Consider the following 104,670-nt stretch of genomic DNA (forward strand, 5'->3'; position numbering starts at 1 on the left):
ACCCATAATAAATGTGCCCCCTAGTGTTGGTAAAACTATTATATTATTATTACTACTATTATTGTTTTTTTTTGTTTTTTTGTTTTTTTTAAAGCACCAACATATTCAACTGCATGTATAATAGAAGGGTGCCTATATGAAAACATACAGGTCACATAAAATACTGACAGAGTATAGAGGGCACTTCTTATCTTATAATTTAAGGGGTAAGGGGTGATGTGGGCTTTATTGGTGTGGGGACCTCTGAATGTATTTTAATCAGGGGTGCTTCGCCAATGAGGCGAGTTGAGGCTGTCGCCTCAGGCGGCAGCGCCCCACTAGGTACCAGGGGCAGCAAAGATGCTGCTCATGGTACTTTAAGAGCGAATTTCTGGGGGAGGGGGGGCAGCAGCAACTGCTGTTGCCTCAGGGGGCGGAGGGGCCAGGATCACCCCTGATTTTAATTGTATTATTTATTAACTTGTATGTATTCTTTCCAATCTGGTCTCACTGCAGAGAGCAAATAGCATGGCCACCGATTGTGTTATCTAAAAGGTGCAGTTCACCTCTAGGGCAGTGAACTGCACATGGGGAGATTTGAAAATGCTATCAATGTAATTCAAGCAAGTTAATTATATTATTTGCAGCGATTCAGGTTAATTGCAGGAAAATGCCTGCTTTTACATTTCCCCACTATGAAGCAAGTTGACTTTACATCCTCTTTCAAAGGTGTTAAAACCAAAAAAACTTGTGAACCCCAGTGTGATTTTCTGCATATCTAAATAATCCTTCAAGGGACAGTGAGAACTTGCAAGTCAATGAAAGGGAGTGCTACAGTAAACAAGGACTATCTTCTGATTTACATTACAGACACTATGGAGGGGGGTTGGGAATTCACTGAAAAGGCTTTATCTCAAAACTACAAAACTCAAAAAGAGTAAACTGTTTTTTAACCTGTAAAGTAAATCTTCTAATGGCAAATGCCCAAATGTCTGAATGGCAGTTAAGTTGTTATTATAATTCTATATTACCAGTGTAACCAAAACAGAACCAACAAGTAGTGCATTGAATAACAATGTAATGCTAAAGCATTCATAAGACTTGAATGTATACACAAGGCTGTGTTAAAATGTGTGTATTCCAAAACCAGGAGCATAAAGTCTTCTTTAAAGGAGAACCAAACCCTTGCTAATAAAAACCCCTACCCTCCTACCCTACATAGACACCCCTCCCTGCTCCTTTACCTTTGGTAAAAGCCCCTACCTCTTTACTTACCCCTCGGTGCAGATTCAGTGCATCGGAGTTCACGGTGCCATCTTCTTCTCTTCTGTAATCTTCGGGTCTTCTTCCTGTACTTTGGCAATTTCCTTGACTTTCTGTGCATGCACAGTTGATGTGAAACAGAAGATTGATCCAACTGCGCATGCGCTGTTATGCCGATCTATTCCCGCAGATTACAGAAGAGAAAAAGATTGCACCCGTGAACTCCGATGCCCTGAATCTGCACCGAGGGGTAAGTAAAGAGTACCACCTAGGCTGGGGGGGAGCAGGGAGGGGTGTCTATGTAGGGTAGGGGGGGTAGAGGTTTTTATTAGCAAGGGTTTGGTTCTCCTTTAAGGGCAGCAAAAATAACACTAATAAGATCAAGCAAGGTAAAATAGTAATCAATGAAGGTCTATCATTTATAAAAATACTTGTGCAATCTTATTGAAAAATCCATGTGTGAGCTTCCAGACAGTTATTGTCCATATGCTCTGCCTACGGATCTTCCATTTATATCTACTTATGGAACTGTCCCACTGTATCAGCTACAATTCGATTTATACTCAATGCAATGAACGGTGTAGCAAAATTACATTTTGTTCTATAACTTGCAGAATCAGTCTGTGAATGTTAGATGCAACGGTGCTATGTTTGTTAAGTTTGTTTGGTTTTTTTTTTGTATTCTTTTATTATGTCATATTAAACTGTTTAATTCATTTGTTTTGCATCGGGCTCAAGTAAGACGTATATCCACATTGTACTACCAATTTACAAAATTAATAAAAATATTGATTAAAAAAATAAAATCCATGTGTGAGCACTCTGGACCTTCTAATATGATAACATTCTAATAATATAGATTTGCCATGGGGAAAAAACACCACATTTTTCACATTCCTGCATAGAAACAGCACAAGCTTGTGATTCATGTGTAAATACGTAATACTCTTGAACATTTCCTTTTTTGGCTGAACACAGAAAAACAGAAACACATGTGATGTGCTGAGATCTCTGCAGCCTGGCATGGTATGGGGGAGTTGATAGTCTCAAAACACATTACTCTGGAGTAGGAATTCACAGCAATCAATCAGAATTTAGGGGCATATTTATCAAAGTTCGAAGTTAAAAAAAACTTTGAACTTCAAATTCAAAAAGACCAACCAAATGGTTTTGGGGTCAAAGTAGTGCTACTTCGATTCAAAGTTTTTTTTTTACTTCGACCTTTCAAACTCCCCCAATTGCCTCCATACAGGTTCTAGGAGGTTCCCCGTAGGCTAAAACAGCACTTCGGCAGCTTTTAGGTGGCAAATGGTTGAAGTTGAAGTTTTAAAGAGACATTACTTCAAAAAAATTCATCCTTCGAATTTCGAAGTTTTTTTAAATTCGATTCGAACCTTCTGCCCCTTATCTGCCACGTGGGGCCCATTCACTAAGCTCGAGTGAAGGAATAGAGGAAAAAAAAATTTGATTTTCGAATGGTTTTTTTGGCTACTTCGACCATCGAATTGGCTACTTCAACCTTCGACTTTGAATCGAAGGATTCGAACTAAAATGGTTCGAATATTCGACCATTCGATAATCTAAGTACTGTCTCTTTAAAAAAACTTCGACCCCCTAGTTCGCCACCTAAAACCTACCGAGGCCAATGTTAGCCTATGGGGAAGGTCCCCATAGGCTTTCCAAGGTTTTTCTGATCGAAGGATAATACTTCGATCGATGGGTTAAAATCCTTCGAATCCTTCGTTAATTAACCCTCGATATTCAACCCTAGGTAAATGTGCCCCACAGTGTTCATTAGTCTTATTGTAGGTGCCCAATCAAAGACAATTGCTTTCCATGGGTTACTGCTATTGAGTTTAGGATTAATTGCGGTTAACCAATAGAAACAGTCTCAATTTAGTGATTTTAAAGGTCTTCAAAATTAAGATTAAACTTTATTTCTCAAACATCATGAATGCCGTGTAACTTAAAAGATCCGAAATACAAAAAGTATGAACAAAATGGCCACTGAAAAAAATACAAAACTTATACAAAATGTATACAATAATGAAAGTTTTGATTTTAGAATATCTCTAAAACCAAGAAAGAAAGACTAATCTTTGCAAACAAAAGCAAGGGAAGCTCCACTGGCTTCTACCTGACCTCCACAGCTTTTACTTGCCATACTTTTGTATTTGTAGATTTTATGATTTTTACACGTAATAAATTATGAAAAAAACGTGGATTAAATAACTATACAAGAAATTTGTTCTAAAAAGTACAATTCGGAGAAACAAATGTTCTGCAAACGTTTATAAATCAGTCCCATAATGATGAGATTTCAGCATCCATGAACATGAGCTGGATTTTAAGCACATACTATATGGTTTGGTGATCTGCATCCAAATGAATTTAGTTATAGTTTCAGAGTGGCTACATCTGCCACTGTATATTATTTTGGCTTGATGTTGTGATAGTAGATTCTGATAATGCCTTTAAAAGCAGCTTGAATGATATGGAAAAGCATGATATACAAGACTATAGGGCTACAGCTTGTTTGATTTAGGAAAGTGTATATGTCTGTATTTGCAGTGCGTGCGTGCGTGCGTGCGTGCGTGCGTGCGTGCGTGCGTGCACTGGGGGCCATTTGGAGGGGTCGAACTTAATGGACTATTGCTTTCTTCAATCCACATTAACTCTTGAAATTATGACTTTCTAAATACAGGTATAGGATTTATTATCCGGAAAGCTTGGGACATGGGGTTTTCCAGATAAGGGTTGTTGCTGTAATTTGGATCATTTAAACATTAAAGCCAATATGATTCTTTTACCTCCAGTATGGATTTATGCAGCTTAGGTACCTTCAAGTAGAAAGTACTTTTCTTACAGAGAAAAAAGAAAGCATTAAAAAAAAAAAACTATGGGGGATGGTTTTCCTGAAATACAGAGCTTTCTGGGTAACATGTTTCTGTATAAGGTATCCCCTATTTGTATAATCAATAACATTTCTGTACCCTTTATAGAAAAAATCAAGTTACTCTTTCTAACCAGCGAGCAGAATTCTTTGTTCTATGGGAGATTGCCATCTAGCAACTGCTAATGGGGGTTTGGCAGCAGCCTCCCGAATATACGTTGGGAAATTCTATTATAACACTACATCCACATTTCAGCATTCTCCTTCGGATTTTTTATTATTTGTAGTTTTTGCGTTATTTGGCTTTTTATGCAGCAGATCTTCAGTTTGCACTTTCAGCAATCTGATTACTAGGGTCCAAATGAACCGACTGAATAAGAGAGTAGGAGAGGGTCTGGATAGAAAGATGAGAAATAACAATACATTTGTGGACTTACAGAGCATTTGTTTTTTGATGGGGTCAGTGACCCCCATCTGAGAGCTGAGTCAGAAGAAGAAGAAGTTTAAAACTATAAAAAATAAAACATTTATGTCAATTGAAAAGTTGCTTAGAATTGGTCATTCTCATTCTATAACCTACTGAAAGTTAACTGAAAGGTGAACCACCCCTTTAACTCTTAGAGGCAGATTCATCAAAATGAGAGTTCAGATTTTCATAAAGAAAAACTCAACTGTGTTCTATTCATTCCTATGGGATTTCTGGAAGTGTATTTATCAAATGGTGAGTTCTAATTTTCACCCATTGATAAAATATCCTTCTAAAAATCCCATAGGAATGAATATAATGTGGGTGAGTTTTTATTTATTAAAATCAGAACTCACATTTTGATAAATCTGCCCCTTAAAGGAACAGTAACATCAAAAAATGAAAGTGTTTAAAGTAATGAAAATATCATGTGGTGTTGCCCTGCACTGGTAAAATGGATCTGTTTACTTCAGAAACACTAATTTAGTTCATATAAACAAGCTGCTGAGTAGCAATAGCGGAAATTGAAAAAAGGCTATATGGCACAGGGTAAATAATGGATAACAGATAACATTATGTTCTACAGAGCTTATCTGCTATCTGCTGTGTAACTTAAACCGTTTCTCCTTTGAATGGCTGCCCCCATTGCTACACAGCAGCTAATTTATATAAACAATAGTAGTGTTTCTGAAGCAAACACACCAGTTTTACCTGTGCAGAGCAATACTGAATTATATTTTTATTACTTTAAAACAATTTCATTTTTTGATGTTACTGGTCCTTTAATCTTAATACATGCTGTAGTAGCTAGATTCTAGAAGCAAATCAAATCACTAAAATGACTTGTGGTACGCATCTTCTGGAGCTAGTTCCAGTCTTCCACAAAGAAATTTCCAATGTCTCCTGAATTTTCTGCTGAAGTGAGAGTGAGACTAGGGAAAGAATATATTAAATATAAATACTGGAGTCAAAAACAAAATGAACACAAAACATACATGACATCTTATAATTCCAACCAATACATTAGTCAATTTGGGGGAGATTTTTACAACACCAGAACAGTAAAAAGCCGTTTTGCTTTAGAGCCAGAACCTTGAAAGAAACCTATTGCTCAGAGCCAAAACCATATCAGTAATGCAAAAGGAAATAGCAGACAATCTATAGACATATAGGGGCAAATACACTAATCGGCAAAAATTTTGCTAGGCGAAAATTCGCCAAGACAACGCTAATTCACTAAAATGCGAAATTGCACCCAGGGCGCCGAACGATGGCAAAGTTTCACTATCGTTAATTCGACAAGCAAAGCGAAGTTGCGCTAGAATTGGCTAATTTGCATATGGCGGGAAGTTACATTTTAATTGACGTATATCATGTGGCAAATACTTTACACTAGGGAACCTTAATTATCGTATTAGATAATATAACTTAATTTCCTGTTACTTCCATCGTGGGAAGATATATCAATTTTTCATCAACATTTATTTCTTAAAACTTTCATTCTTAGTCTATTTATAAGACAACTACAACTTTTATTTCTCAGTTATTACAATAATATTTCTCAGCATTCCCTTATCCTTAAGATTGTGTAACGATCTGTTACCTGGGATCCCGGAGGAGGACAGCTGGTCCTAGGCGGACAGATGGCAACTGGAACTCCTCTACGGCTCCGGTCTTCACCGACGCCCTTTTGGGGCCCCGGACTTTCTGCGGCGGAGTCAGCAAAGGAGCCAAGCGTGTTAGCCAAAAGCGAAGTATCCAGGGATCAGGCAAAGGCGTAGTCAATTACAGGCAGTGGTCGGTTTCAGGAAGCAGAGAAGCGAAGTACCAAGGAATAAGGCAAAAGCGTCGTCAAGTTCAAGCAGTGGTCGGTCAGGCAGCGAAGGTACGAGGTCGAATTAACAGGCCAAGGGTCGAATAAACAGGAAAGCAGGCAAACGGGACTTGAGCAGGAACTGTGGAAACAGAAGCCAGCTTGGGCAATGTGAGGAGGAAGAGGAAGGTATTTAAGGGGACAGGAACCATTTAGGAGCAGGCTGAGGAAGACAGACAGATCAGGGACCAATAGGAAGCCAGGCGCCCAAATTAGATGTCATAGCTCCTAAGTGTTTTGGTGGGAGCATCCATTTTGGCATGCACCGGTGTTTATGCGCAAGCGCCTAAGTTGATGCGCTCCAGCGTTTATGCGCTGGCGCACTGCCGGTGTTACAGATTGTCATCCAGTAGACTCCTGGGCAGTGGCGGGCCACGCTAGGCAGGTGCCCTAGGCAGGCCTGGCAGTTGCGGTGCCTGTTGCGAATTTGCACTCTCATGCGCATGTGCGCATTTCCGATATAGTGCGCATGCGTAGAAGCGCAAAAAGCTAGAACAAATTCAGAGTCGGCAGAGAAAGGAACTGGACTTGGGGTAGGCAACAGAGGAGGTACGTGCCTGGCGCCCTCCCAGCTTTGCGCCCTAGACACGTGCCTACTCTGCCTAACCCTAGTTCCGGCCTTGCTCCTGGGAAAAAAATCTAATGTCCTTGTTCAGCTACTCCCCTTCCTGTGATGTCACACTGCTCCACATTGTCAAATCAGAACAGAGCAGACATGTACTTTCTCCCGCATCTTAAAAGAACAATAATAAACAATAGAAAATATAAATTGGCTAAATAGATAGGCTGTGCAAAATATAAAATATTTTTAATATAGTTATTTAGCTATAAAGGATGAAGTGACTGGATGTCTAACAGAACAGAACACTACTTCCTGCTTTTCAGCTCTCTAACTCTGAGTTAGTCAGTGGTTTTAAGGGGGGCACATGGGACATGATTGTTCAGTGAGTTTGCAATTGAGCCTCAGCATCCAGCTTAGATTAAAAAGCAACAATTATGACCCATGTGGCCCCCATTCAAGTCACTGATTTTTTACTGCCTGGCAACCAATCAGTAGAAACCAAGAGAGTTGCAAAGCAGGAAGTAGTGTTCTGGGTATTATGTTAGATATCCAGTCAGGACTGCCATCAGAAATCGCAGGGCCCCATACGACAAAATTCCCTGGGCCCCCTGGGCTGCACCCACCGCAAGCCCCACCTACAGGTCAGTAAAAAAACTAAAAAAAATTTGGTGGCTAGGGTTCCCACATGTTAATAAAAAATAAAAAGATATTGGTGGTCAGGGCCCCCATAAAAAAATGTTTGTGGCCAGGGCCCCCCCATTAAAAAATATTGGTGGCTAGGACCCCACATGAGAAAAAAAATTTGGTGGCCAGCCCCCGCCCACATTATGAGAAAATTGGTGGCCAGGGCCCCTTAAACGTCTAGGCCTTCCTGAAGTCAGCAGCTCTCAGAAAGATGGGGGGCCCGGCTAATCAAGTAAGTGTTGCGTGGCCAGGCCCCCCTTACCCTCGGGGCCCCCTACAACTCTCCCCCCTGCCCCCCCTGATGGCTGCCCTGTATCCAGTTACTCCAGCCTTTATACATTATATTTTTGCTAACTTACTATATTAGAAATATTTTATATTTTGCACAGCCTATCTATTTTCTCAGTTTTTATTTTTATACTGAACAATTCCTTAAAAGGCACAAGCACATCAGAAGGGGAATGCTGGATGTAGTGGTAAAATAACAGTTCCAGCATTTCTTTGGCACACTGCCACCAAACCCCAATTAGCTGTTGCTAGGTGGCAATCCTATCCCTAGAACAAATGTTGTTTGCAGGTCATAGATTCCTGCAAGCACTCATCATGCAGGAGCTGCAATCTGAATTTGATTGACATTTATAGTAAATACACTGGAGTGCGTTCCCTTTGCCTAGATAATGTATCTAAAATAACTATTTCACAATAACACACTCCAGCACAAAGCTGCATGTAGAGAGGCAGATTGCTGAAAGGGGTACAGCGATCATTAACAATTCAGCTCCTTTCTTTTGCTTTTGATGATTACGTATTTATTCAAACATTTTTGCAAAATAAACAAAAGTGTTTTGGGCTCACCAGCAGTTGCAAGACCTGCTTCCTCTAATGTTACACACCTGTCTGAAGGCAGAATTAGAAAACAGGTGCACTATGACAGAGTAGTAACCCATGACAACCTGTCAACAGGTAGCTCAGATTGGCCACAAGCAGTACGACAAATAAAAGCAAAATATCGTTATGACACTAACACCTGTGAATTCTCTCCCTGGTCTTTTCACAGTGGCACTAAAGATACAAGACATATTTATAGCTTAAATAAAGCCATAAATAGTAAAATGCTAGCAATGTACATAAGTTGTGTAATATGAAAGGTATGTGCTGCTGGTGTGGTTTGGTATCTGACATTTCTGTTAATTTTCACAAAAGAGTAAACTGGTGAATTAGCAATGCATATATGTCATTCAGAATGACTCACTTCCTGTTAGGATGTTCTAGTAAGTAACGGCTGGGGCTGCAAACTCCATTCTAGAGAATACAACTAACTCCATTTCATCAGAAAGACAGTCTGATCCAGGCATGGCTTGTTAAAGCGATACCGATACGTTCCTATAAAAATCATAGAATATCGCTTTATGGACAATATTCAATGTCATATTATATGACAATATGGAAAGATGGGGCAAATTTATGATGACTCATGATTATTAGCAAGAGGTATCCTTCAGATTTAACAGTTTACTTTCCCTGCTAGAATGCTTTAATACAGAGGGGTGTTAGAGCTCAGCACTGCTGCAGATCTCTAACACTCGATAGTATAACACATTCTTATGTACTGACATAAATTTGCCAATTTGTGAAAACCGTCTCCTGGCTGTCAGGAAAGTATTGATAAATGCAGGAAATATCAAACTTATAATTCATTATGTGATAAATCTACCCCAGGTCTTTAAAATACACAAGATGGATCCTTTTATGTCAGGTGTCTCATGATGCAGAGCTTGTTGATGGAACTGCAAATATGCAAGAAATAAACATCATTGTCTGTAGGGGTATTTTCCATGTACTTTTCTACAGTAAACAGGAAACCACAAACCTGTGAGTTCAGATCTTTTTCAGACCTACTATATACATGTGTCTGTTTAGGGGACTGTGGATGTAAATGCTTATAAATAGACTGCATATTGTTTTGTTGTCATCACTTTACTCTCAGGGCTCTTAAAAAAGAGTATTTGTACCTGTGTTCCCCTGCTTTCAGTTTTAATGCCTGCAACCTCAGGGGAGTGCAAGATGAAACACATTTAATTCTTTTGAAGGGGCCTGTACTGAAAAAATTCTTGCCCATAATGCATTTCCTGGGAGAAAGAATATTAGTTGCACTAAGTATACACAGGCTAATCATCACACTCTATAGTATCTGACTGATTGCTCTTGCCTTCCTATTGTTCTGTTCTGACTGGAGCTGCAACAGGTCCTCTTCATTTCCTCATCTATTTATGTACCATGCACTCACCCATGGGAGAGCTGAACTTCTCAATATTTAACTGGAAGTTCAACATAATTCCTCTCTCTGCACTAGTGATGTGGGACCCCCTCTGACACTGGAAAGGTATGTCCATGGTGCGGGAGGGGGGCAGAACCAATGTTCTCTCGAATTCCTTGCTGGCTATGTGCGCACATTTTAAAATGATGTGTGCACTTTTTAAAACAGTGTATGCGGGTCAGAATAAATGCTAAATGTTGTAATTTCACACAAAATTCTTTGTGCACACCACCAGGGCTGGGCCAGGTTGGCTGGGCCCCGAGGCACCCCAGTTGCCCGCTTGCCTATCAACACCACACGTGCATAGGAGTGCACAGGAGTGCATGTATGCACACAGCTTAGAGAGAACATTTGGCGGAACATAGTGCAGAATTGCCCCTGCACTCACTGACAATGTATATTAGCAGATGCAATTTTAAAACATGTCAAAATTTATTTTTGGTGAATCATAAATATTCAGATGTTGAGACTGTAGCTAGAAAATACCTCCAATAATCTCAACTGGAGTGTCTAATCTCCTACTGCGTTGTCCACTGCTGTGGCACCTAAAGATAGCATCCCTGCAACCCTAATATACATGGGTCACCTCACTTGGGGTAGGGGTGCCTAAAGGGGGTCACAATCTTGGAAAGTGTTCACATAGTGGGCTCGGAGCAGCTGCTGACAAGCTAAACTTAGTAGTTGTCACAAATTATCAAGCAGAAAATGAGGTTTGTCTGTAATATAAGATGATGCTACAAGGCTGATTATTAAATTCTGATGCTAATTGTACTGGTTTCTGTGCTGCCATGTAGTAATTATCTGTATTAATTAATAATCATCCTTATATTGTGACATTTATAGTGTATGTGTACTGTATACTGTGAGTGGGTCCCTAAGCTCAGTAAGTGCAGCACAGAGCATGTGCAGTGAATCAGCAGAAAAGAAGATGGGGAGCTACTGGGGCATCTTTGGAGACACAAATCTTCCCTGCTAAAGGGCTGTGGTTGCCTTGGTACAGAAGCAAAGAAGTAGCATTTCTAGCTAGTTCTTTTAAAGTTGGTGGAAGCACGTTTACTTCTTCACAAGGGCGTTGGATAACTGTACGGTTTAAACCACTGAGTTATGTGTTTAGTAGGCTAATATATGCCATTTTGGCAATGGGATGACATGGTTTGTAGCCAGCAGTAGCAGTAGTCCTGCACAGATGTGACTATATTGTTTGAGCTGTCTGTGCGGCTGATGTCAGTGAGTGACTACGAGCTTTCCTCTACTGGTGCTGCCTAACTCCTCCCAGTCCCAGCACAAGAATGTTACAAATTGCTCCAGTTCCCACCTAAGTTGCTCACTCAGAAGCTGCGACTGGAAGTCTGTGCCTGTATCTGTAAGTACTGCACTCACAGCTGCCTCATTTACCAGCTGGATTCTGCCCATATAATTGCGCGGGACTGCTGAGCTAAATAACAAAACCCAATGTACACAGGGGCCGCCACCTGGTTTGAATCATTTTATTAACTATTGACGGGGCGCAGGTTGGACATTTCTGGTTAATGACTAGCCGGCTACAATCCTTCCAGCGGCTTTTGGGAGAGTAACTAGGTAGCCGAGTAGCCGGGCTGCTGAAAGGTAAACGGCTTGTGCCAATAACAAGGTGTGCGCGCAGTTTGCGCATGACTCGCCGCTGGAGATGTGCGTGACGCCTAGTGGAGACAGTGGCATCAGAGAGTCCGGGGAGTGAGGGCAAACTCGTGCTATTCAGCTGCTTCAGGCCTCTTCTTCCTGCCAGCCCTCCCTGTCATTATTATTATTCTGATGAGCGCCTATTTATTCAATCCGCACTTGTTTCCCGCACAGCCATGTTAGAGTGATGAATGTGCGGGGATTACTGGAGATGACGTGACGCGTTTGTGCTTTACAATTTGAAACCCTATCCTAAGGGAAACATGTACCTTTTATAAAGACTATTTATCCCTAGTACAAAAGTTGCTGTCGTCAAAATGTTGCCCTTTAAACATTAGCTATAATTTAAAGAAAAATCTCCATAAGATCACTAAACTCTCTGCTTTTTATTATTACTTTATTATTGTATCTGTTAATTGACCGCTTACCTGCTGGGGATCATGGTATGTCCTGGGTGCAACTGGCCAGATCAAAGAAGCTGAAAGGTTAAAGGGGTGGTTCACCTTTTAGGTAACTTTTTGTATGTTACAGAATGGGCAATTCTAAAGAACTTTTCAATTATTTTTCAATATTTTTTTTTTTATAGTTTTATAATTATTTGCCTTCTTCTTCTGACTCTTTGCAGCTTTCAAATGGGCGTCGCTGACCCCTTCTAAGAAAGCAAATGACTTGCAAGGTTACAAATGTATTGTTATTGATCATTTTTACTACTCATCTTTCTATTCAGGTCCTCTTCTATGCATATTCCAGTCTCTTGTTCAAATCAATGCATGATTGCTAGGGTAATTTGGACCCTAGCTACCAGATTGCTTAAAATGCAAATTGAAGAGCTGTTGTATAAAAAGCTAAATAACTCAAAAAACTTAAATAATAAAAAATGAAAACCAGTTGCAAATTGTTTCAGAATATTATTCTCTATATCATGCTAAACTTTATCCCAAAGGTGAACAGCCCCTTTAAATGTAGCGCTATGAATATTTCTGCTAAATAAATGGAAGTGTACATTTTGTAGGGAAAAGCTGTAGAGGACAGCATCAGTAATGTCAGGACAGTTTTGCCAGCTGCATGACCAAAGTCACTCTCAGTTGCTTTCTCTGAGAACTGACCGTAAACTTTCAAACATTTGTGTTAGGCCAGGGGTCCCCAACCTTTTCTGGACCGGGGTTTTTTTTTTTTTATGCAAGGACCGGGAGAATGGGGTCGGCAGCGTCCAATTCGGCACGCCTCTTATTTGCGCACCCAGTGCAGGAGTGTCCGCGGCCCGGCGGTTGGGGACCCCTGTGTTAGACAACTGTCACCTGAGAGCGAGCAATTCATAGCCTCTGTGTGCAGGTATTCTTCCTGTGAGACAAAACTGCACAGAGATAAAACCAACCCTTTCTAAAATAGCTTTGCAGTGCTCTTGTCATAACTTGTACAATAGAGACTAGCTCTGGGCACTCCTCCTATTCATTGCTTTGTGCCACCCCTACACTGCACAGCACTTCACATTTTCTCTGTATATACAGGTCTGTTTTTGCTTTGTATGTTGAAATAAGGCCCTTATGTAGTAAAGGTGTGGGATCCGTTATCCAGAAACCCATTATACAGAAAGCTCTAAATTACAGAATAGACATGAGAAAAGAGTATGCGACTGGGGAATGGTAGTTTGCTGCTCTCAATCTCAGTTGAGCACCCCCGCTCCAGGTGCTAAACTATATCCAATATAACGAAGTACTGAGAGAAAGCAATCAGTTCAGAACGGTTCAATAAAAGATATTTAGCAGCAAGCTCTGCCCTGATTGCTTTCTCTCAGTACTTCGTTATATTGGATACAGAATAGACATATTCCATAGACTCAATTTTCATTACATTTTTTTTCAAAAGTATATCTTTATAGTAAAACAGCAGCTTGTACTTGATCCTAACTTAGCTATAATTAATCCTTATTGGTTGTAAAACAGTCCTATTTGGGTTTAGCTGATCTTAAGTATACTGAAAGGGGTGGTTCACGTTTAAGGTAACTTTTATTTTGTAATAGAACGCCAATTCTAAGCAACTTTTCTATTAGTTTTCATTATTTAGTTATTAGCCTTTTTTTCTGACTCTTTGCAGCTTTTAAATGGGCGTCGCTGACTCCCTTCTAAAAAAGACAAATGCTCTGTAAGGCTACAAATGTATTGTTATTGTTACTTTTTATTACTGATCCTTCTATTCAGGCCCTCTCCTATTCATATTCCAGTCTCTTATTCAAATCAGTGCATGGTTGCTAGGGAAATATGGACCTAACCCAAAAATCTTCAATTATAAAAAATGAAAACCAATTGCAAATTGTCTCAGAATATCACTCTCTACATCATACTAAAAGTTATCTCAAAGGTGAACAACCCCTTTAAAGCATAGGGATCCCTTATAAGGAAAACCCCAGGTCCTCAGCATTCTGGATAACGGGTCTCATACCTGTAATAGAAGCACCCCACATCCATAATTTTCCTATCCATTTTGCATTAGATAAATATATATAGGTATAATCCTAATGTCTACAAAGTGGGAAGGTAGATGACAAGCCTACATGTAAAACAGTACAATTGTTCTATGTTTTAGCGAGTCAGCTAAAGTTGTGCGGCACTTGTCCCTTTTTTTTTTTTTTTAACTTCCTAGTACATTTTTATCCCAACACAAATCAGAAACATGCTTGACACATTTATTAAAGCAGAGGTGTCCATTTAGCATCCTGTCAAATCTAACAGAATCAGTACTTACTGCTCAGTAAAAAATGCTGATCTTTTTGTAATGAAAAGTGTATTGTTTATCAGGGAAGTCATTTTGTATGTGCTCCTCCTCTCCCAGTCAGGGGGCTGTTCAGAGGGCTGACAGGTCTATGATACCAATAAAAAAACATTTATATTCTCATGGTATTTTTAAGGAAGTGATTGGAAGGGGTTGTTCACCTTCCAAACACTTTTTTTTCAGATTGTTCACAATAAGGACTCTTACTGACGAGCGGTTGTAGCTGCGCTCCCCTGCGTTCTGTTTTTCTGCGTTCAGCCGCAGGGGAGCGCAGGAATAGACGCATTACATTTTTTCCAATGGGGCTGTACTCACACAGGTGCATGTAGGCGCCGAACGCAGGAAAAATGCAGCATGTTGCGTCTCAATCTGCGTTCGGCACCTGTGTGAGTACAAAAAATGTAATGCGTCTATTCCTGCGCTCCCCTGTGGCTGAACGCAGAAAAACAGAACGCAGGGGAGCGCAGCTTCAACTGCTCGTCAGTAAGAACACCTTAACAAAGACTTTTTTCAACTGCTTTCCAATAACATACCGTTCCCAAAATTTAAGTTTGAAGTTTAATGTTCCTGTCTCTAATGTTTGTCTGGCAGCTCAGTGATCTAGAAGCATTCTGAACTGGTACAATTTGCTACAGTTAGTTGATACATTTCTCAGCAGAATCTGTGGAATATTCGCAACTATTGTATCAATTCTAACAGCTGCCTCTAATGAAACTCAGGGATTCTGCTCAGCAGGGACAAAGATAACAAATGTGTCAACTAAATGTATCCATTTAAAACAGTTAAACAGTCGGCGACCTCCCTCCCAGAGCTGCTTTAGAAGGTGAGAAATTAAACTTTACACTTCAATATCAGAAAAATAGAAAGTAATTGGAAAAATACTTAATTTTTTGTGTTTTAGTAAAACAACCACACTCACAGCTCTTGTAGAAAAAGTGTGGTGTGAATCGCATATATATCCTATATAATAAAGTTGAAGTGTCTCTGCGTCCAGTCCCTGTGTCCGTGGGATTGCGCTACTGCGCTTGTGCCCCACGGACCATCTCTGGCGACATATGTTCTAGCGCCCGTTAATTTAACGGGCTTAATGTCTAGTGTGTATATATATATATATATATATATATATATATATATATATATATATATATATATATATATATATATATATATATATATATATATATAATCTATCTAGGATTCAGTGTGGTTTATTGTTTCCATATAATGGCAGAAATTAATAGCAGAATATTGCAAATCATTTTATGAAAGCAAGTCATCCGAAGCTTATCAAAATTAAATTTCTCTGGGATAAGGCTTTGATCATGGATCCTGCTGCTATTTCTCAGATTCATACAAATTAACCATTATCAGGATATTGATAGTGCCTCATCTGTCTGGGCCCTTTGTATGACTCTTCTTATAGAGAAGAAAGGGTGGATTACAAATACAGGTGTCTGAAATCTGCTTCAAGACCAAAAAACAGGAAATGCACTGTTAGGGCTCTTACTCACGCGCGTAAACGGAACGCAGGGGAGCGCAGGTAAAAACGCGCGTGAGTAAGAGCCCTTAAAATGATGAACATGAAGTTGCAGCATAGAATCTTCTAGCAGTGCAGGGGTACACTTTGCAAGGCAGTACAGTTTCATGATTTTTTCAGGGTAGGATTTTTTTTTTTTTTTTTTTTTTTTTTAGATTAAGCCAATTTGTCTCTTATGCATGTATACAGAATATGGTAAAAAGCAGCAGCGGAAATAAGATAACCATAAAATAATGATTCAGAGAATTCCGAGACAAATTGCTTCTTCTTCGGGCGACTAATCTCCCCGCAATGCCGTCCCGCCAGCTAGAATGTAAGTCGCCGGTGGGATGGCACTCGGAGCACTTAGTTTTCCGAAGTTACCTCATGAGGAAACTTTGGGCAACTTCAGAAAACAAATCGCTCTGAGTGCCATCCCGCCGGAGATTTACATTCTAGCTGACAGGAAGGCATTGCTGGGAGATTAGTCGCTGGGTGACTAATCTCCCCCAAATTGTATTGTGTGCTTCTAGCATTAAACCTGATGCAAAATGTTTGTATAGTGCTTTATGTCAGATTCTCCTCCATGGCTAGACTGCAGCCAGATTGGAATGTTGGGGGATTGCTGCAATCATAGATAATTCCCTTTCAGCGTTTCTTACTGGAAAACTAGAAAGTTTTAGATCAATATTGTGTCAAATTCCACACACACACCTTATCCAAGTTTACAGTGTTCTGTCATTGTATTATAGAACTATCCTCCCTAAAAAAGTTGATATAATATGCAGTACTAAGCTCTCAGGAAATGCCAAGTACCGATACCCCTTGCTGGCTTGTGGTACCGATTTATGCTGATGTGTTGCAGGAGACTATAGGGCACAAAAAATGTGCTTCACTTCTTCAGGAGATCTTTGCCTCTTTTTTTCTATTTTCCAACAGCAGTAAGCTACAGCAGATTGTATTAATGTTCAGCAAGCATTTGAAAGGGAGGCACAGCAAATGAGGAAGAAGAGGAATAATGTTCTCGTAAAACAACCAGCAGATAGTTTATATAGCAATAAGTGACATATTAAAGAATGTTACCAAGCTGGTATATACATATCCATAAATATTGCTCTTCAATATATTTTTTATTTATGCCACCATTTTGTGATGGTCTGTGTGTTCCCTCAGAGATCCCCTGGCAGGAAATAATAATTCAGCTGTAACCGCATCAAGTGTGGGAGCGGTGTCCATTGTATGTATGCCCTTGGTTTGTGAGCCTGGGGCAGCCCTTAGTACTAAAAATGAGTTTTTCTATCTCTGGTTATTCAGTAGCACATAATTCATGCATAAAAATGTACTCTGAAGTATGTTGCACATTGTTGGCAAGGTCTTTGAACTCTCTAACCCATATAATGTTTTCCGCTTCTTTTTTGGTAGCATTACCAAAACTGCACTAGGCAAATCTATAATGGAAAAGGACCTTGGAGTCCTTGTAGATCAGGGGTCCCCAACCTTCTGAACCCGTGAGCAACATTCAGAAGTAAAAGGAGCTGGGGAGCAACAACAGCATGAAAAATGTTCTTGGGGTGCCAAATAAGTGCTGTGATTGGCCATTTGGTTGCCCCTATGTGGATTGTCACCCTACATTGAGACTCTGTTTGGCAGTGCACCCGGTTTTTATACAACCAAAACTTGCCTCCAAGCCTGGAATTCAAAAATAAGCTTCTGCTGTGAGGCCACTGGGAGCAGCATCCAAGGGGTTGAAGAGCAACATGTTGCTCACGGCTACTGGTTGGGGATCACTGTTGTAGATGATAAACTTGGCTGTAGCAAGTAATGCCAGACAGCAGCATCAAGGACAAAAACTGGTCTTGAGCTGTATTAACAGGGGGATTATATTTGCGGGAGGAGGGGGTTATTCTTACACTGTACAGAGCACTTGTAAGGCCCATCTAGAATATGCCGTACAGTTTTGTTCTCTATCACTCAAACAGGACATTATTGTATTGGAGAGGGTACAGAGAAGGGCAACTAAGCTGATAAAAGGTATTGAAAATCTTAGCTATGAGGAAAGACTGTCCAAATTGGGAATGTTCACACTGGAGAAGAGGTGCTTAATGGGAGATATGATAACTATGTATAGATATATAAGGGGATCATATAATAATCTCCCTAATGCTTTATTTATCAGTAGGTCTTTCCATCTGACACGAGGTCACCCATTCCGATTAGAAGGAAAAGAGGTTCTGTCTAAATATTCGGAAGGGTTTTTTTGTTTTTTTTTACAGTGAGCGCAGTAGATTCTCCCTGAATTAGTCGTACAGGCTAATATATTAGATAGTTTTAACAAGGGGTTGGATGGTGTTTAGCTAGGGATGGAATACAGGGTTATGGAGGATAGCTCATAGTACAAGTTGATCCAGGGACTAGTCCGATTGTCATCTTGGAGTCAGAACGGTAGATTTTTATTTAAGATTTTTTTTTTGCCTTCCTCTGGATTAACTAGCATTAAGGCAGCTTTAATATAGATTTAAAAAGTTAGACGTGATGGCCATGTGTCTTTTTGTCACCCTAACTTACTATGTTACTATAAGGGCAATGGTTAATAAACAATTGTGATGTTCCGCAACTAACCTAAAGCTGGCCATAGACGTGCAGATTTTACCCCTCTACCCAATGAACAGACGTTCCAATCTTCTGACCTGCCACTAACATTCAGATTAAATAAAGTAGTAAAAGAATATATGAGATGATGTTCTGGTGGTTGACAGGGTGTTTAACAAATAGCAATGACCGTCACCCATTGATATCATCAGGAAATACAAAATTATCGTAAGTTGACAGAAATCGTTTAACCTGTCCAATCGACTAAAAGGCTGATCGCCATGGTATGAAAAATGTGGGGATGATCAACAGAAAAACATACGAAACTTCCATTAGTAAGACTATGACTTTGCGTCTATGGGCAGCTTTAGTTCCATACAAACTAAGGCAGTTGCTGAGGGGCCTGCTAGTAAGGGCAATAATATTGTCTTAGGACAACACTCCCCTTCCTAAACTTACTTCCTTTGCTTCTTAAAATTGTTGCATTCTTTTGGTGTTTATTGTCATTTAGGCCATTTAAGTAGCCGTCCTCTGTGTAGTTCTTTCTGTAGATTTGTCTCACCAGCGTCCTGTAAATTGGCCTGGAACCTTCATAAAGACTTTGAGCAGGTCTAACATTGTATATGGTTTCATGCTTCTTTACTGAGAAGTCTGACTAATAAACAACTAAAAATAGTGGTTCTTCTAGCAAATCCGTTTTCCTCTGATCTTCAGCCAAATACTGAGTTCAAAGAAAAGGAATGTTAATCTTTGAGCTCTGCTGTGACAGCCAAACATTGGGGAAGAAGTCACCACAAAAAGTTTAATTTACTAACCACTTTTCCATTAGCCTGGCAGTGACTGAAGGGCTGCAATGTGCTGAATGCACAGACCTTAAGGGCTCTTACTGACGAGCGTTTTTACCTGCTTTCCCTGCGTTCCGTTTTTCTGCGTTCAGCCGCAGGGGAGCACAGGTATAGACGCATTACATTTTTTCCAATGGGGCTGTACTCACACTGACGCGTGTAGGTGCGGAACGCAGGTTGAGACGCAACATGCTGCATTTTTCCTGCGTTCGGCGCCTACACACGCCTGTGTGAGTACAGCCCCATTGGAAAAAATGTAATGCGTCTATTCCTGCGCTCCCCTGCGGCTGAACGCAGAAAAATGGAACGCAGGGGAGCGCAGGTAAAAAAACGCTCGTCTGTAAGAGCCCTAAAGCAAGTATTCATTCTTTTCTTCTTTAATGACTCATTGATATCCAGTGTCTGTCTGGGATAGGGATGTAGCGAACGTCGGAAAAAAAGTTCGCGAACATATTCGCGAACTTGCGCAAAAACGCGAGCGGTTCGCGAACGGTTCGCGAACCCCATAGACTTCAATGGGAAGGCGAACTTTAACATCTAGAAAAGACATTTCTGGCAAGAAAAATGATTTTAAAGTTGTTTAAAGGGTGCAACGACCTGGACAGTGGCATGCCAGAGGGGGATCAAGGGCAAAAATGTATCTGAAAAATCTGCCTGTGAGGGAGAGCTGTTAGTGATTTCAGGGACAGATGATAGTAAGTTTGCTGGCTAGTAATCTGCTTGATACTGCTCTGTATTGGAGGGACAGAAGTCTGCAGGGATTTGAGGGACATTTTAGCTTAGGTAGCTTTGCTGGCTAGTAATCTACTGTTCTCTTTAAACAACTGCCATACGTTGACCTTGTAGGCATTGTTTGCCCAGTTTTTTTGGACGCAGCCACTGAAGCACAGTTGCCATAAAAAATATGCCATATAAATGCTGAAAATAGTCATTTTTCGCCATACGTTGACCTTGTAGACATTGTTTGCCCAGTTTTTTTGGTTGCAGCCACTGAAGCACAGTTGCCAGAAAAAATATGCCATATAAATGCTGAAAATAGTCATTTTTTGCCATACGTTGACCTTGTAGGCATTGTTTGCCCAGTTTTTTTGGTCGCAGCCACTGAAGCACAGTTGCCAGAAAAAATATGCCATATAAATGCTGAAAATAGTCATTTTTTGCCATATACGTTGAGTCAACGTATGGCAAAAAATTACTATTTTCAGCATTTATATGGCATATTTTTTCTGGCCTCTGTGCTTCAGTGGCTGCGGCCAAAAAAACTGGGCAAACAATGCCTACAAGGTCAACGTATACACTACTACAGCGGTGGATACGGATTACGTAAAATATATTATGGCTGCTTGAAAAAAGTCACTCCGGTGTTTTTTCTGGAGACGGTAATATTATGGATATTTAGACAGAATGTGAACAAGGTCACACAGCTAGATGGCGGGTTGAAGAAAACAGTGTGCAAATAATGCCTACAAGGTCAACGTATACACTACTACAGCGGTGGATACGGATTACGTAAAATATATGAATGCTGCTTGAAAAAAAGTAACTCAAGTGGTTTTTCTAGAGACGATAATATTATCAATATTTAGACAAAATGTGAACAAGCTCACACAGCTAGATGGCGGGTTGAAGAAAACACTGTGCAAATAATGCCTACAAGGTCAACGTATACACTACTACAGCGGTGGATACGGATTACGTAAAATATATTATGGCTGCTTGAAAAAAGTCACTCCGGTGTTTTTTCTGGAGACGGTAATATTATGGATATTTAGACAGAATGTGAACAAGGTCACACAGCTAGATGGCGGGTTGAAGAAAACAGTGTGCAAATAATGCCTACAGGGCAAATAATGCCTAAAAGGTCAACTTATACACTACTACAGCGGTAGTAAAATAAAAAAAAGTAAAATAAAAAAAAAATGAATATTAAAAAAAAAAAATTAAAGTTGGTGCTGCTGAACTACTAGGAGCAGCAGATTAGCACACCAGTCCCACTCCCCAACACTGCTAGACTAATAGCACTGGGCTCTTATAGTAGTAGTAGTAGTAGTAGTAGTAGTAGTAAAACAACAAAAAAATAAATAAAAGCAGTCCTTACAAGGACTACTGTTATTGCAGCAGTCAGCAGATGAGATCAGAAGCAGGACAGCTGCCCACTGCAGCTACATACAGAGCACTGCAGTAGAAGGTAGATTACTAGCCAGCAAAGCTACCTAAGCTTAAATGTCCCTCAAACCCCTGCAGACTTCTGTCCCTCCAATAACAGAGCAGTATCAAAACGATTACTAGCCAGCAAACTTTCAACTGTCCCTGAAATCACTAACAGGCAGCAGCTCTCTCCCTACACTATCTCTTCAGCACACACAGGCAGAGTGAAAAAACGCTGCAGGGCTTCGGTTTTTATAGGGAAGGGGAGTGGTCCAGGGGAGAGCTTCCTGATTGGCTGCCATGTACCTGCTGGTCTGGGGTGAGAGGGCAAAAAAAGCGCCAACAATGGCGAACCCAAAATGGCGAACGTCGCGCGACGTTCGCGAACTTCCGGCGAGCGCGAACACCCGATGTTCGCGCGAACAAGTTCGCCGGCGAACAGTTCGCGACATCTCTAGTCTGGGATCTGCACGCTAAGCACCTCAGCTGTCTACACAATTTATTTGTGTAAAGCTGGTTTTTAGATTGGTCGTGTTTTATACAGCGTTTTTGGCAGCTACCATCCAGCATCTGTTTCTGTACCTGGGAAGTCATTTTGTAACAGGGTCAATAACATGTCTGTGTCCAGGCCTGACCCACAATTACTGCAAGTAATTCCCCTTCTAGTAGTACATTGTGGTGTAAAAAATCCAGTTCCTTAACTGGAAATCCAGCATTAACAAATGAAGTTCAAAGAGACATTTTTTTTTCTTTATAAACATAGCGCAATTGCCTGACGTGTTTTTATCCCATTATCAGGACATCCAATTTGTGCTTTGTTATTTTTAAACAAAATGTATCGGATGCTCATCATCAAATTTGTTTTTAGATCTGTTTAAGAAAAATTGGAGCATACTGAGTCATAATATAACTTTTTTTCACTTTTGGTTTTATAAACCTCTTTTGCAGTTTTGGGGAGGAAGTGCACAAATGCATCCAATGCCATGGTCCATGACGTTGAGGGGCGGGACAGTGATGTTGAGGGGCGGGGTTACGACACAACGATTGGCCGATATCATGGGGAATCCTGCCTGGTTTTCCTTATTTGGAAAACCGGGCAGAAAGTTTTGACCCAGGCAGCCCTTCAAAATACCGGCCTGTCCGGTTCAAAACTGGAGAGATGGCAACCCTATGTAGACATCAATTCTATGTTTAGATTTAGGAAGTAATCTGCCCAAATAGCTTGAATGGCAGAATTTAATTTCTCACAAATAAGGGGCATGTGTGGGAGTGTGCAAATAGTAAAGTTGTTGTGTAAGTACATAGTAAAGGTGGGTAAATCAGACATGATATCTTTAGAACATCTTTTAAAATGCACCTCACAGTCAGGCCAGAGCATTGCAGTACACAGTTCTTCACTGGTTATCATACTGTGGAATGTACATCAAAGAAAATAACTAAAACAACAGTAGTGGTCTTTTCTGCGTTTATGCTGACATTTATTCTTTTGCTTGTACTAATGTGATTTTTTTTTTTTAGTAGAAAGGTCTGTGTATTTGACGGCTTTCTTTGAACATGTTTAAACATTAAGAGAACTTTACAGCAAAATCCTTTTCTATATCCTCTAACTCCTCCAGCCTTTAACCTGCCAACAATAAAGTTTCGGCTGAAGATCTTGGCCAGTGGGTGTTATAATAAATATAAAAAAAAAAAAAGTTTGGCGAGTGTCATAAAACGCAACTGACCTCTCAGAACATGTTACATGCTTATGAATATATTACACTCCTGAAAAAAATATACATTTTAACAGCTTTTATCTGTTTCTCTTGGTGTGTGTGTGTGTATATATACATACATATACACATACACATGTGAGTTTAATCTGCATGGGATGTGTTAAACCTGAACCCAATGCCTGTGTGACTGGTAAGGTTTGTGCAGCTCTATTAAAAAACAAAACAAAAAAAAGATGTTTCAGCTGCTGCTGGTGAGAGTCTGCATGGGGAACTGTTGAACAATGCATTTTCAGGTTCTTAACTAATCAAAGGGTTAAATCCCAGAGAGAGTAAAGGCCCCCATAGACGCGACGATTCTTCTTTGCGAAACGACCGATTTCAGCGCAGCCCGACCGATTCGTCAAATTATCGTGCGGTTAGTGGGATTCAAACGATCGTACATCTTACGATTTTTCGTCCGACATCTGCCAGGAAATTGATCGGCCAGGTTAAAAAATCTTTGTCGGTCCCAGTACAATCTATGGATGTTTGCAGGGCCAAGCAGGCAGCTCCCCTTTGTTTTCCTGGTAAATTGGTCGTTTTAGTTGATGGACAGTTCGAACGTTCGTACGATGGTTCTCAGAAGATCTTGGTCTCACGATGTGGATTGGATCTGTTGAAAATCTGTACATCTATGGCCATCTTAACTCTTTGTTGTCCTGTAGCAATTTATCTCCTGAAGGTGTTAAAGGGCATGAGCATATTAATGAGCTATCTCAGTCAGGTGGTATAGTTAAATGATTGAGATTATTGAAGGGGAAAGGTGCACTCATTGTTCTAGGAGACTGAATAGTGTGTGACTCCCTCCATAGGAACACATGTGTTAAATCTCTTGCAGGCTAAAGAAAGGCCAAGATCACTTTTAAAGGGATGTGCTATGGACAAGCAGGTCCCTAGCCCTTTAATTAATGTGTGTCCCATGGTTTCCCAGCAACACCTGGGGAATTACTTACTATTGTCATGAAAACTGTCCTTTTCTGATAAAGATTTGCTGTTCTTATATAAACATCAGTACATTTATAAGTTCTTGTGGATGAAATGGCTGATAGTGTCCTGTCCTGGTGAGCTGTATGCTAACGCTCTTTACAGCAATTTATTAAAGCTGTCCTGGCCTTCACGAAAGAATTCATTCTGAGTGTTTTTTCCCCACAAAGACACTCAATGATTTGTTAAAAGCTGTCACACATTTCCATAGGGCGTTAAACAATGCAATATTTCTCTTGGGTATTTATAGCAGGCCTCCATGTAATGCTTGAAAGGCAGTAGGGTGATCACATGTATTTATTTTTCCATTTCCGTTCCCAAACACAAAGCATCTGTAACTTCTGTACAACTTTAAAGCCATTGAGCAGATCTTCCGGAAGAAGGAGGATTGAGGAAGTGGCTTGAGGATGTGAAGGCTTTAAAAACTCTACAGTTTGGCTTCCTCTAATTATTGAACAGTCTAAAATATAATTGGTATTAGTTGCCTTTATAATAAGGATGTATGAAATCCAGGATTCAATTCCGGAACTCCCCGAGTCCCATCAGGTTTTGCAGGACAAAGCCTGAGAGATTGGATGAAAAAAATCTAAATTTAGGGGCAGATTTATCAAAATGTGAGAATAGAACTCACCAAAGAAAAACTCACCCCCTTTCTTTTTATTCCTGTGGGATATTTAGAATCGTATTTATCGTATAGTGGGTGAAAGTTACAGTTCACCATTTAATCAATACAATTGTAATAGGAATGAAAAGAACGTATGTGAGTGATGGGTAAAGTTGACCCGTTTCGCTGCACAGAAATTTTGCAAAACAGCAAAAATTTGGTGAAATGCATTGAAGTCTTTAGGGTGACAACTGTGCGACAAATTTTTGACTCGCCACAATGATTCCACCCATTCGAGACTATGGGCATGAAGTTAGCAGCGAAACTTGGTGAAAAAATTCCCGTTAGGATTAATCTGCCCCTTCATGTCATGTGAGAACTATCCCATAAATGTAAATGTTCACTTAAGGCTTAGTCCACACCAGGCGATTCGGGGAGATTTAGCGCCTGGCAACTAATCGCCTCTTCTTTGAGGCGACTGAACCCCCCCTGAACGGGTTCCTCTTCTCCTACGCCGGCTGTAATGAGAGTCGCCTGCGTTATGACATGCGGTGCTTCGTTTTCCGAAGTTCCTCGTGTGTGTCATAACGCAGGCGACTCTCATTACAGCCGGCGCAGGAGAAGAGGAAGCGGTTCGGGGAGATTAGTTGCCTCAAAGAAGAAGCGATTAGTCGCCAGGGCGCTAAATCTCCCCGAATCACCTGGTGTGGATCAAGCCTTATCTTCATGCATTACAGTAGCTTGACAAATGCAACCAAGCCCACATGTAGGCAATTTTTAATACTTGCAAGATACTGTGGGAAAAATCGACATTTGGCTTTGTTCATTAATCCGTTTAAAAGGGATTTTAAAAAGACTAGTACTTGCTATGACTTGCGTATCGGAGAGAGAGCAGATGAGGGAACCCAGAAGATTAGGGGGGCTTTGTCAGTGGTTGGTGGATGTATAAGCTTTCATATAGTGAAGTGTTATGAATCTATTATACACATTTCTATGTTATATGATGTTTGTTAATTGCACCAATAGTAAGAGACTGGCCAATCGAATTCAGCTTTAAGCTGGTTGTTCTCCGCTATACACTCCCTGTTGAAATCCTGCATGAGGCAATGAAACTGCTAGTCTCTGTAGGTTCACAAACTATACTGTAAATTGTACTTGGGCATGGGAAAAGCTTTTAGCATCTAGAGATTGTGTGGAAACTTTTCTCAGTGTTGAAAATCCCTGGAAGAGAGAGCGAGATCAAAATGGCAGCCGTGTCCTGATAGAGGCTTGTACAGCAGGCTGCTAAGCACTGGCACTCTGACTAGGAGTGTCTATCCTCTATTAATATTTTATTTTCAACAAAAAATGACTTTTTATAAATGTCCTGACCAAACAACTAGGTGTCACTGTTTATATCACATGGCTAATGTGGAAACTGATTATTTTTTTTTTTTTTTCCCCCACCAGCTGCAAAATGCCCAACTGGGGAGGTGGAAACAAATGTGGAGCGTGTGGCAGCAGTGTGTATCATGCAGAGGAAGTGCAGTGTGATGGGAGGAGTTACCACAAATGCTGTTTCCTTTGCAGTAAGTTGGTTTGTGTGATGTCCTAACAAATGATTGGCTTCCACCAGAATAATGTTCATAAGACCAATACATAAATCTTAACAGGCATTTAAACCCAACCACAAACTGGCCATGTCCAGCAGCACTTGCTACTTCCAGCACATTTTCCATTTCTATGAATGAGAAGCCATTAATCAGCAGATGTAGAAACATTCATGGCTGTGTTTCTGTAGGAGTTCCCCAATGTAAAACACCCCTGTGCCATTAGCTTAAAGTTGCCTGTTATGACACTGTAGATCACTGCCTTTGACTTCGGAACGTTATCAAATATGTTTTGGGCACATTCCTGTGACATGCTTGTTATTGGTTATTTTTTACTCCTGTTGCAATTAGTCTTGGCATACCCCTTTATATGGACACCAATTAACTCTACGTGCTGCGTAGTCCATTTTAAAGAGATATTGACACAAGAAATTAAATACTGTAGCTTTTAAATTTAGCATTTTATTTGCATGAACTTTATCGTTTTGTCATAAAAGTACTTCCTGACAGGTTTTATATCCGTCATATTTGTGCAGCAAACCAGTCAGGTTTTGGAACTTCATGTAACACTTATTTACATAAGCATATCTATCGGTGAATAATGAATGAATATTTTGAAGAGTGGTTTTTTTTTGAGTCTGTATCATTTTAAGGGTAGAGACAGAAGAGAAGAATCGAGGAGATCTAGTCTCCCTGTGACAAAATGCCTCTTCTTCGGGTCGACTAATCTCCCTGAACTGCCTCCCGCCGGCTAGAATCTAAATCGCTGGTGGGATGGCACTCTGAGAGCTTAATTTTCTGAAGTCACCCGAAATTTCCTTGGCGGGCAACTTCGGCGGGGAGGCAGTTTGGGGAGGTTAGTCGTCTGAAGATGAGGCAATTTGTCACCGGGCAACTAATCTCCCCGTCTGTCTCTGCCCTAAGACATGCTTTAGGGTAGGACTCCACAAGCGATTTTGTCGTGATCCGACGCGCTGCGACAAAACGCTTGCGAATTGTCACATGTGACAAAAATAAGGTAAGAGAATTGTCACATGGTGTTTTGTCGGATCGCGACAAAATCGCTCGTGGAGTCCTACCCTAAGGCTAAGAATAAAGCAAATATTTGAGTTGAGACTGATGACTTAAAAATACAGTAACACCAAAAGTGTTTTAAAGTAATGAAAATATTATGTAGTGTTGCCCTGCACTGGTAAAACCGATCTGTTTGTTTCAGAAACACTACTATAAACACTACTATAAACACTACTATAGTTCATATAAACAAGCTGCTGAGTAGCAATGAAATTGAAAAAGGCTATATGGCACAGGTTAAATGGTGGTTAACAGATATTATGTTCTACAGAGCTTATCTGCTATCTGGTTTATAGCCCCCATTACACAGCAGCTTATTTATATAAACAAAAGTAGTGTTTCTGAAGCAAACACACCAGGTTTACTTTAGCATTTCAAATTCACGTGAGTTATTTTTTTTTTAACTCCCTTAAGTTTGAATATTCTCAAAATTCAACTGGGGAGTTATTTTTAAGAAAAAAAATGAATATCTTAAACTCAGACTAATTTTACCGACTCAAATCAAATTCAAATCAAATTCGGCCAAACTCAATTTGTGTTTTTTCTCCGAAAAAAACTTGAATGTCAGGAAGGCTACACTCCAAATTGGTCACTGCACCTTTCCCATTTAGGCAAATTGGCAGGTTTTAGATGGCGAATGATTGAATTTGAATATGAATTCAAACTTTTAAATAACTCAAATCGAGTTTGGATAACTCCCTAGTCGAATTTGACAGTTCTGACCATAAAAAAAAAAAATCAAAAATTCTAATTTAAAGTTCGACCATTAATAAATCTGCCCCTAAATGTCACTATAACTATCCTTTATGCAAAGCTGGAGAGGCCTTCATTTGCAGTGACTGCACTTTCATAGTACTTATTTAAAAAAATTAATTCTCTGTGTAACATTTGATTATTTACCATAGTGGTATGCCGAAAAAATCTGGACAGTACAACTGTAGCCATTCATGATGATGAGATTTATTGTCGATCATGTTATGGGAAAAAGTACGGACCGAAAGGATATGGATATGGCCAAGGAGCTGGCACTCTGAATATGGACAAAGGGGAAAGGCTTGGCATAAAACCAGAAGAGTAAGTAGTTAATATGGGCTTTCATCATTGAGTAAGATATTTGTCTGCATTAGTATAAAGCTGCTTTCACTTTTGGTAAAGTTGCTGAAATCCTGATTGTTTCCCAATATGACATCACTACTGTTGTGGGCCCGAAACAGACTGACCTCAGTCCCAATGGGATTCTGTGACTGCGAACCTAAAGAAAATTTTTTAGGAAGCTTCTTACCAATCAGTAGATGTTAACAGAACTAGATTCATTAAACAGCAGGCTGGTTGCAGGGCCACCATCAGGGGGTACAACTGTACCAGGCCTGAAAAGGGGGGGTACAGCTGTGCTGCACTTTTTGAAAGAGTCGGGCCCCTCTTGACAGCACAGAAGCCATGCCGCCCTTTCAAAGTCCCGAGTCCCGAAAACAGCCGAAATTGGAAGTTTTTTTAATTTTTTTTTTTTTAATCCCCTGGCCACCAATGTATTGTTTTAATACTCTATAGGCCCCTGCCACCAATGTTTTTTTTAAAAAATATTCTCTGGGCCCCAATTTTTTTTGGCACCAATGTTGTTGTTGTTGTTGTTGTTGTTGTTGTTGTTGTTTTTTTTTTTTTTAACTTGTAGGGGGGCCCTCATCACCAAACTTTTTTTTTGGGGGGGGGGGCCCTGGTACCACAGTTTTTTAAACTTGTAAGGGGGCCCTGACCATCAATAGCTTTTTATAACATGTGTGTGTGGGGGGGTTACCTTTTTTAGCTCTGATGTCTGTGTGATCTTTTTAACTGTGGTGTGGAGTGGGCAGGATCTGGGGTGGGCGGGGCCCCTGTTGTACAGGGCCCCTGTGATTTTAACTAACCTATGTAGTTAAATCTTGGGCCCACAATCTTTACACAGTTGGGTAGTCACTATCACATTAGTGATGTTTCCATAGTGCAGAATTGTAAAGCCTTTACTTCAGCTGTATAGAATTTACTGTATTTGCTTCTCTACAAATCATTAATAGAGAATCCTAGTTGTCGGCTCATGAGCTCCCCACACAGCACATAGTACAGTCTGATAATATACCACTGTATGGATTAGGGACAACGTCACACAGGCTGTGTATATAGCTCTATCTAATATTAGTTACTCATTTACCCATTGAATCCTTCCTTTCCACAAGTATAGCATAAGGAGATTTTCAATAAGACGTGAAATGATGAGACCGTGGGTCAAATTTACTAAAGGGCGAAAATTCGCCAGCATGACATCATTTCGGTACTTCACCAATTTACTAATGGTCGCGGGCGTAACTTCGCTAGCGAAGGAGATAAGACTCGAGCGGTACTTCGATCTCTAACGCCTGGCGAAATTTTCACTCTGCCGAATGGACATAACTACGCAAATTCACTAAGATGCGGATTTTACTGAATGTTACCTCTTGCGCCAGACTTGCCTTCGCCAGCTCAGACCAGGCGAAGTGCAATTGTAACGATCTGTTACCTGGGATCCCGGAGGAGGACAGCTGGTCCTAGGCGGACAGATGGCAACTGGAATTCCTCTACGCCTCCGGTCTTCACCGACGCCCTTTTGGGCCCCCGGACTTTCTGCGGTGGAGTCAGCAAAGGAGCCAAGCGTGTTAGCCAAAAGCGAAGTATCCAGGGATCAGGCAAAGGCGTTGTCAATTACAGGCAGTGGTCGGTTTCAGGAAGCAGAGAAGCGAAGTACCAAGGAATAAGGCAAAAGCGTCGTCAAGTTCAAGCAGTGGTCGGTCCGGGCAGCGAAGGTACAAGGTCGAATTAACAGGCCAAGGGTTGAATAAACAGGAAAGCAGGCAAACGGGGCTTGAGCAGGAACTGTGGAAACAGAAGCCAGCTTGGGCAATGTGAGGAGGAAGAGGAAGGTATTTAAGGGGACAGGAACCAATCAGGAGCAGGCTGAGGAAGACAGACAGATCAGGGACCAATAGGAAGCCAGGCGCCCAATTTAGAAGTGTTTTGGTGGGAGCGTCCATTTTGGCGTGCACCGGTGTTTATGCGCCGGCGCCTAAGTTGACGCGCTCCAGCGGTTATGCGCTGGCGCGCTGCCGGTATTACAGCAATAGAGTAGATAGGAGTTCTTAAAAAAATTTAAAATTTTTCTAAGTGCCAAAAAACGTTGGCGTCTTTTCCTTTTTTCAGGTTGATAGGCTAAAAAAGAGCATAAATTTTTTTGGGGGTACCCGGCTTCCCCCCTACATTTCCTAACATATGGCACATACACTATACACTGGGCTCATGTGTAGGGCAATATAACAACTTTATTTTATTAAGGTTTCCCGGGCTTGTGTAGTGTAATTTATTGGCTGCAACATATATGTCCATTCAACTTTAACTTCCCACCGTATGCAAATTAGCCAACGCTAGCGCAACTTTGCTTGGCGCAGTAACACTAGCACAACTTCGCCAGTGTTCAGTGCCCTGGACGCCACTTCGGATTTTAGTGATTTAGCGTTGTCCTGACGAATCCACGCCTGTCGAAGTGTTGCGCTGTGAGCGAAGCCGTCGCTGGCGAATTTTCGGAGGTTATTGAATTTGCCCCATTGTGTTTAGGACTAGGCTAATGTGGTTTAAATGATTTAAGGTTGGTAAGAAGGGCAGGCATTTTATCTGTTGGTGATGTTTTCAGTATTCCTAAAAGTTATTTCTTTACAGAAATCTGGCATCACAGAATACTGGTTCAAATACTTCTAAATTTGCTCAGAAATTTGGAGGCGCTGACAAGTGTCCTAGATGCAATGAATCTGTATATGCCGCAGAGAAAATAATGGGAGCAGGAAAGGTAAAGTGGCCAGAGCTACGTTATGTATAAATGTATGGGACTCTATACAATGACATGATGCAAAGAATTACACTGTAGATGGAAATCATCCCATTAGCATTGACACAGCAGTCTTGTGAAACAGCACATTTAAATCTTCATCAATACCCACATTCCTATTATTTCATCATCCTAATGCTCTTTCTTCCTAGAGAAGCCTGCAACCCATTTTTATTAGCTGCCAATTACTCACTGTCACCTCCCTAGGCAGGAGCGATGTAACGTGACACAAGTTGTATGTGTTCAGCCACAGACAGAAGCCATTATTGTAATTAAGTAAACTTACATTGTCCTTATTCTGCCCTATGCTTTGGTTCAGCCTTTCTTGTGTGTCATATAATGTACAATCTTTCCTCCAGCCTTGGCATAAGAACTGCTTCAGGTGTGCAAAGTGTGGGAAGAGTTTAGAATCTACAACCCTGACTGAAAAAGAAGGCGAAATCTATTGCAAAGGTGAGTTGTTTACAGTGTTATTCTGTTTGCGTCTTTATACACTTTCTGACTCTGTGTTATCGGCAGGGTCGGACTGGGGGGCCCGGGGCCCATGGGGACTGCTGTCCAGGGCCCGCCCCCTACTGTGACGCGAAGGCGGCGAAAAAAAATGTCAAGGTGGGGGTCTGACCCGGGTTTTTTCCCGGGGTCCCTCCGGGCCAGTCTGACCCTGGTTATTGGTTACAGCAGGGATGAAAAATAAGACTTTTAAATGACTATAAGAAAATCTGTTACATATGAGGGTTCAGCATATGTAATGCCCATGTATTGGTGCTGGTTTCTATCTAGTATTTTAAAGGAGAAGGAAAGGATTTAAATGAAATACACTTTAATATAATTACCAAACTTCTGCCTCCCAGTTCTTCTGGATGCACATTATTTATCCAGCTTGAAGTCTTGAAAGTGAGCTCTCTCTGCAGACGCCATTTTCAAGCTGCTGATGTCACTTCCGCCAGTGTCTCCTACACTGTATGCTGCAGTTATAGGGAGAGGGGCTGTGCAGCACTGCCTTTAGTATAGTCATAGAAAAAACTAAAGGAGAGTTCTGATTGGACAAGTGGGTGGGGCTAACGAGGGCAAGACTTTCAGCAGTTACAGGCTGAATATGCCAATACAGAAAGAGAAAAAAAAACCAGCTCAGCAGTGAAGTGCGCATGTGTTTACCCGGGGAAATCTCTGTTAGAGGAGAAAGGGAAGCGGCTCTGGATTTAAACCTGTTAGTGACTGAGTTAAGGCTGAGATTTTTAGGGAATGTTGTTTAGAGACTTTCCTTCTCCTTTAAATACAGGTATGGGACCCGTTATCCAGAATGCCCTGGACCTATGGTTTTCCCGGATAACTGATCTTTCTGTAATTTGGATCTTCATACATTATGCCAACTACAAAATCATGTAAACCTTAAATAAATCTAATATGCTGGTTTTGTTTCCAATAAGGATTAATTATATCTTAGTTTGGCTCAAGTATAAGCTACTGTTTTATTATTACAGAGAAAAGAAAATCTTTTTTTTAAAATTTGGATAAAATGGAGTCAATGGGAGACTGGCTTACTAGATAACGGATTTCCAGATAATAGATCCCACATACCTGTATAGAGAAACACACATTGGGCAGGTTGTTTCCAAACCTAAACATATATCTGAGAAATCTAGGCAGCACGTCTGATTGTTAGATCAATTATAAAAGAAAATAAGGCTAACAATAAAACTGAAGGCACAGCGAGCATTTCCAGCTGAAGGCAGAATAGGAAGTCCAATTAAAAAAACAAAAAAAACAAACCAAAAGAAATGGACCAGCTGAAAAGTTTCTTGAAAAAGCAATCCGTTATGTAACATAGTAAAAGTTAAATTTTAAGATGAACCTCCCCTTTTTTTTTGTATTGCCATTGTTTAATCTGGTACATCTGAACATCAAGCAGAGCCTTGCGGGCAAGGGAGTTATGGAGACCACAAATATCTACAAATAGACACTCAAATATCTACACCACAGACACCAGTGGAAAATAATAAAGCCAGAGTGTGTAGAGATACTGTATCTGTGTATTCCACTCAACTCATATATCAAAGTACCAAATGTTAATGTATAATGACCATAAACAAACAGAAGTGAACTGAAAAGCCTAACACTAAAAACTAAAACTATTGTCTAATGGAATGTTTCTGATGTATCCCAGGTTGCTATGCAAAGAATTTTGGTCCCAAAGGATTTGGTTATGGGCAGGGAGCAGGTGCTCTAGTCCATGCTGAGTGAAGAAGCTGCAGCTTATACTGGAGACAACACAACATTCCATGAAGCCTGATATTTCCAAGAAACGAAGCAGCAATGAATTCCAACCTGTACTAATCACTGTGACACTTTCCATGTATTTGTTATTAGGGATGCACCAAATCCAGGATTCGGTTCGGGATTTAGCCTTTTTCAGCAGGATACGGCCGAATCCTTCTGCCCGGCCGAACCAAATCCCAATTTTTTGTTACAAAAGAATGAAGTAAATGTTTCCCCTTTCCACCCCTAATTTGCATATGCAAATTGGGGTTCGGTATTCGGCCGAATCCAAAATAGTGGATTCGGGGGTTCAGCCAAATCCAAAATAGTGGATTCGGTGCATCCCTATTTGTTATACTGATGAACTTTCATACAAACCTGTTTATTCTTTCTCTGTAACACTGCGATTGGTAGAAATAATCTGATGTTTCAATAAAGTATTTGTTTTTTTTTCCACGTTGCAAAGTTGCATTGTGCTTTGTTTTGGTGCCATAACATGAAATGGAGCAGGTTATTGTTTACATTGATATTACTGACTGCTCTGTGCCTCGTCATTGGTAACACACAGATATTGCTTAGTGTATGTGCCATAGGATCATCTACTTCAATGCAGAAAACAGATATTGCATTACTATAATGATTCCAATGGAGTTAACATTAAATCACTATAAACTAAATACTGTTGCTCAATGAGTGTCCACAATAAATGAGAGATATGTATGAAAGCAAAGCATAACAAACATAAATGTCAATAGGAAGGTAGGCAGAGCTGTGTTATGTGTAACAAACTCCACGAGCAAAGCAAGGGTAAAGGGCTACAATATTTCTAATTTATAAGGTCTGAAATATTTCCTGGCTCAGTGAATGCTCCTAGTGCAATGTGCATGTAAATGATTGCACCATAGTATTGCAACCAGATAGCTGCTGAAATCGCAAAATAAAGAGGTTCATCAAAAAGCTAAATAATTTAAAAAAACAAGAATGAAGACCAACTGCAAATTGTCCCAGACTATCACTCTTTGCATCCTATTAAACACTAATTTAAAGGTGAATAACCTCTATAACACTTAATCGACACTCTATAATGTGATTCAAGATATATCCTGGAACTTCCCTTGTAAACGGACTCTAAAACAACGCTGGACATTGAGATGCCGGCCTTGAATCTAAGGGAGCTCAATAAGAAAATGAAAGAAGATCTCAGAATTTTAACCCCCTAATCTTTTGCTTTCAGCAATAGTTGGTAAACAGGTGTATTCTGAGATCATTCTGACCTACTCCAGCCTCCAGTAGCCTGGTTTTTTTTTTTTTTTTTGGAAGACTTAGAAAGTGTTTGGGGTGTCAGGACTCTTATGGTATACAGGTCTGGGACCTGTTATCCAGAATGCTCGGGACCTGGGGTTTTTCCAGATTATGGATCTTTCCATCATTTGAATCTAGTCTACTAAACTTAAATAAACAAACTGGGTTTGCTTCCAATATAGATTTATATCTTAGTTGAGATGAAGTACAAGGTAATGTTTTATTACAGAGAAAAAGGAAATCATTTAAAACATTTTTGGATAAAATGGAGTCTATGGGAGACTGCCTTTCCATAATTCGGTGCTTTCTAGCTAATGGGTTTCTGGATAACATCAGCTATTCCTTCGACTCCCAGTGGAGTATAGGGCATCCGTGAAGACTCTCCATTCAGATCTATTTGTTGCTATTCTCTTGATCTCATTCCATGTCTTTATAATTTCTTCTTTCACTGATCTTCTCCATGTTTTTCGAGGCCATCCCTGTTGATTCAATTTGGATAACCGATCCCATACAATGTATTTGGTGCTAAGGTTCCACTGGGTGTGTCTTTACCTGTTACCTCTCGCACTATAATGTATTTAGGATGTGGGGATATTGTTGAAGGTCATTGTTGTGACAATAGCGCTGATAATGCTGGAAGCTGCAGGGTCAAAGGGGTGGGGCTGGGAGGTCACATGGGCAGGAAGCTGTTTGCTCAGAGAGGTCAGGTGGAAGTGGGAGTGCCTGCTGGGGAGGAAGTTGCAGGAAAGACTTGCTGCAGTGTGGGCTGGTGGATGCACAACAGAGTGGGATAAGCTGCAGCATCCCCTCCATTTGGACTGTGATTCCTCAGAGCTGCACCCCATGTTATGTTACTGGACTGTTAATCTATAATCCTTTTATACATAAGTGCAGCTGGAATACTCGCATTGACTTTCCCTCTTGCTGGACTGGGTGAATCTTATGTGAGACTGTTGCCTGGGGCCAGGTGCTGCCTGAAGGGACTAGGCCACAAATACACACTGAGTTGTGCTCCTGTTGAGCAGTTGTTCCCTATCAGATGCATAAAGGAATTGCTTGTTATGAGTTTCCTTGTACTGTTACCTGCCTGTGTGCTCCTTATGTGCCCATAACCCAGTCCTGTGCTCTGTGACGTCACAATTGTACCATTATTTACAAGTGTATCCATATTGATTTTACTGCACAAGCAGCTGTAGAGGGAATAAGATCTGGAATCCATTTGCAGGGCAGCAGCAAAGAAAGGCTGACTTATTAAAGTGCAATCGAGGAGACTGAAGGAAATAACTAGAATGGCTTGCTGATGTCTTAAAGGACAAGGAAAGGCAACAAAATAAAATCCCATTTTTATTTTCTTTAGTGAAATAGAAAACTATCTCCAATATACCTTAATTAAAAAATGTGTGCCGTTTTTATAAGAAACCTGACTGTATGCAGTGAAATTCTCCCATTTACTGCCGTGGATGGGAATTGTCAGGGTCAGGCAAAGATGTTTAACAAAGTTACAAGATGACAGCCCCCTGTGGCCAACTTTGAAAGCATAAATCATTTGTTTGATTAGGCCTTGTGGTGTAGTAAGTTCATGCTTATGTTTTGTATTCAAAATACAGCATTTCTAGCCTTATTCTATTTTAGACTTTCCTTGTGCTTTAAATTAAATATAAAAAACACTTGATGAAGCAAAGTTTACTACAGGGTTATGTGCGAGGAGCATCACTGAAACTGATAAGCATAGAATAATTAGGCTTGCTTACTTCTTTGCTGGAATCCTATCAATGTTCATTTACTGCTTAATAAACAGAATTCAAGCTGCCAGTTAATTGGCAGAACAGCGTGTATGCAATTTTTTTTTTTTTTAAAGAAAAAAATATCACGCAATGGTGAAACTATTACCAGTACCTGATTCTGTCATTACATTTTTCTGCCATTTTCCCCTTAAAGCTACTGAAGACACTGTTACTGTAAATCCGTTGCACATGCAGCTGGACCACTTGGCTCTTCTCCCATACTATCCAATTACATGTACTAAATTACAATAACATTTACATTAACCACTTTATTAATAGTGACAGGGTGGTTTATAAAGACACTTGTTTGCCTTAAAAATTTGTATTTTAGGTGCACTTTATGGGCGGCAAAGATTTGGATGATAGCTGCAAGGGAAGATTAACCCTAAATATTTAAATGGCAGTGGATGTTCGAGCAGCCAGTAGGTGAAAATAGGGAAAATTGCGTCATACTTACCGTGATTTTCCTTTCCTTGACCTCTCCATGTCAGTACGTATCGGGTTAGCTCCGCCCCTTATGCCACGTCAAAAACCCTCCCACTCAAAGTTAATAAAGCTGACCCCTGAACCCTTGACCAGTGTCCAGTTACGAGCTTTTTTTTTTTTTTTTGTGGTCTCATTGGGAAGGGCCGTACTGACATGGAGAGGTCAAGGAAAGGAAATCACGGTAAGTATGACGCAATTTTCCCTATTCCCTAGCCCTCTCCATGTCAGTACGTATCGGGACGTAGCAAGCTACCAATCCCGGGTGGGAGACCAATAATATAATGAAGCCATAGCAGATAGTTGCAATTAAAACTTTAATGTTTTCCAGCCGCAGATCTGAGGACATTGGAACCGAACTGGGAATTTTCTGCTGAGGCTATGTTTAATTTGTAGTGTGAGACAAATGTGTTGGGACTAGACCAGGATGCCGCCTTACAAATTACCTCCAAGGGTGTGCCCGCTTCAGCCGCCCATGAGGTTGCTTGTCCCCTGGTAGAGTGCGCATTGACCTTTTCAGGCTCCCGTAGACCTTGGGAGGCATACGCCTTCTTAATGACTGTCTTAATCCAGCTTGCAATTGTGGATGAAGAGGCGGCTTTTCCCTTGTTCTTCCCTGCAGGAATCCACGAACAAACGGTCTGACTTTCGGAATGTCTCTGTGGCCTTGCAGTATAAGTTTATTCCTGCTGCCACATCCAAGGCTCCTAGGACCTGATCCCCCTCCTCCGGAAAGGCTGGTAGGGATAACTCATCCTTAAAGTGGAATGGTGAGACCACCTTAGGCTTGAAGGTGTCTGCGAATCTTAAGACTACCCTGTCCTGGAAGAATACTGGGCTGGAGGGTGTCGTATCTAATGGCTTGAAGTTCTCCAACCCTCTTGGCTGAGGTAACGGCTACCAGGAATACCACCTTGAGGGTGATATGCCAGACCGAACATTCGTCTGTTGGATAGAAAGGTGGTGAAGCCAATGCCGCCAATACTAAGAGGCAAATCCCACTGAGGGCAGGAAGGTCTTTTTGGTGGAAGTATTCTGATAGCTGCTCTGAAGAACCGGACCACCAAGGGATGTTGTGACCACCTTGATTCTGAAAAGGCTGAAATGGCTGAAACTTGGGTCTTTCAGTGTACTGATGCTTAGGCCCTTATCCAGTCCTGATTGCAGGAACGCCAGGATGTTACCTACTGTCAATGAGGACAATGAAATGTGCTTCTCCTGACTCCAATGGATAAAAACCTGCCAGATTCTTTCATATCTGCTAGTGGTGGAATTCTTTCTGGATTTTAGGAGTGTCTCTATAACGACCTCGGAGAGACCTTGAACCTCTAGGTTCCGCCGCTCAATCTCCATGCCGTTAAGGCCCACGGGCCTGGGTCCGGATGGACGAATGTGCCCTGAATCAGTATAGGACCTGCTAGGGAAATCTTCCAAGGAGGTTCCACTGAGAGATGCATTAGATGTGGAAACCAAGGTCGCCTTGGCCAGGCTGGAATTATGCAAATCACTTCTGCTCTGTCCTCCCTGATCTTCTGTATCACTCTGGGAATCAGAGGCAGAGGAGGAAAGACATAGGCTAAAGTCTGATTCCAATTCTGACAAAAGGCATCCACTGCTCATGCTGCCGGGTCTGGTTCCCTCGAGTAGAATCTCTTGCATTTCGTGTTTCCTGAAGTGGCCATAAGATCCACTACAGGACGTCCCCACCTCTGAGTTATCCTGCTGAAGATCTGTGGATGCAGGCTCCACTCGTGTCTCAGAAGATGGTGTCTGCTGAGAAAATCTGCTTGGGTATTTTCTCTGCCGGGAATGTAGACAGCTGTGAGATCTGACAGAGTCTCTTCTGCTAGGCAAAATAATGGTTCCACTTCCGCTAGCAGGATGCTGCTCTTTGTGCCGCCCTGTCTCCTGATGTAGGCTACAGCGGTGGTGTTGTCTGAGCGGATCTTCAGCCTGCAGCCTTCCAGCTGGTTGCGAAAACTCAAGCAGGCCTGAACTATCGCCCTGATCTCTAGGATATTTGAGGATACGCCTGGAACTGGATTTGGCCATTGGGCTTGAGCTACCTGTCCCTTGAACTCTGCTCCCCAACCTACGCCTGAGGCATCTGTTGTCAGTATGGACCATGGAGTTGGAAACAGATTGGAGCCTCTCGCTATGTTCAAAGGATTGTTCCACCAAACCAAGGATTGATGTATGTCCGGTGATATCTGGATGCTCTGATTCAGATCCAGCCCGTCCCAGCTGCGAAGGAATGTCACCTGAAGTGGTCTCAATCTCCAATGTGCCCAAGGGATAAGGCCTATAGCCGAAGACATTATCCCCAACAGGCTCAAGATTCTTGAAGCCGGGACGCAAGATGATGAAATCACCTCTTGGATAGCCCTGAAAGTTGCCTGTTGCCTTTGTTCTGAAAGGCATACTTGGCCCTTGACCGAGTCCCACCTGGCTCCGAGGTACAGCAGACTCTGAGATGGACGGGGTTGGCTCTTGTCCCAATTCAAGCACCACCCGTGGGACTGTAGGGAGAGGATAACCCGATCCCGATGGTCCAGAAGTTGATCTCTGGATGATGCTAGGACAATCAGGTCGTCCAAGTAGTGGAAAACTCTGATTTTCTGCCACCGCAATTGAGCCACTTGTGTTACAAGGATCTTCGAAAAAACCCGTGGGGCTATGGACAGACCAAAAGGAAGTCCCTGGAACTGGAATCCCTCTATTGAGAATCTGAGAAATTTCTGGTCCTGGGGAGCAATGGGAACATGATGATATGCGTCTCGGATGTCCAGAGAGCACATCCAATCCCCCGGACATATTGCCTTCTTTACAGAATCCAGGGACTCCATCCGAAACTTCCTTGTTTTCAAGGTTCCGTTGACTGTCTTTAAATCTAAGATCGGGCGCCAAGCTCCTGATGTCTTTCTGACTAGAAAGAATACGGAGTAGACTCCTTTCCCTATCTCCTTCTTTGGGACTGGAACAATCACTTCTTGATGAAGCAGATGCCTGAGGCACTGAAAAAGGGCTTCTCTCTTTCCCGATTGACCGGAATTGTTGAAGGACGAAAAATGTGTAGTGGAATCCTGGACCCAAATTCTAGTTTGTAGCCCTCCCTGATTATGCTTTGAACCCAGGCATCTTCTGTAGAACTTTCCCAGGTGGCCAGAAAGAGGCGGAGCCTTCCTCCAATTTTTGGCCCCTGAGGACCACCACCTTCATAACGGCTTACGGTTATCGCTGAAGGGTTTCCCCTTGGTTTGCTGGAAAAACCTTGGCTGGCCCCTCCAGTTGTTTGGCTTCGTGTTGGATTTCTTATCCCGAAAGGAATAGGAGTCCGAAGGCCTCCCAGGCCTGTAAGGCATCTTCCCTTTTGATGCTTGCGGTCCTGAGAATCTAGGCTTCTTCCTCTGGGGAAGATACTGGCTTTTGCCTCCAGAGGCCTTGGAAATCAATTCCTCCATTCTTTTCCCGAAAAGGAGATGACCTTGAAAAGGAAGGGTGCAGAGGGCTATTTTGGAAATTGCGTCTGCATCCCATGACCTAAGCCAAAGAGCTCTCCTGGCAGAGACCGAGATGGCCATAGATCTAGAGGCCAGCCTAACCAGATCGACCATGGCGCTGGTCACGAAGGAGCCTCCCAGCCTCAATTCCGCCATACCTTCAAGAATATCTTTCTTGTCTTACCCTCTTGAAGGGCCTGTTCTATACAGGACACCCAGGTCTCCAAGGCCTTGGATACAGAAAGACCTGCTACTGCTGGTTTGATAGATTCACTGGCGTTCAAAAAGGCTCTCTTCAAATCTGTCTCCATTCGTTTGTCCATGGAGTCACGAAGAGAAGCTTGATCATCGACTGGCAAAAGCACGCTTTTTGACAGATTTAGGATTGGGGCATCCACTCCTGGGACTGAACAAAAGTCTTTGATGTCCTCTTCTCTGAAAGGGTACAATTTACTGAATTTCTGCTGGGTTGCACTTCTCTTTGAAGGTACTTCCCACTCAGATTTGATCAATTCCAACACCTCTTGGTGAAAAGGAAAGACCTTGTTCCTCTTTTTGCATGGTGGTAGGAAGGATGTAGACTGACCTTCCTCATCCCTTATATCTAATGCTTGTCTGACCGCTTTGACCAAAGGGGAGACTAATGTGAAGTCAAATGATGAAAGCTCCTCATCCGAATCCTCCTCAGAAGATGATCTGATGATATCAATTCCTTCCTCTGTGTCCAGAGGAGAAACCTCCTGGCTCTTTTTCTTGGTTTTAGATATTGCCCCCAACTCCTGGGCCACAGCTTCCTTAATCCAGGCTCTTAGGTCTGGAGGGGGACCCGAAGAGGTACTTGCAACCTCCGACATGCAGGACTGGCACAGTCTCTTACTAGGCAGGGGCCTGTCCTGAACAGCCTAGGCATACTCCTGGCTCCGTTTCAGGCAAGGTAGAAGGATCAGGCCGCCTCCTTTCGCTTAGCGGCAGTATCCATGGCACTAAGAGAAATGAGAGAGGCATAGGTTAGGGCTATACGTTCTACGCAGGCCCACCCATTGTTCCTTTATTTTTTTTTTATTTTTTTTTACCTCTCCAGGGGAACTAGGCTTTTGAGGGGATGCGGCTGGGACAACGGGAAAAAAAAAAAATATATAGCCTGGAATCAAACAAAGAACGAAGAGGGTGTTAAGGTGCTGAAGGAATGAAATCCTAACCCCTGCAGGCTCTCCCGCTGTCCCTCTTACCAATCCCGAGAGCTTACCGGTCTCTTGAAGAGGATCAGAGTAAGGCGGCACCGCAAGGCAGCTTGTCGGCTCAGCTGACAGGAAGCGTCTCAGCGGAAGTGACGTGACCGCTAAGAAGCCTTGCGGATGCGACGTTCTGCGTAACGGACCTGCCGCCTCCCCTCCTCCCGCTTCCACGAGATAAGGTAGAACGCCCCCATGTTAGGGGAGCGGCTCAAGGCGCCGGACGCTTTAGGGCAGGCCGGGTAGCCTGGAAGCGGGCGGAACTCCCCCCATGTGACTAAAAAGTCAGGATAGATCCCGGTGGGGTAGCCCTAAAAAACCTTCCGTCAGGATATGAACGGAAGGGAAAAAGGCTGTTCCAGGGCCGCCTTACGAGCAGGCCCTTGCTAGTTCCCCTAAAAATAAGACTACGCTCCAAAGGAGCGGCATAAGTGCGAAGAACAAAAAAAGACACTGGTCAAGGGTTCAGGGGTCAGCTTTATTAACTTTGAGTGGGAGGGTTCTTGACGTGGCATAAGGGGCGGAGCTAACCCGATACGTACTGACATGGAGAGGGCTAGGGAAAGTGGTTTGCTCCAATACCTGGGAATTGGCTGACCCTTTTGTGTTTGCACTAGTAAGGGCTCTTCCTAAAAGGGAGACTTTTTCCTGCGCTCCCCTGCATTCTGGATAAATGTGTTGTGGACAATTGTTGAGGACAGGTCCAGAAGCAGGTGATTCTTCTTTAATGAGCCGTCCTTCTCAATGACGCATGTAAGCGATGAACGGAGGGGAAGAGAGGTCCGCGGATTGTTGGTCTGGAACCACGATGTTGCTCATTTAGACCTGAGTCTTTTAGTCTTTGTCATTTTGGCTATTCTTCTATCCATTCAAAGGGTAGTTTTCTTCCACTTATTTCAGGTTTTGGTTGCCATTTTAAAGCATTTGAGATCATTTTAGCTGAGCAGCCTATCATTTTCTGTGCTTCTTTATATGTTTTCCCCTCTCCAAAAATGTTTTAATCAAAGAACGCTGATCTTCTGAACAATGGTCTGGTATATTTATATTTTCAGAGAGAAATGCACTATAACCAGCATGCACAACATATGCTGCCTTCCTTCCTTAAGTAAGGGCCGTAATTAACACCTGTTTTTCCACAGAATGAATGACCACACAAATTGAACTCCACACTGTTATTATTCTAAAGCCTTCAAATAATTCTTCAGTTATATAGAATCAGCAGCATGCACGTCATGACTTTTGGGTCTGTTGGTCTTAATACTACACCTACTAGTAAATTATTTTCCATGTTGAAATATAATTTCTACCAAAAACAGGGATTGATCAGTTAGGTTAGTGATGTCGGATTGCTATTATTCTGAACACAACTGTATATTTAAAAATGGCAACAATATGGCCTTGAGCATTCGGTTAATGATTGGTCCATGATAAATGCTTTTTTTTTTTTTTGCTTCCTTCCACCATACTGTTCTGGATTTCCGCACTGTCAAAGTGCCTGCTGTGTTATCCATCTCTGTGTGATTCATTATTAAAACCTTCTCACAAGTTCCTCTGCTGAATGTTCCCTGTGTGATCGTCATAAAGACTAACTCTGCCAACCGCAGTCCCAAGCACAATTGGGTTTAGTAAAGTGACAAGACATTTCCAGAGGTCCGGGATAAGAGAAACCAGACAAGCAAGGGCAACAATAAGTCTGTTAGTGATACATAAGGTATCAGAATACGATAGAGTCCATGTGGGATGCATTGAAAGGATAATGAAAGATACTGAGAGCAGAGAAACTATTTTTGCTAAGGAAACCATATCAGATGAGAACATGCATGGAAAAAGACATGCAGGCGCCTATAGATAAACTTGGGTAGAATACTATTGGTTTTACTACCTTTGATATCACTAAAAATTGCAGTACAGCAGTAAACAGTGTCTGAAGTTTATCAGAGCACAAGTCACATGACTGATGGCACCTTGGAAACTGAGAATATGTCTAGCCCCATTTCAGATTTCAAAATTAAACCTAATCAGTTTGCTCTTTTGAAAAACGGATTTCAGAGCAGAAGTCTGACCTAATGCATTTTGAAAAAAAAAAAATGTTTTTCCATGACATTATCAACGTTATCAAGTAAGACAAACACTACACTGAATTGTCAATATTTATTTGATTAATAACTTACAAAAAAATCAGATGTAGTTAATTTATGTAAGGAGAGCTAAATTCTGAAATGTACAATTTCTCTTGCTCACAATGAAGTACATCAAGAATCAGACAGTAGTAAAATAATGCTTGGCACAGTTAAATAAATACAAAAAGGAAAATGTACACATTCTATAGCTTAAAGTAAAAGGACATGTTCTTGTGGTTGGCTCACAACTGAATAATTGTGAAAGGAGCAAACAAGGCATTTAGGGTAAAAACAAACAAACAAACAAAAAACAACACAGATCTACCTGTATGCTAGACTTTACAATAGAGATCTCTAAATTCTAGATATGTTCATTTCCAACTCCAGCTGTATTTGCTACTGTAGTTACTGCGTGAGATCAGGCAGCCAATCAGTGGAACCAGATTATCAGTGCATATATAAATACAGTCTCAAATGGACTTCTGTCCCTTTCCTCAAAATACACTGGGGTATGTACAATGGCATTTATGTGCAAATAATCGAAAATATATATATTAAAAATATCATTAGGACAAAAAAAAAACATACCTTAAAATTTAACATGAAAAAGCCCAGCGTTGAGCTTCTAGATTCACTTTCCTAAATCTAGATTCTGTGGAATAAAACAAAATAAATCTTACTGTAAACTGTTCCCTATTACATATACATATATACTCTTTTTGACTACATTTTGCAACATAGGCCGAATTTTAAATCAGTCGCTTAGCTGCTTATCCCTCCATTTTGGTTTAAGTGAGGCAATATCCAACGTGGCGGTTCCTTTTTGAGTTGGCTTAACAGAGTTGCACATATGGAAACCAATCAAGGGCTGTTTAGTTTGTTACAACTAATTTATAGCTAGATGCCCTTTTCAGCAAAACATTAAAAGCAGGACACAAGAGGAATATACAACAGATATCTGCAGTCTCTGGCATGCAATGGCTAATCAGCAAAAGTCGCAAGATAAACCAGTATGAAGTCTGTGGATGTCAGTGGAGAATGTCTTAATAAAGTTTGTTTATAGAAAGATATCTGCTTAAAAACAAAGTCTTTTCCAAAGGCATTATGCCCATGACCATTGCTATTTTACAGGCTTTTTTGGGGGGGAAAGAACATTTGGCTGCATGCCAATCGGGGAGGGGGGTATTTTCAACACCGGCCAATAAACCATGATAACCAATCCTACAGTTGCATTCATTGTTCTACCTGCAACTGGCTTTAAATGGCCATTCACTGATTGGTTTCTATGGATAACTGTCCAGTGTTGATAAATAAACCCCAGTATGTTGAACTATTGTGTAGAAAAAGTTACTGAACGGAAGGAAAATATTCCAATACTACCCAACATGCTCTGCATCCATAATTCTTCCCCATAGGAATGGCTTCATAGTGACCTGCGCTGGAAGGTATTTTGGAAGCCCATAAAAGTACATATTGATCAAATTGTTTTAACAAAACTGATAAAAGAAAATCATCAGAGCTCATTAGGATGGCTGCTTTTATTAGTTCCTGGATGTCGCTAAAACACTCACTATATGTTACCCCTGCTAAAGGGATGGCCAGATCACAAATACAGAAGCCTAACATGCAACATTAACCTTGCCTAGCCCACACCTATGGCTTTCTAATGATCACAGCTTGCTATATGCTTAAAGATGGGGGACCACTGATCTAAACTTGCTTTTGAAAACTACAAATGTCTTTTTCTATACTGAGAACATAAACATGAATGCATAAATAATCCAAACATGAGCAAAAACCTGATCAGTATGGCTCCTGGGTGCTTGCTAAACTGATGCGCTTGTGTCACAGCAGAAGTGTAACCGGTGAGCTACGTTCTCTTACTACTGACACTGACTCTGCAAAGAAACAAAGGAAATACACATTTACAGTTAAGTCTTGTGCCTTGTATCCAGAGAATGGATCCTCCAGTACCAAACATTTAGCTTCTATATATACAAAACCAGCAAGTCCAGTGAAGGAGGAACTTGCAAATCAAGTATTGGACTGTTAAAAAAATGTATTTCAAATACTGAACATCAACTATTTACAATGTCACTGCCTGTACTACTAAGGCATGGGTTGGGAATACAACTAGCTCGCTTGATTACCTGTAATGTGAAGATCAGAGAAATGTACATATTCCAAGCAGCAATCATGCAGTGAGCTTGCAGGAGGGAAGAGTGCATGATGACAAGTTGGACTGGGCATTACAAAACTAATTCTAGATTTTTACATTTTGAGGGGGAAAGGGATTTAATGGAATGAGCAGCATTTAACATAACCGCAAAAAGAAAACAATTGAATATGTTATCTAGAGATTAACATACAGTACACTAGTCTCCAATGTGCAAGTATTTACACACTTCCCAGCTGAGGATGTTACACCATTAATAACAACCTGGTGAACAGATGTAAAACAAAGCGTACAGTGAGGAGGGCTTGCTCACTTTAAATTGTACCATTTCACTTCTTTAATGGGCCTGATTATACAAGGGTGAGCTAAAAACAGCAGCTATAATTTATTTGGCTCAGTTTACACGCTAACAAATCAGTTGAGTAAAAAGCTGCAAAATGGTAAAAGTCACAACATTTGTTGCTATTGGAAAATGTGCCATATTTTACACTTTTGTTTTCTGTCCCATTAACAATCTAACAATGTAACCTGCATCAGGGTTTTGCTGTTCTTTTGGGATCCTGAAAATATTCTAATATATACAGGGTCATAAATTGAACATTTCATAGTTTTCTATGCCTCAGTCACAGAATTACCATAAAAACATCAATGTATTCCATTACACTAACACATGTAGGAAATGCTGAGCCTACAATTAAGTTGTAAATTAGTACCTGAAGATCAGATCATTTGTAAATAATAATCCTATGCAGGCGTACCAATTGCATATAACTAATAGCAGAAAGTGTAGGACTGTTGCTTAGATAAGCCTTTGCTTAGCCCATAAAAGCACATGACTACAACCTTGTTTTTTTTAGAAACTCCTGCTCCTGACTTTTATCTACTGAAACTTCTCATTGTGTTAAATATATTAACATGCAGCAAGCAATTCCAACAGACCCAGGAACTGGCAAGCCTGAGTCCATTAAGCACAATGAGAATTTGTAACCTTAAAGCTGGCCATAGACGCAAAGATTTGATCGTACGAATCAACGTACGATCGGACTTTCCCATCTCCCCACCCTCCACTAACCATTCAGATCAAAGTCTTACCAGTCAGAAGAACAGATCACCCAATGTTCTGCCCCTGACAGCAATCGTACGATACTTATGTCTGACAACACTAGTGACAGTCTCCCACTGAAAATCGTACGATCGGCAATAAACGCAGAGATATTATCGGCAGGCGACAGAAATTTTCTAACCTGTCCGATCGACCAAACGACCGATCTCTGACGGACGAAAAATGTCGGGACTCTCCACACATGGTCCGAAAATCGTACGAATCCACGATTCGTACGATCGGATCTTTGCGTCTATGGCCAGCTTTAGGAACAGCAGTGAGCTAGAGAGATGGCAGCATCTCCGTAACATGTGAATAATATTTTTGCTCATTAAATCTTCCCTACTCTCAAGCAACTGCCAATGGCTATGCCCTCATACAAACAAAAATAAAACGATAAGTGTTGGAGGGCAGGGCAAGAAACTTCTATTGCAGTAAATCTGCCCCTGTAAGCAGTGTAACTGAATGTCTCATGGCTAACACAGAGGTTAAAGGGAAATATACCTCCTTTTTTACATGAACGCATTCAGGTGGACTTGTTAAATAAGGTGTATACGTAGAGTCTAACCTGCCAGAAATAAAAAGATTTTCTTTTTTTTCTTTTTATACACAAACAAACCTGATTCTGGTGTTGGAAAACTGCTTAGGTAAGCAATTCCCTGCCCCTCAATCAAAAAGATCACCGCCACCCGCAGCTTGTTCCAAATATAAGCAATGCACTCTGAAATGGAAGTTTTTCAGCTTTACTGAGCATGCTGCACCTCCACTCTGCATCTTCAAAGCTCCCGCTTGATCCAAAGCTTTAAAAACATTGTGCCTGCTTCAACCCACTCCTTCTGAAGACACCAATTCTGCCTGCTAATTGGATCGTTTGTAAGTCACTCGCATATTGCCCGCCCCTTCACTCGCCAGTGCACAATACAATATATATATATATATATATATATATATATATATATATATATATATATATATATATATATATATATATATATATATATATATATATATATATATATATATTGAATAAAGTGCCCCTCTTGTAAAATATAAGGATATTATAAGTCACGGAGGAGTTTCATGACCATATAGAAGCACGAGCCTGAAGGCCGAGTGTTTTTATACAGGTCATGGAACTCCTAGATAACTTCTAATATCCTCATATTTTGCAACAGGGGGTACTTTATTTATTATAATACACAAGTTTCAGTGAGTCATGTGACAGAAATGACAGAACTTACCGTACATAAGGATATAATTTACAAGATATTCATGTCTCGTTTGTATTATATATATATATATATATATATATATATATATATATATATATATATATATATATATATATATATATATATATATATATATATATATATATATATATATATATATATATATATATATATATATATATAAAAAATACACACACATATATATGTGGGGTAGTCCTGGCAGGTTTGACAATCTGTATGCACATTTTAACTTGAGCCAAGCAGAATGGACTCACTTAAAACAAAGTTGTGTATATTTTCCCTTTCAACTGGTGCACTGCTATTTACCTGCACATGAATTTTCTTCCTGCAAGTCATACAACTATGATATTTTAACCTCATTATGCTTGTATTTTAATGATTTTCCTGCATACACCTGCAAATGACATCTCTCCACAATGGGGCTTAGTTTACGTTCACAAGAACTAAATTGCACCAGTGCAGGCATAGCAATCCATTACATTTTAGCTTTTATTTTCTAACTTGCAGTAGTCTGAGCAAAACAAATTGCTGGTTAGTTGCTATGGGTTAACTGGTACAATTTAGGATCTTAGTTAGTAATTAAGCCCCATCTGTGTAAAGACAGTAGCTTAAATCAAATGAATTATGATTGAAACTGCACAATACATTTTGTGTTTGTTGCCTTAATGAAAGGTAAATTCGTCCATTTAATGTCCTTAAACTATATCTCCCCTAATCAGTTATTTCACATGTGATCATTTTTAAAGGCCTCTGCAAAAATCAGAAAGTGAGACATAGGCATGCCTGATTTGTTACATAATCCTGAAAAGTGAATCAGCTAATTATTATCCAAAACAATCCAGCTCATATTATTTTTGAAAAAAAAAAAACAAGTTTTAACTCTTTGGTTTTAAGTCAAGTTCCAGGGTTAAGTCCCAGAAGTGAATTTTCAGTTAAAAAGGTGTTTATGGCGTTTTCATGTTTTCCTCGAATTGTGTTATTTCACAATATATTACACGGAGTCTTGCATAATACCTGTAAGGAATGGTCAGGGACTTCTCAACAATGGGAAAGGAGTGTAAAGCATTTCATTTCCACAGATGCAGGAAACAGCGGATAGTCATAACATGTAGGAAACATACATTCAGTTGTTAACATTATCCTCATGCTCCCCTCTTGCCAACTTAACCTAACAAAGGTCAATAAACACTGCCAGATTTCCCAGGCTAGTATCAAGATTCACATTTTCAAAGACACAAAACAGCACAACTGTGGAAGATCACATTACAGGAATAAAATTGCCACAGTAGTTCAGAACCAGCCTGGCCATTTTGGGGATTAAAATAGTTTACCGCAAAGCCTCATTCCACAGAGTTTCTTTATATAAAACCAAAAAAAAAAAAAAAAAGGCAATGAAGGGATTTTCTTCAAGCAGAACAAGACAAGCATGTCAAGAGCAATATGCCATGCTTTGCTGTGAATAGTGTGATAGTAAAAAAAATAAATAAAAAAAAAAATGAAATTTACTGCTGTTCAAAATAATCCTGATACCAGGATCTGTTCAAATCAATTTTCGGTTTCTTCCTCTTTCTCAGTATGGGCACTTTGCCCTGTCCATATTAACTCTCGCTGATAAAATGCTGACAGATAGAAGGTACTGTGATATTTCTCATTAGCCCTACAAACAGCATGCTTTAGTTCAAGGGACGATTTTATGCGAGAGACAAATAGCCATTTTCAGGCAACACTGGAGCTTGCCAGAGTAGGGATGTAGTGTCGGCTACACCAGCTGATATCCTGAGCCTGAGGTTTGATCGTATTCGATTGTGTACTGTCTTGTCCAGTCCACTGTTACAGGGCGGATGAGGCCACAGCATCTGAATTCAAAGAAGTCTATAATGTTTCTGATACATCCATGGCTGCAAAACAAGAGATTACAAAATTATACATACAAGATATCAGAAAATTACGAATCTAAAGCTCTGTGTGACTATGGTGTCAAGAAATGGTCTTGCAACAATTCATCCTTCATCTTCGGACAAATCTGTAACAGCTTATACTGTATGATATACTTTATCACACAAGCGGGCTTCTACCGATAGCACAATCAAACTTACTTGAAAGGGCTTTCAATGGATGTTGTTGTAACTTTAAAGTGCTTGTATCTTCTGGCATTCATCCGTTCATTTGTTGTTATTCCCAGGCAAGAAATCTGTAGTAACAGTTTAAAAAAAAAGATTCATAGTTAACAGTTAAAGAGCTTTCAGGAGCTATCAGATAAAAACATGCACAGATCTTTTACATCAGAGTTTTATAGGGATACACCGAATCACTTTATGGGATTTCGGCCGAATCCCCAAATCCTTCGTGAAAGATTCGAACTGGAAAGGCCGAAAGGCAGGAAGTTGTTCTGTTCTATTAGACATCCAGTCACTCCAGCCTTTATACATTTTTGGCTAACTGACTATATTAGAAACATTATTTATTTTGCACAGTCTATCCATTTACCCAGAATTTTATACTAAACAATTCCTTTAAGCGTGTCAGTCACATACACATTCTCAGTGTGCTCTGTACAGCTGTCGAGAAGCTCAGCTTAGGGGTTGTTGCTAATTATAAATGGTTTGCCCATCGTAAAAGCTAATGTTACAGAGCGTAGTATTACATTCTGGTGGTTATTGCGCTGGTTTCTGGGCTGTTGTGTAATGAGAATCTGAATTAATTACTAATCAGCACATAAGTTAGTTGTGCACACAGCCAAGATAAAATGAATGGGAAATCTGCTGACTAGAAACACTGGAGTGGGGTGGCTAACAACAAGGCACCCCTAGTTAACTCAGCAACTGAAGGAGCAAGACTCAAAAAGAGAATTCATCTATTCATTGAACCTATTGGTAAGATTCCTGCATTAACAATTTCAGGTGATTGTAGTTGTTTTGCCCTTTCTAGTCTAAAATATACATTGGTATTCAGACTAGAATACTTACCTGGTACATTTGACACATAAGTAAAACAGCCACCCACATCAAGTGAAAGACACTGTTTAGAAACATCCAAAACATCCAGGGTGAGCATGTGGCAATTTGTGTAATATACGTCCAAAATCCATCTTTAGTATAAGTGGTATCACAATGTATTCCCCAATCTGAAAACAAGATTAAAGACTCTATTAAGGAAGCACATCATTCAGTTTCATCTAGGTTTCTAGAACTACGAAAGGACATAAGCATGAAATAAAAAGGAATCCTGACAGTTCATCCCTCCTTACAACTTCTGTGAAATAAGAACTATGTTTTGGCTGTACAGCAAGACCCAGCTGGCTTGTAGAGAAACTGGTCTAAGATTGCGGATCCATGAGTGGTAATGTCATGGGCTCTTAATCTAGAATCCCAAAATCAATTGGAAGTTCTGCTGTACTCTTTAAATTGGTAACTTGCAGAAACATTTAATATACAGGTAAAGGACCAGTTATCCAAAATGGTGGGGACCTGGAGTTTTCCGGATAATTGATCCTTCTGTAATTTGGGTTAATTCTACTAGAAAATAATTTAAGCATTAACTATATCCAATAGGCTTCTTTTGCCTCCAATAAGGATTAATTATATCTTAGTTTGCACCAAGTACAAGGTACTGTTTTATTATTACAGAGAAAACGGAAATCATTTTTAAAACTTTGGATTATTTGGGTAAAATGGAGTCTATGGGAAAAGGGCTTTGCATAATTTGGAGCTTTCAGGATAACAGGTTTCCAGATAACGGATCCTATACATGTACTGAAGAATTTCTAGTGCTGTGATAAAAATATTATGTATTAGTACAGACTTGGGACCAGTTATCCAGAATGTTCAGGACCTGGGGTTTACTAGATAATGTCTCTTTCTGTAATTTGGATCTCCATACCTTGAGTCTACTAGAAAATCATGTAAACATTAAATAAACCCAATAGGCAGATTTTGCTTCCAATAAGAACTAATTATATCTTAGTTGGGATCAAGTACAAGGTACTGTTTTATTATTACAGAGAAAAAGGAAATCATTTTTTAAAATTCTTATTATTTTGATAAAATGAGAGACGGCCTTTCCCTAATTCTGAGCTTTCTGGATAATGGATCCCATACCTGTAGCTGTATATTGGATGTATACACCCTACTATAATACAGCACTGCAGAATATGCTGGCATTTTATAAATATGGGGTATTAATATGAATATAAGCTCTACAGCCAGCATACTGTAAACTACATGGAAACAGATTTAACTTCTTCTGTGCCAAGTTCTTTTGACCTTGTGCTGCTGTATGTTGCCAGTAAACACACAGATTAGAATAGATCAAACTGGAAGAAGGAAATATAGAATTTATAGCGCCAGTAGTTTTACATTGGCACCATTGAGTCTACAAAAGGGACACACAAAGGGTTAAACAAAAAAAGGACATTTCCCAAAAAAACTTTGTAGCATTTGAGCAAGAATAAATATACTTACAAGAGATACATCCATATATCATCCAACATATCATGCAGAGAAGGAAAAACAGATATCCCATGAAATAACGATGGTTTCCAGAACCTAAATAAAATATAAAAATATATGCACTTCAGAAATTTACAGAACAATGAGAAAAATATTTCAGAAGGTTAATGTACTGGGCCTCTCTAAAGGATAACTGGGCTCCAGTTATGGTATTTCCACTTCTTGTGTGTGGAATGCACTGAAGTCTGACTAATACTAGCTGGCATTCAAGGCTAAATAACTTTCCTAATCAATGTAAACGGAACACAGAAAAGCAATAACGAGGATTAATCACTAAAACAGGACTTTGTTTTCCATATAAATGCAGCAAAGGCTCTACAACATGTGGCCACCAGCTGTTTAAAGTACAGCAAATATCGAATTGCAAAGGGTTTGCTGAAATTAGAAGATCTGACACCCATAATATACCCATCATATAGAGTCAAATTAAATAAGCAGAATATGAAATACTAGCATAGGGACAATTGGTTTAAGACTAAAGAGGTTAAAGGCAAATTCTAAACCTAAAAGTTAAAGAAATGAAAGTATAACAAAGCCAAAACAATAATAAAGCACTGAATTCCATTTTTATCTCAGCAACATCTACAAGGTGCTTGTTTGTTCTCCATTTTTGTGGGGGTTTTTTTCATTCTCACCCTACACTTCAAATACCAGTTAATTGACAACAGACCCAGAATTTGAACTGTAAGCTGCATTATAGCAGGAAATATTGTGAACGTCAGTCTCTAGAATGGCTTGAGTTCTCCACATAATAGGTAATGTTAAAAGGTGATGTGGCTGTATAGAAAAAAAAAAAGTATTTTCCCAATGCAATTTGGATCGAATGAATACGTTTAAACATTTTTATCCAATATCTTAACATCAGAGATTGCATTTTACGACATGACTTTTTAACTTTTACAAAAAGAAAAATGTATCTAAATCTACTGGAATACATACCAACACAGTTGCCAACCCATGGACAATGGTGGTCAAACTTTGCTATGCAACGATTGCAAATTCCACAGTGCTTGGATCTTACCGGCTTCCTAATCTGAAAACCAATTTCAGAAGAAAGTTATATCTAATTCAGCTACATGAAATAACGGAAAAACATGATCTACTGCACATTCAAAGCAAGTTTGGTGCAAGCTTATTTTTGACTGCACTTTCAGAAGTATACTCGAACATTTTGATTTATAAACGGCTAGTTTTCAAAGATACACATATCATTTCTTAGTAAGACAGAAACCCGGTATTCTGAAATATAGTTAAATGCAAATGTTTAGGCATCCTTTGGAAAATTACATATTTACCTAGTTCATTTTTTAAGTAAAACATTCCATACTGCAGGAATTAGTGAGCAAAAAAAAAAACCAACATATTTTGCACAGTTACATTTTATTTTATAAACTTAAAATAGCATAAGATCGAGCCGACACGTCACCATGCAACGAAACGCATGCGACATGTCGGATATTCTGTAGATACAGGAAGTGAGGGAGAAATCACAAGGTAAGAACTACATTTATCCGACTGTTGGATGAAAACGCTGCAAGCGTTTCGGGTCAGAACAATTTGATCAAATTTTTTCTTAAATAACCTCCCAGTCTAATTGTGAGTATATTCAAATTAAAAAACAATTCACTATGAATTTGAAATTCGACCTTTGATAAATGGGCATCTAAATGTAATTGAGCATTAATATTTGCATATTTTTAACTTACAAAATTAACTAAATATGTAATTTGGGAAGGGGTACCCAAACTTAGTTCCACTTTTAATTACCCAATGCCAAATGTACAGTTAAACACAAGTTATTTGCAATTAAAGGAGAAGGAAAGCTACGGAGGCATTTTATTGCCAATAGATTAGAATAGTGCAAGCTAGAACGCTATATTTCTGTAGAATGTTTTACCATACCGGAGTAAAAAGCTCTAGAAGCTCTCTGTTTATTTAGGATAGCAGCTGCCATATTAGCTTGGTGTTACATCACTTCCTGCCTGAGTCTTTCCCTGCTCACTTATAGCTCTGGGCTCAGATTACAGCAGAGAAGGGGGGGGGGGGGAAGAGGAGCAAACTGAGCATGCTCACGCCCACGGCAAGGAGGTTTAAGATGAAGGCAGGAAGTCTGATACAGAAGTCCGTGTGTACACAATAGAAGGAACGAAATGCAATGTTTCTTTTGACAGAGGACTCAGAGCAGCACTACTTTGAGGGTTTACGGGTATATTTTGGTGGACCTTTCCGATAAGGCTTACTTGTTTTAACCTTTCCTTCTACAACAAAGTAACAATCAAAGGAACATCTTGTGTGGATATATTAATAATCTGGATTATTGCATTTACATAGATAAATGGGATTTACTGTATTTTTGCCTTAGGAAATAGATTTTTCAGAAATATTGTGCCTCTAGAAATGTACCGATTGTACAAATCCTTATGTGGAGGCAAATAAAATGGCAGCCATTGTTCTTTTAATTCACGAATGTACCGGTAGATGAAAATAAATGTAAGAAAAACACTACTTATTTTTTTTCCCTTTCTCTTTTGTATTTTTTTAGTTTCCTGGTCTTCTACAAACACAAACTGAATATTTTGTAGAAATAAACCATAGACTGCATTTATAGAATATTTAGCCTATTACCTACATACCTTTCAACATCAATCAGTCAACAGTATTTTTTTTTTCTTTCTAGGAATCGGCAACACTTGACAACAACAAACCCAGCATTCCCCACAAGGTGGTAAACAAGGCAGAACGGTGTTGTGCTACAATGCAGGTACTGCACTTTCCCGACTGGTTTAAGTCGCCTCCATGGTGGAAACAACTGGCTCATGCTGGCAGAATGCTTATAGTGTTATTTTTAATTTTGCAAAGTATCCCTGACCTGGGGTCACTACTTAAATTAATACAGGCCAGATTTCAGAATCCTTATCTTAATATCTTAATGTGGCAGTACTGCTTAAAGCAGTCTTTACTCATACAGTAATATATAATTAAACAATGATCCCACCTTAAGAGCATTAAAGCTGGTTGGACATAAGCGTTAAGAATTAACCCAACTCACCCATCACTATTTTTGTAAGGCCCTCCCATTATGTAACTAATATCCTAACCATCTGGATTTGTCTGCTCAAAACTGAAAATTCTTTTGACTAGTAACCCTTATCTGTAAACAGCCATCAATCTTTATACTATATTGCAGTGGTCCCCAATCAGTGGCTAGTGAGTAACATGTTGCTCACCTACCCCTTGGATGTTGCTCCTGTTGGTCTTAAAGCAGCTGCTTATTTTTTAACTCCTGGCTTAGAGGCATGTTTTAGTTGCATAAAAAACAGATGTACTGCCAGAGCCTTCTGTAGACTGCCAGTCCAAATAGGTGCTAGCGAAAAGAAAATCACAGCCCTTATTTTGTAGCACCCAGCACTGCTCTACAACTCTTTTTACACCTGGATGTTACTCGCGGATAACAAAGGTTTGGGAGCCCCGTTATTTTGTATTTACAGTGCTGTATCACAAAACACTGAACTGAAGAGTACAGCAAACTACTTACCAAACAGGTACTGCAAAAAATACTCAGATCTAGACTCCCTGTTTCAGCAAGTTCCACTATTGTCTGTAAAGCATAAAGAGGAAAACATACAAAATATAGAGTTAGTTGCCTGGTTACCACATTGTTGGAACACAGACAAAGCCAAACAGAAATATTGCAAACTTTTGGTTACACCAGTTTCTAAAGAGTACAGCAAAATATTTCACGAGTGAAGGCGACTGTTACAGTTCTATGAAAAAATAACTACCTTCTTCTTTTGTTCTTCTGTAGCTTTAATAGTTCCAGCGTCAGATTTCCAAGATTTTCCAAAATTGTAAAAGAGGGCAACACTATTTGCTAGGAATGGTAGATGGATGAACAGAAAACTCAGATGTGCTGATGATTAAGGAAATCTAAGAAACAGAATATTGTTTCCAAGGTCATTTACCAACAATGCCATATAATGCCCAGTTGAAAACAAGGCGCTGCTAGTTCTTGGGATGGGATAACAAACACACTAGCAGCCCTGAGGGAGGAGTTTATAAATTAAGAGATAAAGGCTAACTTAAATTTGTGATTATGATAGACAAAAAGTGTGTTCATGCCCTATTTACTTTATTTTTCAAATGTTGAACTCAACTTTCACCCACTGATAAATACACTTCTGAAACACCCATAGTTATGAATAGAATGGGAAGGGGCGGGGGGTTGAGTTGAGCTCTAATCTCACGTTTTGGTAAATTGACCTCATTAAGAGCAATTAATGGAATTCAGCTGAAAACAAAATTTGTCAATTAATACATTTAAGATGTCATAAGTATGTAATGTTTATATAATAAATAAATATCTTTACTTTTTTTAAAAATATTTTTAAAAATATAGTAGCTGCAACAAAATGGGTTATAAATGGGGTCAATTTAGTCATAGGTCTTTGGAGTTCCAGACAAAATGTTAAAAGCCATAAAATGCATATGCTGCAAATCTAGGCAGACATCCTCATCTAGTTAAAGGGATTATCTAAGGCTTCATAGTGTTATAGCTGCATTTTAAAACATTGCAAACCATGTAATAAGAGAAAACGGATATCTCAGTCTCAACAGACCAACAAAAACATTCTGTATTAGTCAGCAGACAAGACCGACCCCTTGGAATCAAATACTTTTCAGCCCCTGAAATGAACGATCTGTTTTACTTATTACTTTCAGTCAATTCAACACCAAAAAGCCACAGGCTCTGAAAATATATATCATGTTTCCTTCAATCTGTGTAAATTTTAGTGCTTGAGTACCATACAGTGTATTGGAAACTCTGGACAAGAGAGTAAAGGAGCTCACTATCATTACAGGTAAAATGAAGCCCCAGACAAAGTACTGTTGCAGTACTTGGTTTCTATTGACAGAGCTGACATTAGTGTTAGACTATTACACATCCACCATCAAAATTTACAGAGTGTTATGGATTCATGCAGAGTGTATTCTCCTGGCAGAAAGTCCAGAAAAGAGTCCACTGCTTCAGAGTCTAAAGACATCCATATATACACCACTGCAGCTGATGCTTGTCATTTCCATGGTGAAGCTTGTGTGTGGCTACTTTTGTTAGTGGCTGCAGCATATTCTATTTTATATGGCGAGTGATTTTATTAGTACTCGTGAGTTACCTTTATACATAATGCTAAACTTATCCATTTAAGCATTTTGATAAAAAAAAAAAATTCTATTGGAGGAAAGAGCAGAACACTCACCACTTACACAGATAGCAACTGTCCACAAAAAGCAAGTGATCACTGCAGTAAGATAATATAAAATGTAATCAATGAAACAATATACACAATGCAAACGGAATGACATAGTTCCCAGAATAGTGCTGCTACACGGTTATCTCAAAATTTGCAAGTTATCTGCAAATTAAGCTTTGTAGCAACAACATAAATGGTTATTGGAAGCAAACACGCTAAAGCAGACCAAGCAAAGGATATCATTCCAGAACCAAAAGAACCAGGTGACATACATCCAGAATTTGGTTGCCAGGTATATACCAAGGGGGAGGGCACTATGCATTGAGTGATCGAAAAACGATCTGTAAGAGAAAGATTAAAAAAATTAAGTTGTTAGACTGGGTTCCTTGCTGAAATTTTTCTTCTTAAAGTGATACTGACACTTAAAAACTACTCTTTAAAATATGAATTACATTAAAAGTTACCTATAGGTCAGAGGTTTATTTTTGTAAGTAATTCTTAGTTAAAGTTTCTAAACCTGACTGTCCCATCTCAACCGGTCAGTTAAAGTTTCTAATACAGAGCTACTAAATAGGTTGGTGCTATATTAATACATGTTAATAATAATAATTCTAACAGACTACTGCTGCACAAATATGGCAGCCACATCATACAGGAACATAGGGCACCAGAAAAGTTAATGTAAAAGCATTGTGCAAATACTTTATGGTAGCTTTCAAAGGCAATAATATGATAGATGTAAAAAAAAGTTTAATTTCTGGTGTCCATATCGCTTTAAATTAAAGTTGTATAATGGTGGCAATGAACTCTCTGGCCTAAGGCAAATGAATACATATTGTTTCATTTCAGACCAGCGAGAAGCTTAATACTAATAGTACATTTTCAGGCTAAAATTTTTCCCCTATGTGTGCATGGATGTGTGTTACTGCACAAATGGAGCTGTCAGCAGGCCAATCAGCTATTCACTTCTGATGGGAAAAAGATATTGTATGCCATTAGCCTATACGAACAAACTCGCTTCAAGACTGTGGAGTATTATTAAATCAAGCACCAATGCAAAGTTAAAAGCGGCTATACATGGACAATTCTATGTAGGTATCTGACCGACTGAAAAATGAAGGCAAATAAAAAGTTGTTCCAATGAAGAAGCGGCTATGGCGGAGCTCACTGCGGCGTGCAGCGATCCCTTCCTGGTCGCAGCTATCGCGAGACTTCGGGTGTCAGCCCCATACACTCCAATCTCACACAAATTATTCCTCGCTAGCAGCGCTGGCCATTCAACGAAGGGAACACCGATGTTAATATCAATCCAGCTTTATTGTTTCACACAGTGCAGAGTTATGTTCACAGTGGGTGCGCTATATCAAAACCTACGAGTTTCGTGTCTACGTGATCGACACTTCCTCAGGGTTACAATTACATCACGTGTCTAAGTGTTTAAATAGGGTCCAAGTGCAAATCAATTCACATTTAAAGGTGCAGTATGTGTAAATAGTTATTAAAAATGTATACATTCATAAAATTATATCAAGATACATGAAAAATATAATCGTGCATATTGTTAAAGTGCAAGTGCTTGTTTGTATTATATATTATAAATAAATAGATTAAGGAATTTTCCAAAGTTTATACATTTTGTATGATTGTTCGTGATTTAAACTAATATATATATATATATATATATATATATATATATATATATATATATATATATATATATATATATATATATATATATATATATATATACACACAATAAATTTAATATCAATCATCATATCTATCTTGATCTTTATTTTTACTCAATTTAATTAAATTATTTGTCCACATCTTAAATGCAATCAATTAAATAGAATAAAATAAAAATGCCCAACATGTATTTTTTATGTTGTTGTTTCTTAACACGTTAGAATAATAATAATATAATATAAATATAATTGATGTACTTTCAATGGATAGAACACTGAATTAATTAATTAGTTATTATGTTCAGGGGACATTTATTCTGTCACTTTATATTCAAATTCTAATGTCTTCAATTTCTCTTTAAATAATAACAAGTTGCTTAGAATTAGCCATTATCTAACATACTAAAACTTTAACTTGAAGGTGAACCACCCCATTAACAGATGGATAGAACACAAGGGAACACACACAGTAGCCAGATCCTCTAGTGCTATGGCAAGTCAGTCTGACCTGTATATATCCGATATGTAAAAAAAAAGCACGTAGTAAAAAATGACTAAAACAATGGATTTTTCTAATATGATCTGGTGTAGGATACATAATGCATGTGAGCTGTGCAGATTTAGAGCCAAGAAACAGAACGTATTTGTGCAAGCGTAGATAAATAAAAAAAAAATATATATCAGGCCTTTAATAATCCCTAAATTCTTTAATGTGACAATGCAAGAGTCAGGATGGGAGGTGGAAAGCAGTGGCAGGGACATGTAAATATTTTCATAATAAAACAAAATTGGAGGTTACTACTTATTTATTGCTGGTCAACAAGACACATCTTTGTACAACAGAATCAATCTAGCAGACCAAAAATGTTTTGCAGAAGTAAGTATTGCTGCAAGGATTTAAAAGCTTTTACAAAAAGAAATACTTACTTTGATAAGAATTGCACTGTTGCCCAGACTCCACCATACATTAGGCCTTTAATTAACCAGGAGTCTATATCAAGGTCAGCAATAAAACCAACGAGCCATATTACCAGGAATGGAGTTCCCAGCATAACTTTTTGACGAAATTCCTGAAAGACAAATTGTGACATGTCAAAATCATGTAGCCTCATCTCCTAGCTTAGCTTTACAAGGCAAAAAAAACATAGAAGTAGTCCATTCAAATTTTTTCAACAGATAATTCTAATAATTCAACTTGTATTGTCAGCAACAATTGCTAACAAAAGTCAGGTGGACATTATGTTTAACTCCAGACTGGTTGTGTGCCGAGGTAAATGCTGAAGACGGAGGGCACATTTCCTTACTGTGACTTATTGCGTGTTTGAGTTTTGAGGTAACTGCTGAAAGTAGTTGTCTCATATTATTGAAACTTTTTGACCCTTATATTGGAATTGAAATATCCCCACACACTATTAATAAGTCATGTAATAATTTAATTTAAGGGTGTGAGGCGCTGACATGATGAAAACCGGGCCGGAGATTTTAAACTACCTAATGAAAAAGGTTCTGTCAATTGTTAAGTTCTGACTAAGGAATAGGCAATTTACTATAACACCAACAGCATTCAACATGCGACAGGTCACTACTAGATCGCATTCATAGGTATGAAGCCTGTGGTGGTCACAAACAGTTCAAACGAATAATCCGATAATATCCAGAAAACAAAGAACGCAGTTTTATTAGTATGTAAGATTTCCTATATTGAGGAATACAACATAGTTACAGCACTTATCTTCCTGATCTGTTGTTCACATATACTCAATGCCATTTTGCAATTATACAAGCAGAAAGCCAGGAGTCCAAGGGACTTTATTAATGTGTCTTTGCAAGAAACACTGTAGAATGCAGAGATTACAAATGCATGTAGTCATCTTTAAAATAATGTAGCCGAGGTGCTTGATCTAACAGTTGCTGGAATAAGTTAGTAGCCTTGTATGAGTATAACCAGATCATCTTACTTAGGGAAATGGGTGGGAAAGAGAACTAATAAATGTTTTACTTGCTTGTTTGTGCGACAAAGTGTCATGTGATTTTTTTGGATTCGGTTAGGCCAGGCACTCGGATTGAGCAGAATCATAATCCTGAGGAAAAATGCTGAAGGCAGAACCCGAAAACTTCAAAAAAATAAAGCCCAATTGCAAATAGTTTTGGAACATGAATGTCTACATCATACTTTAAATACTTGATACAAACATAGACTGTTGTTGTGGTCTAATGGGACCCAGTATTCACCTTATCTGCTTTTAGCTTTTTAAAGAATGAGGGGTTATCATAGCCTTTGGCCTGTCTGGCTTCTTGCAAATGGTTAATCATCCAAACATTTTTCCTCTGTTTAGCAAGGTCAAGCGGTGATTCTCCCTGAAATGTATAAAAACCAAAGTTTAAACATATACTCATAAAACAGAGAGCACATAAACACTTTTACTAGTGTCAAACCTCAGCCTGCAGAGAAACTTTTCTCCACAAGCTGAGATCCACTAGCTTTTGTCTGCAAAATATTTTTTTTTTTTTAATCACAATCCATTTTATAATTAGCTATTGATTAAACAAGAAACTGCCTATAAACAAAGCTTGCAATCCTTATAATAGCTTTTATTTTTATATATGCAAATTGCATTGGGAACACTGTACATTCTATTCCAATCAAAACATTAAGAAACACTTATCAAATTGGTGTTATTCCTTTACAGAAAGTGAAGAAAACAAAATATTAGGCTGTTCCAAAAAAAAAAAAAAAAAGTGTCTGCATTCTTCTTTAGAAACTTAAATCATCACTGAATCAACTGAAAAGTGTTTCCAGATTTTTGATTTCCTTTGAATCACTGAACTAATCTTTAGTTGTATAGTTAGGCCCATAAATCTTTGGACAGAGACAACTTTTTTCTAATTTTGGTTCTGTATTTTACCACAATGAATTTTAAATGAACCAACTCAGATGCAGTTGAACCACAGACTTTCAGCTTTAATTCAGTGGGTTGAACAAAAAGATTGCATAAAATTTGAGAAGCTAAAGCCTTTTTTTTAACACAATCCCTTCATTTCTGGGTCTCAAATGTAATTGGACCAATTAAAAAACTGAAAATAAAATGTAATTTCTAATACTTGGTTGAAAACCCTTTGCTGGCAACGACATCACCAGATTCTGGGTTTCCTCCTTTTTTTTTTTTTTTACAGGTGTTCTTTTTATTGAATTTTCCAAATGGGGGGGGATACAGAAAAGAAGGGAAGGGGTAGCAGACAAGTGAAAAACAAAGTCAAAGCAGCAATTATGACATCATATTCTGTATACATTCAAAGACCAGCAATGTTTGTATCAAACATTTATGGCAAGGTTAACATATGCGTCTCCATCCAAACACCCCATCTCTTATCAAATTTTTCAGTTTGTCCTCTAACCTCATAAGTCAACTTTATTTGTGGCAGCATCTTATTAACATAGGCAAACCAGATTCCTTTCTTGGGGGGAGTAGGGGCCATCCATTGCATTATCAGTATCTTTTTGGCATAGAATAACAGAGTCCTCACTAGAACCCTGGTGTTATTGGCCGGTATCACATCATCTATCAAGCCCAGGAGGCAAATTTCTGTTTTTTCCAGAGGAGGTAACATCAGTGTATCAACCATATAGCCTTCCACCCTACCCCAGTATCTAGATATTATAGGGCACGACCACACCATATGCCAGAGTGAGCCATCATTATCTCCAAATCTCTTGCACACTGGAAGAGATATTTTCCCCATTTTATGGAGTCGGGTTTCCTCCTTTTTAATGCTCTGTCAGGCCTTTACTGCAGCAGCTTTCAGTTGCTGTTTGTTTGTGGGCCTTTCTTTCCGATGTGTAGTCTTCAACAAGTGAAATGCAGCTCAGTTGGGTTCAGATCAGGAGACTGACTTGGACATTCAAGAATATTCAACTTCTTTGCTTTATTAAACTCCTGGGTTGTTTGGCTGTATGTTTTGGGTCACTATGAAAAGCCTCCCAATGAATTTGACTGCATTTAGCTGGATTTGAGCAGACAGTGTCTCTGAACACCTCAGAATTCATTTGGCTGCTTCTGTCCTGTGTCACATCATGGATAAACACTAGTGTCCCATCATGGATAAACACTAGTGTCCCAGAGCCACTGGCAGCCATGCACGCCCAAGCCATCAAACTGCCATGTTTTACAGATGTTGTGGTATGCTTTGGATCATGAGATGTTGCTCATTTACTGGTGTGTTTGGGGTCGTTGTCTTATTGAAACAGCCATTTCAAGGGCATTTCCTCTTTGGCATAAGGGAACATGACCTCTTCATGTATTTTGATGTATTGAAACTGATCCATGATCCCTGGTATGTGATAAATAGGCCCAACATCACAGTATTCACAGTGCACTTTGGCTTGAATTCAGTGTTTGGGGGGTTGTCTGGCTGTCTGCAGCCCCTAGACCCCAAAAGAAGAATCTTGCTTTCATCATTCCACAAAATGCTGCACCATTTCTCTTTAGGCCAGTCAATATGTTCTTTGGCAAATTGTAACCTCTTCAACATGTCTTTTTTTAGCAATGGAACTTTGTGTGGGCTTCTTGCCGATAGCTTGGCTTCACATAGGACCCATTTTAGATTTTCAGAGGGAAATGCACTATAACCGTCATGCACAACATTTGCTGCCTTCCGTCCTTAAGAGCCGTAATTGACACCAGTTTTTTCACATAATGAATGACCTCACTAATTGAACTCCCCACTGCTAGTATTCAGAATTTTTTTATTTTGAACATGCCTCAATTAATTATTCAATTATACAGAATCAGCACCATGCATGTCATGACTGTTGGGTCTGTTGGTTTTCTATTAATTTACTAGTAGGTTTAGTAGAGTATTTGCCATGTAGAAATATAATTTCTACCAAAAACAGCGATTGATCAGATTAGTGATTTCGGACTGATATTATTCTGAACACAACTATAAATAAAATGAAATCTCTTGATAATAGCAAACAAATATCTTCTCCTGCACAGGCTGTTTGGAAAGCAAAACAAATTAAAGGGGTAGCTCACCTTTAAATTAGGTTTTAGTAGGATGCATAGTGTGATATTCTAAGACAATTAGCAATTGATTTCCATTTTTTATAGTTTAAAGTTATTATACTTTTTATTTAGCCGCTCTCTAGTTTGCAAATTCAGCAATTTGGTTACTAGGGTTCAAATTATCCTAGCAACCATGTATTAATGTAAACAAGAGACTGAAATATGAATAGGAGATGGCCTGATTAGAAACAGGAGTAATAAAAAGTAGCAATAACAATAAATTTGTAGCCTTACAGAGCATTTGTTTTAGATGGGGTCAGTGGCAAATAATTCAAAAACTATAAAAAAAGAAAAAATTCAAGTCAATTGAAAAGTTGCTTAGAATAGGTCATTAAAACATGCTAAAAGTTAACTTAAAGGTGATATCTTTATTGTAAGTACCCTTTATTATTTTGGTAGCAAGGTTCTCCTGTCACTGCTCAGTGTGTGTTAAACAAGAAACTTAGCATTCAGCAGTAGTCTAAGTAATGACAGGCACATTTGGGTGTTTTTTTTAACTGGTGTTCTCCACCTGAGGGCAGCAGTGATCAAAGCACCATGTGCACCAGGAGCATATATATGTGGTTAAAAACAAAAACAAATTGAAGTGAATAGCCCTTCCCATAAAAAAATCCATGCACATTAACTAAAATAAAGTTTACCTTTATATTCTGGGCGTCAACATTGGCTCCTGCATCAAGAAGCAAACTAATGACTGTAGTGTTGCCAGCAAGCACTGCCCAGTGCAATGCTGTGTTCTTGTGGTATTTATCACCAAGGTTAACAGATACATTAAAGGTAAGCAGTAACCTTGTGGGATCAACACTGCAAAACAAAATAAAGTTACTTACTAATGATAGAACATGCACACAAAATGCCTTAATCATACTGCATCAGTTAAAGGTCTTTAGTTTAAAAGTGTTGGATGTATCAGTTTTATTAACAATTAAAAATAATAAAGCAAGACACAACCAATTACACAGAGTAAGTTATATGAAATCAACATTCCAGCAAATGTTGCAGTTCATGAGGTAACTTGTCTGTTACAGCACATTATTAGGGGGAAAGCCAGGGCCTGGGCTCTGATCCATTTCATATCCTGCATAATATATCTTAACAGAACAGTGGAGTATTTCAACCAGGTAACTTACACTTTTTTTTTAAAAAAAGACTTACATTAGCGGGATCTAATTGGCTGTCAAAATAGGTAGTTCTTACACTTGGATCTTGATAATAAACATATCATAGTTTCATTTTCCATTGGCAGTAGATAATTAACCCACCTACTATGGGTCCTTTTGAACTTTGCAGGAAAACATCCTATCAACCACCTTGTTTACGTGACAAGCTTCGTAAGGCTATGAGTACATAGGCTGTTGGCTGTTGTCAGCCTGCGTATGTTTGCAGGCTGAGAGAAGCAGATCTGCTCCATGCCCCTGCTCCATTGATTTGAATCCAATCAGCCTGTGTGCAGTCACCCACAGCGGAGCTGAAACGGAGGTCAGTATTTGGTCTTTGTGTGACCACAGACAGGCTGATCAGATTCAAATCAATGGAGCAGGGGCACGGAGCAGATCTGCTTCTCTCAGCCTGCAAACGCAATATGCAGGATTACAACAGCTGGAGCGAACAGCCTGTGTGCTCATAGCCTAAAGGCTGAGCTAGGTTAAGCACAAGATCAGGCACAATGATGTTAGATGGCTGCCTACACAGCAATACAAAAGCTAAAAAAATACATTTGTTGGTTTAAGTATAACATTTTAAATGGCAGAGTGAATAATTTGTAACGTAAAACAGTGTACTTTAGAAATAAAAATTAGATCATAAAAAAAATTACAGAAGTGTTTTTATGTCCTCAGGATAATGTCCTATATAATAAGTCAGCCCCTTACTGTTTTGATATTGTACACCCAAATAATGACTTCTGACTTTCCTTCTGTGCTTCTCCTACTGCTTTTTTTAATCAAATTTTAATAGGTTGTGCGTTTAGGTTTCCCAGTAGCAGCTCAATTAGTCTGGTTGCCAATTCACTAGACAGTGACCAGTGGCTCACAAGCAACATGTTACTCACCAACCTCCTGGATGTTGCTCCAAGTGGCATCAAAGCAGGTGCTTATTTTTTAATTCCAGGCTTGAAGACAAGCTTTAGTTGTATAAAACCATGTGTACTGCCTAACAGGGCCTCCTGTAGGTTGCCAGTCCACATAGAGCTACCAAATAAACCTAATAAAAAGGCACCTCATGCTTGTGTTGCTCCCCAACTTTTTTTAGACTTAAATGTGGCTCACAGGTAAAAGGGTTGGGGATCCCTGCACTAGACAGATGTTTTATGTTGATGCCATTTTTCAAAAGCATTAGCAACTCTGCAACAGACTTGAGCAAAGCTTAAGAGAATAAACTACATCAGCTAAATGAATGAACTACAATTAAATCAACTAAAATGAATAGCTCAGTGTTGTCTTTGGCATAAAACAACAGTAACTATACCATACTTAAGGGGTGTCTTGTGAACAATGATGGGTGAATAAATACAAAGCTGTAAAAGTAAATCACATTTTAAAGCTACAGGTTACCCATAGCAAAACCTAAGGGAATGTGTTGCAGGGGACAAAGCCAATATAGTGAATGCATTAAAAACTACTTTTACCTGTGTGTCCTGTAAGCTGCCCACATTAGAGGAGTCATTCCATTTTGATCCATCATGTCTACATCCTATAAACACAAAAATGGTTCAAGTTCAAAGCATAAATCGAATTGGTTTCCTCATAAAACCTCAACATTCAATAAATTTGTTTTCATGTACAGGTATGGGACGTGTTATCCAGAATGCTCAGGACCTGGGGTTTTCCGGATAAAAGATCTTTTGTAATTTGGATCTCCATACCTTGAGTCTACAAAAAAATCATCTAAACATTAAATAAACCCAATAGGCTGGTTTTGCTTCTAATAAAGATTAATTATATCTTCGTTTGGATCAAGTACTGTACAAGGTACTGTTTTATTATTACAGAGAAAAAGGAAATCATTTTTAAAAATTTGGATTATTTGGATAAAACAGAGGCTATGGGAGATGGCCTTTCCATAATTCTGAGCTTTCTGCATACCAGGTTTTCGGATAACGGATCCCATACTGTACAAGATAAATACACAGGTACAAACTCTATTGCTAAATACTTTCCATGACACCTCTGCCTATTATACATATTGTAGTTATCCGTGAATGTGCATTTATAATCAATGTCCCATATACCAGCACTTTTTCCACCCAGCCGGTCGTCTTTCTCTGGTTCCTACTGCTAGCGCCGTATCAGTATTTTGTTTTTACAAGTCAAAAGGACTGAACACTTTATTTGCATAAACACGCAATTGTACTGGCCATTGCAAAAAGTGCTGTTATATGGCAGGAGAGGTGGGGAGGCACGTTTTTAAATTTCTTTATTTTTCCTCAGCCGCCATTTTCTTTTAATAAGGAGAACACAGAACATCATTTTAAATAGTGCACCATCACCAATATCTTTTTTTTTTTTTTCAATCAAATGTTTTTCCCAGTAACGTCACTATATGCTGCAGAACCCCTCCCCCCCAATCCCACTCCCGAGACCATTTTCGCTTGCGGCGCAAATCACTGGCGGGCCCCGGTAGTTGCGCCACTGATTTTTCCTCGCTCATGTTTCCCAGAAGCAGGCCACAAAATAATATTGCCTATCATCTTCAACCTGCTGAACAGTGTCCCAACAATGTCCCAATCACAGCACTGCTTGGGTGCTAGGATAATGTGGACCCTAGCAACCAATTAACTGCTAAAATGCCAAAATGTAGAGCTACTGAATGAAATGCTATACAATTCCAAGGCCAGTTGCAAATTGTCTCAAAGACATTATAAAGGTGGCCATTGACATTTAAGATTTTTAAAGATTTTTTGGAGGACCAAGCTTATCCTTAAACAATTGTTTAAATGTATGATGTCTATCAACTAAAATGACCATTTCAAGCAATATTGTCTAGCTGAAGCTTGGAAAACTGTGGGTAGCGGTCTGCTTGGCCCTGCAAACAATTGGACAATGGATAAGTTTCACTGTGACCAATGAAAATTATTAAAATCTGACCAATCGATTTTCTGACTGATGTCGGATGAAAAATCGTTAGATGCTCAATTGTTTGGTGCCCACTAACCTCACGATAATTTGAAGGATCGCACTAAAGCTGGTGGTTAGGGAGAGAAAAATCTTAACGCCTATGGCCACCTTTAGTCTCTACATCATATTAAAGGTTAATTCAACAACCCTTTAATACATTATTTGCTGCTCTATTTGAGATGAATGTATCAAATCTAAAGTTAGAAAATCAACAACGGTTACCAGCTAACCAGGGCATGGGAAACACTTTCCTTGACAGAATCTACACTAAATCCACCACTTTACAATGGAATACAAGTTGAGTGAGGGGTTGCATTGCATTGTGAGCCTAAGGGGTGTAGAGAACATGCCCCCTGTGATCACAGAGACAGACAATCATGATGTATCATGTCAATGATAAAAATTGTATGTTAATTGTATATTAAGTTCTTAAAGTGATGAAGCTAATGTCAAAAAGGGGTATAGTTTCCCTTTAGGTTGGCTACACATACATTTTCCAACAACAACATCTAACCAAACTCTACATAATATCAAGTGTGTGACCCCTAACAACAATTCCTGGGTGTGGTGAGCATTCATCCAACACTGCCTTTTCACTGCCAATGGAGATGTCAAATGTGTTATCTATTCAGTCCAATTTTCCTTCTACCTCTTAAAAATTGCACTTCTCTAAATGCAAATAATTAAAACGGTTTATACAAACCTGCTGAGAAACATTACCATAAACGTATCCATAACATTTTGACCATGCCCGTTTTTGTGGCCACACCCCCTAATTACCATGTTCATTTTACTAAATTTGGCAGGTTATGAAAGTTTGAACACATTTCTGTGGTTTTTATGTGGTATTACACTTTTACTAAAGAAGGTGAATTGCCCTTTAATCTACAAGTCTCAATTTCCCCAAGAGACCTGCTCATCTTAAATTGTTACAAAAGTATCCAAGTGCATCTAGCGCATATTTTGGGCTCTCTGCCAAAAGGCAACTAAGTTAGAAACTTTGTATCTTTTTCTGGCTGTTCAGTGCAGGAGATCAAAAAGAAAGTTTGTTCATTTCAATAACAAACCTGGGACTGCAAGTTTAGTGGTCAAAATCAGGAATGTCCCGTGAAAAATGGGACAGTTGGGAGGTATGACGTATGTATGCATATGAAGTCAGAACTACTAAGCATGTAAATGGTCAATGCCAGGAGAGGAAGAACCATATAATAAAAAGTGGGTATATATATATATATCCTGACGACGGTTTAGAGAGAACCGAAATGCGTTGATGTGGGGTAGATTGTAACAGCTTTTTTCCCAATACCCGTGAGTGCTCTTAACTACATATTTATATAGATAGATAGATATAAATACAGACAAATGGATATATAGGCAAATGGCACAGAGGGCAATTTGACTGCCACCTTGATCTGCCACAAAACACCAGCCAGGCCCTGACTGGCAATCTGTTGGTTCTGATAAATGCCAGAGGGGCTGCTGTCAGATGCAATAGACAGTCACTATCTAGTGGGCTGGTGGGGGGCTGTTTGGGCTTCTGTGTACTTCAAATGCCAAGACTACTTAGATTCAAAATCTGGGCCTGAAAGCAACAATCAAAATGCTCCTGTACCCCTGCCACCACTAAATTCTATGAAATGAAAAACAACCTGGCAGCCACAAATGGAGTTGTGTGAGGCTTTCTTACAGATCTACTTGTACTCTATGAGGCCTGAGAATTTCGACTATTTTAGACTATTGCAGAAACTAGATTTGTATTATTTTCAAAAAGAGCACGAAAACCTTATGCTTAGAGGGTAGTGACGAGTGGAAAAATTTTCACCTGGTTTCGCAGCGAAAAAGACACCCACAGATTTGGGTGAAAAAATTTGTTGCGCATGAAAAAAAATTTATCGCCCATACACTTCAATGCTATTGCCAAATTTTTTGCCAGTTCACAAATTTTCACAGAAGCAAAATGGATCATATTCGATCACTATTACAGAGATATACTTAAAGACAGTTTCATGAAAATCAACTTAAAAATGCAAAATGTTCCGTTCTCTTTATTTTATGTGAGCAAAAGTGGAATTATGCATACAAAAACAAAAGAAAAACAAGGTCCGATTTTACCTGTCCTTTTGCAATGAGATATGCAACAATGGATGTATGTCCAAACTGTGCAGCTAGATGGATACAGCTACAACCCTCTCCATCAATGAGTGATGGGTCAGCACCATATTTCGTCAACTGGACAACCATAGATAGGTGCCCCTGTCTAAAAAAAAAAAACCATTAAATAAAAGAAAGCAATTCATACAAAAAAAAGCAATGCCAAACATTAATAAGAGGAAATCAAACAAACTTAGAACTATATTGTTTCCATAAACAATACAATTCTTTTCTTGATTCAAAGCAGAAATTGTATGCATAGAAGAGGCATGATAAAACACTTTTAATCCCTACAGGAATGTTTAAGCTATTAAAAAAGGCTGTGAGCAGATACATACCGATTTCCTTTAAAATATTTTGCAGAGAATAAACATTATACTCTTGATGTGGATTCAACTTTTGTTGGGCTTCCCTTCTACTAGGTAAAGAGATGCTAGTAAACACTTGCCAACAAGCATGCCGAGTACTGATATTAAAATGTAAACTATATGCATCACATTCTCCCCAATTCAAGTATGGCAGAATTGGGAGGAGGTAACATAAATACATTCAATTTGAGTTGTTTTAAGCCAGGCCTTTCTCTGAGCAGTAAAGCAGAGGGAAACAGAGATAAACATCATAAATTAATTAATGAAACCATGGTCTCTACTGATTTGTGTTAATTGTTCTCCCAACATTACTTATAATAATACATTAACACCATAAAGTGAGGGAGTTATGTAATAAAAGTCAATAAAGGTAGCCATACATGGGCAGATTCATTTTGGGTACTTTAGACTGATTCGGCAGCTTATCTGCCCATGTATGAGGCCTTTGTCCAAAGGGCTGAACAAAGTAGCCCAATATGTTTGGGGAAAGAACCGTTCATTTGTCAACCTCACCAAACGGGTGGATCTTATAGTGTATGGCCATCTTTTGTTTGCCCAGGAGCAGTAAACCATAGCAAGCAATCAGCAGGTAGCATTTACTGGTCAGCTGTTTAAAGGGGAAGGAAACCTGGTCGGCGCTAACCCCCCTCCCGTGTATTGCCCCCCCTCCCTCCTCCCCCCTGGCCTACCCCTCCCGCTGGGCAAATGCCCCTAACTTGTTACTTACCCTTCTGCGCAGGTCCAGTCCAGGGAGTTCACAGGCGACATCTTCTTTCACGTGATCTTCTTCCTCCTTTGACCGGCGTTTTGGCGCATGCGCAGTAGGATCGGTTCGCCGGTACGGATCTACTGCGCATGCGCCAAAAGTCACGCGCATGCGCAGTAGATCGTACCAGCGAAATGATCCTACTGCGCATGCGCCGGTCAAAGGAGGAAGAAGATCGCGTGGAAGATGATGTCGCCTGTGAACTCCCTGGACTGGACCTGCGCAGAAGGGTAAGTAACAAGTTAGGGGCATTTGCCCAGCGGGAGGGGGGGAGGGGGGTTAGCGCCAACGAGGTTTCCTTCCCCTTTAAAAGCTTGCATCTTATTGTTGCTATGGGTTACTGCACCTGGGCAAACTTACTGCCTTTTTTATTTTAAACATATAGGGGGTAACGCTACAAACTTTTTTTTTTTTTTTTTTGAAGACAACAGCCCTTTAATTTTGCTGGCATTATAACTATACAAGTAGAAAAACTTTATTTTCTTCACCCTTGGAATAAATAATATTTTCTTAGAGGATCAGAGATAAATCTAACATGACTTTAATCCAGATAACCTTTAGTACCAGATGTTGTTCAACAACAACAAGAAGAATGCTTCTCATTTAAAACAAATGCTCTGTAAGGCTACAAATGTATTGTTACTTTTTTTTTTTACTTCTTTCTTTTCAGGCCCTCTCCTACTCATATTCCTGTCTCATATTCAAACCAGTGGATGGTTCCTAGGGTAATTTGGACCCTAGCAACCATATTGTTGAAATTGCAAATTAGAAAGCTGCTGAATAAAAGGCAAAATAACTCAAAAACCACACATAAAAACTGAAAGCCAACTGCAAATTGTCTCAGAATATCACTCTATATTATACAGTCAATTCAAAGGTGAACATGGACATCAGCCTTATGGATGTAATATAGAGCTGATGCAACCACATAAACCATTTTATTCCATATAGATAATAGCAGCCTCTGTCTGTTGCCTCATCAGTCCTCTTCCATGGGGTCTGGGATGCTAGTCAACTATTTATTATGTACCTAGCGTAGAACCCTCAAGGACGTCCTGCAAATACCTTACTTGCTTGTGAGGCCAATATAAGAAATCAGTAAACTTTTAGAAGTGGGGAACGCAAGAAATTGCCCAGGTATGTTAAGTGTTCCAGGCCTTCTTTGGGTTTGTCAGTACAGCTGGGAATTTCTTATAGCCAGTGACTGCTTTGTAGGGAACGTGTGTAAGAACTTCTAATAGTCATACTGCCAATGCCTGGAAATGTGTTACCAGTTTATAGGGGTCAGGGTCAAACCACCATTTAATATGACTGATGACGATCCAGTGGGATCGAAACGCGTAGATATGCGGTTGTTGGAATAAAACTTTTGCTATTTGTACTCATATGACTGACCCGTGAGTGCTTTCATCTGGTGGAGTATATATATATATATATATATATATATATATATATATATATATATATATATATATATATATATATATATATATATATATATATATATATATATATATATATAAATATAAATAAATAAATAAATATATGTGCATTTTATTATTTTATATTTAACATAAGAACACATCAAATAAAATAATAGTATAAAAAGCATTAGTTTGATTCCAATTGCGAGGAATAAGATCTCTGAAACACATTGCAGGCAAATCTATTTTAAGTTACAGTTTTGTATTTGTGCCTGAAAACAGTGTCTGGTGTAGAGAAGACAAGAGTAGTCTTTGGGAAGAAAATCTCTTAAAGAAGACACTTTTGCATTTGCATATCAAAGCACCCCCCATCTCTTTTTTTTTTAACATAAACAAAAGGAACAGATTGGTTTAGCCTTATTTTAAGGCTTGAATATACATATTTCCCAGATGGCCACATATGTACACTGTATCAATACTGTTTAGTTACAAAGGGAGACTAGCTGTCTTCAGGGGACAGCATCTAGCTAGGCATCATAATTATACTTGTTGAGCAGTCTTAACTTATCTACACCATCTTACATTATTTCTTACTCATGCTAATTTTAATTCATTTGGGGGATTAACGTTCTTAATATAATTTAATAAAAGTTAGGTTTTAGCGTATGCGTATTATCCCTAGCCTGCGGATTTGGCAGTGGTGCATTTATCTAAAGGGGAGTTTTTTTGGGATCATATGTTGTGGTTTCAATCATTTTCATATAAGGCTGTGATGTAACCGAACACCAAGAACGATTATCAATACAGTAGAACCCCCATTTTACATTTTTCAGGGGTGTAAATTCCAGGAAAATGTAAAATCAGGGAAATGTATTATGCATAATATAAAGGTGGGACCCCAAAACAACAATGTAAATGGAGGGAAAACTTAAAATCGGGGGATGTAAAATTGTGGTTCCACTTTATTTACAAATTGAAACCACTAATATTTAGAATTATCAAAGCAAATAACTAAATGGACACTACAGTTTACTGCACTGGTGCAATTTATGCCACAATGTCAGATAGCTTTTGCTCTAATAGAAGCTAATCAATAAAGCACTGAAAGGATACTGTATACGCAAACCTAAAGTGCCCTGAAGCCGTCACAAAACAAAGAGGGCTACAGATGGCCAGAAAAAAAGGCAATTTGAAAGGCAATCACATCTGTTCCACTGGACAAAGTAAAACTAGGCTTAGCAGGCAAATGAATGATCAGTGTTTATAGGAATGGTTTAGGCCTTGTTTAATATTTGCATTTGCAAAATTTGTAGTAAGGTGGCCTCTCATATATTCCCTGACCTTTTACACCCATTTCACGCTAGTGCAGCAGAAATATTAACTTAACACCACCAATGCAACCTAAGCACAGCAGACACTGTGCTGTCTTTGAGGGTGAGGATGATAGGACAATGATGCTTTTTAATATATACTACACTAGAAAATCCTGTAACAATTAAATTATATTTGTTTGGCTGCATATCTCCAGAAATCTCTCCAGTTGTCATAAAATTGCTGGCAAGAAAACAGCATGCACATATTCTTCAATGTGCCTGTAGAAATTTGAAAGGACAAGACAAGTCAAATTCATTATGGGGGAAGGAGCCAATGTGTCAGCCAGCACCCAGTGAATATAATTCTTATCTTATTCCCAGAGCAAGTGATATTTTTTGGTCCCGGGTACCTTAGATAACGTGGGCAGTGTGCTGCTCTCTGCTGATGTCCTTGCCTCTCTGTGCTGTGCTGGACAGCCTTCATGAATAGAAGAGTATGAATCCAAAATTTGGGGATTTATAGTGGAATCACTTTTTTACGTTGTTTTTCCATGGTCCCTTCATGTTCTAATGCATTTCAATAGGAGCATTTCTCCGGTTTTAAATGTTGTTTCCAAATGGTTTTAAGTCACTTTGTAACCCTTAACCTTTAAGCAAAAACCTTTTTACTTTTAGTGTTTAGACTTTGGAAACTTGTGAGAAGTAAGGAGGGGCAGGAAGGCCACAAGTTCGGGGGGAGAAGGTAATCTTTGCTGGAGGAGAAAGTGAACAGGGCTGTAGTAGCAACGGGGAGCAAAAGCTGTGTTGGAGGGGTGGAAGCAGTTCAGAAGGCACGAAATTCGTACGATTTTCGGATCGTGTGTGGAGAGTGCCGACAGCTTTTGTCCGGCAGAGATCGGTCGTTTGGTCGATCGGTCAGGTTTGATTTTTACCCGACCGATCCTGCAGGAGCCCATTGCACATCGTAGTCGGATAGTTCGGCCATATGGCCGAACAATCAGATTACACCCGATATAGCCATGCTCGTTAATGGCATATCGGGGAAAGATCTTTGCGTCTATGGCCACCTTAAGGGATGGGGGCACAAGGCTGTAAGCAGCAAAGGGAAGCGACAGCCATGTTGGAGAAGGAGGGAGTGGGGAAAAGACTCAAGGATGTAGTGAAATTTCTGTACTTTGCTGCTGAAGAATGTTAAATAAAGTAATTCCTGCACATTTGTGTATCCTTAAAGGAACAGTAACATCACAAAATGAAAGTGTTTTAAAGGAATGGCAATATAATATACTGTTGTCCTGCACTGGTGCAACTGGTGTGTGTGCTTCAGAAAGACTATGATATGTTTATATAAACATGCTGCTGTGTAGCCAGGGGGGCAGCCATTCAAGCACAGGATACACAATAGATAACATAAGTTCTGAAGAATCCCATTGTATACTACAAAGCGTATATCTGTTATCTGCTGTGTATCCTGTGTCTTTTCTCCTTTTTCAGCTTTGAATGGCTGCCTCCATGGCTACATAGCAGCGTGTTTATAGAAGCATAGAAGAGCTTCTGAAGCAAACACACCAGTTTTATCACCACAAGACAACATTACATTATAATTTCAATACTTTGACAATTGAGTTTTTTGGTGTTACTTTAACACATTCCCCTTATAGTATATTTTCCCGGATTTTAAATTTTTTCCTACGGTCCCTTGAAAGACATAAAAACAGGGTTCTAATTAGGGATGCACCGAATCCACTATTTTGGATTCGGCCGAACCCCCAAGATTCGGCCATATACCAAACCAAATCCTAATTTGCATATGCATATTAGGGGTGGGAAGGGGAAAACATTTTTTACTTCCTCGTTTGTGACCAAAAGTCACGCAATTTCCCTCCCCGCCCCTAATTTGCATATATAAATTAGGATTCGGAGTTGGTTCGGCTGTGCAGAAAGGATTCAGCCCAAGCCCAATCCTGCTGAAAAAGGTCGAATTGAATCCTGGATTCAGTGCATCATAACACTTCACTGCGCTTTCAGGACAGCTCAGAGAATATCTGGGACATTGTTAGAGGGCAGCAGTGCTAATGGGACAGTATCTCATATTTCAATGAACAGAAGTGCCAACCTAAATTCTATGGTTCTAAGTGATTATATTTACAGAGGGCTGCCTAAAATACTGACACCCCCAGTGACTGTGACTTGACTTGTCCTTTATTACTCTCTTAATGAAAGTATGGAGAGTTGGCAGAAAATGGTAGTGGACACAGCTTACAAGGTCCTTCTTGTGAACATTTGTTTCCATAATATTAGTGCAGCAAAAGGTAAATCCAAATTTCACAGGATAGCTTTCCAAGGAAAACTGAAAAACTCGTCTCACCGTGTTGCCCAGTGTAGTGGAGTAGAATTCAAGTCTCCTCCAAGTTGGTCTACTATTGACCCTTTTGATATGTAGAACCTTAAATAAAAAACAGGAAGACACATTTTGCATAAATGTTAGGATCCTATAATAAACAGTTGAAGGCTCATTTACAAAGTGCAAACTTGAATTTTAGGTTATTGTTTGTAACCACACTTCCTATCTCGCAATGCTTAGTGGCAATAATAGCTTACCACAAGTTAGCTCCCACTGGGGGACTTTGGCAGTTATTCCAGGACTGCCTTTATTTATGCACACAACTGATAATGGGTGAATTGGCACATAACAAACCTGGGTGCCAAAAAAAGGTGCTTTTTTTTATTATAATAATTTGGTGATATCAGTGAGAGAGACAAGCAGAAAAAAAAAAAAAAAAAAAAAAAAAAAAAAAAAAAACAGCTCTCGGACCCCAAACCCTTTGTTCCTAGACCAAGACTTTAGCCACCAATTTAGTGTCTTAAGCTCTCACTGTCTTCCTAAAGAGGCAGGTGGCACAAACAAAATTACCAAAAAATAACATTGGAAGACATTCACTTAATCTCAGAACCTAAATCCCTGAACTCGTGCCTCAAAGTTCTCCTCATCTACCATGACTTGTGTCATTAATACCAATACGTGCCAAGACAAATTTTCTTGCCCAGCCTCATCCAAAAAGTATCTACCTGATCAACCACCTGCCAGACCAGGGAGAAAGCAAACAGTTTAGTCGTAGCAAGAAGGACGATAAGATTGCATTCGATAAGCCCATACGTTTTGGATGGCCAATAATGGAAGCCAGTGTTGACCGCTCCCTGTTTTTAAACCACACCCACTTTAAACCACAGCAATGTTAACACAGGAAATGTTAAGACCATATCTACTTTAATGGTGGGAGCACACCAAAAAACCAAATGGTTGGTGCTCACTTCAGGATATCACTTATCACTCATATGTGAAAATGTAAGTCCTATTAAAACATACCCTTAAATCCATATGCCTCCTCCTCTGTGGAAAAGACTGCAACTCCCCCACCCCAGCACATTAATAAACAACAATTTCCAAATGCTAACAAACCCTACCAGGCTCACATCCCACAGGCAGAGTAGATCACACACATGGACCAATAGCGCAGCTAGAGTACGGCACACAAGGAGAATAGGGCAGGTAGAGTATGGCAAACACAAAGGGAGCATAGGGAAGGCAGAGTATGACACACACAGGGACCATAGTACAGGCAGAGTGGGGCACACACACAGAGCATAGGGAAGGTATAGTATGGTACACGCACACAGCATATGGCAGGTAAAGTCTGACACACAAAGGGAGCATAGGGAAGGTGGAATAGTGCACACAAAAGGAGCATTGGGCAGGTGGAGTAGGGCGCGCGCGCACACACACAGAGCATATGGCAGGTACAGTATGGTACACACGGAGCATAGGGCAGGCAGAGTAGGGCACACACAGGGAGCGTAGGGCAGGCAGAGTAGAGCACACTCAGGGAGCATAGGGCAGAATACAGAATAGACAGGGAAACCTATCAGGACCACTTTAAAATGAACAGTTCATACTTTGCTACATAAAATAACTCCATGCTGGTGACCCTCCAGCAGTGTGGCACTTACAGTCTGGGTCTGAGGTGTGAACAGTCCAGGGCTTTACAGGTGCGAACAATAGGTGTTGCAGGGGGATTACAGGTGTGAAAACTGAATACTGATACATTTTAAAGCTCACACAAGGAAAGCAGTCACAGAAAGAAAGAATACTTTCATGTGGGGGGGGGCACACAAGGTTGGTTGTGGACAGAACTGATGAACTGCATTGTGGGGCATGTTGTACTTTTTTGTCAAGCACAAACTGTATAAGTTCCTCCAACCCTTTTAAAGATTCAAATGGCTTGTTTTTAAAATGTACAAAACCTCTCAAAAATAAATAGATTTATATTTGAAAATTGTTTTGATTGATATTTTCTTTTATTACTTTATTGCTTTGATTCTGGGTAAACTCTCTTTAACTTTTAACTTCCCTCGGCAGAATACCTACTTCACCAAATCCATCCTATTGTTAATCGCTGCCCAGTGAAGCAAAGTAACATTTTCTTTGTCAGGTTGACGAACATCATATCCTGCATCAACTAGTTCTCTGCATCGCTCGTAAATTCCATACCTGTAAGAAATGACCCAAACAAATATACATATTTAAATAAATATACGGTTAGCATGCACCGGTAAAACTGATCTGTTTGTTTCAGAAACACTACCACAGTTCAAATAAACAAGCTGCTGTGTAGAAAAAAAATAAAAAAAAATGACGCGTCCAAAAATTGACGACCATAGACTTTCATGGACAACATTTCATCGGCTGCAAATTTTTGGCAAAACGAAACGGATCAAATTCGCCCAACCCTAGTGAGTAACAGATAACACCATTATGTTCTACACAGCTTATCTGCTGTGCAACCTGGCCCTTTTCTCAGTTGAATGGCTGCCCCCATTGCAACACAGCAGCTTATTTATATAAACAAAAGTAGTGTTTTCTGAAGCACAGCAGTATCACCAGTGCAGGGCAACACTTTTATATTTTTAATACTTTAAAACACTAATTTTTTGATGTTACTGTTCCTTTAAAATTCTGTACTGTTTCCGAAATAATCAAGTTCATCTTCACTATTCCTCTCTCAGCATACAGTTAAGTCCATAAATATTTGGACAGACAACTTTTTTTCTAATATGGGTTCTGTACATTACCACAATGAATTTTAAATAAAACAACTCAGATGCAGTTGAACTGCAGACTTTCAGCTTTAATTCAGTGAGTTGAACAAAAAGATTGCATAGAAATGTGAGGAACTAAAGTCTTTTTTGTTTTTAAAACAATCACTTCATTTCAGGGGCTCAAAAGTAATAGGACAAATTAAAAACTGAAAATAAAATGTTCATTTTCTACTTGGTTGAAAACCCTTTGCTGGCAATGACAGTCTGAAGTCTTGAACTCATGGACATCACCAGATTCTGGGTTTCCTCCTTTTTAATGCTCTACCAGGCCTTTACTGCAGCGGCATTCAGTTGTTGTTTGTTTGTGGGCCTTTCTGTCCAAAGTTTAGTCTTCAACAAGTGAAATGCATGCTCAATTGGGTTCAGATTAGGTGATTGACTTGGCCATTCAAGAATATTCCACTTCTTTGCTTTAATAAACTCTTGTGTTGTTTGGCTGTATGTTTTGGGTCATTATGAAACGCCTCCCAATCAATTTGACTGAATTTAGCTGGATTTGAGCAGACAGTATGTCTCTGAACACCTCAGAATTAATTTGGCTGCTTCTGTCCTGTGTCACATCATGGATAAACATTAGTGTCCCAGTGCCACTGGCAGCCATGCACGCCCAAGCCATCACACTGCCTCTACCGTTATACAGTTGATGTGGTATGCTTTCTCAATATTTTTGTCTTGCCATCATTTCAAAGAACTTTTTTTCCAGAACTGTGCTGGCTTTTTTAGATGATTTTTAGCAAAGTCCAATCTAGCCTTTATATTCTTTATGCTTATGAGTGGCTTGCACCTTTTATTCTTTCAGTATGATGAAAGTTATATAAAATTTAAATCTTAGCGATAGTTCCCCCTTAAAAGTGGTCTACAAAACAATCTGTGCCCTTACATCTCAACTTTTTAAACAGTTTTATGGGGGTGTGGCCTTACCTTATGTAGCACCTAAAAAGATAACCTTTTACATTTTTCTTTTTTTTAAATTTGCGTTATCATGCATTTTATGATTAATATACAAACCTTACTGTATAGCTGTAGCAGCGTTACAGGGGATAATAAATAAATCTCCCAGGCAATAATGAGAACATCCACAAGAACCTATATAAATCCAAAGTTCTTAACAGAATATAATTCCAATAAAGGATACACTGCTGAATTAATCACAAATGGATTAGGTCAGAGAATCCTTGATCAAATACTAAAGGTAAACTCGAATAAAATCTAGCTTCTGTGAGATAAAAAAATATTGTCACCATGACAATAAGGAGTTCTGCTTAGCCATATACTAATGATCACACTGAAGCTTGCAAATCTGCTTTTCAATATTTGTATAGTCTACTAGTTAAAAAACAAAAAAATACAGCCCTCTGTTGCTTTCTGTATTCAGTATAGCTTGTCATAAATCCCACGTAGTATTTTTAAACAGGTCAGCCACTTTCGATTTATTTCCCTTGACACTCGGTTGACGTTATATATCTGCTCAGCAAGTAGCAAGTGTCACTGGTTTAAAACCAAACTTCTTATTGGTTACTAAGGGTTATAGCATCCAAGCAAAATGCATTTGGGGGTAAGGTTTTTGAAGCAGAATACAATACAGTGATATGTAAAAGAAATCGAAATACAAAAGTATTAAACAATAAGTAATAATAATAATTACTGTGTGGCCTTGATAATATCCCATGTGCTGTAATCATCCATGTGGCTTTTGCGTCCAACTGAATCACTGGTGTATCCATGATTATAATGGCTCTGAGTCTTGATCTCCTGTAAGACATATTTAACACCATTAAAACTTTCAAACTAATGCTCAGTCACCAGTTTACTTGGAAAAAAAGTTCTCAACACACTCCAGCAAACATCATACCGAATTTAAACACATTTCTATTAAAAACCAAGAATCAAGTGATGAGACGCAAGGCATAGCATTTATCACATGCCCCTTTTCTTTACAGATTGTTAGCTCTATTGAGCAGGGCTCTCTTTATCTAAATCCATATACTATTCAGTACTGCAGAATATGTTGATGTTAAAAATAAATTAAAATAACTGTATACAGAGTGAAATGTTCCAAAAATTGTGCACAGTCAAAGAAGACTACTCAAACTGCCACAGCATTAAAAGAAAATGTCAATATGCCAAATGAATCCTAATGAAACTATATGAAACCAAATGGTTGGTGCTCACTGCAGGGATATCACTCAGGTACTGTAATTATACCTCTGTGACCCTAATAAAGCTAAATTAATGGTACTGTAGTTATACCATGGTGGTCATAATAAAGCTAAATTAATGGTATATATAGTACATGTAAATATGTGTAAGAAAATGGTCATAAAATTCTAATATCCTATATTAAAGGCAATATGGAAAAATAATAAGGAACTAGTTTATATTTTCTTTTTATTTCATTTAATTTGTTTTGATGTGGGTAGATGTGTTTGGACTGTCCTTAACAATATGAAGCAACACAGGGGCAGATTATCTGAAGATCAGGTGAAATTTATTTACAACAGGATGCAAGTACGAGAATGCCCATTTAAGTACTTGCATTTGGGCATACCTTATTTACTATGTACCTTGCACTTGATTACAAGTTTGTGTATGTCAGTCAGGCACTCATCTTGACTGATCAAAATGATAATTTTGTCACTGCCTTTTCTCACTATTGCCACTTACTAAGGAAGGGCAAAAATAAATCTGCAGAGTTTGTTTACTTCATTTTGCTATGTAAAAGCCAGCAAAGTTAGAAAGCACAGTGGCAATGGTATGGCTATATATATATATATATATATATATATATATATATATATATATATATATAGCCATATATACATGCGTGTGTAAGCACTTTTAGAAATAGCACCACAGCGCAGGTTTATAAATAGATTTTTGCCAAACTTTATGAATATTATAGTTTCATTTTCCATTGTAAAGCATGTGTGATAAATGTTACGCATTCAAGACTGATGAGATAAGCTACACTCCAACCTGCTAGCCTCTACTGAGAAAACAAAGTGCTTTTCTAAGGATGTGCCCACATCCTAGGGTAAGGTCTACTTTCCTCCACAGGCATTTTTTTCTTTAAGAAAGGAAGAGGGAAGCAAATGCACTCTCGTGCACAGCCCCCTTGTTCCTTTGATAGGCCCAGAGTGGAGTGTTATGGGTGCAAAAACGCAAATGTATGCTCCATGTAGCTCCACACAAGCCAACACTGGGCCTGTCAATGTAGCTATTGGGTTGTTCATATATGAACGGATCTGCTTTCCTCTGCCTCTATAAAAAATGCCTGTGAAAGAAAGCATACAATCCACTATGAGTGTCCTTGGTCTAAGTAACCACCATGTCTAGATTCAACTGAGAAAATCATACAAGATTCCTGGGACATATATTAACAAACATGTATATGGCATTTAGACAATTTATTCAAGGCATTAGGTGCTTATGTGGTAATCACCTTAAGGTTTACATTACAGATATGAGCTTCACTCTCTTATGTCTAAGGAAAGCTACCAAGGCAGTCTATTGCCAATAGATTAGCCACAATAGTGCAAGCTAAAACACTATATTTATTCTTCAGAATGCTTTACCATACCTGAGTAAATATCTCTAGAAGCTCTCTCTGTTTGTTTAGGATAGAAGCTGCCATTATAGCTTGGTGTGACATCACTTCCTGCCTGAGTCTCTCCCTGCACACTCATAGCTCTGGGCTCCGATTATGGCAGGGAGGAGAGGGAGGGATAGAGAAGCAAACTGAGCATGCTTAAGCCCTAGCCCTGGAGGTTTAAGCTGAAAACAGGAAGTCCATGTGTACAGAAACAGAAGTCCATGGAGGACACAGAGCAGCATTACTTTGAGGGTTTACTGGTGTATTTATATAGACTTTTCTGATAAAGCTTACTCAATTTTAACCTTTACTTCTCCTTTAAAACTTCCATCATCTCCTACATGTGCTAATCAAGAATGGATCGAACAAAAAGATTGTGTGTAATGTGAACACAGATAAGTATGATCAAATGGCACTGATCTCATTGTTTATCCTTTGGGATAAATGATCAAATTATTCATTGAATGCAGTTAAAAAGCAGCTTTTTTTTCACTTTCACATGTTCTCCAGTCAGCAAAATGCTGAAAGTTGATTTGCTTATGGCTTTTGTTAGGTAAGCCTTATGCAATTACACAAATAAGACGAGACTAAAGTTGCTATTGGCCACTCAGTCTGGCAAGTAAATTCTAACCCCATACATTGGATGTTCATTTAATAATAAAAAATAAAAAAAAGATTGTAAGAAGTTAGCTTCTAGATTAAATTCAATGAATCCTACTATTTTATATGTCAAAACAATAGCTATAGTCAGATCACCCCTCTCAATCTGATGAATGAACAGGCAAATGCTTGATCAACTGAACTACACACAGTAGTAACCAAATGTGGCCAAGAGAGGTCCTAAAGCTGGCCATAGATGCAAAGATCGTACGAATAGAGGATTCGTATGATGTTTGGACCGTGTGTGGAGAGTCCCGACATTTTTCGTCCGGCGGAGATCGGTCGTTTGGTCGATCGGACAGGTTAAAAGATTTCTGTCGGCTGCAGATATCATCTCTGGATGTATTGCCGATCGTACGATTTTCAGTGGGAGACTGTCACTAGCTTCGGTCGGACATAACTTTTGTACGATTGCTGTCAGGGGCAGAACATCAGCTGATCTGTTCTTTTGTACTTTATTTGATCTGAACGGCTAGTGGCAGGTCTGGAGATGGGGAAGTCCGATCGTATGATGATTTGTACGATCGGATCTTTGCATCTATGGCCAGCTTATTAACCAGTTATTCATGAGCAGCCAGTCTAATTGGATTATTCAGACAGACCTCAAATTCAATTGGTCAGCTCAGCATACACAATTATGCAATCATCCGCTAAATGAATTTACCACTTTAAAAGGTTCAGTGGAAATTCTGGTCATATACATGGCAAGATAGTGTTTGGATATTACCAGCCTGTGCGCACCCATTTTAAGATCATGGCATTGTGTTTATTTTATGCCTCTAAAGCAGAGCCAGAACTAGGGGTAGGCATTATTTGGGTTAGGGGTCAGCTGATGAAGTCTGGAATGTAATGCAGGTCCTATCACACAGGGGCACTATTTCCCTGTGTCATTCCATATTTCCACTCCATGTGGGGGGGCACAAATAAAAGCACTTGCATTGGGTGTGAAACCCCATTGGTTTGTCTGTGGTTTTAAAACATTTTTAAAGGGTTACGAACAATCTATATGCAAATCTGTGATATCACTTCCATGCATGAAGATACAACAACAGAAAAACAAATGTTAGCAAGACTATGGCATATCAGTATTACTGCCTCACAAGAATGTGTATCTTCGTCTGAATCCAAACACCAGTTCAATAAATAACTGGTGTATATAATCACACTCTTTTAACTTCATAATACTCGAACTCCCTAAGCATTAATATGTCAAATGCGTAAACTGGAATCAGAAATGCTAAAATAACGGACTACATTTGTTTCAACAAAAATACTAATACACTTGATTAAATGTTACCCATATTAAACTTTCCAATGATCCATTTGGTAACCCAATTATTATTTAAATGTATATGTAAAGATACACGAGTACAAGGCTTGTTTTTCTTCTTTGGTAATAACATGCAAATATGTTTTAAAGAGCACAAGAGCAGCATGTATTCAGGGCATCAGAACAAAACGAATTTCAGAAGTTACATAGAACTGAATCCTTAGAAGTGTGTTGCTGTTATTGTTATATTATTAGGAGAGGAGATTCACTGCTGGGAGCCTGAGACAAGGCCACAGCTCAGGACAGAGGCCTGGGGGGAGTAAGATGACAGGCAGAGCGATAGAAGACAACAAACACAATGACTGATGCTTAGTTTCCACCTGTGCCCCCTGCACTGGCTGCTCCCCTGGGACACGCAACTCATCCAGGGAAATGAGGGGCACTCCCAAATACAATACAGAGCAGTCTCTCTCCACATACTGAGAAGAAGCGAGACTGTCATATACCCCTATGCGAGGATACACACCCACAGCAAGACTGGGCCGCTCTGCTCCCCTTGTGCATCTCCTCCTGAGCATCCTCTGCAGACTGCAGCAACTATCAGCCAGTCCCACAGCCGCCCTCTCCCGATACCCACTCTGCACTAGCCTTGGCCCGGAACTTCCATTTGGACTTCCGCAGCTACATATCAGAGAAAGCACCATACCTCAGGGTGTAAAATAGGGACGCAGCCAGCTTCTTTCTCATATTCTTCCATGGTATCGGCCATCTTGGTGTTAAACGTCCCGCTGCATGATGGGTAATGAGAGGCGGGAGGAGGGAGAGGCCTATTCTGCTCAGATAAACACAGGCCAGTGTGCATGCAAAACCAGCCTTCTATAACGTCCTGTGAAACGTCAGGCTATGAAAGGGTTCCTATGGAACACTGCATACAAATGTCTACCTTTATATTGGAAGAAGCAACGTATATGTACATTACATATTTACTACAGTATATACGGGACTGCGCTCATTCTATGGCCCTACTACACGCCTTAAATGAGTGGTTTACATTTATGTTAACCTTAGTATGAGCTAATTCTGAGCAACTTTTCAATTAGCCTTCATTTTGTATGTTTTATAGTTTTTCAATTATTTGTCTCCTTCTGGCTCTAGCCAGCTTTCAAATGGGGGTCGCTGACCCCATCTAGTAATAAATACTCTGTAAGGCTACGAACAAGCCCGGATTTGTGGAAAGGCCCGGGCCTAGGATTGCCACCTTTTCCTGAAAAAAAATACCGGCCCAACTGCCTTCCTATATGTTTATCCCTTTTCCCTATTAATAACATTGGGATTAACCATCATTTTGTAAAATACCGGCCAGGTGGCAACCCTACCCGGGCCTAGGGCAGCAGGATTTTAAGGAGCGGCATGCTGCCCAACCACTTCCACATTACTTTGGAAGCTCTAGCGCTGCTCATAAGAGACAAACGTTTTTTTAAATTTCCTGTGCGCCAATTCCCAGCGCTCCCGACACGATGATGAAAATTTGTGCATGGACATGAATGAAGGGGAGGGGACAGGAGTGACGAACGGCAGCAGGCCTAGGGGTGCCTACTATGTAAATCCAGCCCTGGCTACGAATGTATTGTAATTGCTACTTTTTATTGCTCGTCTTTCTATTTAAGCCCTCTCCTATTCCAGTTAGGGTTGCCTTCCTCTATATTAAAATTTTTCCTTATTATAAACTGGCCAGGTGGCAACACTAATTCCAGTCTCTAATCCAAATGAATGAATGGTTGGTAGGGTAATTTGGACAATTTGGCAAACTGGCCAGTAGCTAGTGAACATTCACCAGAAATCCCATCCGCAAGGAGATTGCCAATTTACTAACAGGCGTAGAGGACAATTCGCTAGCGAAAGAGACCATCACTAGCGCACTTTCGTACCCTATCACCTGCCGAATTTTAGCTCAGGCAAACGATTGTTACTCCACAATATCACTAAAGTGCAAATTTTACAGAACGTTGGCTCTGCGTTTTTGCTGCACGTGGAGAGAAGCGGATCTGCTCCAATCCACATATCTGTTTTCTATGCCTTTGATATAAGTAATTTAGCAGTTCAGCATAACATTTTCTTGTTTCTTTTCAAACAATCATCAATATCTCATCAGCATTTAATAAAAAGACTCCATAACTTTGTAAGTACTCCATTGGACCAAACATTTCTTTCAAGATGTTTCCATTTCTTGGATTGTTGTTTAGTCTTGGGATTTAGTTGAATGTGAAAATTTGCTGGAACAAGGAAGAATACCAGTTTTATTACCTTCTACATACCCAGACTGCTTCCATAACCTTACTTGCAAGGACTGAAATTGAATAAATGGCAAGGAACCTTTCTGCTTCATTGATTTGTTGATTTATGGTAACATTAATTTGCGTTGGGCAGGATAAAAAAGTAATACTCCACCAGTGGCAGTTTTGTAAAATGAAAGCCATTACCAATTCATAATAAGAGAACCACAATCATTAGGGTTGCCACCTTTACTCAAAAAGATTACCGGCCAATGGGGGGCGGGCACCAAAAAGGGGCGGTTCGTGATGGTAAAAGGGGCGGAGCTATGTGATGTGCCGCAAAAGGGGCGGAGCAACATCGCAGAGACGTCCACGGCGCTGGAAAAGGTAAGTTCTTTGCAAATTGGGGGCAGGCCAGGGGCTTTTTTTAAAGGGTATTACAAATTACTGGCAACTGCATTGCCGGTAAATTTATAATACCGGCCTTGGCAGGTGTTTTACCAGCTAGGCCGGTAAAATACCGGCCGGGTGGCAACTCTAACAATCATCCATATGCAAGTTGTACAATGAGGCAACATCAATAGTGCAGTAATGCTGGTTTAATTGCTCATCCTAAGGCAGGTAAATGACAATAAGAGGAAATCAGAGAAGATTGCAAAGTAAAGAAAAGCGTAGCAGTTTGAAAACCCAAACCATGTAGAAATTCAAATGTAGGTGTGGATACAAACAAGCGCAGGCGAATCTGCTGCAAATGGTGCTTTTATTCACGAACACACAAACCAAACCATCACCCCCAGCAGAACAAAGGGAAGTTAACCAGATAGCAGCTCCTTAATACAAGATAACAGCTGCCTGTTAGATCTAAGAACAGCACTCAATAGTAAAAACCAGGTCCCAGGAGATCCAAAAGTGAAGTCAACAGAATGGAATCAGCAAGGATGGAGCTCAGTAAAGCTGGCCATAGACACACAGATCCTATGATACGAATCGAGGATTGGTACGATTTTCGGATCATGTGTGGAGAGTGCCGACATCTTTCGTCCGGCGGAGATCGGTCGTTTGGTCGATCGGTCAGGTTTGATTTTGACCCGACCGATCCCGCAAAAATAAAAAAAGTTTGATCTGAGAGTGTTGTAGGTAAGAAACAGGCAAAGATTTCTTGGTGCAGGGTTTAAGGTCATTCACTATTATGGTTCAGTAGCTTTTGGGTGCTTCATAAATACATTCATGCATATTTCTGTGTGATTTGGCTCCTTTTTTTTTGTGTAGTGTTCATTTTACTCTAGGAAAAAATTTCTAGATGAGCCTGTTCAATTTAGCTCACTTGACAGTAAAAAAACATACTTAATGTCAATCTTATTATTTGAGAAGAAGGACGGCATATGTAGAAATCCGAAAGGACAGTATTATTCTCAAAAAAACATAGCAACCTACCTGTAGGGCATATTTTTTCTTCAGCAAGTGGGAATTTTTGTAATTGTTGAAGAAAAATAAAGTTGATCACTTTTTAAGCACAGTTAATCCGCCTGCATAATTGACTTCTGCAAATAAAACACTCACAACAAGGAGTGATAGGTTTGAGTTATATACTGGGTATCTAATTAACTCAATCGCAAGAACCGAACATGGATTAGCTTGAGTTTCTCTTTTGCCTGTTTATCTCAAAGGATACCAAAAAACATTTATCTTTCATGATTAAAACAATAGGCAAAGAGTATGTTCAACACAAGCCCTAGTCAATGAATTAATGCAGAACAATGAATATACTACCCCTTATTTCAAAAAGCATAAAGAGAAAGAGTACTAATTAATTAGTACATCATAATAAAAGTGAATTTTAAAATGAACTACCCCATTCATTACCCTGTTTATTGACCGCTAAACTATTTATACATTGTATGGGATCTAATATCCAGAATGATTTGCACCTGGCATTTTTAAGAATTGAGAAGTACAATGCATTAAGCCCACTAAAAACATTTATGCTTAAAAAAACAGTAGGGTTCTGGCATTAAGCCCAAGCTAATTCAGCATAAATCAAATAGCCACATCAAACCTGTGATGGGAAACCCTGATTTTACACCATGCCTCTCTCCTAATCAATGCTCGTGGTGGACTTTAAAAGGATACTAGATATTAAAAAAACTTGGTACATCACCAAGGCATTAAGTCATTTCAAAATTTGAAGGATGAGGCTTAGATACCAGAAACTAAATATTCTCGCTATTATCAAATCTCACTTTTTCCATTCACAAGCTCCATACTTGGCTACACTTCTGGGTTCAATGATAGAGTGAGCTTGCCTACAACCGTTAACTGCAAAGAACTATATCTCATGGATCTATAATCTATTAATAGAGCAACCTCCAGATTCTACATGTTCATATATGACTTAATGGACATCAGACTTAAGATACCCAAGAGCAGTGATCCCCAACCAGTAGCTCGTGAGCAACATGTTGCTCTCCAACCCCTTGGATGTTGCTCCCAGTGGTCTCAAAGCAGGTGCTTATTTTTGAATTCCAGGCTTGGAGCCAAGTTTTGGTTGTATAAAAACCAGGTGTACTGCCAAACAGAGCCTCAATGTAGGTTGACAATCCACATAGGGGCTACCAAATGGCCAATCACAGTACTTATTTGGCACCCCAGGAACATTTTTCATGCTTGTGTTGCTCCCCAACTCCTTTTACTTCTGAATGTTGCTCATGGGTTCTAAAGGTTGGGGATCCCTGCCCAAGAGGTATGGCCTAAAATATGGAAGGCTGTACATAAAGTGTCTCCAAATATTAGGGTGTGGGTATTTAGGCATTTATTTAAATACATGGTGGATATGCCCTTTTGTCAAGAACTTTTGGACACAAGTATTTTAGCTAGCCACAAAGATATTGAAAGTTTCAATTGATCCTCAACTGAAACAGCTTTACTGTGCCTTCCTTGTAAAAATGTTATACAAGTCAACAATCTATTTTTTTATATTTTTTATATTTTTTTATATTTTTTTGCCATTATAAAGCTATAAACTAGCTTACAACACCACACATGAGATGATCTGGCCCACAGGCCTAACCTGCAAGTGACTGACTTTCTGTTATTTCAATCATTTGTGCAAATTGCACAAACTAGAATAAAAGATCTGGTGATGCACCGCACACTAGCTGAAATACTTCATTGGCAGGTGAACAATGTCAATCCCCAAACTGACCATTTCCAACAGTACCCGGATATCAGAATTGGTGGGATTCCATACTGGCACAGTAATGATACGTAGGTTGGGTGGATTCAGGCCAACTAATTCCCTTATGCAGTTGTATACAGGCAGGTCAGGGTGTCAGGGGCAAGGCGTGACGATCAGCTATTAAGTGATCACCTAGTCAATCATAGGGAATCCTGCCCAGTTTTCCTCATTTGGAAAACTGGGCAGGCAGTTTTGACCCAGGCAGCCCTTCAACAAATGGGCTGTCCGGGTCTAAACCGGACAGGTTGAAACCCTAGATTCAAACCTCCATGGGTGCAGACCCGGATTTGTGGGAAGGCCACAAAGGCAGAAATTGGTTGGGGGAGTGACAAGCTGCTCTCTGGCCAAATCACCACAGGGGATTTTGATATCACCCACCCACCTTGTCCCCACTGCAAAAGATCGCAGAAGGGCCTGAAGACGCAGAGCCGGCGGGAAGCAGGTTGGAGCAGCAGGAGGGGAAGGTTGCGAGCAGGAGGAGGGGTCAGGTAAAAGGGGGGGTATGCAAGCAATGGGTCGGGTGCGAATGGGGGGAGGAGTGCTAGGGGCTCTGCTTCTTAAAATCCGGCCCTTTATGGGTGCTCGTCTAAGGAAGGATCTGGGAAGGCCCGAAACATGTTGCTCACCATATGTCTCCTATGCATTTGTAATCTGACCAGGGCTGACAGTGATTGCTGTATATACTGTATATTTGGTGGGACTTTTTCATGTTCTTCTCTGTTTAGATATTTGTCATATAAAGACTATAACATCCCCATAACTTTATGTTTTTTTTTTGTTTATTCACATTTTGCACTTGGCCTGTGGGATTGTTTAATTTAAAGGGATACTGTCATGGGAAAAATTTTTTTCCAAAATGTATCAGTTAATAGTGCTGCTCCAGCAGAATTCTGCAGTGAAATCCATTTCTCAAAAGAGCAAACAGATTTTTTTATATTAAATTTTGAAATCTGACATGGGACTAGACATTTTGCCAATTTCCCAGCTGCCCCTGATTTGTCTCTTTAATTCTTTAATAATACATTGTTGACATGTCAAGACGTATAGTTCAGGCATGCTTAGACAAGATAGATAACAATTAGGATGATATTTACAATTTTATTAAAATGTTTTCTTCACACTATGCATATATATATATATATATATATATATATATATATATATATATATATATATATATATATATATATATATAAATATATGTTGCCCTTTTTTGTGTTTCTATCACATACTGTGTGTGAAGGTTATAATGTCACTCTGACTTCATGAACATTTTTTCCCTCCACTAGGGGTTTAATTGGGCTGTGTTTTTTTGCACTGAACTATAAATAGATCTAGTTTAATGTCTCTTCCATACACACGCACATACACAAGTCAGTTTCATGCTATTTTCTTTTCCCAGTAATATAAAACATGACGTATAAACAATTACAAATCACTGAAACATAAAATCATTTTTAACAACAGGCTTTATTATGGCAGAAGATAAACTAGGCTTGCATTCTCCTTATTACCCTGCAGATGGCAGACATTAATCTCTGTAAGACATTACAAAAAAAATTAAACTAAGGATTTTGAAGACCTTTTGAATGAAGATCTGCTGTAACAAAAAGCAGCCTGACTCAAATAAGCATCCAACCTTTTATTTCATAATCTGTACTTTCTGGATATATCTATTGCTTATTACTCAATTTTCTACGTCCTTTGGGTTTATGGTAGAAAAAGAAAACTTTTTTAACTTGTAGCAATATTCAAAGACAACTTGCATTTAATCTCAGGCACGAGGTATGATTTTTATGTTATTGTTTTATTACCAAATTACACAGTGTAAATGTTATTCTTGAAAGAAAAAGTGTATTTGTTTTAGTTGGGTTAGCTCGATTTGGATTCTTACTGTTGAGTGCTTTTCTCATATATAAAACTAGGTGAGGAAAGGAAGCCTTTAGCAATACAGGTAGGGTTGCCACTTGGCTGGTAAAAATGATGGCTGATCCCAATGTTATTAATAGGGAAAAAAGATAAATATAAAGGAAGGCCAGTATTTTTTTTTCAGAAAAGATGGCCACCCTAAATACAGGTGTCAGGTAGCTGTTATCTAGTTACCTTCCCATTGTTCTGGCGATGGAGTGGTGGGGGGGAAAAGGGAGGGTGTTAATATTACTCCATCTTGCAGTGCAGCAGTAAAGAGTGACTGAAGTTTATCAGAGTACAAGTCACATGACGGGGGCACTTGGGAAACTGACGACATGTCTAGCCCCATGTCAGATTTTAAAATTAAATAACACTTATTATGGAGCACCAAAATATAGTTTTATGTTGACCCTGTTCAAATATCAGATCAACTTCCCAAAGTTTATCTTAATGCATCAGGCTAAGAATTATGGATATTGTAGCCCTGAACACGTGGCAATTTAAAAAAAAAAAGATCATCCCCAAGATGTCTGTTCATGAGCATATCAAAACAAAAATGTCAAAATTGTGTTTTTCCTAATAACCCATTGCCCTAATTTTTACTGCTAAACAATTGGAAGTGGTGATTGCTATGATGAATTTTGTCAACTTCACCAAGTCAACTGACAGCTGTTGACTTGGTGATACCACAGGGGCATCAAAGTCAAAGTAAATTCAAAGTCGTAGTATCCTATTCGATGGTCGAAGTATCCAAAAAATTCCTTCGAATTTTTTTACTTCGAAAATTCCCTCAAATTCACTTCAACCCTTGATAAATCTGCCCCATAGAATATAAATGTCACAATATATGGCTGATTAGTAATTAATACAGATAATTACTACATGGCAGCTGAGAAACCAGTGTAATTAGCATCAGAATTTAATAATCAGCCATATAGCATCAGCTTATATTACAGGCTAACCTAATTTTCTGCTTGATAAATAGCGACGACCCCCCACTAAATAGCTGCTCAGAGCCCACTGAGCATGTGAGTGTCACGAACACTTTCCAAGATGGTGACCCCCTGTGACAAGTTTGAAGTCCTGGATCTTTGCTGCTATTGAAAAGCCAAAACTTTAGGCTGGTGCAATAAGTTGAGAATATAAAATACAGCATTTTAAACCATATTAATTTTTAGGAGTTAGTTCTCCTTTAATGTACATCCAATACTCTATTTAATACAGTGAACAAGTGTTTGTTCAACCTGTGCTTCCTGCTTTGTGGCTATCGTTTGGGGAAGGTCTTTTTCCGTTTCAGCACAAATTGACTGGTGTACACAGACCTCAACCCAGCTGCACACTTGTGATATGGAATGCAACATCAGTGCAAGCCATGCCTGATCAGCCAATATCAGTGTCTAAACTCTTATATATGAAAGTATGTAAATGGAAGCAAATCCCACCTGAAACCTAGTGGAAAGCCTTCCTAAAACAGTAGAGATTTTGGCAATGGAATGTTATTTTTAATATTATTAAAATATCATACACAGAAACCTTGGGGCCCTTGAGCAGACTGAAGGCCATAATATTGTCTCTGAGGTCTTCATTTGGCACAGCACTTATACCTATTATGCTAGAAATGTTGTTTGCAGGCAGTGGTTTGATCTATGAAGTCAGTCCATGGAGGAAATTTATTAAAGGGCGAAGTTGCTAACGCTGGCGAAAATTTGCCAGCGTGACGTCATGTCGGCACTTCGCCGAATTACGAACGGTAGCTGGCGTAATTTCGCTGGCCAAGGAGATAGACTCTGGCGCAACTTCGCACTTTTTTTTGTTTTTGATTTTACTGACCGTTACCTCTATCGCCAGACTTGCCTTCGCCACCTCAGACCAGGCGAAGTGCAATAGAGTAGATAGGAGTTCCTCAAAAAAAAGTTGAACATTTTTCTAAGTCCCAAAAACCAGAACCAGAACCCCTTCAGTATAGAGCACAACATTTAATTACATTGAATTAGCACCAATTAATTTGAATTGTGGCTGACTTGCACACCTTCACATCTTCCCTTGTAAAATCTGAGAGTCATATATTTCACATTTTATAGTTAATAATATTCTTTATAATGGGAAAGAAGCAATATGAATATTACAATTATTCCCGCATCAACATCTATATATGGCACATAAAATCTGATTATGCCGGAATACTCAAATAGCTTAGACTTTTAATACTACTTGAAATATAAATAGGAAATATAAATAGAAGAATAAAAAAGGATTTGGCAAGCCTCCATAAATCCTTTATAAAAACTCATGAGGTTTTTGGGCAGGAAGTAGATATATAAGCTTTGTGTGTGCTTAAATTCTACCTCTTAGCATTGTGAGTGGGGACCTCTTGCTAAAATAAGTTGACCTTTTATCTCCATTATTTATAGGAATTCCTGGACAAATTCTGCCTATGCTCACGTCTAGCATAATGTTTTTTATAGGGTAATTTATATAGTTTTGCAAACTGAGATCCATCCTCCTCTACTTCTGTTAGTGAACTGGCTTCTTATCCAATGTGTCTTTGAGTCTTAATATAAACAAGACAGATTATTTTTTCAGTAGCATTTTGGTAGAGATTCCATTTTAGGGCCGTGCAAATTGAAATAAGTACGTCATATGTATATGTGCTTTCACGTGCTTCTGAAGGCTTAGAAGTGGCACGCACCATTGTAAGGTACATTCCCACCAGAGAAAAGGGTACCTTTGTTTCCTGTGTGGTGGCCTAATACTTGAATGCAGAAATAGGAAGTATTCCAGTCTACCTTGTGTTGTTCCTGGCAATTTTCACACTTCAGACAGGAAGGTATCACTGAGATCACTGAGGAAGGGCCATGTGGTCCCGAAACGTTTGATCATTTGAAAAGTGTTGTACAGCACCATTGAATAAATTTGGGATCACCCTGCTGCAACCACAGGTATTTGCATTCTTCTCTATTTGGAATCACCAAGATTCTATACTGTTCTTTAATTAGCTCCAAAATTGATTAGGAAATGCACCTTTTAAAAAGTACCTTATATGTACAACATCAGAAAAATTTTGCTTTGAAATACTGCAAAGGGTGTTACATCCAGTCCATCTGGGTTTTAAAGTATGATTTTATCACATAAATAATGCACCCTGCACCATCTGCAGATTTTCATTAGTGAATAGGTGCAGATAACATTCCCAGATATTTGTACTTTTCACCGGGTCTGAGAATCTAACGATACTCAAGAGGTTGATGGTTTATACATCCTAGCATCCCACTGTCACAGCTCATTTCCATCTTATAGGTAAACTAAAGCTTTTATGCAAATGAACAGTGAGGATGACAGACAAAAAAAAATACACAATATCAAGTCATATGGCAAAAGGTGTACCAATTTTAGCTGTCATTTCAGCGAGCTTCCCTTGCGTCTGCATTCACAAATAAGCAATAAGGAATTTCAAGGAAAAAATAAAGCAGATAGTGGCAAACATTCCAGAGTAGTAATTTAGAAAACTTATAGAGAGAGAGAGAGAGAGAGAGAGAGAGAGAGAGAGAGAGAGAAAAGAAATCCTCACTCATAGGTCTTTTGTGATGAAAAAAATGGGTTTATTCAACGTTTCGGCTCTTAGACTCAAGCCGTCATCAGGAGTGCATATATATATATATATATATATATATATATATATATATATATATATTTATATTTATTTCTCTTCTGAAGTCAGTTTTAATTTAAGTTTTAAGATGAATATTTATAGTGTTTAAGTTTCATAAATTGTGAAAAAATGCATTTGCTTTGAAGACCACAGGATGTGTCACCAAAACTGAAAAAAAGTTTATGTAGCCTTCAGTCTATATGCCTACAAACCCAACCTGCTGTGTTAGTAACCACTCGCGCAGACACCTGCCTGTATTTCCTGGAATAACATCTAACTGGCCTCATGCCAGCCTCTAGGAGGGGAAAACAACTTTAAATGGTTTTCAACAGCGTGCTTTACACTGCAAGTATATTGCCACTGACACATAATAAAGGAACCCTAAATAATTTATCTCTTGTTTTAAAGGGAATTCTTTTTAGATCAAATCTGAACCATTATTTCATTATTAAGATTTGAGTAGAATTAAAAAGCTGTATCATTTGTTAAAAAAAATCCACATTTTCTAGTGTATTAAAATTACATTGCATTGGATTTGTATTCAGTTTTGCTAAATACTAAGGATTTAAGTCATGTTAGATTAAGCATTTGGATTCAGTTTGGCTAAATACTGAGGATTAAAATTCACTTTACATGTAGGGCTCAGATTTAGTTTGACTAAATACAAAGGATCTTGCTGAATCTAAAACTCATACAAATTGCTGGGGGTTGTCTGAACCTAAAATGGCGCATGCCTATTTAAAAGTCTCATTCTCCATGTTACTGCTCTACAAGCCTCCGATCTTTGTCTCCGTTGTGTCTGTTACACTGTGTTGGGCTACAAAGAAAAGAAGCAGCTTCCTCCTATGTGTGTGCTTGTGTACTCTTTTTTAACTGGTTTACCAGCCTTTTTAAATGTAATAAGCAGAATTTGATTCCAAAACATTTTAAGAAATGTATGATATATAGATATTTTTATTGCATAATTTTTGCTAATACAGTGGCCTGAAATTCCTTGTCTGACTCACTAAGGACCATTTAGTGAGCCAGCTTGATGCAAACTTGCATAGGTGAATGTTGATAGCAACCCAGTTCCTTAAAGGGATCCTGTCATCGGAAAACATGTTTTTTTTCGAAACGCATCAGTTAATAGTGCTACTCCAGCAGAATTCTGTACTGAAATCCATTTCTCAAAAGAGCAAACAGATTTTTTTATATTCAATTTTGAAATCTGACATGGGGCTAGACATTTTGTCAATTTCCCAGCTGCCCCTGTCATGTGACTTGTGCCTGCACTTTAGGAGAGAAATGCTTTCTGGCAGGCTGCTGTTTTTCCTTCTCAATGTAATTAAAGGAGTCTCAGTGGGACATGGGTTTTTACTATTGAGTGTTGTTCTTAGATATACCAGGCAGCTGTTATCTTGTGTTAGGGAGCTGCTATCTGATTACCTTCCCATTGTTCTTTTGTTTGGCTGCTGGGGGAGAAAAGGGAGGGGGTGATATCACTCCAACTTGCAGTACAGCAGTAAAGAGTGATTGAAGTTTATCAGAGCACAAGTCACATGACTTGGGGCAGCTGGGAAACTGACAATATGTCTAGCCCCATGCCAGATTTCAAAATTGAATATAAAAAAATCTGTTTGCTCTTTTGAGAAATGGATTTCAGTGCAGAATTCTGCTGGAGCAGCACTATTAACTGATTCATTTTGGGAAAAAATTTTTTTCCCATGACAGTATCCCTTTAAATGATCCTTAGTGAGTCAGGATTCAAGAAAGGGGCTGGGCTTTCTACCAAAGGGGCATGGTTTGGGTGGATTAGGGAAGAGTTTTGGCAGATCAGGACAGGGTTGTGCGGTTCAGTGGCATGGTCACAAGGGTATATACTGTAATTACTATTACTTACGGCATTCCTGTGTGTAGAAGTGACATGCATGTATTCCAGTTACTAAAGGTGTTCAGCAAGGAAATGGTCTCAAAGTGAGGTGGCTGTATCAATACAATGTTAAAAATGTATACACTGAATAATAAACATGGAAATTTCTGATGGTTACTCTTGAGCAGATAAGTTAGTTATGCTTCTTCTTTGCTTCTTCTTTGCAGTCAATGATCCAAACAAAATAAATAAGTGTGCATAAGTACATTTTCTTTGTATGTGTTTTTTCAAGTTAACTTTAAGGAAGTCTTGCTTAGGTTACTTAACAAAGAAAATTCAACTCAGTTAATTTACTCAAGTTGCAGGCCAGGTGCTATCAGCCATGTTAAAGTTCCAGTACGCACTGGTTGGTCTGCAATTACACACTATCACGGGCTGGTCTGCAATTACACCTCTTTTTTCATCTTAAAGTTACACTATTGAGCACAAAGCAAATATTTCCACATATATAGTGTTTAACACCTTTAAGTGTTGAAACAATTAACCTTTTTTCTTGCTGAATAAGTGATTCCTTGTGTGTTCTATACTCTGCCTGCCCTATGCTCCATGTGTGCGCCATACTCTGTCTGCCCTATGCTGCCTGTGTGTCATAATCTGCCTGCCCTATGCCCCCTGTGTGTGTAATACTCTGCCTGCCCTATGCTCCCTGTGTGTGCCGTACTCTGCCTGTGGGAGGCAAACCTGATGGTGGTTTGTTGACATTTGGAAAAACTTATTAGTGGTCCCGAGGTGTGTAATCATGAACTTGGGGTGGCTGTGTTATCCACAGGGGAGGATGAGATATATTGATTTAAGGGTATGTCTTAATATGTGATGAGAGATGAGGACATGGTCTTAAAAGTTACAAGTTGGTAACATGGGCATAGTTTAAAGTGGGTGTGGTTTAAATACAGGGAGTGGTCAACACTGGCTTGAAAAGTTCCGGCCCTCTGCACCACAGAAGTTGGACGGCACTGGTGTAGAGAATTATTAAATCCGGTAAATGGGAAATGATACCAACAGGCCCAGGAATTCGCCTGCAAGGTGCCTTTATTTATGTACACTTGATAAAGAGCTGTTAAGCTCGAAACATGTAGTTGAATAAAGGCACCTTGCAGCAGAATTCCTGCGCCTGTTGGTATCATTTCCTATTTACCAGATTTATTGATTACTTTTGCTCTGGATGGAAGCAACTGGTTCTTGATACCAGAATATAATAAGATAAGGGTAAATATACCAGTTTATATTGATTGGTGTAGAGAATTACACATAAGATAGGGGACTGGACATCACATGAAGATTAGGGGAGGGAATAGCACATGGGTTTAGAGAAAACAAAGGCACATGTGGGGAGATTAATATCAAATGGGGGGATGTAGAAAAAGAAAAATGGCAGACAGAAAGACAGGGGAAAAAAAGGAGATTGGTCAAAGGGTAGGGTAGGAAAGTGGTGGTTAGAAGAAAGACAGCAGATAAATCTTTATAGAAGTCTTTATGGAAGACTTTAAGGTTATATGGAAAGTAAGAAAAATGAACCAGGAAGGAAAAGGAGAAAATTAAACAACACAGGAAAAAATGAAGATTGAGGCAGGAGGCGGCTCCTGCAATGCCGTCCCCCTTGCCCAGTTACCTTTCCTGCACAGGGGAGGCTGCAACGCTAGTGCCGAATTGCACTCTCTCGCACTAGTAAGTCGATTTTCCATTTAAAAAAACTGCAATTTGGCTCTTAAAGGTACCAGGTGCTGCTTTTTGCTGCTCCTGGTAACCCGCTCAGCGCTGCCGCCTGAGTCGAGTATATCAACTCACCTCATTGGCGCAGCAGAATGGTTAAAGCATAATATATTGTTAATAAATAAAATACAAGTGCTTTATTTACATATCTTTTTCACTTTTGGGTAAAACAACATGAAAACCCTGGCAGTGCCCCCTGACTCTCACTGTATATAATGCTTGTGGTGCCAGAATTAACTGTTCTCAGTATATAATGTATTGGGGTGTCAGTCCCACTGTCTATCACAGCATTAAATGTGCTTGTAACTATAACATGTGCTTTGGTTGTTAGTACTCACTGCCTTTCACCATAAATATATACATTAAAATAAGGTTACCCACTACCGCTCATAATATAACATTCTTGTGTGTTGACTGCTTCTTACTATATAACCTGCTTGAAGTGTCAGTTCTAGTGGCTTTTTACAATATAATGCCCTTAGGTGCAAGACCCAGAGTAACAATGTGGATATACTTACAAATGCTACAGTAGATGGACTGTTCTTTGCTGCAATTGACCTATTTTAGGCCTGTGTTGGACTACATGGGCATCAGTGTACCTAAAATGCCAGGGCCTATTTTAAATCTTTAGCCAACACGTGACCAGCACCCAACACTTTTCTCTATATACATATACTGTGTGTGTGTATATATATATATATATATATATATATATATATATATATATATATATATATATATATATATATATATATATATATATATTAAGTTTCCTGTACCCACTGCTTCTCACTATGCAATGTGCTTGAGGTGCAGGACCCACTACTATAATTGCAGAAGGTGATGGTTTTGGCAATACTACAGTGAGTGTCACCAGAACATACTAAGTCACCACAGGTTTCCAACACCAACACATATTTTGTGTCCTTTAATGCAGCATTTCTTATTTGCTATAGAACTGTGCCCTCTACCAGGTGCCACTAAACAATTCTCACTCCTTGGAGTTTATACTTTTCAGCCCTCAGGGTTAAAAATATAGTCACTAGTTTAGAGTTTGATCCAGGTTTCTTCCAAAGCAACCAACCAGCCATTTATCTGTTCAAAGTTCCTCACTTGTTCTTTATTTAAATCTAACCGAGAACTAATGGTTTTGTTCCTTCTATTTTCAGGCAGTTTTCTTGTGATGAATAATTAGTCTTTCATTGTACAAACTAAAAGCCTGCAGGACTCTTCTCAGCATTCTAAGAAACACTGGCATGATCCATAAGGAATAAAGCAATTTGATATCATCCTGTTGCCATGTTGCTTGGAAAATTAGATGCTTATTTTAAAGCCTTTCTCTGCCATGTATTTTTTAAACTAATCTCAAGAAACTATAGGGGTGAAGAGGTTTCCACTGGCAAGTTAACAAAGACTAAACAGAAGAGTCCAACCTCTTTTATACACACCCACCTGCCAATTAAAAAAAATAATATGCTATGCCTCTAGCAATAAAATGTTTAGCATCTTGGTCATTTATTAACTGTCTGCAAAGGCATGTTCATGTGTAACAACATCTCTCAAATGTAAGCCTGAATGAAATCAATCTTGCTTCCCTTAGCATTAGTCTAACATAATTTTGGTGCAAGTAATTCTGTTACACTATGCTGGGAGACACAGGGCAATTCAGGGCCACTGCGTTTAGTGAGCATGGACTTGGAGTTGCTGCCAGTTTTTTACATACATTCTGCATACATTTTTATAATTTATCATGTAATATGTTTACCATTTAAAATTCCTATGGAGGCTGACAAGACATACGTGTCACCTGGGTGACCATGCCTTAAATACACTCCCAGACTGACAGTATTTTTCCCTGATTAAATAACTTCAGAGGGCGACTTCGGAAAATGAATCACCGCATGTGCTTAGCGCCGGCGATTTTTAATTTTAGCCAGCGCAAGAGTGAGGGAAGGCGTTCTTAGAGATTGGTCGCCACAAAGACGAGGCGATTAGTCACCAGGCGAGTAAATCTCCCCGAAACGCCCAGTGTGACCTTACCCTAACAGAAGGTTAGCCACAAGGAGGGCAGTTAAGCTCTAGTTCTTTTTTTATGTTTGCTTTCTTTTGTATATGTCTTAATTATGCATTTTAAAACTAATCGAACAGCTTTGTGGGAATCTCAGATCTTCAAAAGGATCATGGATGGAAAAAGTAAAAGGGAGACAAACTTATTAGCTCAGATACAAAGTATGTAAACGAATGATGGTCTCATGAATTGGCAAGGTTCTGTGATCCCTGAATACTGATGTCCTTGAACACAAACGAGATTGCTAAGAGTTCAGAGTCAAATTGCACTGGCAAGTACAGCTTCCTTCTGTGCTCGGACACACAAAGCAGAGCCAGGCTAGAATCAGACCAAAAATGCTGCATATGCTTTGGCATATTTGGCCCTATCCCTGCTTAGCTATACAAGAGTGAAGGCAGAGGCTGATACTTGCTGGTGCCGTTTTACAGAGTGGATCTGCTTCTCCCAGTCTGCCAAAAAAACACAGGCTGAGAGCAGCGGAGCAAACACTCCATCATGGGGCAAATTCACTAAAGCGCGAAGTGGCTAACGCTAGCGCAAATTCGCCAGTGTGACGTCATTTCGTTCCTTTGCCGATTTACTAACCGGCGCTGGCGTAAATTCGCTAGCGAAGTGGACCTACTCTAGCGCTACTTCGCACCCTTACGCCAGGCGAAGTTGCGCTATGGCGAAGGGACGAAACTACGCTAATTCACTAACTTGCGGATTTTCATGAACGTTAACTCTTGCGCCAGACTTGCCTTTTCCAACTGTGACCAGGCGAAGTGCAATAGAGTAGATAGGGCTTGCTTCAAAAAAAGTTGACATTTTTTCCTAAAAAACGCTGGCGTCTTTTCCTTTTTTAAGGGTGATAGGCTGAAAAAGATCGTAAATTTGTTTGGGGCCATCCTCCTTCCCCCCTACATTTCCTAACATATGGCACCTAAACTATACAGTGGGCACATGTATAGGGCAAAATAACAACCCAGCTTGTGTAATGTAATGTATTTGGTGCTACATATACTGTACGTCCATTGTACTTTAACTTGGCACCGTATGCAAATTAGGCATCGCTAGCGTAACTTCGCTTTGCTTGACGAATTAACGCAGCGCAACTTCGCTACCGTTCGCCTTCCTAAGTGCAACTTCGGATTTTAGTGAATTAGCGACGCCCTGGCGAAACTTCGTGTGGCGAAGCCTGCGCTAGTGCAATTCAGCAGGTTATTGAATTTGCCCCATGTGTTCTTTGCCTTAGAGGTACAAATTTCTCTGAAGATTAACTGCTCTGAAACATTGGTGGCAAGGGCTTAGTGTCTGTTTAGCCACTGACTAAATCACACGGCATAAATACTAACATCATGCACATCACTGATTGAATTGCGTCTTTAGCAGCCCTCCCAGTATATCTTAAGTAAATAGAATGTGTGGGCCATAAAATTTCTTTAGAGAGCCTCATCACTCCCACAGACCTTTATTTTGAAAACGCTGTCCATTTTTAAAAGGTCACATACTGTATCTTATATTATAAGCCTGTATAGTTGCATAAATGCCAAAATGCTCCTATACAATAGGTTTTGCAGTCGCAGTGATATAATCACAGTCCATGTTTTCTCATTCTTAAACATGCTTAGTATTCCATAGAATTCCATAACTGTGCACTAAATAGCAGGTTACAGTCGTCAATTTGCATGTAAGCAGCTGTAATCAGTATCACAGTAATATTGGTATCACAGTACTCAGTATCTTCAAAAATAATTGCTTATTGTGGAACTATAATCTTTATTTTACAGACTATGATCCTCATACTTTTTTCCTGTCTGACATTTACTTACTAGTGGTAATCATCCCAGGTGATCTTCACGCCACTTGCACAGAGACAGGCGGTTGCCATTAAAGTAAATGGCAGACAATAACAACTTGAATGGCTATCTCCATGGCTACACAGCAGCA

At 39.3% G+C, this 104,670-nt stretch overlaps 2 protein-coding genes across 4 annotated transcripts; one reads left to right on the forward strand and one right to left on the reverse strand.

The window, feature by feature from the left end:
• The first annotated feature begins 9,986 nt into the window (after positions 1 to 9,986).
• csrp2.S (cysteine and glycine rich protein 2 S homeolog) lies at positions 9,987 to 34,163 on the forward strand. 2 transcript variants are annotated; one of them, XM_018254338.2, is made up of 6 exons: positions 9,987 to 10,103; positions 26,355 to 26,473; positions 28,474 to 28,642; positions 31,286 to 31,412; positions 31,811 to 31,904; positions 33,616 to 34,163. In XM_018254338.2, the coding sequence occupies exons 2-6, from the start codon at positions 26,362 to 26,364 to the stop codon at positions 33,690 to 33,692; spliced, it is 579 nt and encodes a 192-aa protein (XP_018109827.1). In that variant the 5' UTR covers positions 9,987 to 10,103; positions 26,355 to 26,361; the 3' UTR covers positions 33,693 to 34,163.
• A 15,546-nt stretch (positions 34,164 to 49,709) lies between these two features.
• On the reverse strand, positions 49,710 to 86,877 carry zdhhc17.S (zinc finger DHHC-type containing 17 S homeolog). Of its 2 annotated transcripts, none has more exons than XM_018255938.2 (17): positions 86,690 to 86,877; positions 82,107 to 82,213; positions 79,731 to 79,853; positions 77,673 to 77,750; positions 71,398 to 71,542; positions 67,797 to 67,861; positions 65,812 to 65,974; positions 62,337 to 62,462; positions 61,032 to 61,174; positions 58,657 to 58,757; positions 56,950 to 57,074; positions 56,703 to 56,765; positions 54,107 to 54,200; positions 53,120 to 53,203; positions 51,626 to 51,783; positions 50,756 to 50,850; positions 49,710 to 50,557 (listed from the first exon to the last, which is right to left on the reverse strand). In XM_018255938.2, exons 1-17 carry the CDS (start codon positions 86,843 to 86,845, stop codon positions 50,419 to 50,421), a joined length of 1,965 nt encoding a protein of 654 aa, XP_018111427.1. In that variant the 5' UTR covers positions 86,846 to 86,877; the 3' UTR covers positions 49,710 to 50,418. The 2 variants fall into 2 exon arrangements, with proteins under 2 accessions (XP_018111427.1, XP_018111428.1); XM_018255939.2 differs by lacking the exon at positions 86,690 to 86,877 and adding an exon at positions 86,510 to 86,656.
• Positions 86,878 to 104,670: the final 17,793 nt, after the last annotated feature.

Source organism: Xenopus laevis, chromosome 3S (assembly GCF_017654675.1).
Source record: "Xenopus laevis strain J_2021 chromosome 3S, Xenopus_laevis_v10.1, whole genome shotgun sequence".
NCBI classification, from domain to species: Eukaryota; Metazoa; Chordata; class Amphibia; order Anura; family Pipidae; genus Xenopus; species Xenopus laevis.

Excerpts from the sequence above, each read along its gene's own strand:
- csrp2.S (XM_018254338.2), top strand. The coding sequence starts at position 26,362 with ATGCCCAACTGGGGAGGTGGAAACAAATGTGGAGCGTGTGGCAGCAGT. Across the intron at positions 26,474-28,473 it reads CAAATGCTGTTTCCTTTGCA|TGGTATGCCGAAAAAATCTG; the intron begins GTAAGTTGGTTT and ends TATTTACCATAG. Across the intron at positions 31,905-33,615 it reads AGGCGAAATCTATTGCAAAG|GTTGCTATGCAAAGAATTTT; the intron begins GTGAGTTGTTTA and ends GATGTATCCCAG.
- zdhhc17.S (XM_018255938.2), bottom strand. The coding sequence starts at position 86,845 with ATGCACACTGGCCTGTGTTTATCTGAGCAGAATAGGCCTCTCCCTCCT. Across the intron at positions 62,463-65,811 it reads TTGACGCCCAGAATATAAAG|GGAGAATCACCGCTTGACCT; the intron begins GTAAACTTTATT and ends TATACATTTCAG. Across the intron at positions 54,201-56,702 it reads TTTTTTGCAGTACCTGTTTG|ATTAGGAAGCCGGTAAGATC; the intron begins GTAAGTAGTTTG and ends ATTGGTTTTCAG.